At 43.1% G+C, this 111,316-nt stretch overlaps 3 protein-coding genes and 1 pseudogene across 7 annotated transcripts in view; 2 read left to right on the top strand and 2 right to left on the bottom strand.

The window, feature by feature from the left end:
• The first annotated feature begins 3,067 nt into the window (after positions 1–3,067).
• LOC139422789 (guanine nucleotide-binding protein subunit alpha-14-like) lies at positions 3,068–15,650 on the top strand. The gene is made up of 7 exons (XM_071174140.1): positions 3,068–3,272; positions 12,190–12,374; positions 12,528–12,682; positions 12,904–13,032; positions 13,423–13,552; positions 13,821–13,974; positions 14,302–15,650. The coding sequence occupies exons 1-7, from the start codon at positions 3,152–3,154 to the stop codon at positions 14,493–14,495; spliced, it is 1,068 nt and encodes a 355-aa protein (XP_071030241.1). The 5' UTR covers positions 3,068–3,151; the 3' UTR covers positions 14,496–15,650.
• A 2,113-nt stretch (positions 15,651–17,763) lies between these two features.
• Positions 17,764–33,879, top strand: LOC139422790 (protein prune homolog 2-like). 5 transcript variants are annotated; one of them, XM_071174141.1, is made up of 11 exons: positions 17,764–17,850; positions 21,400–21,475; positions 21,818–22,027; positions 22,266–22,442; positions 22,828–22,930; positions 23,630–23,761; positions 26,350–26,436; positions 32,793–32,891; positions 32,986–33,024; positions 33,486–33,533; positions 33,760–33,879. In XM_071174141.1, the coding sequence occupies exons 2-11, from the start codon at positions 21,421–21,423 to the stop codon at positions 33,788–33,790; spliced, it is 981 nt and encodes a 326-aa protein (XP_071030242.1). In that variant the 5' UTR covers positions 17,764–17,850; positions 21,400–21,420; the 3' UTR covers positions 33,791–33,879. The 5 variants fall into 5 exon arrangements, with proteins under 5 accessions (XP_071030242.1, XP_071030245.1, XP_071030244.1 ...); XM_071174144.1 differs by having other exon boundaries at positions 17,780–17,850; positions 33,486–33,537; XM_071174143.1 differs by having other exon boundaries at positions 17,847–18,089.
• A 3,201-nt stretch (positions 33,880–37,080) lies between these two features.
• LOC139421833 (proprotein convertase subtilisin/kexin type 6-like) lies at positions 37,081–68,091 on the bottom strand (annotated as a pseudogene).
• Positions 68,092–95,987: 27,896 nt separating this feature from the next.
• LOC139422793 (protein INSYN2B-like) overlaps positions 95,988–111,316 on the bottom strand; it is a 57,578-nt gene continuing 42,249 nt past the window's right edge. The window contains exon 3 of the mRNA XM_071174148.1: positions 95,988–96,230. Coding sequence (XP_071030249.1) covers positions 96,029–96,230 — 202 coding nt within the window. The 3' untranslated portion in view covers positions 95,988–96,028. The remainder of the gene's footprint in view (positions 96,231–111,316) is intronic.

Raw genomic sequence — 111,316 nt, 5'->3', positions numbered from 1 at the left:
AATTTGACGGAGTACAACCTGGTTTAAAGACTCCAGCCGACCGCAGTTACAGACTCTTTAATGCCATGTGAAGGAGTACAACCTGGTTTAAAGATTCCATCCCACCGCAGTTACAGACTCCAAAAGCTGCAGCCAGAGACCAGGGCCTGGAGCCATAGTACAGATAGACTACTTCAGTATGTCTGGTTGTCTTTCACTACGGTGAAACCCTACAGAGAATTTACATACATGACTGTATTATTTCAACTGTTCACCACTGCATTATTTTATTGTTTATGGGTATCTTTGATTTTGTTTACGAGGTGCATCATGATGATGAATATCACTGTGCCTTTTTGAGGATAGAGGATTCTGGTGTACATTGAGAGTTATTGAGAACTCTTTGTAAACCGTTTAAAACACATTATAACAGTGTAAACACACATTTCATCAGATGAGAGTTAAAAAGTGCTTTGATGTGCCTGGTGTCTCTCTGAGGACTGTTGACCGACGTCTCTCTTGTCAAAGAAAGTCTGTGGACATTTAGATAACTGCTATGAATCACATCACATTACATCCTCCAGCGGGTCATAGTCACACTAGTGTTTCACCTATATGCATTTAGCAGGGGTGCACTGCCACTACATAAAAAAAATGTAGATGTATGCCCTCCCCACCTCCCGCAGAAGGACCCCATGAAGGCCCCAAACACTGCAGTCTATAATGTGTTTTTTGTATTGAGACGTGGTTTAAATACATTGTTTACGTATTTAAAATGAGTAGTCATTCTCTGGGTCAGAGGATAGAAGAAACAGTCATAATCATCACCTAGAACACGTAAACTAGCAAACAGGTATAATTTGCACAATTGACACATTTTGTTGTTTTTCTATTGGTGTATAGCTAAGTGTTGCCAAATTAATATTACCTCTATTGACTGAACACCCTCTACACCCTCTAAAGGGTGAGATCTGACGCTGTACCATCAAATTTCAGCCAAAACGCATTTGACTCAACACTTTTCAGTTGTGATACTGTATATGTCAGCTACCAGTGTTATAAAATAAGCATATTAGCTCCCACTAAACAGTGCATCTTGATGCTGTTCCTCATCCAATGAGGGATTGTTATCATATTTACACAAGGTCTATCGTTGATCCATAACATCTGCCTTTTGACAGTCCTTTGTTTTCTCAGTGGAGATCTACTCTATTGCTTTGGCACAGTTTCAGTTTAGGGATTTTAAACTTTAATGAGTTATCGAATCACTCTCTGGTTTCAAGATTATTTCTGATAAGGGCTGAAAATGATTCCCCATATGTAGTATATGCCTAAATACAAACTGATACAGTGATTTTCTGTTTTAAGGTCCTGTAAAATGAAAAGTGTTGCAATTGTTACCTGCTGAATGAGAATGTTGGGTCCAATGACCTGCTTTGTACACAGGCATTTCATAAATATGTAATTTGAGAGTAAAAATAAGAACTTACATTTTTATATAAATTAAAGAACTAATCAAGGTTTTCGATTTGTGTCAATCTTCACACACCCTGACGTCATGTGCTATTTAAAAGTCTTGATTGAAAATAAAGCATATATATTTCACATTTATGTCAAATTATCTTCGGAGCAATTTTTTCCATGTTTTGAAATTAGGAGTGACGGAATAAATCATTACAATTTATGCAACATCCTTCTCCGCACTTTTTTCAGCTACTGTGTATATTTGTATGGCGATTACCATTAGAATCTAAGGCATAGAGTACACCGTAGATGGTTTTGGAAGTTTATTCTGCCACTCATTGTTTGTCATGGCATTTAATGTCTGTCTGCCTTTTCCTAGCTGTGAGAGTTTAGCCTCTCAAATCATTTCAGTGATATCCATCTGGTCAGACAGCATCGCTGCAGGGATGGAGAACATTAGAGAACATTTTTACAGAAGGGGCTTTTCTGTCATGGATACAATGTGGTACACACTGACAGGGACATAGGCCTATAGGATGTGTGAGTGTCAGCTGCAGCTGGATACTATTGGCACCAAAAGAGACCAAGGTGGGTGCTATAATAGTGACACTTTCCTGTAGGCTTCATAAGGCAAGAATCATACTAGGCTAGGCTACTCCTTTATGAGGACATTTAGATAAAAATAGCTACTTTATTGAGGAAAAATGTACTTTCTATACCTGTAACATGTGATTGTCCCACCTAGCAATCTTAAAATGAATGCACTAACTGAGTCACCCTGGATAAGAGTGTCTGCTAAATTACTAAAATTTAAAATGTAATGAGGTCATTGTTGCATTGTTCAACTGGCAGGCACACTCCTATAAACCCAGTGGGTTTACAATATCAACAGAACAGCCCAGTTTATATGGGGAAAAGCCTCCCCTACTTGGTGACAGTTACCTTACCTGTAAAATGGAAAATAATTACAACCCAACTTGTGTGTGCGGGAGGGGTTTGTTTACACAATACCCCAGGTTTCAGTTGTTTCCAAACCCAAACTATATAATGGAGAAGAGAACTACAGTAGTTTACATCAGGGTTTCCCCCAAACTCGGTCCTGCCCCCCTCCCTGGGTAGAGATTTTGTTTTTTGCCCTAAAAATGCATGGCCGATTCAAATCAAAATCAGACCTTACCATTAAATTCTTACTTACAATCCCTTAACCAACAATGTCGTTTAAGATAATATTGACTAAATAAACAAAAGTAATTAAAAACAACGAATAAAAAGCCACACAAAATAACAATAAAGAGGCTATATACAGGGGGTACCGAGTCAATCTGTGGTGTACAGGTTAGTCAAGGTAATTTGTACATGTAGGTAGGGGTAAAGTGACTACGCATGGATAATACACAGTGAGTAGCAGCAATGTAAATAGTCCAGGTAGCCATTTGATTAATAATTTAAGACAATTCAAATAATCGAAGCTTGATCAACTAGGGCAAAAAAACAACACAGGACTGAGTTTGGGAAACCCTGGCTTATATCACCTGCTTCTGGTTTAAATGCATGTTAGGAATGCGACCCGGTTCCTACACGTAAGCATGACTTCTGCATTTTGACAGGGAGGGAGGACGTTATCTTGACCCGCATCCCCCTGGTTGGAATAAAAATCATTATCCATCTACCTCACCTTACCTACGGACGGATACAACACGGCACCAATATGGGTGAATGCTGTATGTCGGCTGAAGAATTGGAGAGAAATAAGATACATCAGGAGATTGAGAGACAGCTTCGCCGGGACAAGAGAGAATCTCACCGCGAGATAAAGTTGTTGCTTTTAGGTGAGTCATGGCGTATGCTATGTATAATTGCTTATTCGGCAACTTTATGCGCGAGGTATAGTTAACTACGCTACTCCAAGTTGATTTTATATCGTAAAAAAATTGTTAGAGGAATAGGCCTAGTCTAGATAGCGTTTTGACAATTATTTTAATCTTGCAAATGAACATTTGACTTTCCTCAAATGGTTCCCATCATCTGTGGTTTACTTTAAACTCGACTTGTCTTTACTCTGCTATAGATCAGTGCCATTTAAAGACCCAGTGCAGTCAAAAACGAGATTTTCTGGGTTTTAAATATATTTCCACACTATGAGGTTGGAATAATACTGTGGAATGAGGTTGGAATAATACTGTGATATGAGGTTGGAATAATACTGTGGAATGAGGTTGGAATACTACTGTGGAATGAGGTTGGAATAATACTGTGGAATGAGGTTGGAATACTACTGTGGAATGAGGTTGGAATAATACTGTGGAATGGTGAAAACAATGCTAATCCCTTTTTAGTGTAAGAGCTGTTAAAAAGACTGCCTGATATGTCAGCCTGTTTTGGTGGTATGGAGTTTTGGCGGTAAATTAGTTAATAGATCAATAAGAAATAGGTGACCGACTGGCTCAAATCGGTATTAGGTAGCAAAATTTGAAATTGTGTTTTTTGCATTGGGTACAAGTAGAGACTCAGAGCTACAAAATTGTATATCATACACTGCATTTGAGGACCAATTGGAAAGTAATTCTTTTGCTTTGAAAAGTTGCTTTGAAAGTTGACAAACTTGTAAACTCACTTTTGAGAAAATAGCTTTGGTACTGAATGTTTTGGTACTTTCCGGAGAGCTCTCCTTTGTCTACACCCATTCAGCATTGTTCACACCCTCTTAAGCCAGCTCCACCCATCTCTTTAAGGATTCACATGGGAGGTCATGTGCAAAACAGTGAGTAGTGTAGTAAAGATTAAGACTAACAGTGGCAAAAGTAGTCACCTACAATAAGGAAAAATTCCAGGCAAACAGAAAGTGTCCAGATAAAAATATTTTATAAATATTAGATAATGCTTACCCAGACACACTAAATTGCTGGGTCATGTGAAAGAAATCAAATCAAATGTATTTATATAGCCCTTCGTACATCAGCTGATATCTCAAAGTGCTGTACAGAAACCCAGCATAAAACCCCAAACAGCAAGCAATGCAGGTGTAGAAGCACGGTGGCTAGGAAAAACTCCCTAGAAAGGCCAAAACCTAGGAAGAAACCTAGAGAGGAACCAGGCTATGTGGGGTGGCCAGTCCTCTTCTGGCTGTGCCGGGTAGAGATTATAACAGAACATGGCCAAGATGTTCAAATGTTCATAAATGATCAGCATGGTCGAATAATAATAAGGTAGAACAGTTGAAACTGGAGCAGCAGCACGGCCAGGTGGACTGGGGACAGCAAGGAGTCATCATGTCAGGTAGTCCTGGGGCATGGTCCTAGGGCTCAGGTCCTCCGAGAGAGAGAAAGAAAGAGAGAAGGAGAGAATTAGAGAACGCACACTTAGATTCACACAGGACACCGAATAGGACAGGAGAAGTACTCCAGATATAACAAACTGACCCTAGCCCCCCCGACACATAAATTACTGCAGCATAAATACTGGAGGTTGAGACAGGAGGGGTCAGGAGACACTGTGGCCCCATCCGAGGACACCCCCGGACAGGGCCAAACAGGAAGGATATAACCCCACCCACTTTGCCAAAGCACAGCCCCCACACCACTAGAGGGATATCTTCAACCACCAACTTACCATCCTGAGACAAGGCTGAGTATAGCCCACAAAGACCTCCGCCACGGCACAACCCAAGGGGGGGAGGGGGAGGGCGCCAACCCAGACAGGATGAACACATCAGTGAATCAACCCACTCAGGTGACGCACCCCCTCCAGGGACGGCATGAGAGAGCCCCAGTAAGCCAGTGACTCAGCCCCTGTAATAGGGTTAGAGGCAGAGAATCCCGGTGGAAAGAGGGGAACCGGCCAGGCAGAGACAGCAAGGGCGGTTCGTTGCTCCAGAGCCTTTCCGTTCACCTTCCCACTCCTGGGCCAGACTACACTCAATCATATGACCCACTGAAGAGATGAGTCTTCAGTAAAGACTTAAAGGTTGAGACCGAGTTTGCGTCTCTGACATGGGTAGGCAGACCGTTCCATAAAAATGGAGCTGTATAGGAGAGCCCTGCCTCCAGCTGTTTGCTTAGAAATTCTAGGGACAATTAGGAGGCCTGCGTCTTGTGACCGTAGCGTACGTGTAGGTATATACGGCAGGACCAAATCAGAGAGATAGGTAGGAGCAAGCCCATGTAATGCTTTGTAGGTTAGCAGTAAAACGTTGAAATCAGCCCTTGCTTTGACAGGAAGCCAGTGTAGAGAGGCTAGCACTGGAGTAATATGATCAAATTTTTTGGTTCTAGTCAGGATTCTAGCAGCCGTATTTAGCACTAACTGAAGTTTATTTAGTGCTTTATCCGGGTAGCCGGAAAGTAGAGCATTGCAGTAGTCTAACCTAGAAGTGACAAAAGCATGGATTAATTTTTCTGCATCATTTTTGGACAGAAAGTTTCTGATTTTTGCAATGTTACGTAGATGGAATAAAGCTGTCCTTGAAATGGTCTTGATATGTTCTTCAAAAGAGAGATCAGGGTCCAGAGTAACGCCGAGGTCCTTCACAGTTTTATTTGAGACGACTGTACAACCATTAAGATTAATTGTCAGATTCAACAGAAGATCTGTTTGTTTCTTGGGACCTAGAACAAGCATCTCTGTTTTGTCCGAGTTTAAAAGTAGTAAGTTTGCAGCCATCCACTTCCTTATGTCCGAAACACATGCTTCTAGAAAGGGCAATTTTGGGGCTTCACCATGTTTCATTGAAATGTACAGCTGTGTGTCATCCGCATAGCAGTGAAAGTTAACATTATGTTTTCGAATAACATCCCCAAGAGGTAAAATATATAGTGAAAACAACAGTGGTCCTAAAACGGAACCTTGAGGAACACCAACATTTACAGTTGATTTGTCAGAGGACAAACCATTCACAGAGACAAACTGATATCTTTCCGACAGATAAGATCTAAACCAGGCCAGAACTTGTCCGTGTAGACCAATTTGGGTTTCCAATCTCTCCAAAAGAATGTGGTGATCGATGGTATCAAAAGCAGCACTAAGGTCTAAGAGCACGAGGACAGATGCAGAGCCTCGGTCCGATGCCATTAAAATGTCATTTACCACCTTCACAAGTGCCGTCTCAGTGCTATGATGATGGGGTCTAAAACCAGACTGAAGCATTTCGTATACATTGTTTGTCTTCAGGAAGGCAGTGAGTTGCTGCGCAACAGCCTTTTCTAAAATTTTTGAGAGGAATGGAAGATTCGATATAGGCCGATAGTTTTTTATATTTTCTGGGTCAAGGTTTGGCTTTTTCAAGAGAGGTTTTATTACTGCCACTTTTAGTGAGTTTGATACACATCCGGTGGATAGAGAGACGTTTATTATGTTCAACATAGGAGGACCAAGCACAGGAAGCAGCTCTTTCAGTAGTTTAGTTGGAATAGGGTCCAGTATGCAGCTTGAAGGTTTAGAGGCCATGATTATTTTCATCATTGTGTCAAGAGATATAGTACTAAAACACTTGAGTGTCTCTCTTGATCCTAGGTCCTGGCAGAGTTGTGCAGACTCAGGACAACTGAGCTTTGAAGGAATACGCAGATTTAAAGAGGAGTCCGTAATTTGCTTTCTAATAATCATAATCTTTTCCTCAAAGAAGTTCATGAATTTATCACTGCTAAAGTGAAAGTCATCCTCTCTTGGGGAATGCTGCTTTTTAGTTAGCTTTGCGACAGTATCAAAAAGGAATTTCGGATTGTTCTTATTTTCCTCAATTAAGTTAGAAAAATAGGATGATTGAGCAGCAGTAAGGGCTCTTCGGTACTGCAAGTTTGTGCTATAAATCAAATCAACACAAATCAACTTAGTAAATTAGTCACTTGCGCCGAAGACCTTACAGTGAAATGCTTACAAGCCCCTAACCAACAATGCATTAAAAAAAATATGAATAAGAAATAAAAGGAACAAGTAATTAGAGCAGTAAAATAACAAGAGCGAGACTATATACAGGGGTTACTGGTACAGAGTCAATGTGCGGGGGCACCGGTTAGTCGAGGTAATTGAGGTGATATGTACACGTAAGTAGAGTTATTAAAGTGACTATGTATAGATAAGAGAGTAGCAGCGGTGCAAATGAGGGGATGGGGAAACAATGCAAATAGTCTGGTTGCCATTTGATTAGATGTTCAGGAGTCTTACTGCTTGGGGGTAGAAGCTGTTTAGAAGCCTCTTGGACCTAGACTTGGAGCCCCGGTACCGCGGCAGCTGAAACCTGGTTCCTGACTGAGTCCGAACACTCCTTGGCGACAACAACACCAGGCTCCAGAGCATCAAAACTCTAAAACAGGAAATAACAAAAAAAGTTAAGAAATTACAACCTTGCACAACATCAATAATTTAATTATTCACCTTCCAAGTTTAGATAAGAAGAATAACCTCATACAATGCAATGAAAATAATATTCACCTGAAGTCCTGGTACCGCTTGAACTGTGGCAGCGGAGTACAGAGTCACGTGTTGTTGCCAGCCATAGAGTATTTTTCCACCAGCACCGTACCATCCTCCAGTCCAACCAGCTGTGGGACGTTGACCCCTGTCACAGTGCTGTCCTTCACAACACCAGCAATCTCAGACAAAGTATTCACTCTGGTCTTTCTGAAGCGCTGCTTTGGTAAGGCCGAAGCACCAGTCGAGGGCAAACTTGGTGTGGCCTGTGATCAGGAAGTGAAGGTCCAGACTGTGGTGGAGCTTGTGCACGGTCCGCCAGACACAATACCAGAGCACAAACTTGTTCTTGTTTTGGCCACTGCAGTTATCACTAATTAGGCACGTGTGTTTTTCCCCAACTCCGTAGTTGGTGAATAAATAAGGCTTGTAGTTAACTGCGCTGATGCCGTTGCTGGATGCCATGCCTTCATCAATCAAGTAGTTGACTCGTTGTGGTATTTCTTCACAGCAGACACCAAACAAGCCACACTTGCGAGGAGTTAAAAAGTAGATGGGACCTGGCTGCGTAGGGTCCAGAATGATATTAAGTTAATGAAAAGAAAATGTAACGTAAAACGTAAGATAATGTTTTAATGCATCATTATCAGGTAAGTTTCACTTAACTACAAATGTAAAGAGCAGCAGCACTGTATACAGAATCATCATCTTGGAAACTGGAAATTAAAATGATAACACACAGCCCGACTACACACACCTCTAGAAAATACAGAAATAATGTTAGATCAATAAAAGTAGTGCCAATCGTGTTTGAGGTCAATTAAATAGTCAAAACGTTTTGCTTATGCTTCACATACCAAGTGTTGCCATCAATTCCTTATAGAGACGCCACACTGCTGCTTTTGTCACATGGGATGGCAGCAGCTTTCCACCAAAGTGTTTGTGTCCTGGGTGGCCTCCTGGTAATACTATTGCATTATCCTCTGTGTTGTTGTTGATGAAGTTCACCACTCGTCCTCATTCTTCAGGTGTAACCTGTGCTTGCTTGGGCCAGCTCTTATTTTGATGGGAGGCATTAGACCATTCTCCTTGTATGACTGGTGGAGGAGAGTCAGGCGTGTTCTACTGATGCTGAAAGACAAATTCCAGATACAAATATTTTGGCATTATAATACAATAGTTGGCTGTAATCACCGCCAGACATACCTGGCTAACTTGATGGGTCATGTAATCATCTGGCAAAGTGGAGTCTTTTGTTTAGACATGCTAGCTAAACATTGAACCATAATCCTAATCCATAGAGTACTAGCAATACAAACCGATTGTCATAACTAGCTAAAGTTAACCAAATAGGTTCAATGTTAGCTAGTTAGGCTATAACTAGCAATGCGAAATGGCATTTTGAGATAACATTACTACATACAGATAATAAACGTAATGTTAGCAAGCAAGCCAATGTTAGCAAGCAAGCCTAGCTAGCTAACAGTATCCTTTAGCAACCTTCTGACAAAATTAGAAACGTATAATATCTGAAACTGTAGCTAGACTCTTACCCGTATACATGGATGAATGTATAAGACGTCCTGTTTCGTTTCCATTGCTTGGCCCGTTGTGTCAAATCACTCTGGTTCACACTGACCATGTACAATGCCATAAAAATCATCTTAAACTTTAGCCCCCACCCAAAATCTGACCATTTCACTCACCCTAGCAGAGCTTTTTAGGCTGTTTTCATGTTAACCAGAGTGTTGGTAACTGTAACTGTGCTCCTGGCAACAATTTAACTACGCTTTTTTGCCGATTTACTGACACCGGCCATATTCAACCAGTGTTGAGCAGTTAGTAAATTCATCAGTTATTCTGCACTCTGGCACACTCAGACGAGAGTAATCTGAACAGTAGTTGCAGTGAAGTTCTAATAAAATGGATACTTGCATAGTCGACTCTTTTGTTAAGTTTTAATACGCAATTATTTTAAAAAAAGCTACTTTTGACAGGATTACCTACTGACCAGCTCAAATAGACAGAAGCATGCTATATGGCAGACCAATCCAAATTCATCTTTCGGCACTCATTATCTCAGCCAATCATGGCTAGCAAGAAAATATTATAATAAAAGTAACACAATAACAAGGCTATATCACAGGAGGTTGGTGACACCTTAATTGGGGAGGACGGGCTCGTGGTAATGGCTGGAGCGGAATCTGTGGAACGGTATCAAATACATCAAACACATGGTTTGATGCTATTCCATTTGCTCCTTTCAAGCCTTTATTATGAGTCATTCTCCCCTCAGCAGCCACTGGGCTATATACAGGGGGTCTGATATCCAGAAGCTATTTTCGGTCATAAGAGAAATTAGAAGAAGCATTATGTACAAAATTTGTTACAAACCATGCAAAAAAATATTATAATAGCATAATTGGTTAGGACCCGTAAAACAGCAGCCATCCCCTCCTGCACCATGAGATGAACATCTAGTCTATATATCACCTCTATGGAATAGTAGGCTGCATCTTCCCTGGCAGGACAAGTTTTCTTATCATAGTTGTTCTCCAGAGAAGCCCTGGGCAGTTGAATAGGTATGAGTCACTCCAAACCCCATTCTCCACATAGAAACCTGTTAAACCAGTAGATAATTGAGCAGACACTCAGAACAAGGCTACACTTTTTGTCTTGGTGATTTTCAGCCCTGAAAAAGGTGAGTATTACTGGCAGAGTAATTACAGTCAGGACGAATAACAGTAGGCTACATTTTTTAAATGACTGTCTGTACCTCTTCATGACATAGTTTAAATGTGCTGTACAAAGTGTGACTGAATGTGTAATCTAGGGGCGACTGATGGTGAGTGGGCATTATCATTCATAGAACAGTCCTTCAAAACTACTTGGAGAGGGAACAAGAAGCACTTTCTGAAAGCCTCTATCCTACGTCACACTTATCTCACCTGCATCTCTCTTCTATCCAAACTGTCATCTAGCACATTTTAACTCTCTGATCAGCAGTTATGGCTATGTGTGGTATGTGGACAAGTGGCAGTAGTTGATCCTGGCTTGCATTTTAATGCAACACTCATGTGAGGCCAACTTCAATGCAATTTAATGTCAGAATTTCTCATAGTGAAATGATTACTAGCCACACCGTACTATTGTAATAGCTACATGAAGGCCTACTGCACTATTGTAATAGCTACATGAAGGCCTACTGCACTATTGTAATAGCTACATGAAGGCCTACTGCACTATTGTAATAGCTACATGAAGGCCTACTGCACTATTGTAATAGCTACATGAAGGCCTACTGCACTATTGTAATAGCTACATGAAGGCCTACTGCACTATTGTAATAGCTACATGAAGGCCTACTGCACTATTGTAATAGCTACATGAAGGCCTACTGCACTATTGTAATAGCTACATGAAGGCCTACTGCACTATTGCAAAATTTTCACACGGTGCATTTTACTACTTACTATCAAAACATGGATTGTTCTTAGGTTATTTTAGGAATGCGTTAAGTATTACAGGACATTGAAGAAAGGTCAAACCAATCTTATCCTTCAGCTTCAATTAACAAACTTCTCAATGTATTCCTGCTCTATAGGTCATATTATTGGCCAATAAGCCAAAGTATGCAATACATGTGGATGAAGTGGTACCTTTATGTAACACACACCCACATGTAACACACACATTCTCGTACACACATGCGTACATAAACTCACACACACACACATTTGTTTTACTATCCTTGTCTGGACCAAACAATTGATTCCCATTCAAAAATAAGCAAAAATACCCTTTTTCCTTGTGGAGACCGGCAAAATATTTTCCTTGTTTTACTATACTTGTGAGGACTTCTGGTCCCCACAAGGATAGTAAAAAGAAACACACATACACTGAGGGTTGTGCTCAATTCACAATTTTGGAATTGACTCCAATAGACCTCGACAGCTTGTAGTCCCAAAAACAGGAAATTAGTAGAATATTTGCATAAATGTTTGTTTTCGTTGGTCATTCCTTCTAAGATTGACATGAAAATCAATTGTTTCATCAATATTTGATATGCATGTGTATAACAACATGTTTGATGTTTTATGTACAATATGTTTATTTGTATAGACTACACCTAATTTAGAAGAGGCATTTGAATTTCATAGGAAATAGAATTGAATTTTGTGAAATTCTTTAATTCAAATTTGAATTGAAATTCTTTATTCTGTTTACTACATAAATTCAAGAATTGAATTGGGATTTGTGAGGCACTCTCAATTCCATTCTAAATTGAGCCCAATCCTGACACACACCGACATTCACAGACTCATGTCTCTCCTTTCCCAGGGACTGGTGAGAGTGGGAAGAGCACCTTCATCAAGCAGATGAGGATCATCCATGGGACGGGCTACTCCGAGGAGGACAAACGAGGCTTCACCAAGCTGGTGTACGGGAACATCGTCATTGCTGTTCAGAAAATGATCCAAGCCATGAAGACCCTACGGATTGATTTCAAAGATCACCAGAACATTGCAAGCAGCTTGTCAGAAGATTCAGTATCATATGATTGTGTTTTTCTAAAGGGGCTTGCTGGTTCATAAGTTTAAGTATCAATCTCTAGGAACATCTACTCTATGAATAGGTTTTTATTGTCATGTCTAAAACGACATCTCTGTGTGTTCCAGAGCCATGCAGACAAGCTGAGCAGGGTGGAGGCAGACATATTGACCAACCTGGAACCATGGCAGGTGGATGGCATCAGAAGACTGTGGAGTGACCAGGGCATGCAGAAGTGCTACGAGCGCAGGAGGGAGTACCAGCTCTCTGACTCTACCAAATAGTGAGATTTGTCTTTTACCCACTCACTCAGTCCAAGCTCAGGTATACATGCATGTACACTCAACAAGTCCCAGCTCCTTGAATCTGCCAAATGTGTAATCTGTATCCATAGATAGATAGATATGACTATGCACTCCATAATAAGTCAGGTATCTAGTGTTAGGGTATTTAGCAAAGTATGTGCCACTGCCAATGCATTTTCCAATGTTATTTTCATGATAGTTACCTGAGTGACCTGGACAGAATCGCTGCGCCCTCATACCTCCCCACTCTGCAGGATATCCTCAGGGTCAGGGTCCCTACCACTGGCATCATAGAGTACCCCTTTGACCTCAAGACTGTCATCTTCAGGTCAGTAACCTCTCTATTGGAGTAATGGTGTCAGAGCCTTGTTGTCCACTGAGGCTATGGTTCTGTTTATATACTTCTACTATACTTTTTTCTACCCTTCCTTCCTTCCTTCCTTCCTTCCTTCCTTCCTTCCTTCCTTCCTTCCTTCCTTCCTTCCTTCCAGTAATCTCTGATCTAACTTGTTTGGATCTTTGAAAGCTATGTACTGTAGTTGAGCTCTTACCTCCACTTATTTAGTAATGTTAGACCAGTGATTACTTCAAGGAAGAGTGGAGGGAATGAGGGAAGGAAGTATTCCCCATGTCAGCATTTTAAATGACACCCTGAAGGTGGTTCCCTATAGCTGGAATAGAGTGTGATTTGAGATGTGTTCCGTGTTGTTTTTACCAGGATGGTGGATGTTGGAGGTCAAAGGTCAGAGAGGAGGAAGTGGATCCACTGTTTTGAGAGGGTCACCTCCATCATCTTCCTGGTGGCTCTCAGCGAGTACGACCAGGTTCTCTATGAGAGCGCCAATGTGGTGAGTTGTTTCTCCCATGGTCACATAAAGTCAAATAAATGATTTGGGGTACTGTAAAATGTACTACCACTACCAGCCAGGTAGACTCCCTTCATTGTGTACGTGCGCAGTAGTGTATAATCAAAGATTATGGAGGGTTCAATGTGGAGGGTTCAATGTGGCGGGTTCAATTTAATTCCAAGCCTAAGTGTTTTTAGACATATATTATTCTACCAATAACACATTTGAACATGATCTGAATCTTCATATGTGTTTATGTTCCTTGCAGAATCGATTAGAGGAGAGCAAAGCCTTGTTTACAACCATCGTCACCTATCCCTGGTTCCAGGAGTCCTCCATCATCCTCTTCCTCAACAAAACAGACCTCCTAGCAGACAAGATCTTACACTCCAACTTAGCAGACTACTTCCCAACGTTCACTGGTTAGTACACTAGACTAGTACACTGGTAGTCATACATTTAGTTGTATATTCAGGCTATACTCCAACCTTGCTGAGTACTTTCCTAAGTACACTGGATAGTTATGCCTTGATAGGTGTGTGTCAATATCTTTTACATATCCATTGTTGGGGTCAATTCCACCTAAATTCCAGTGAATTAGAGTTCATTCCTATATGTAAAAAAACAGAGTCCATATCCAATTCAAGTGACGGGAACTGGAAGGGACCCCAACTCTGACCGTATTATGCATGAAGCGATTCCCAGTGTATTTTACAAACATTATTTTTCATAAATGTATTCTTTTAAAGGTCCACAGAGAGATGCAGAGTCTGCTAAGATGTTCATCCTGAACATGTACAAAGAGCAGCACATAGGGCGTCACAAATCTCTGTACAACCACTTCACCTGTGCTACCGATACAGAGAACATCAGAGTTGTCTCCAAAGCTGTCAGGGACACAGTCTTCCAAGAAAACCTGGATCGGTTTGGGTTAGGGGTTTAGGACTAGTGTGGTCACGGTTATATGCTACAAACATGTTATTTTAGTTTGGGGTTACAGTTTGGCTACAGAATAACTGTGGTCGTGAATAATACACTTTCTTACTATAGCAGGACTTCAGAAACATTTTGATTTACACTGCTGTTCAAAAGTTTGGGGTCACTTAGAAATGTCCTTGTTTTTTAAAGAAAAGCACATTTTTTTGTCCATTAAAATAACATACAATTATTGTGAATCTAATGTACTTGTCCTCTTGGTCAGAGTTGACATTGAGAACTCTCCATAGAGACTGGTGTTTTGCGGGTCAACAGTGAAGCGGCGACTCTGGGATGCTGGCCTTCTAGGCAGAGATGAAAAGAAAAAGCCATATCTCAGACTGGCCAATAAAAATACAAAATTAAGATGGGCAAAAGAACACAGACATTGGACAGAGGAACTCCTAGAACTGCCTAGAAGACCAGCATCCCGGAGTCACTGTTGATGTTGAGACTGGTGTTTTGCGGTTACTATCTAATGAAGCCATGCCAGTTGAGGACTTGTGAGGCGTCTGTTTCTCAAACTAGACACTGTAATGTACTTGTCCTCTTGCTCAGTTGTGCACCGGGGCCTCCCACTCCTCTTTCTATTCTGGTTAGAGCCAGTTTGCGCTCTTCTGTGAAGGGAGTGGTACACTGAGTTGCACAAGATCTTCAGTTTCTTGGCAATTTCTCGCATGGAATAGCCTTTTTCTCAGAACAAGAATAGACTGACGAGTTTCAGAAGAAAGTTCTTTGTTTCTGGCCATTTTGAGCCTGTAATCGAACCCACAAATGCTGATGCTCCAGATACTCAACTAGTCTAAATAAGGCCCGTTATATTGCTTCTTTAATCAGAAAAACAGTTTTCAGCTGTGCTAACATAATTGCAAAAGGGTTTTCTAATGATCAATTAGCTTTTAAAAATTATAAACTTGGATTAGCTAACACAACGTGCCATTGGAACACAGGAGTGATGGTTGCTGATAATGGACCTCTGTACGCCTATGTAGATATTCTATTAAAAAAATCTGCCGTTTACAACATTAACAAAGTCTACACTGTATTTCTGATACATTTGATGTTATTTTAATGGACAAAAAATTTGCTTTTCTTTCAAAAACAAGGACATTTCTATGTGACCCCAAACTTTTGAACGGTTGTGTATATATATATATATATATATTTTTATATATTTTTATATATCAGCAGTTGTCGCAGTGCTATACAGATACCCAGCCTAAAACCCCAAAGAACAACCATGGAGTTTTTCCTGACCACTGTGCTTCTGCATTGCTTGCTCTTTATGGTTTTAGGCTTGGTATCTGTAAAGCACTTCATGACAACTGCTGATGTAAAAGGGCTTAATAAAAGACATTTGATTGAATTTGATTGTGAAAAGTATGAATTGTAAGAAATAACAGACAGACTCCTGAACATCTACCATATTATGAGATGGGGTATCAGTAGGCTATCCCATCTGTATGACATGGTTGATGAGAAAAATACCCTGGGAAGAATGTTGCCGATCCTTCCTGCACAGTTCCTGCAGGTTAAGAGGAAGTAAAGGGAAAATATGCCTACAGAGTCAAAGTTCCTTAGTTTACATTTGCGTTGTAATAGGTGCGTTTCACATTGTGTATGTTTTATAATTGACACTTTCCTCCTTTTTTGTATCTATAAAACCTCAAATAAATTATCAACACATTCACAGGATTCTGGAATGGTCACTGGTTTGTTAATGTTTGTGCAGGTATCTTAGCAATAAATCATTAAAATCGACCCTATGGAGAGTTCTGTCTCATTTCTCACAGGACATGTAGAGTAGGGAACTAACCTGTGGTTTAATATTGTAATAGTTCGTGATAGTCTATATAATTTATTATAAACTGGGTGGATTGATTGGCGGAAAGCAGGTATGACAAAACATAACTTTTTTACTCTTCTCATTATGTTTAACCAGTTTATAATAGCAATAAGGAACTTTGGGTATTGCCAATATACCACAGCTAAGGGCTGTATCCAGGCGCTCTGCATTTCATCATGCATAAGAACAGCCCTTAGTGTGCCTTATTGCTTTAATATATAATAGGTTATAATAAGGAATAGTACGTCACCTCATTATTGGCTTTTTGAACAGCCAGATTGTGCATTTCAGTGCTTGACTTGGGCTGGAGATGTCCAGAACACCGTACCAGCACTTTACATTTTGGGAAATTGCATACCAAAGCAAGTAGCCTATCGCTGGCCCAGATTCACACACCAAGGCAAAACAAATAATCAAAGCAGAATGAAGGCGGAATCTTCATTTAATAACAATGGAGAGTGGGCATTCATTTTCTGATTCCTCTGTTCAAATGTATTTGCCGCTAGTCTGTGAATCAGTGAATGACAGTACACTGTTCGAGATTGCGCAGATTGAAAATGTGCCAACCTGAATGGCATGATGCGCTGTTCCAAATGGTCAAATCAGGTTTTGTAAGGTCGGAAAGTCATGGAAATTAGTTTCCTAATTGTTCATGCAATTCATGAAAGCACACTTGTAAATATGATCAATCAATACAAAAACTACATATCAGCCATTATCTGAATGACCATTCAGTGCATATCTGTGGTGCTGCTTGTGTCCCAGTGCGAGTGGGCGGTTGCCCGAGGAGAGAGAGAAAACCACATTTTAGCAGCAGGTATAAAATAATGACAGACTAACTAGATAGCTATAGGTATGTTTTGAATTGGCTAACTAAGCATTCATTTCGTTGTTGTCTTTCCACCAGCACTGTAGAGCCTAAATAAATCTTCACTGTTAGAAAACTGGGATTTCCCACTATTAAACAGAAGCAATATAACTGCGAACATCATTACAAATATTCTAAGAATATCCTAATTGACAAATAACTTTCTGTGCATAGATCTCCACAACACATTCATAATTTTATAAAGACAAATGTATTTGGTTGTAATGTTGAAAAAGCCAAGCCTGCACACCCAGGAGCTCTCCAGATGGAGGGTTGACCACATGTTGACAACGTGACTAACAGTGCAGTTCTATGTGGGGGGCTAAGTGCCTTGATCAAGGGCACAATGGCAGATACACACGCGCGCGCACACACACACACACACACACACACACACACACACACACACACACACACACACACGTACATGCACACACACACACACACACACACACACACACACACACACACACACACACACACAGGTATGACGGTGGCAGGACATCGTGGCAACGACCTTTGTACCAAACAGGCAGCAGTCATGTGTGCTGTACTTTCAGACTCCTATCTCTTCCTGTTTAACTGGTGAGACCGAGACCAAGAACAGAGGTGAGTGACTAAACAAACAAACATGCGCCCGTCCAAAGAGGATCTCCTCAGAGGAAAAGTCTTCCAACTATGTAGAATTAAGTTTTGTCGTTTAACAACCAGTGTTTGCAACTATTTACTGTATACTTGAAATCCCTGCTCATATTTTAAAGTTCCACATCTCTATTGTGTAGTAGGAGACACTGGTTATTGTTCGATCTTCCTGTTTTTTTATATTTTTATATTTTTGATTGCATTAGGTGAGGAGATGCTGTATTTATTTTCTATTGTTTGATTGAAATATCAAGTGCTTGTTATCCTTAGATAGTGTATTATATATATATATATATATATATATATATATATATATATATATATATATATATATATATATATATATTATAATGAAGACAATAAGGCAGATACTGTACATGGAGAAAAATGGGAGATGAATGAGACTGTAGGTAGGTGTGTTTATTTAGGAGACACTGAAGCAATTTAAGGTGACCAGACATGATGTAGTTATAACTGAACATTTATAGTGGGTGGAACTAGCAAATGGTCGTAAAATTAGAACATTAGTAAAGGTGGTAATTATACAGTTTAATGCTCATCATAAAGCATTGCTACGTATTTACAATATTTTCTGATCGATTTATTTAGATTAATCAAATAACATGGAGTGGCTTCTAAAATACATCGATTGTCTTAAATAGTGAAAGCAAGGGATTCATTTTAATTATACTGTTTCCTTTCAACTCATTGTTTCTCTTTTAGCCCTGAGGTATAATAAAAACCTCTTTTAGCTGCGCAGTCGAGCTTACAACTCCTCTCAGTTGGCCTCTAATAATAACACACACACGCACGCACAACTGGAGAAGCAGGGTATTGCCTTTATTTGGTGCCAGCCTGGGTCATGTGACCACAAAATGGTGGAAGCTGTGAGCAGTTTGTAAGTTGAGCATCTCTACCAAGAGCCTGGGAGGAAAATAAAGACAAAAAGGGAGATACAGCTGAAATCCATGCTCTGAGACAGAGAAGGACAGAGATTCCTGTGCCCCAGTAGTGGTGAGTGGATGGGTTAAATGTGATGCAGAATAAAGAAAAAGGGAGAAGAGAGATGTATTTATTTTCTAGAGACAGGAAGAGAGGGAGAGAGAGGGAGGGGCTGCTGTCATCAGCACTGTGTTGCTGTGCTGCGGTGTGTGTATTAGGCGGTTCATCGCCGTCCATGGAGCAAAGCAGCTGATGCTGGTCTTGCTATACCGACCATATGTGTGTTTGTCTGTGTGTATGTGTGTGTGTGAATCAGCAGTATGTAATTCATCTTTTCTGTTCGGAATTCAGCTATTCTAATCAGCATGTTTTTTGTTTGTTGCATTTGCCAATGCAATCAGATTTTTCTTCTCCCGTCTGGAAGAGAAACTAGGATCAGTTCAGTATTTTCATGTGCGTGAGTGCACGTGAAGGTTGGTTCATTTGCATCTGTGCCTAATCTGTGCTCGAGTGAGCGTGTGGACATTTTAATCAGCAGAGAGACTGAAAAGAGGAGAGAGGGAAGAGAAGAGAACGGGAGGAGAATGGGCTGCTGATGATGTAACAGCTTTACCCTACCTCCCCATCCCTCTCTCCGCCTCCTCCTGCAAGAAACGGATGGATGATTCACAGAGAAGGAGAGATCTGACGACCTTTACCCCAACCCCCCTCCCACTCCCCCCTCTTCTCCCTCTCCCTCTCCCCTCTTCCTCCTCTCCTCTTCTCCCTCTCTTTCTCTCCTCTTCTCCCTCTCTTTCGCTACTCCCCTCCCTCTTATCCCTCTCTTTTTCCTCTCCCTTCCCTCTTCTCCCTCCCCCCACTCCCCGTCTTCCTCCACTCCCCCCATCTCCTTCTCCCCCTCTTCCTCCACTCCCATTCCTGTTTTCTACTCCCCTCCCACCCCTCCCTCATCTCCCTCTCCCCCTCTTCCTCCACTCCCATTCCTCTTTTCTACTCCCCTCCCACCCCCCCTCTCCCCCGTTTCCTCCACTCCCCTCCCTAATCTCCCTCTCCCCTCTTCCTCCACTCTCCCCCTCTTCTTCCTCTTCCCCTCTACTCCCTCTCCCTCTCCCTCCCACTCCTCTTCCTCCACTCTACTCCCCTTCCTTTTCTGACCCTCATCCACTCTCCCTCTTCTCCCTCTCCCCCTTTTCTCCCTCTCCCCCTCTTCCTCCTCTCGCCTCTAGTGGGGTAAATTCAAATCATCCCAGCAGCAATGATAGAGACACAATCCTTTAAGACAGTGTGCCTGTAGGAGATGTGACTGTGTGTACTACAGTATTGCCAACTGAGCAAACACAAAACACAGTCAAGCTCTCACTGGTACGCAGTATCAATAGTCTTAGTATAGGGACTATTGTGGATGATGTCTTAGTATAGGGACTATTGTGGATGATGTCTTAGGATAGGGACTATTGTGGATGATGTCTTAGGATAGGGACTATTGTGGATGATGTCTTAGGATAGGCACTATTGTGGATGATGTCTTAGGATAGGGACTATTGTGGATGATGTCTTAGTATAGGGACTATTGTGGATGATGTCTTAGGATAGGGACTATTGTGGATGATGTCTTAGGATAGGGACTATTGTGGATGATGTCTTAGGATAGGCACTATTGTGGATGATGTCTTAGGATAGGGACTATTGTGGATGATGTCTTAGTATAGGGACTATTGTGGATGATGTCTTAGGATAGGGACTATTGTGGATGATGTCTTAGGATAGGGACTATTGTGGATGATGTCTTAGGATAGGGACTATTGTGGATGATGTCTTAGGATAGGGACTATTGTGGATGGTGTCTTAGGATAGGCACTATTGTGGATGATGTCTTAGGATAGGGACTATTGTGGATGATGTCTTAGTATAGGAACTATTGTGGATGATGTCTTAGGATAGGGACTATTGTTGATGATTTCTTAGCATAGGGACTATTGTGGATGATGTCTTAGTATTTGTATTTATTATGGATCCCCATTAGCTGCTGCCAAGGCAGTCCCCATATACATTCACAGATTTTACAACACACTGTGTGCCCTCAGGCCCATACTCCACCACTACCACATATCTACAGTAGAAAAATCAATGTGTACGTGTGTGTATAGTGCATATGTTATTGTGTGTGTCTGTGTATGCATGTGTCTGTGTCTATGTTTGATGTCTTAGTATAGGGACTATTTTGGATGATGGATGATGATTCTCCCCAGCAATGTAGAGGTTGAAGGACCACAGTAGAGGGTTTGGGACCTTGTAACCAACCGGTCTGTTGAAGTGAAAAATCTATTCTCTCTTTGTGGTGCAAGAAATGAAAGCCCTGTTGTTTAGATAACGACACACACACACACACACACACACACACACACACACACACACACACACACACACACACAGTTGAACCAGAGGAGTTAGCTCCTCCCACCAGCCTTCTCTGACATGGACAAACTCACACATGCGCACGCACGCACGCACGCACACACACACTCTTTATTGAGTCTGTATTCAGTATGTCATTGGTCTCTGTGTCCTCTTCAGGTCCCACTGGGTGATGAGGGCATGGACCTGGCATCTCACAGTAAGATGAGCTCAGAGGTGGCCGAGGGCAGACCAGGTGAGCCTCAGTTAGACACTGGCAACTCTGTGTGTGATAGGTTATTATTCCATCATTACTCTTTGGCTACCTGCAGGACTGAGCTGTCAGTTTACTTAATTAGGCACACTCTCACAGTTACATACAGCAGCATGATGAGGCTAGTTACTCATACAGACACATTAACTCATTCCTAATGCACATTTACTGCTATATCATTTAAAAGTCCAAATGTTCTTTTGCACAGAAATCAACCAGACAAAATGCCATAACACACGACTCCACAAGAGATAAGGAGTGATGAAGAGAGACAGATGGATAATTCTAATATGTACAGTGACTCTTCCCCCTCTCTCCCTGTAGCCCCTCCCAACTCGCTGCCCCTGCAGGGCACGCCGGGTGGCCCCTCCCAAAGGAAGAAGCTCTCTGCCCCGCGTATCAGCCTTTCACTGGACCAGAGTGAAGACGACGCCCTAGAGACACCCGATGACCTGGACATTAACGTGGACGACCTGGATACGCCTGACGACACAGACTATCTGGACTACACCGACAATGAGCTGGACTGGGAGGGTGAGTCAGTCTAGGATTACGTCCCGAATGGCACTCTTAAGTAAACTTTACAGTATAGGTCCATTTCAGACAGACTAATATACCAAACAAGATATTTCACCACTTGGGAAGCTGTATCAATGAAAATGAAAATGTTATTCCGTATACCTAATTTATCTGTAATAAAATGTTTGTTGTTGGATTTATAGTATGTCTGTGTTTTCTACTAGCTGTGTTTCTGTTTTTTTCCCCAAACCAGAACCCCCGACAGCCAATCGCAACACATCAAAAGAGCCGTGCGAGCCGATTCCTACGTGCAGTGCAGCGGAGGAGCGTCAGGATGCGAAGCTGTGGAGGGCTGTGGTCATCGGAGAGCAGGAACACCGCATCAACATGAAGATCATCGAGCCCTACCAGAGAGTTATATCCCATGGAGGTACAGGAAAGTTCTGATTGTTGTTTGGTGTTTTTTTACCTTCTTTTTTTATATACCTAATTTGACCTCCTTTCTCTTGATGGGGTCTCCCATACAAAACAGATTTTAATTTCATGGAATGTAATGGAACTTAATTACTGGTAAAAAAATTAATATTCAGACATACACTGACATACCGATCGATGGCAGTTGACAGAGAGAAATACAAACAAACTGAGAAACGAAACAGCCAAACACCTCACCCAACAACACCCTACCCTACCCCACCCAACCCAACCCAGACCCAACCCACGATCTAGCCTCTGAGACAGGGTACTCTTGTAAACTGTTGTAGTGTGGGCAATATTTTAATATTTATTTTGAAGTGTTGTTTTCCCTTCATCAGGGTACTATGGAAACGGAGTGAACGCCATAATAGTGTTTGCAGCGTGTTTCCTCCCAGACAGTGACAGTGAGGACTACCATGAAGTCATGGAGAACCTCTTCCTGTAAGTTGCACCTATCCTCAATCTCATTAGTACTGACTTAGGCACCTTATAAAGGTGATGCACGCGGAGATCACATTCACTATAAATGCTGAATATTTCAGCTCAATCTGAAATTACCTTCAAATGTCAAGCAAGCTATTACTCAGATCTTGTTTGGATCGGAATGTTTCCCGACCCTATCCCTGGTTCGAAACGTAGACCTGTGACCTAACAATACACACATTATTTGTAGATGTTTTGATGGATATACTGATAACTAATTGCGTTTTATGGTTAAGTTCTTGTCTGTCTTTATTTCCAAGAAAAATAACTTGAAGAGCAATGTTGTAAATATTCTGCATGTACCTTCCAATCGTTCACTGTCATACTCCTCTCTTGTTCTTCATTTCAGTGCTTGCACAAAGGATAGTAACATCTCATCCTGTGTTCTTGGAATCAGATGTTTCTCTACTCTTTGGACATGTTTTAAATCATACACTAGAATCTAGTGATTAGATTGATTTACATTTTACATTGTCATTTATCAGATGCTCTTATCCACAGCGACTTACAATTAGTGCATTCATTTTAAGATAGCTAGGTGAGGCAAACTCATATCACAGTGGTAGTAAGTACATTTTCCCTCAATAAAGTAGTTATCAGCGAAGTCAGTGATAGTAGTTTGATGTGTACTTGCCCTGCTGTTTGCCCTGCCGGCAGGTATGTGATCAGCACGTTGGAGCTGATGGTGGCAGAGGACTATATGATTGTCTATTTGAACGGAGCCACGCCCCACAGGAGGATGCCTGGAATGGGCTGGCTCAAGAAGTGCTACCAGATGATTGACAGGAGGTAGATTACTTTTTACAATGTTTGATTCATGGATGAGGTGATGGATGGATTAATTATATTTGTAGTATGAAAAAGTGCAAGGGGATAGAGTCAGGACCACAGGATAAAATGTGATAGGATTAACAGTTGAAGTCGGAAGTCATTAAAACTAGTTTTTCAACCACTCCAAAAATGTCTTGTTAACAAACTATAGTTTTGGCAAGTTGGTTACGACATCTACTTTGTGCATGACACAATTCATTTTTCCAACAATTGTTTCAGACAGATTATTTCACTTATAATTCACTGTATCACAATTCCAGTGGGTCAGAAGTTTACATACACTAAATTGACTGTGCCTTTAATCAGCTTGGAAAATTCCAGAAAATGATTTAATGGCTTTAGAAGCTTCTGATAGGCTAATTGACATAATTTGAGTCAATTGGAGGTGAACCTGTGGATGTATTTCAAGGTCTACCTTCAAACTCAGTGCCTCTTTTCTTGACATCAGGGGTGAATCAAAAGAAATCAGCCAATACCTCAGAAAAAACATTGTAGACCTCCACAAGTCTGTTTGATCCTTGGGAGCAATTTCCAAATGCCTGAAGGTACACGTTCATCTGTACAAACAATAGTACGCAAGTATAAACACCATGGGACTGCGCAGCTGTCATACCGCTCAGGAAGGAGACGCGTTCTATCTCGTAGAGATAGACATACTTTGGTGCAAAAAGTGCAAATCAAACCCCAGAACAACAACAAATGACCTTCTGAAGATGCTGGAGGAAACAGGCAAAAGTATATATCCACAGTAAAACGTGTCCTGTTTCGACATAACCTGAAACGCCGCTCAGCAAGGAAGAGCCACTGCTCCAAAACCACCATAAAAAAGCCAGACTACGGTTTGCAACTGCACATGGGGACAAAGATTGTACTTTTTAGAGAAATGTCCTCTGGTCTGATCAAACAAAAATAGAACTGTTTGGCTATAATGACCATCGTTATATTTGGAGGAAAAAGGGGAAGGCTTGCAAGCCGAAGAACACCATCCCAACCGTGAAGCACGGGGGTGGCAGCATCATGTTGTGGGAGTGCTTTGCTGCAGTAGTCCCTACTTCACAAAATAGATGGTGCACTTCACAAAATAGATGGCATCATGAGGGTGGAAAATTATGTGGACATACTGAAGCAACATCTCAAGACATCAGTCAGGAAGTTAAAGCTTGGTCGCAAATGGGTCTTCCAAATGGACAATGACCCCAAGCATACTTCCAAAGTTATGACAAAATGGCTTAAGGACAAGTCAAGGTATTTGAGTGGCCATCACAAAGCCCTGACCTCAATCCTATAGAAAATGTGTGGGCAGAACTGAAAAAGCGTGTGTGAGCAAGGTGGCCTACAAACCTAACTCAGTTACACCAGCTCTTTCAGGAGGAATGGGCCAAAATTCACCCAACATATTGTGGGTGTCACGGCTGATTTCCTCCTCTTCGGCTCCACAGCATAACACGGTGTCTGCCCGGTCCCTCTCGCTCTCTGGTAAGCACAGGAAGTTGGCGCAGGCCTCCTACCTGGCTTCGCCATACTCCCTGTGTGCCCCCCCTAAGAAGTTTTTGGGGCTGACTCTTGGGCTTCCATCCGCACCGCCGTGCTGCCTCCTCATACCAGCGCCTCTCCACCTTCGCTGCCTCCAGCTCCGCTTTGGGGCGGCGATATTCCCCTGGCTGTGCCCAGGGTCCTTTTCCGTCCAGTATCTCCTCCCAAGTCCAATAGTCCTGATTGCGCTGCTCCTCCTGCCGCTGCCTGTCACCACGCTGCTTGGTCCTGTTTTGGTGGGTAATTCTGTCACGGCTGATTTCCTCCTCTTCGTCTGAAGAGGAGGTGTAGCAGGGATCAGACCAATATGCAGCGTGGTAATTGTCCATAGTTGTTTTTAATGAAATAACCTGAACACTACAAAACAATAAACAAACCGTGAACAACCGAAACCCAAACAGTACTGTGTGGTGAACAAACACAGACACGGAAACAATCAACCACAAAGTACCCACAGAATATGGCTGCCTAAATATGGTTCCCAATCAGAGACAACGATAGACAGCTGCCTCTAATTGAGAACCAATCCAGGCAACCATAAACATACAATATACCTAGAAAGGAAACAGCCCCATAAACATACAAAACCCCTAGACAATAAAAAGTGTGGGTGTGACAGTGGGAAACTTGTGGAAGGCTACCTGAAACGTTTGACCCAAGTTAAACAATTTGAAGCCAATGCTATCAAATACTAATTGAGTGTATGTAAACTTCTGACCCACTGGGAATGTGATGAAAGAAATAAAAGCTGAAATAAATAAATATATCTACTATTATTCTGACATTTCACATTCTTAAAATGAAGTGGTGACCTAACTGACCTAAGACAGGGAATTATTACTAGGATTAAATGTCAGGAATTGTGAAAAACTGAGTTTAAATGTATTTGGCTAAGGTGTATGTAAATTTAGACTTCAACTGTATTACCCCATGTGTTCAACAGTAATAACATTGTATCATGCCACCACACACAAACACTCAATATGATAATTTTTATGAATGTTTGGTTACAGGCTCAGGAAGAATTTGAAATCCTTCATCATTGTCCACCCGTCCTGGTTTATACGGACCATCCTAGCCATCACCAGGCCCTTCATAAGGTAAACACATGTAGACAGTGCCTTCAGAAATGATTCACACCCCATGACGTTTTGTTGTGACAAAGTGGTAGTAAAACTGATTTGTCATTTTTTTTGGTCAACAAGCTACACAAAATACTCTAATGTCAAAGTACAAGAAAAGTCTAACATTTGTAAAAAAAAAAAAAAGAGGGAAAAAAAGAAAAAAAGAAAAGGAAAACTAGAATATCTTGATATATTAAATCACTTTTGACAGTGATTATGGTTGTGAGTCTTTCAGGATGTCTCTAAGAGCTTTCCACACATAGATTGTGCAACATTTGCCCATTATTATTTTTTACAATTCTTCAAGCTCTGTCAAATTGGTTGTTGATCATTGCTAGATAACCATTTTCAGGTCTTACCATAGATTTTCAAACAGTTTTAAGTCAAAACTGTAACCAGGACACTCAGGAACATTCACTGTCTTCTAGGTAAAAACCTCCCGTGTAGATTTGGCCTTGTGTTTTAGTTATTGACCTGCTGAAAGGTGAATTCATCTCCCAGTGTCTGGTGGAAGGTTTTCCTCATGGATTCGCTCCATTACGTTTATTTTTATCCTGAACAATCACAAGCATCCATGTCTTTGTCTAATCCCATGTCTTATCCCGTTTAAATAGCCGGTCTTTTTCGTATATATCTTAATCTCACTTTCTATCTACGACCTAAATATACTTTCCTGCAACCCACCTCATCCAATGTAGTACAGATCTGCTATTTTTATTTCTTATACCTGGAACTTCCATCGGGAGCTAGCCAGCTAACTAGCTACTAGTCTTTGTTAGCCACGGCTAGCAGTCTTCACCTTTTTCCCGGTCATCAGCCAGCTTTAGCTCGGACAACACCTGCCAGTCTGCACAGCGCGATATCAACAAAGAGCATATCAGACTGTTACTCTCTACCATATCACCGGATTCCTGCCGCTCTGGATCATTACACCGGATCATCGCAGCTAGCTAGCTGCAAACAAGTGGCTATTGTTAGCTAACGCCTCTGTCCTGAAGCAGCAGCAGCTAGCCTTGAGCTAGCCTCGAGCTAGGCCTGCTCGACCAGCTAATTCTAGGGCTACAATACCTTCTTTGCCAATTGGCCTGGTCCCTTTATTGTTGACACGGAGCCCCTCCAATCCATCACGAATGGACTGCCGACGTGATCGCCCGATGTGGTCTCAACAGGCTATTCTGTTACGATGTCGCCAAAGAACCATCTACTAGCCCCGGCCCACTAGCTTTTCTGAACGCTGTGTCCCCTGCTCGCCTAGCGTAGTAGTGACTAGCGAACCTCACCCTGACTCACCTATTGCTGCTCTTTTGACCCTATGATCATTCGGCTACACAGCTGATGCCCCCTGGACTGCTTCAATAACACGGTACCTCATTTGTTTACCTGTCAGCCCCAGCCTCGAACTCAGGTCCTGTATGTACCTAACTGACCTGCTCTGCCCATTCATCACTATTTACTCGTTGTTGTCTTAGCTCTCCTGATCAACACCTGTGATTGCTTTATGCCGCTTTCTAATGTCAATATGTCTAGTCTACTGCTGTCTTGGCTATTTCTTATTGTTTTATTTCACAGTAGAGCCCGCAGTCCGGCTCAAAATGCCTTATATAGCTCTTTTGTCCCACACACACAAAAAAATCTTACCTGGCTTAACTGGTGCCTCCAGAGACAAAACCTCTCTCATTGTCACTCAACGCCTAGGTTTATCTCCACTGTACTCACATCCTAACATACATACTGTACATTATGCCTTGAATCTATTCTTCCACGCCTAGAAATCTGCTCCTTTTATTCTCTGTCCCCAACGCGCTAGACGACCAGTTCTTATAGCCTTTAGCCGTACCCTTATCCTACTCCTCCTCTGTTCCTCTGGTGATGTAGAGGTTAACCCAGGCCCTGTAGCCCCCAGTTCCACTCCTATTCCCCAGGCGCTATCATTTGTTGACTTCTGTAAACATAAAAGCCTTGGTTTCATGCATGTTAACATCAGAAGCCTTCTCCCTAAGTTTGTTTTATTCACTGCTTTAGCACACTCAGCCAACCCTGATGTCCTAGCCGTGTCTGAATCCTGGCTTAGGAAGGCCACCAAAAATTCTGAAATTTCCATCCCCAACTACAACATTTTCCACCAAGATAGAACAGCCAAATGGGGTGGATATGCAATCTACTGCAGAGATAGCCTGCAGAGTTCTGGCATGCTATCCAGGTCTATGCCCAAACAATTCGAGCTTCTACTTTTAAAAATCCACCTTTCCAGAAATAAGTCTCCACTGTTGGCGCTTGTTATAGGCCCCCCTCAGCCCCCAGCTGTGCCCTGGACACTATATGTGAATTAATTGCTCCCCATTTATCTTAAGAGTTTGTACTATTAGGTGACCTAAACTGGGATATGCTTAACACCCCGGCCGTCCTACAATCTAAGCTAGATGCCCTCAATCTCACACAAACTATCATGGAACCTACCAGGTGCAACCCCAAATCCGTAAACACGGGCACCCTCATACATATCATCCTGACCAACCTGCCCTCTAAATACACCTCTGCTGTCTTCAACCAGGATCCCAGCGACCACTGCCTCATTGCCTGCATCCGTAATGGTTCCATAGTCAAAAGACCACCCTTCATCACTGTCAAACGCTCTCTTTAACAATTCAGCGAGCAGGCCTTTCTAATCGACCTGGCCTGTGTATCCTGGAAGAAAATTGACCTCATTCCGTCAGTAGAGGATGCCTGGTTATTCTTTAAAAGTGTTTTCCTCACCATCTTAAATAAGCATGTCCCATTCAAAAATGTAGAACTAAGAACAGATATAGCCCTTGGTTCGCTCCAGACTTGACTGCCCTTGATCAGCACAAAAACATCCTGTGGCGTACTGTATTAGCATTGAATAGCCCCCGTGATATGCAACTTTTCAGGGAAGTTAGGAACCAATATACACAGGCAGGTAGGAAAGCAAGGGCTAGATTTTTCAAATAGAAATTTGCATCCTGTAGCATAAACTCCAAAACGTTTTTGGACACTGTAAAGTCCATGGAGAATAAGAGCACCTCCTCCTATCTGCCCACTGCACTCATGCTAGGAAACACTGTCACCACCGATAAATCTATGATAATCGAGAATTTCAATAAGCCGTGCTTTCCATCTGGCTACCCTTACCCAGGTCAATTGCTCTGCACCCCCCACAGAAACTTGCACAAGCCTCCCCATTTCTCCTTCACACAAATCCAGATAGCTGATGTTCTGAAAGAGCTGCAAAATCTGGACCCCTACAAATCAGCTGGGCTAGTCAATCTGGACCACCTCTTTCTTAAATTATCTACCGCAATTGTTTCAACCCCTATTACTAACCTGTTCAACCTCTATTTCATATCGTCTGAGATCCTTAAAGATTGGAAAGTGGCCGCGGTGGGGATGATCTATCCTACCCTGCCTTTCTAAAGTCTTCGAAAGCTAAGTAAACAAACAGATTACCGACCATTTCGAATCCCACCGTACCTTCTCCGCTATGGAATCTGGTTTCCGAGCTGGTCACGGGTGCACCTCAGCCACACTCAAGGTCCTAAACGATATCATAACCGCCATTGATAAAAGACAATACTGTGCAGCCATCTTCATCGACCTGGCCAAGGCTTTCGACTCTGTCAATCACCGCATTCTTATCGGCAGACTCAACAGGCTTGGTTTCTCAAATCAGAGGGCCTGTTGTCCGGACCTCTTGCAGTCTCTACAAGGTTCAATTCCCGGGCCGACTCTTTTCTCTGTATACATCAGTGATGTCTCTCTTGCTGCTGGTGATTCTCTGATCCACCTCTACGCAGACGACACCATTCTGTATACTTCTGGCCCTTCTTTGGACACTGTGTTAACAAACCTCCAGACAAGTTTCAATGCCATACAACACTCCTTCCGTGGCCTCCAACTGCTCTTAAATGCAAGTAAAACTAAATGCATGCTCTTCAACCGATCACTGCCCTCACCCTCTCGCCCGTCTAGCATCACTACTCTGGACGGTTCTGACTTAGAATATGTAACATCTACAAATACCTAGGTGTCTGGTTAGACCGTAAACTCTCCTTCCAGACTCACATTAAGCATCTCCAATCCAAAATGAAATCAAGAATCAGCTTCCTATTTCGCAACAAAGCTTCCTTCACTCATGCTGCCAAACATACCCTCGTGAAACTGACTATCCTACCGATCCTTGACTTTGGCGATGTCATTTACAAAATAGCCTCCAACACTCTACTCAGCTAATTGGATGCAGTCTATCACAGTGACATCTGTTTTGTTACCAAAGCCCCATATACGACCTGTATGCTCTTGTTGGCTGGCCCTCGCTTCATATTCGTTGCCAAACCTACTGGCTCCAGGTCATCTATAAGCCTTTGCTAGGTATAGCCCTGCTTTATCTCAGCTCACTGGTCACCATAGCAGCACCCACCCGTAGCACGCGCTCCAGCAGGTATATTTCACTGGTCATCCCCAAAGCCAACTCCTGCTTTGGCCGCCTTTCCTTCCAGTTCTCTGCTGCCAACGACTGGAACGAATTGCAAATATCACTGAAGCTGGATTCTTATATCTCCCTCACTAGCTTTAAGCATCAGCTGTCAGAGCAGCAAACCGATCATTGCACCTGTACACAGCCCATCTGTAAATAGCCCACCCAGCTACCTCATCCTTATATTGTTATTTATTTTTTTCTCTTTTGCACCCCAGTATCTCTACTTGCACATTCATCTTCTGCACATCTATCACTCCAGTGTTTAATTGCTAAATTGTTATTATTTCGCCACCATGGCCTATTTATTGCCTTACCTCCCGAATCTTACTACATTTGCACACACTGTATATAGACTTTTCTATTGTGTTATTGACTGTACGTTTGTTAATCCCATGTGTAACTCTGTGTTTGTGTCGCAATGCTTTGCTTTATTTTGGCCAGGTCACAGTTGAAAATGAGAACTTGTTCTCAACTGGCCTACCTGGTTAAATAAAGGTGAAATAAGAAAATAATTTTTAAAAGCATACCCATAACATGATGCAACAACCACTGTGCTTGAAAATATGGAGAGTAGTACTCAGTCATGTGTTGTATTGGATTTGCTCCAAACATGGCACTTTGTATTCAGGGCAAAAAGTGAATTTCTTTGCCAAATGTTTTGCAGTATTACTTTAGTGGTTTCCTGTATCTTTGTATTGACTGGGTGCATTGATACACCAACCAAATTGTAATTAATAACTTCACCATGCTCAAAGGGATATTCAATGTCTGCTTTTTTTTTACCCATCTACCAATAGGTGACTTCTTTGCGGCGAGACATTGGAAAACCTAACTGGCCTTTGTGGTTGAATCTGTGTTTGAAATTCAATGCTCAACTAAGGGACCTTACAGTTAATTGTATGTGTGGGTTACAGAGATGAGGAAGTAATTCAAAAATCATGTTAAAAACTAATATTGTACACAAAGTGAGTCTATGCAAACTATTATGTGACATGTCAAGCAAATGTTTACTCCTGAACTTATTTAGGCTTGCCATAACAAAGGGGTTGAATACTTGACTCAAGACATTTCAGCTTTTCATATTTAATTAATTTGTTTAAAAAAATTCAAACAACATAATTCCACTTTGACATTATGGGGTATTTTGTGTAGGCCAGTGACAAAATATCTCAATTTAATCCATTTTAAAATTCTGGCTGTAACACAATGAAATGTGGAGAATGTCAAGTGTGTGAATACTTCATGAAAGCATGGTATACACTAAATGTACAAAACACATACTCTTACATGACATAGCCTGAACAGGTGAATGCTATGATCCCTTGTTGATGTCACTTTAAATCAGTGTAGATGAAGGGGCGGTAGACAGGTTAAAGAAGGATTTTTATGCCTTGAGACAATTGAGACATGGATTGTGTATGTGTGCCAGTCAGAGGGTGAACGGGCAAGACAACATATGTTAGTGCCTTTGAATGGGGTATGGTCGTAGGTGCCAGGTGCACTGGCTTGTGTCAAGAACTGCAACGCTGCTGGGTTTTTCCCCCTTAACAGTTTCCTGTGTGTATCAATGGTCCGCCACCCAAAGGACATCCAGCCAACTTGACACAACTGTGGGAAGCATTGCGTTCAACATGGGCCAGCATCCCTATGGAACACTTTTGACATCTTGTAGAGTCCATGACCAGATAAATTGAGGCTGTTTTGATGACAAAAGGGGGTGCAACTCAATTAGTAAGGTGTTCCTAATGTTTTGTACACTCAGTGTACATTTCTCTTTTCAAATAAAATAATCTGGTAGATAAAGATAGCAGGAGTGTGTTTGTGTGTTTTGTCACAGCACCAAGTTCAGCAATAAGATAAAGTACGTGAACAGCCTGGCTGAGCTGCAGGAACTCATCCCCATGGAGTATGTCCACATCCCAGAGTGCATCATTAGGTGAGCCCAGTCTACACATCTCTCTCTCCCTTCTTCTCCTCTCCTCCTCTTCACTGTAACTGACTATCTTCCGTTGTCAACTCTCACCCCTTAGCCTTGACGAGGAGCTGAAGGAAGCGGCGCTGAGCTCGACGTAAGCATTGACTCCCTTCCCTTATTATTACGGCTGTAGAAACAGAAACTATGTACCCCCTCATGTCTGTTCTCTCTTAACTAGACTCCCATCTATCACATGATCCTGTTTAAGATCAGAAAGGCTTCTAGGTTGGTTCAGCCTTCTCCCTTGTGTGTTTGTTCTGACTACTTTCATACACTGTTGTAATATGGAAATGTGATAAATGTATCCCGCAAGGTATTTGTCTTCCATGTATTACCATAATCTATGGCTTATTGATGATTAATTATGGTGATATATCAAAGATGGTGAATGAGATGAGTCTGAGAAAGAGCTGTAGAATTCCAATGAGAAACATACTCGTTTGACTATATTTGGTTCAGCCTCCCCCACAAGGAATATCATTGATTGTAGCCCTTAATATATTTACCACTGCACCCCAGAATCCCTTCTGACTTGTTTTCCTTTTTCTTCGGCAGCGTGAGCAGCTTCCTCCAGGGACCTGAGCCGACGTCTGGGAGACCAGAGTCAGTAAGACCACTAAAGCTACTTGTTTAAGTGCAGTCTGAAGAGAGATGGCCTTGTCTGGCTTGTCTGTCTTTCATATAAACACTAAGGCTGCGTCCCAAAATGGCACCCTATTCCCTTTAGGGCCCTGGTCAAAAGCAGTGCACTATATTAGGGAATAGTTTGCTATTTGGGATGCTACCTCTAACATTACTGCGTGTTTCATTGGCTTCTCTTCCTCTGCAGAGCCGATAAAACCAACACGAACAGCTCCTAGACAAAGTGGTGTTCAACACCACTGGAAATGGATGGTTGTGGCTTCGCTTCAAAATGGAATTTCACATTGTTTTAGAACTCCTGAATGTTTCGTACACTAGAAACAGTAAGACTGATGTACTATTCCTGTGTGTTTGTCAGACACGGAGACGACTATGAAAACAGTCCATAATCCCTGTTAGCACTCAGACACAGTATCCTATAACATCACCATAACATTAATCTACAACACCATTGACAGACTTTAGATTAGCACCAGGGGTTTCTTAATCCTGGTCTTTGGGACCCACGGGGGTGCACTGTTTTGTTTCTTCCCAGCACTAACACCTGATAGCACACCAAGGTCTTGATGATTAGTTGAATAATCAGGTGTGTGTGCTGGGTTGTAACAGAATTTGCACACAAGTGGGTTGCCCAGGATCAGTACTAAGATGCTTGACACTGTAAATCCACATACATGATAGTTTGTTAAGGACAGAATAACAAATGGTCTCTCACAGTACAGTACATACTTCCATTCTTAGCATCGAAGTTAATGTTGTAATTTGGTAATAATGCATGAGCAGCAGTGAAGCAATAATGTCTCATCCTTTAAAGGTAGACTCAGTGGACTGATGTGGCCACGAGCAGCACTGCAGATATTGAAAGGAGCGAGATGTAAGACTTGACTTTCACAGTATCTGTGCAGGTGCACGCTTCACGGTGTCCACAGCATGGTAGCCACAGCCACAGGACCAAAACAGCAGGGAAGTTTGAGTTTCATGCTTCATTGCTCTTAGTTCTTGCGGAAATTGACCCACTATGCTGTTGACTTTCTGCATCTAAATCACATCGCCGAGTCTACCTTTAATGTTAGTCCATCTGGGATTTAGACAAGTCATTATGTCCTTGAGACAACAGCACATCAACGATGGTATGTCAAAATCAATCTGACATATCGATGGCATGATAAAACCTAGTCCCCTTAGAAAATGACCAAGTTACATGTCTCAATCTTTTTTGTTGTTGATCTTATTACTCTGGATCTTGATAAAAGTGTTTTACCACTAAAATCTCTAGATGTTTTCACGTTGAATTAATCTGAAATACAGAGGATGCCGTGTGTAACCATAGAAATATATTTCTGTGTGTAACCATGTGGTAATGTGTGAAAACAAGCTGTCAGTAAATTGTGAGAGCATGTCCTTTCAGATACCTGTCCTATAAGTCGAGCGTGCCGTGTGTGTGTGTGTGTTGTGTCTGTGTGTTTCCGTCAGACTACATATTCACCGTCTAGGGCTCTTGCTGCACCAAACAGGATATGACCTCAGAGTGGGACAGAGAGAGCAGCATGGGTCTCTGTAAAGCACAATTTCGCATCCCACGTGTGGGTGTATGCGTGTGTGTCAATGCATGTTTCCTCAGAATGATGGCCTTCAACAGTGTGTGTAATATGATGGAACACGAAATCAATAAATTGTTTTACGCTGAGCAATTCTGTGTTTTTCCTCACGTGCCATCTATGCCAATGTCAGTTGTATTCATTTGTGAATTAAATGGCCAGTGATGAATTTGCATCCTTATTAGCCATACTTGAAGGTCATTTACCTTCCTATCACACCACCAGGGTGATATTAAGGGCTGGATTTAATGTGTATCGCAGAAGTATTGTGGGAAAATTTGTGATTGAAATTTAAAAGGCAATGTTCCTGCGTTTGCGGAGACTGCATTCACAGTAAACCTGAATATGTCGGCTCAATCTAAAATTACCTTTACATTTTAACACAGATCTTCCACGATACAGATTGAATCCAGCCCTTAGCGTTTCTTATTGTATTAGTCCAGGTAGCTCCTCCCTGATTGTCTATTCTACCTGCCAACTGCATACAGGTTGGCAGGTAGCCTAGTGTTTAGAGCGTTGAGCCAGTAAACGAAAGGTTACTAGATCGAGTCCCTAAGCAGACAAGGTAAAAAAAAATATATGTCGTTCTGCCCCTGAACAAGGCAGTTAACCCACTGTTCCCCAGTAGGCTGTCATTGTAAATAAGAATGTTTTCTTGACTTACCTAGTTAAATAACAATGATAGTGACACATGGCTTGTATCACAACAAAATGTTGTCAATGTTATTTGAAGAACAAAAAAACATTTCCATGAAAGCAAATTAAGTATACAAAGACAAGTTGCAAAACCATAACTGATTTAAAGTATTAAACTTAAACACTCCCACTATTGCAAAAGAGGAATAATATTTTGAAACTGATTTCACTGGCATGATACTGTATTTCAGGGGCCATGGTTAAAGTCAGACAAAATAAACCTAAAGGTCAAAGAATATACTTTTCCCCTAAATGTTAAAAATAACAGGTATTTGACAACCTACACAATTTTGTGTATGAATAGCATTTATTAAAACACCTCAACATGAAATATCTTTGTGTTTTATATCAAACAAGGACAAATAAGATGGCTGCAAGCTCTGAGAGAAAGAGCGATTCAACGAGAGAGCGTGAGCGATGAGGCAGAAAGAGATAAATCCTGCTAAAGCTACATCACCCTTCAGCAAAATGTATAGCTCTCGTCATTATCCCCTGGCAGCCCGTACCTGAACTTCATGTAGATCGTTCCATCCTGATCCATGTATTTAACATCTTTAACCCGGCCCATCCAGCCAAATGTGAATTACACCGACTGGGCCTCTGCATTGTTAGGAAGGGCCCGTAAGGAAGCATTTCCCTGTTAGTCTAAACCTGTTTACAAAGCATTGTGACATAGATTTCAATTTGTTTTTCTACTGCTTCTATTGCACCAGGCACGCTCAATCAAGCCATTTGAAATAGTGTTTAAACCCTGGTCTGCTCTAAGGGGTATGCCTAGTCGGGCCCCTAGCGGCCAGCTCTAGGAAGTGTCTTGGTGGTTCCAAACGTCAAATTTAAGAATGGAGGGCACTGGGTTCTTGGGGACCTTCAGAAATGTTTTGGTACACCTTAATGCCTACTTTAAATTAAAATTATGTGAGCTAAACATACAAATAAAACATGCATTTCTTTAGAATAGTAATGTTACAGTACCCACTACAATGACAAATACATGTTGATGAGTTTAAGAACCAGACATTGAAATGGGTTTAGAATATGTATGAGGAAATGGAATGATGTCAGGAATGAGCATGGACCAGATAAACGAATCCAAGGGCAGCAGATGAAAGATCCAGAGGGTGGAATGTAGAGTTTGGCTTGGAGTCCCAAGTAGAGGAAATGGTGAGCCAGAGGGCGGGGCTGGGGCCAGCAGTGAAAACATCAAAGCAATCAGCTCACTGAACTGAAAGAAAGCCACAGGAGGGGGGGGGGGAGCAGGGGCCAAGCCACAGGAGGGGAGGGGGGGGAGCAGGGGCCAAGCCACAGGAGGGGAGGGGGAGCAGGGGCCAAGCCACAGGAGGGGGGGGGGAGCAGGAGCCAAGCCACAGGAGGGGGGGAGCAGGAGCCAAGCCACAGGAGGGGGGGGGGGAGCAGGGGCCAAGCCACAGGAGGGGGGGGGGGGGGGGGGGGGGAGCAGGGGCCAAGCCACAGGAGGGGAGGGGGGGAGCAGGGGCCAAGCCACAGGAGGGGAGGGGGAGCAGGGGCCAAGCCACAGGAGGGGGGGGGGAGCAGGAGCCAAGCCACAGGAGGGGGGGAGCAGGCACATATCGCTGGCTGAGAAGGTGAGGCACTGCAGGGGTGGCGGTCACAGGACAAGTGGCAAAGTTTGAGGTAGTCATTGGTGGAGAGGGAGATTGTGTCAACATGGGAGCAGCTGTCACAGGCCAGCTCGAGGTGTGAAGAGGACCTCACTGGCAGAAAGAGGGGGTGAGCCGCTGCAGCACTCACCGGGCTAGTGATCCCTGTGGGGGAAGAGAGTGTCGTCACTGGCAGACAGGGGATGAGCCGCTGCTGTAGCCGTGGACACGGCGCCAGCTGGACCTGAGAGGGAGAGCGCTGCAAGAGGCTGTGATGGTGCAGGCTATGTAGCCGGGAGGCCAGAGCGGCCAGCAGTGAAGACTGGAACAGCGAGACGGTCGTTTCACTGAACTGGGACAGGTTCGCGACTAGGAGGGCCAGGGACCGGACCGCTGTGGTGGCAGTGAGCACATAACTGACTGAGTAGGTGGGGAAGTGAGAGGTCATTCCTGGCAGAGAGGGGAGACAGTGCAGAGGGACAGTGAGAGTGGGAGGAGGGGGCAGAGGCTGTGAAGATCGGCAAGGTAGCCAGGAGTCAGCGAGACAAGGAGGGAAAGAGAGGTCAACACTAGCAGATAGTGGGTGAGCCACTGCCGGAGCAACGGTCACAGGGCCAGTGAGACCCAAAAGGAGCCAGAGGCTGTGAAGATGTAGTCAAGAGGCTAGAGCAGGCAATGGCCAGCAGAGACAGAGCATCAGAGGGGAGTAGAGGAAGCAGTATGCTGAGAGATAGGCCATCGCTGGCAGAGGGTAAGTGAGCCACTGCCTGAGCAACAGTCACAGGTCCAGTGGGACCAGAGAAAAATAGTAGCAAGAGGAAAGGGAGCTGGGGGGCCAGAGCAGCTGTTGGATGCAGGTAGTTCACTGCCGGCATGGAGACCGGGGCAGTGAGAGGTCGCAGGTCGGTCATCAGGTCGCAGTTGTAAATGAGAACTTGGTTAAATAAAGGGGAAATTAAAAAATATAAATAAAAAGACAGGGGAGAGGAACGTGTAGCTGTGTCAGGAATTAGAAATGGGGGAGTGAGAAAGCTGGCCTGCTGGGCCACCAGGGGGAGCTGTAGCTGCAAGGACTTAGGCTGTGTCGGATGCCAAGTCGTAATCGGAGGCTGGGAGAGAAGCCACATCCGAAAATGGTTTGGGGGCCTGGGTTGAAGTCTGAGGCCTTATCTGAGGCTGAGGCGGAGTTGGTGGTGTTGGAATGAATATGCAGCAGATGTATCAGGGGATGTCATGGTGGCTCTCGGCTGAGTGGTGTCATCATTCGGTAGGCAACATGGGTGGAGGTGGTTGTAGTCCCGGCAGGAGGGGCAGCCATAGCCATCCAACCGGAGAGAGGGAGAAGTAGTTTAGTGGAAGTAAAGGGGCACAAGAGACCAAAATAACGAGTGAGAACAATCATGGCTGGACGGACACCATTAAAAAAATAAGTATACAATATGATACTGTGTGGCCTGTCACATGAAGTGCATCACACATGACCCTGGACAAACTAATTAATGGCATAATGAAGAGTGCCAAGCAGCTTTTATTAATTACCCTTAATGTGAATGGAAATGGATGTATTGTATTACAAAATGAATTATTGTACTGATGGTTGAATAGCTGGGACTCAGAAGCGATGATTGGCAGCACGGCCTCACAGGTCCACCAAGGAGCGGGCCACGCGGCTTGCATGTGGCCGGGAGATGCGCTAGTGCGTAGGGCAGTGGATAGTCGGGGAATTCCCTAAGGAGAGCACGATTGGAAATAAGTCGCAGAGCTGGCCGGCAGAGGTGGGGCTACCGTGATATGAGAAGAACAATGGATATACAGAGACTGAAGACAGCAATTGAAAACTAAATAAAACTCTAAAGAATGAAACACCACAAGCGAGGTTGAGAGACGAACAGAGTAGAGCTTAGGGAGCTAGCCTGATGGGAGCAGATGTGAGCTGCAACAAAACATTACAATTAACTTGTTATGCGGCGACTCTTGATAAGGCTGGTCATGCACAGAGCTGTGCAACGCGACATTGCAGAACAAAGAGGAGGAATGTTAGTTTGATTAGGCTTAAGTAGGGTGACAGGTGATTAAGGAAAGTGAGGACAGGTGGGGAGGCTGATTAGCAATGATTTGCAGATGATGTTTGTTGAGGAGCTGCTTTAAAGGCAACTAGTTAAAGCATTGCAAACAGGCGTGGAGGTTGGTATCAGCTGGTGCTTGGTGAGTTGCTAGGGAGCTACTGTACATTCAAGGTAACTAGTTAGTGGTTGCATTCAATTCTGGTCCTCTCCTTAATTTAATTAATTCTTAACCTCATTACCTTTGGTCATGAAATATTTAAGTGAAATACTGTAAAATTCCATTAATTCCTATATAGGACTGCTTCGTCTGGAGAGTACCAATATGGCTGACAGAAGGCTTCAAAGCCTCTCAATGGCCAATACATAGCATCAGCATTCCAGGGTTTATATACTATACATCATTGATTCTAACTTCTGGTATTGACGAACACACTGTCCATCCTGCAGGTAGAGCGGGGCCTTGCGTACCACCTGACAGCAGGAGCAGCGCTGCGTGTCCACACACTGCACACACACACAGCTCAGCCTGCTGGCAAACGAGCCCGCTGGACACTTCAACACACACACCTGCTCTGCCGACAGGAACCGCCCTGAGAGGAGCACAGGGAGGATACGGTCAGAACACACACTGCCACAGTCAGAAAGAATGGAATGCCTTAATGCAGTCAGAGGACTGCAACTGAACTAGTGAGATGTGCTTATCTTTTTATTTTCACAGGGTTAAGCTGACCTCACAGGAAACAAACACTACACACACAGTCTGACACTACACACACTGACAAATTGACAGGCAGAACTATGGTATGACAGACCATTTACACAGGTTTTACACTGGTTCTCCTCCTCTCCTGAACATGAGTCAAATGAAGCATGGCAGGCCTCACACTCTCCTTCCCCTGCAGGGGAAAGATCACAAAGTACCAACGAATGATTCTCATTATAATCATAGCCTACAACCACAGTCGGTGGGATTAAAAAGTTGCTGTTACAAAATGCCTTCGCTGCAGCAAGGTACATCATCAATGTGACAAACTCTCTTGCAGGGTAAAGTCAAGACTGCCAAGTCATTAGCAATCATCTAACAATAGCCTGTGTAATGAAATACATTTATGAAATTCCTCCAGGCTCCTCCCCTCCTCACACTCCCCTTCCTCCAGGCTCCTCCCCTCCTCACACTCCCCTTCCTCCAGGCTCCTCTCCTCCTCACACTCCCCTTCCTCCAGACTCTTCCCCTCCTCACACAACACACAATTGTTAATGTTGGGTCGTTACACGTCACACAGTCAGATTGACACTCCTCACACTCCTGGGTGTCCTCATCTCCGTAGAAACTGTCTGGATGCTCTGGCACACACTTCCCCTCTGGGTGGAACAGAGCATACCTTAAAACATTCAAGAACACACACACACAATAGTACACACACACACGCACACTCTGATAAGAAGAGGTCGGTCTGACACCAGTAGCATTCGTGTTCGTCACAGCGAATACACTTCTCATCACACGGCACACAGGTCATCTCCTCCTCTATGCTGTATGTCTTCGCTGGGCAGTTCTTGTAGTAGCCATCTTGGAATGGGAGAGGTTGGTTTGTGTCATCTTCCACACTTACCCATAGCTTTACATATCACACATTAATTAAGAGTTGGGGTCACATTTGATAATATAAGGGGAGTTTCATTAACATTAAATACACATAAAGGGAAACAGCACCACTGTTATTGTTTTTGTTTTGTTGCTGAAACAGAGAAGAGGCCGATAGCTGTACACTATCTTCTCTTTTATTGTGCGTGCAATTATACTTTTTATTCAAGATTTATTTATCAAGGTTAGTTTAAAATTGATATATACTTTTCAAGAGACACCTGGTCCAAGATAACAGCAGCAGGGAGTGAAAAAATAAAACTGTTTGTTGTTCGAAGTAACTTCTTGGTTGCTGTAATATCGCAAATGGAGGTGACAGTTTCACCGTTACAGATTCCAGCTTTAAGATTAAGAACATCTTTTGTAACATTTCCATTCCTATTTACTTGTAAAAGCTGTCAGTGCAGGATAGGCAATGCCTGGGGTTATCTGAGGAACACGCTCAGATATCCTCTCATCCTACTTCTCTCCCCATGGCCCTCAACAACCGTGCTCAAACTGTTAGATAGGAGTTCAGGAAAGGTTTACATGGGATAGACTAACTTACACAGTACTTCTTACAGCCCTCCTCACAGGCCAAACAGTCATCCCAATCTGGATCCTCCACCTCACCTTCAAGAGAGAGAGAGGTGTGTGTGTGTGGGGGGGAAGGGCGGGGGGGGGGGGACAGACAGACATACAGAGACAGACATACAGAGATAGAGAGAGAGAGCAACACAGAAAGATGTGAAAAGGGGAATTACGATTCTCTATGGGGACAGAAATGCTTTTCTTTTTCATGTTCATACGTTATGCAGAAAAAATTATAACATTCTGGCTCTGTCTGTCACCTTCTCCACACTAGTCGTTTGCAGACTCCATCAGTGATGTAGTAGGAGGAGTTACAGCGCAGTCAGCGGTCCATGTTGAATCTGAGGGAAACAAATAGACAGACAGACAGACAGGCAGGCAGGTAGGTAGACAGATTACACAAATTAGTCTGTTACAGTAAAATATAATTTTGTTAGTGGTATAAATGCGATCAATCAATCAAATGCATTTATAAAGCTCTTTTTACATCAGCCGATGTCACAAAGTGCTATACAGAAACCCAGCCTAAAACCCCAAACTGCAAGCAATGCAGATGTAGAAGCAGGGTGTGTTTGTTTGTCCCAGAGCAAGAGCACATGTTCACTGGACCATGCCAGTTTGAATGACAGCTGTCCTTTGCCCACACCAGTGTTACAGCTGGTGCAGTTGGCAGGCCCTCCATCCAGGCACTTGGCACAGGTGTGGTCACACAGGTGGGACTGCCATCAGACTGGTACTTCCCCTGGGCACACAGAGACCCTCATCCAGAGACCTGAGACAATGAGTCAACAGCACCTAACTATTAAACTACATTTGCTTCCAATACTTCACTTTACTTGTGCATGTGACAAACAAAACTTGAAACTTTGGCATTCACTCTTAAAAAGTGCAATCTGGAACTTTCATTGCCTGTAAAAAGTGCTGGACCTTTTTGTTTATCCTCTTGGACAATTGTGTTTTTGTTTTGTATTTTCTAATGTTACCAAAAGGGAATGGAAAGTTACCAGAATGCACTTTTTATTTGTAAAAAGAAGTGTCTCAGACAGGATGACACAGGAAGAGAGCAACAGAGGTCAGAGAGGAACATAATATTACATCACCGTTTTACATCCATGGCTGAACTGTACAGTATGTCACTTCAATGAACATAGAGGGGCTACAGCTGATACAGTCCTCACCATAGACTTACCTAGAGGGGCTACAGTTGTGCTTACTTTTTCAACCTCCTGAGGGGGAAGAGGCACTATCGTGCCTTCTTCACAACTGTGAGTGTGTGTTTGGACCATTTTAAGTCTCTAGTGATTTGGACATTGAGGAACTTGAAGCTGTCTACCTGCTCCACTACCGCTCCATCAATGTGGATGGGGCGTGCTCACCCCCCCCTTACACCGTGCAGGACGTTTGGCATTTTCCAGAAAACACCAAGATTGGCAAATTCGCCACTGGCGCCCTGTGCTCTTCACAGATGAAAGCAGGTTCACACTGAGCACATGTGACAGACGTGACATAGTCTGGAGACGGCGTGGAGAACGTTCTGCTGCCTGCAACATCTTCCATCATGACCGGTTTGGCAGTGGGTCAGTCATGGTGTGGGGTGGCATTTCTTTGGGGGGGCCGCACAGCCCTCCATTTTTTATTTATTTTACCTTTATTTAACTAGGCAAGTCAGTTAAGAACAAATTCTTATTTTCAATGACGGCCTAGGAACAGTGGGTTAACTGCCTGTTTTTGTACCTTGTCAGCTCGGGGGTTTGAACTTGCAACCTTCCAGTTACTAGTCCAACGCTCTAACCACTAGGCTACCCTGCCGCCCCATGTGCTCGCCAGAGGTAGCCTGACTGCCATTAGGTACCGAGATGAGATCCTCAGACCCCTTGTGAGACCATATGCTGGTGCGGTTGGCCCTGGGTTCCTCCTAATGCAAGACAATGCTAGACCTCATGTGGTTGGAGTGTGTCAGCAGTTGCTGCAAGAGGAAGGCATTGATGCTATGGACTGGCCCGCCCGTTCCCCAGACCTGAATCCAATTGAGCACATCTGGGACATCATGTCTCGCTCCATCCACCAACAGACTGTCCAGGAGTTGGCGGATGCTTTAGTCCAGGTCTGGGAGGAGATCCCTCAGGAGACCTTCCGCCACCTCATCAGGAGCATGCCCAGGCGTTGTAGGGAGGTCATACAGGCATGTGGAGGCCACACACACTACTGAGCCTCATTTTGACTTGTTTTAAGGACATTACATCAAAGTTGGATCAGCAGCCTGTAGTGTGGTTTTCCACTTTAATTTTGAGTGTGACTCCAAATCCAGACCTCCATGGGTTGATAAATTTGATTTCCATTGATAATTTTTGTGTGATTTTGTTGTCAGCACATTCAACTATGTAAAGAAAAAAGTATTTAATAAGAATATTTCATTCATTCAGATCTAGGATGTGTTATTTTAGTGTTCCCTTTATTTTTTTGAGCAGTGTATATATATATTTATATATACACGGAATATATATACAGTGCCTTGCGAAAGTATTCGGCCCCCTTGAACTTTGCAACCTTTTGCCACATTTCAGGCTTCAAACATAAAGATATAAAACTGTATTTTTTTGTGAAGAATCAACAACAAGTGGGACACAATCATGAAGTGGAACGACATTTATTGGATATTTCAAACTTTTTTAACAAATCAAAAACTGAAAAATTGGGCGTGCAAAATTATTCAGCCCCTTTACTTTCAGTGCAGCAAACTCTCTCCAGAAGTTCAGTGAGGATCTCTGAATGATCCAATGTTGACCTAAATGACTAATGATGATAAATACAATCCACCTGTGTGTAATCAAGTCTCCGTATAAATGCACCTGCACTGTGATAGTCTCAGAGGTCTGTTAAAAGCGCAGAGAGCATCATGAAGAACAAGGAACACACCAGGCAGGTCCGAGATACTGTTGTGAAGAAGTTTAAAGCCGGATTTGGATACAAAAAGATTTCCCAAACTTTAAACATCCCAAGGAGCACTGTGCAAGCGATAATATTTAAATGGAAGGAGTATCAGACCACTGCAAATCTACCAAGACCTGGCCGTCCCTCTAAACTTTCAGCTCATACAAGGAGAAGACTGATCAGAGATGCAGCCAAGAGGCCCATGATCACTCTGGATGAACTGCAGAGATCTACAGCTGAGGTGGGAGACTCTGTCCATAGGACAACAATCAGTCGTGTATTGCACAAATCTGGCCTTTATGGAAGAGTGGCAAGAAGAAAGCCATTTCTTAAAGATATCCATAAAAAGTGTCGTTGAAAGTTTGCCACAAGCCACCTGGGAGACACATCAAACATGTGGAAGAAGGTGCTCTGGTCAGATGAAACCAAAATTGAACTTTTTGGCAACAATGCAAAACGTTATGTTTGGCGTAAAAGCAACACAGCTGAACCCACCATCCCCACTGTCAAACATGGTGGTGGCAGCATCATGGTTTGGGCCTGCTTTTCTTCAGCAGGGACAGGGAAGATAGTTAAAATTGATGGGAAGATGGATGGAGCCAAATACAGGACCATTCTGGAAGAAAATCTGATGGAGTCTGCAAAAGACCTGAGACTGGGACGGAGATTTGTCTTCCAACAAGACAATGATCCAAAACGTAAAGCAAAATCTACAATGGAATGGTTCAAAAATAAACATATCCAGGTGTTAGAATGGCCAAGTCAAAGTCCAGACCTGAATCCAATCGAGAATCTGTGGAAAGAACTGAAAACTGCTGTTCACAAATGCTCTCCATCCAACCTCGCTGAGCTCGAGCTGTTTTGCAAGGAGGAATGGGAAAAAATTTCAGTCTCTCAATGTGCAAAACTGATAGACATACCCCAAGCGACTTACAGCTGTAATCGCAGCAAAAGGTGGCGCTACAAAGTATTAACTTAAGGGGGCTGAATAATTTTGCACGCCCAATTTTTCAGTTTTTGATTTGTTAAAAAAGTTTGAAATATCCAATAAATGTCGTTCCACTTCATGATTGTGTCCCACTTGTTGTTGATTCTTCACAAAAAAATACAGTTTTATATCTTTATGTTTGAAGCCTGAAATGTGGCAAAAGGTCGCAAAGTTCAAGGGGGCCGAATACTTTCGCAAGGCACTATATATATATATATATATATATATATATATATATATATACTGTATTTTTCCGGACTCCGACATTGCTTGTCATAATATTATATATTTCTTAATTCCATTATTTTACTTTTAGATCTGTGATAATTGTTGTGAATTGTTAGATATTACTACACTGTTGGAGCTAGGAACACAATCATTTTGCTACACCAGCAATAACATCTGCTAAATATGTGTATGCGACCAATAAAATTTGATTTCAGCTGGATGGAGAGAGAAAGAAAGGGAGAGCGAAAGAGAGAGAGAGGGAGCTAGAGAGAGCAACCATTATCTAGGCTCAGTGTTCCGACCCAGAGAACACACTCCAAAATGATATGACAAAGATAGGAGTTTGTTTTGTTTGCAATAGATTTAGAATCTCTGTGAGTGTGTGAATTAGTATTCTCTGTGGCTGAGATGGAGAATCACTGTGTACGCAGTAGAAATGCATGAGTTGGTAATTCAGGAGTCATCAGAGGGATTGGTTGTGCCTGGTTTGCGTTCCGTACAGATGTTCGCAGAGGTGCATCTCAAGCAGTTTCCAATGCGCTTCCTGCACACATTCACAACTGTAGGGAAAACACAACAATATAAGCGTTCATATTTGCTAAATATAAGTCCACTCCAGTTGACGTAAATGCATTGTTCATTAAGCATGTATTCAGTAGAGATATTATCTTGTTTCTACAACAATACAGCATAATATCATTAAAAAAACTGCCTACACATTATTCTCTACCCCTCCCAAGTCACCAGGATCCCAAAATGGGACCACAATAGGGACATACAATGGAGGTATAATGGCCTCCCTACACTACTGGTGGGAGGAGACCTGTCTTCATCTCTCAGCCTCACAACATAGGGGGCAATTCTGAAATCGCCTTCTATTCCTTATACAGTGCCCTATTTTGGACCAGAACTCTATGAGACTCTAGCCAAAAGTAGCGCACTACTTAGGCAATAGGGTGTCATTTGAAATGCATCCCGGGACATACCGTGGTCCAGGTAGTAGTTGTTGCCACAGCTGACCATGCAGCCATTGGTTCCCATGGTCAGATGGTGTCAAAAAGGGTTCTCCTATGGGGACACCCTGGTCACTGTGACTGCCCGTGTAGCTCTCACAGGAAGGGAAGTACCTCTTACGCGTCTGTCACACCAGAACCCTGCCAGACACGCAGACACACACATCCTATAAGAGAAAAAGCACATGCCTCGTTGGTTGGTTGGATGATGTTGCATTACTAGGATTGTCTCCACACGGGACATACTGTATACCGAATATTCCATCCTACAGATTTCAAAGCCGCAGAGCCGCACGGTATATTGTGAGATATGAATAAGAAAATAGGACAACAATATGGATAAGAAAATAGGACAACAATATGGATAAGAAAATAGGACTACAAAAGAGAGGTTGCAGTGTGAGGATTTGAAAAGCTACTCCTTAAACACATATAAATCTGATACAGGCTACAATTAGTAGTTGGATTCCGTTGGCTTGGCTATAAAAGGGTGTGATAATTGTGTGTTGTCTTGTACCAGAGTTGTTCTGTGACAGCGGGTAAGGTGACTCACCTCTGTATTCCTCAGTGAGGTCACCACCATCAGTTGGCAGCTCTGCTGAGCGGGCTTGCTCACGCCGCAGGGAGTATGTGTTCTCTGAGGTGCCATAAAGCACTAAAGAACACTCAATTTCCCTGTGGACAAGAGAGGAAACAAACCATCGTTTTTCCTGATCACATGACCTGACCAGGATCAACTAGGGACCTGAGTTTTTCCTGGCATGGTCACATGATCAGGAAATACCCTAGGGCCCTACTCACGAATTGCATTATTTGATATCTGGTGTACTTTTTGTGGTATTGAATGGTGGTAAAAGTATAGCTTGGCAGACCTGATTCACTGTTGTCCTTCTGTTGAGAGGTAGTATCCAGGATCTCCATACTCCATTCTCCTGCTGCTTTCTCCTCCCAGCAGTGAGTGGTCAGGAACTTCCATCTCTGGAAGCCTTCAGTAGAGTGGTCAAGAGGCCTGGACCAAAACACAACCATTGTGTAATACACTGAGTGTACAAAATATTAAGAACACTGGCTCTTTCCATGACATAGACTGACCAGGTGAATCCAGGTGAAATCTATGATCCCTTACTGATGTCACTTGTTAAATCCACATCAATCAGTGTAGATGAAGGGGAGGAGGCAGGTTTTTAATTTATTTTTTTATTTTTTTTATTTCACCTTTATTTAACCAGGTAGGCTAGTTGAGAACAAGTTCTCATTTACAACTGCGACCTGGCCAAGATAAAGCATAGCAGTGTGAACAGACAACACAGAGTTACACATGGAGTAAACAATTAACAAGTCAATAACACAGTAGAAAAAAAAGAAAAAAAAAGAGAGTCTATATACATTGTGTGCAAAAGGCATGAGGAGGTAGGCGAATAATTACAATTTAGCAGATTAACACTGGAGTGATAAATGATCAGATGGTCATGTGCAGGTGGAGATACTGGTGTGCAAAAGAGCAGAAAAGTAAATAAATATAAACAGTATGGGGATGAGGTAGGTAAATTGGGTGGGCTATTTACCAATAGACTATGTACAGCTGCAGCGATCGGTTAGCTGCTCAGATAGCAGATGTTTGAAATTGGTGAGGGAGATAAAAGTCTCCAACTTCAGCAATTTTTGCAATTCGTTCCAGGAAGGACTGTTAAGCCTTGAGACAATTTAGACATGGATTGTGCATGTGTGCCATTCAGAGGGTGAATGGGCAAGACTGTAACGTAGACTGAAGCCAGTACCAGGAAGTGAAGCTGACTGTGACCCCCCAGCTTTTCCATGAAAGCCTTCCATACACGTGATGTGAATTGGGGGCCACGATTGGAGACGATATCCTCCGGGAAGGCCATAGCACTGAAAGACATGCTGGAACAATGTCTCAGCGACCTGAAGAGTGGTAGGTAGACCAGAGAGAGGGATGAAATGTAATGATTTAGAGAATATTTCCAATATCATCAAAATTGTGGTAAAACCAACAGAAGAGGTGAGATCAGTGACAAAGTCAATGGACAGATGAGACCAGGGATGCTGCGGCATGGGAAGGAGTTTCCCTGCTGGAGCGTTCCGGGGGTATTTGGATTGGGAACATACGGAACAGGAATTGACATAATGAGGGACTTCCTGCGCCAAGTTGGGCTACCAGTACTTTCCAGATGGACTAAACAGCTGGTGAGCAATGTCTAATATTAAGGTAGTCTCTAGATATTGCTCGCCTGAGGTAGAGTACCTCATGATAAGCTGTAGACCACATTATCAACCAAGAGAGGTTTCATCCATATTTTTCATAGTCATCTTTTTACCACCACAAACCAAATCAAATCAAATCAAATTTTATTTGTCACATACACATGGTGCGCACATGGTACGCATCGTGTCATAGTCTACAATTAAGATGTGATTCAACCACAACATGCATGAATTGGAAAAACGATAGTCTTTAACAGAACATACTTAGCTACTATACATCATTGTACGCATCATTGTACGCATGTAACTTTTATATGGAACAGAGTATTCAATCAGGGGTCCGTGGCTCCCAAGGGGTACGTAGACAACTTGACTGGTGCTGTACATTCCGTTGTAGACAATCCTTTTGCCAATGTATGCAGGTATGCAGGGGGTCCTCGAAAATATAAAAAAGGAACAAATATATATATATTTCATGTTTTTATGAATATTGGTAGTGTAAAGGACATCACGCTGCTTGCTTAGTGAGTACCACTTCCTCACGATTCAGCCAATACCTGGAGCGAACTCGGACCTCTGCCTTGCTAGAACATGTGACCACTCTCTTGAAGAGTCTTACCAGTGGTGCCATGCGACGCTTCAGGCTGAGGAGTAAGTTTCACACAACCCCATGTGCTACACTAGCAACAACACAATAGACATGTTGAATTGCATAACTACAGTAGAAGAGAGGAGAATACCTTCTTTCTGTCTTAGCTAATAGGCTGTTTGAGTTTACACTTCCTCTTCTAATTATGTCGGAAGGACAAAATAAAGAAAAGCTGTCTACCGAAATTGTAATTTTTAAATGTTGATTAGTTCTCCTTGCCATCACTGCATTCTTATCGGCAGACTCAATAGCCTTGGTTTCTCAAATGACTGTCTCATCTGGTTCACATACTACTTCTCAGATTGAGTTCAGTGTTTCGAATCGGAGGGCCTGTTGTCCGGACCTCTGACAGTCTCTATGGGGGTGTCACAGGGTTCAATCCTCAGGCCGACTATTTTATCTGTATATATCAATGATGTCGCTCTTGCTGCTGGTGATTCTCTGATCCACCTCTACGCATACGACACCATTCTGTATACTTCTGGCCCTTCTTTGGACACGGTGTTAATAAGCCTCCAAACGAGCTTCAATGCCATACAACACTCCTTCCGTGGCCTCCAACTGCTTTTAAATGCTAGTAAAACTAAGTGCATGCTCTTCAACCGATTGCTGCCCGCACCCGCCTGCCTGACTAGCATCACTACTCTGGGCGGTTCTGACCTAGAATATGTGGACAACTACAAATACCTAGGTGTCTGGTTAGACTGTAAACTCTCCTTCCAGACTCATATTAAGCATCTCCAATCCAAAATTAAATCTAGAATCGGCTTCCTATTTCGCAACAAAGCCTCCTTTACTCATGCCACCAAACATACCCTCGTAAATCTGATTATCCTACCGATCCTTGACTTCGGCGATGTCATTTACAAAATAGCCCCCAACACTACTCAGCAAACTGGATGTAGTCTATCACAGTGCCATCCGTTTTGTCACCAAAGCCCCATATACTACCCACTACTGCGACCTGTATGCTCTCGTTGGCTGGCCCTCACTACATATCAGTCGCCAAACCCACTGGTTCCAGGTCATCTATAAGTCTTTGCTAGGTAAAGCCCCGCCTTATCTCAGCTCACTGGTCATCCCTAAAGCCAACACTTACTTTGGCCGCCTTTCCATCCAGTTCTCTACTGCCAATGACTGGAACGAATTGCAAAAATCTCTGAAGCTGGAGTCATATCTCCCTCTCTAACTTTAAGTATCAGCTGTCTGAGCAGCTTACCAATCACTGTACTAGAGGTCGACCGATTAATCGGAATGGCCGATTAATTAGGGCCTATTTCAAGTTTTCATAACAATCGGAAATCTGTATTTTTGGGTGTTTTTTTTGTTACACCTTTATTTAATCTTTATTTAACTAGGCAAGTCAGTTAAGAACACATTCTTATTTTCAATGACGGCCTAGGAACAGTGGGTTAACTGCCTCGTTCAGGGGCAGAACTACAGATTTTCACCTTGTCAGCTCGGGGGATCCAATCTTGCAGCCAACCGTACAGTTAACTAGTCCAACACTATAACGATCTGCCTCTCTCTTGTTGCATTCCACAAGGAGACTGACTGCCTGTTACGCGAATGCAGTAGAGCCAAGGTAAATTGCTAGCTAGCATTACACTTATCTTATAAAAACAATCATAATCACTAGTTAACTACACATGGTTGATGATATTACTTGATATTATCTAGCGTGTCCTGCGTTGCGTATAATCTGACTGAGCATACACAAGCATACAAGTATCTAAGTATCTAACTGAGCGGTGGTAGGCAGAAGCAGCCGGAAACAATCAAACAGCACTTTCTTTGCGTTTTGCCAGCAGCTCTTCGTTGTGCATCAAGCATTGCGCTGTTTATGACTTCAAGCCTATCAACTCCCGAGATGAGGCTGGTGTAACCGAAGTGAAATGGCTAGCTAGTTAGCGCGCGCTAATAGCATTTCAAATGTCACTCGCTCTGAGCCTTGGAGTGGTTATTTCCCACTTGCTCCACATTCACACCTGAGACCTTGTAACACTAACGAGTCACATGACACCGGGGAGGGAAATGGCTAATTGGGCCTAATTTGGACATTTTCACCTAGGGGTGTACTCACTTTTGTTGCCAGCGGTTTAGACATTAATGGCTGTGTGTTGAGTTATTTTGAGGGGACAGCAAATTTACACTGTTATACAAGCGGTACACTCACTACTTTACATTGTAGAAAAGTGTCATTTCTTCAGTGTTGTCACATGAAAATATATACTCAAATATTTATAAAAATGTGAGGGGTGTACTCACTTTTGTGATATACTGTAGCCTTGCTACTCTTATTTTCAAATGTCTTTTTACTGTTGTTTTATTTCTTTACTTACCTACACACACACTTTTTCTCCGCACTATTGGTTAGAGCCTGTAAGTAAGCATTTCACTGTAAGGTCAACAACACCTGTTGTATTCGGCGCACGTGACAAATAAACTTTGATTTGAACTGTTTTGTTGTATGTTGCACTGCTTTGCTTTATCTTGGCCAGGTCGCAGTTGTAAATGAGAACTTGTTCTCAACTGGCCAACCTTGTTAAATAAAGGTGAAATTAAAAATACATTAAAAAGGGTCACATGTAAAAGTGATTGCTTTTAATAAATGAAAAAGAGTTTGAAAATTCAAACATATTTTATAGAAAATAGATGTATGTTTCTGGACTATGCACCATGCTGACTTGTTGAGAACATGGTCAAGCCGCGCAGAGTTTTGTTCGAATTGAAAAGGTCAGTCCCCCCTCACATATTTTTTCCTTTCATGTACCGGGCATAGACCCGTGCCTCGCGGCTCAGCATAATCGAATGCGCCCTGTGTGTGTGGCGTCATTCAATTCAATGTGCTTTGCAGCTCGATGGCATTTTCATTCACATAACCAATAAACAGTATAATATTAATTATTTAGGCTACGACACGTACTTAGGCCGACCCAGTTCTCACAATAGCTGCCCCTGTGCCCCATAATCGATTGGTTTTGATAAACTTAACGTTAGTGTTGCTAGGTATACATTTCCATTGCGATTGTAGCTAACGTTAGGCTACCACAGCTACCTTTTACCTAGCTAGCCACCCTAGCTAATGTCATGACAGTCTCTTACAGTGGCTGTAAAGCCAAATTACATTACGAGCCAAACATTTCTTTAACTTAAATAAATGGTCTTGTAAACTTTCTTGAATACATTTTGTAATCAGTTAAATTGATGTCTTACTTCACAGACTCGTCCTCGTAGTCCTGATCTTTTTTTCCCAACCTTGGCGGTCCACATTCCAGTCAACCATCCTTGGTGTATTCGAGATGCGTAAAACTAATTGTGGAGTGAAGAATGGTTGTGAGAGGCAATGTAAACCAGCAGGTGGCAATGCCAGAAGAGGGTTTGTTATAAATATATTTGTCAATACATTATCACAGACTCGTGTCATAATTCCACATTTGTTTGACCTTTATTTAACAAGGCAAGTCAGTTAATGCGAGTGTAGCGAAATGCTTGTGCTTCTAGTTCCGACAATGCAGTAATAGCCAACAAGTAATCGAACTAACAATTCCAAAACTACTGTCTTATACACAGTGTAAGGGGATAAAGAATATGTACATAAAGATATATGAATGAGTGATGGTACAGAGCAGCATAGGCAAGATACAGTAGATGGTATCGAGTACAGTATATACATATGAGATGAGTATGTAAACAAAGTGGCATAGTTAAAGTGGCTAGTGATACATGTATTACATAAGGATGCAGTAGATGATATAGAGTACAGTATATACGTATACATATAAGATTAATAATGTAGGGTATGTAAACATTATATTAGGTAGCATTGTTTAAAGTGGCTAGTGATATATTTTACATAATTTCCCATCAATTCCCATTATTAAAGTGGCTGGAGTTGAGTCAGTGTGTTGGCAGCAGCCACTCAATGTTAGTGGTGGCTGTTTAACAGTCTGATGGCCTTGAGATAGAAGCTGTTTTTCAGTCTCTCGGTTCCAGCTTTGATGCACCTGTACTGACCTCGCCTTCTGGATGATAGCGGGGTGAACAGGCAGTGGCTCGGGTGGTTGTTGTCCTTGATGATCTTTATGGCCTTCCTGTAACATCGGGTGGTGTAGGTGTCCTGGAGGGCAGGTAGTTTGCCCCCGGTGATGCGTTGTGCAGACCTCACTACCCTCTGGAGAGCCTTATGGTTGTGGGCGGAGCAGTTGCCGTACCAGGCGGTGATACAGCCCGCCAGGATGCTCTCGATTGTGCATCTGTAGAAGTTTGTGAGTGCTTTTGGTGACAAGCCAAATATCTTCAGCCTCCTGAGGTTGAAGAGGCGCTGCTGCGCCTTCTTCACGATGCTGTCTGTGTTAGTGGACCAATTCAGTTTGTCTGTGATGTGTATGCCGAGGAACTTAAAACTTACTACCCTCTCCACTACTGTTCCATCGATGTGGATAGGGGGGTGTTCCCTCTGCTGTTTCCTGAAGTCCACAATCATCTCCTTAGTTTTGTTGACGTTGAGTGTGAGGTTATTTTCCTGACACCACACTCCGAGGGCCCTCACCTCCTCCCTGTAGGCCGTCTCGTTGTTGTTGGTAATCAAGCCTACCACTGTTGTGTCGTCCGCAAACTTGATGATTGAGTTGGAGGCGTGCGGGGCCACGCAGTCGTGGGTGAACAGGGAGTACAGGAGAGGGCTCAGAACGCACCCTTGTGGGGCCCCAGTGTTGAGGATCAGCGGGGTGGAGATGTTGTTGCCTACCCTCACCACCTGGGGGCGGCCCGTCAAGAAGTCCAGTACCCAGTTGCACAGGGCGGGGTCGAGACCCAGGGTCTCGAGCTTGATGACGAGCTTGGAGGGTGCTATGGTGTTGAATTCCGAGCTGTAGTCGATGAACAGCATTCTCACATAGGTATTCCTCTTGTCCAGATGGGTTAGGGCAGTGTGCGGTGTGGTTGAGATTGCATCGTCTGTGGACCTATTTGGGCGGTAAGCAAATTGGAATGGGTCTAGGGTGTCAGGTAGGGTGGAGGTGATATGGTCCTTGACTAGTCTCTAGCCATTGAATTGAGATTCTACTTTGTCTCTATACTGACGCTTATCTTGTTTGATAGCCTTGCGGAGGGAATAGCTGCACTGTTTGTATTCGGTCATGTTACCAGTCACCTTGCCCTGATTAAAAGCAGTGGTTCGCGCTTTCAGTTTCACGCGAATGCTGCCATCAATCCACAGTTTCTGGTTAGGGAATGTTTTAATCGTTGCTATGTGAACGACATCTTCAACGCACGTTCTAATGAACTCGCACACCGAATCAGCGTATTCGTCAATGTTGTTATCTGACGCAATACGAAACATATCCCAGTCCACGTGATGGAAGCAGTCTTGGAGTGTGGAATCAGCTTGGTCGGACCAGCGTTGGACAGACCTCAGCGTGGGAGCTTCTTGTTTTAGTTTCTGTCTGTAGGCAGGGATCAGTGGTCGTGGTCAGCTTTTCCGAAAGGAGGGCGGGGCAGGGCCTTATATGCGTCGCGGAAGTTAGAATAACAATGATCCAAGGTTTTTCCAGCCCTGGTTGCGCAATCGATATGCTGATACAATTTAGGGAGTCTTGTTTTCAGATTAGCCTTGTTAAAATCCCCAGCTACAATGAATGCAGCCTCAGGATGTATGGATTCCAGTTTGCAAAGAGTCAAATAAAGTTTGTTCAGAGCCATCGATGTGTCTGCTTGGGGGGGAATATATACGGCTGTGATTATAATTGAAGAGAATTCTCTTGGTAGATAATGCGGTCGACATTTGACTGTGAGGAATTCTAAATCAGGTGAACAGAAGGATTTTAGTTCCTGTATGTTTCTGTGATCACACCACGTCTCGTTAGCCATAAGGCATACGCCCCCGCCCCTCTTCTTACCAGAAAGATGTTTGTTTTTGTCGGCGCGATGCGTGGAGAAACCCGCTGGTTGCACCGCATCCGATAGCGTCTCTCCAGTGAGCCATGTTTCCGTGAAGCAAAGAACGTTACAGTCTCTGATGTCCCTCTGGAATGCTACCCTTGCTCGGATTTCATCAACCTTGTTGTCAAGAGACTGGACATTGGCGAGAAGAATGCTAGGGAGTGGTGCACGATGTGCACGTCTCCGGAGTCTGACCAGAAGACCGCCTCGTTTCCCTCTTTTACGGAGTCGTTTTTTTCGGTCGCCGGCTGGGATCCATTCCGTTGTCCTGGTTGAAAGGCAGAACACAGGATCCGCTTCGCGAAAATCATATTTTTGGTTGTACCGATGGTGAGTTGACGCTGATCTTATAGTTCTTCTCGACTGTATGTAATGAAACCTAAGATGACCTGGGGTACTAATGTAAGAAATAACACGTAAAAAAACAAAAAACTGCATAGTTTCCTAGGAACGCGAAGCGAGGCGGCCATCTCTGTCGGCGCCGGAAGTATTGGTATGAAGACGGCACTCAACGAGCTGTATAAGGCCATAAGCAAACAAGAAAATGCTTATCCGGAAGCGGCACTCCTAGTGGCCGGGGACTTTAATGCAGGCAAACTTAAATCTGTTTGACCTCATTTCTATGTCGCATGCAACCAGAGGGAAAAAACTCTAGACCACCTTTACTCCACACACAGAGATGCTTACAAAGCTCTCCATCGCCCTCCATTTGGCAAATCTGACCATAATTACATCCTCCTGATTCCTGCTTAAAAGCAAAAACTAAAGCAGTAAGTACCAGTGACTCACTCAATACTGAAGTGGTCAGATGACGCTGATGCACTCTACAGGACCTTTTTGCTACCACAGACTAGAAAATGTTCTGGGATTCATCCGATGGCATTGAGGAGTTCACCACATCAGTCACTGGCCTCATTAATAAGTGCATTGACAACGTCGTCCCCACAGCGACCTTAAGCACATATCCCAACCTGAAGCAATTGATTACAGCCAACATCCGCACCGAGCTAAAGGCTAGAGCTACTACTTTCAAGGAGCCTGACAATAATCCGCATGCTTATATGAAATCCTCCTCTGCCCTCTGACGAAACATCAAACAGGCAAAGCATCAATACAGGACTATGAACCGGCTTTGACCGGCTTTGACCCTCATCAGATGTCAGGGCTTGCAAACTATTACGGACTACAAAGGGAAACCCAGCCGTGAGCTGCCCAGTAACGCGAGCCTACCAGATGAAATGCCTTTTATGCTCGCATCAAGGCAAGCAACACTGAAGCATGCATGAGAGCAACAGCTGTTCCCGACGACTGTGTGATCACGCTCTCCGTAGCCAATGTGAGCAAGACCTTCAAACAGGTCAACATTCACAAGGCCGCAGGGCCAGACAGATTACCAGGACGTGTACTCAGAGCAGGTGCGGACCAACTGGCAACTGTCTTCACTGACATTTTCAACCTCTCCCTGAAATAATAGTAATACCTACATGTTTCAAGCAGACCACCATAGTCCCTGTGCCCATGGAAGCGAAGGTAACCTGCCTAAATGACTACCGCCCAGTAGCACTCATGTCGGTAGCCATGAAGTGCTTTGAAAGGCTGGTCATGGCTCACATCAATACAATCATCCCAGAAAACCTAGACCCACTCCAATGGATCCACAGATGACACAATCACACTCCACACTGCCCTTTCCCACCTGGACAAATGGAACACCTATGTGAGAATGCTTTTCATTGACTACAGCTCAGCGTTCTACACCGTAGCGTTCAACACCATAGTGTCCACAAAGCTCATCATTAAGCTAAGGATCCTGGGACTAAACACCTCCCTCTGCAACTGGATCCTGGACTTCCTGACGGGCTGCCCCCAAGTGGTAAGGGTAGGAATCCTCAACATGTGGGACCCTCAGGGGTGCGTGCTTAGTCCCCTCCTGTACTCCCTATTTACCTACGACTACAGGTCAAAGCACGACTCCAGCACCATCATTAAGTTTGCTGACGACATAACAGTGGTAGGCCTGATCACCGACAACGATGAGACAGCCTATAAGGAGGAGGTCAGAGACCTGGCAGTGTGGTGCAAGGACAACAACATCTCCCTGAACGTGAACACGACAAAGGTGATCTTTTGGGAAAAGGAGGCCCGAAAGGAGGCCCGAACACTCCCATGTTCACATCGATGGACTGTAGTGGAGCGGGTCGAGAGTTTCAAGTTCCTTGGAATATGGGATCAGTTAATGACCTGGGTGCACACAGCTGTTGTCGCTGGACATCCAGGTATCACCCCCACCATTCAAATCAAATCACATCACCAACAAACTATCATGGTCCAAACACACATAAGGAAGTTGTGAAGAGGGCACGACAAGACCTTTCCCCCCTCAGGAGACTGAAAAGATTTGGCATGTGTCCCCAGATCCTCAAAGTATTCTACAGCTGCATCATCGAGTGCATCCTGACCGGTTTTATCACTGCCTGGTATGGTAACTGCTCGGCATCCGACCGTAAGGCGCTACAGAGGGTAATGTGTACAGCCCAGTGCATCATTGGGGCCAAGCATCCTGCCATCCAGGACCTAAATACTAGGTGGTGTCAAAAAATTGTCAAAGATTCCAGTAACCCAAGTCAGACTGTTCTCTCTGCTACCACATGACAAGCGGTACCGGACTGCCAAGTCTAGGTCCAAAAGGCTCCTTAACAGCTCCTCCCCGTTGTTTTTTCACACTACTGATACTTGCTATTTATTTTCTATGCATAGTCACTTTACCCCTACCTACATGTACAAATTACCTCGACTAACCTGTACCCCTAACTTGTAGTTTATTTAGTAAATATTTTCTTAACTCTATTTTCTTAACTGCATTGTTGGTTAAGGGCTTTAAGTAAGCATTACACGGTAAGATCTACTACACCTGTTGTATTCGGTGCATGTGACAAATAAAATTTGATTTGATTTGAATGGTGCGGGTGATACCTGGATGTCCAGCGACAACAACTGTGTGCACCCAGGTCATTAACCGATCCAGTATCCCTGTGGGAACATAGATGCGCTCAGGAGGACAGGTGGCAGGTGTGGGTTCCCTTTCCAGGGCCTTGCGAATGCCCACATCTATGTCCCAGAGCACGGGGGCTACGATTCAAGAGGGTGGGATTATGGGTGCACTCAAGACAGGAACCTCTCCCGAATTGTAGAGACGGAACAGGGCATCGGCTTAGATTTTTTTTTTACCTGGGCGATATGTCAGCGTGAAATCGAATCTGGTGAATAAAAGGGCCTACCTGGCTTGGTGAGGGTTCAGTCACCTCGCTGTCCATATGTACTCCAAGTTCTGATGGTCGGTGCAGATGAGAAATGGCTCCTGGGCGCCCTCGAGCCAGTATCTCCACTCCTCTAATGCCAACTTCACCGCCAGGAGCTCCCGAATGCCAACATCATAGTTTGTCTCTGCAAGAGACAGCTTTTTTGAGTAATATGCACATGGATACAATTTCTGTGAATTATTTTTACGTTGGGACAGGACAGCCCCCACACCTACTTTTGAAGCGTCCACCAACACTATGAAGGGCAGCGAAGGATCTGGATGTTGGGTGAAGGTCAAACGACCCTTTAGTAGGCGGAAGGCTTCGTTGGATGAACAAGCGGCTGTCCCACTGCTCCTGTGGACCCCGGGTAGAACGTATTGGACACCGTTGAAACTGGTGTCCCTCCTGTCCGCTATAAGGACAGAGCCCCAGCTGTCTACGAGGGCGTCGCTCAGCCGCGGAGAGACATGTGGCCCCCACCTCCATGTTCAGGCTCTGACTCAGAATGATCAACAGAGGAGGGAGAGAGGCGATGGGGGTACCAATGCCCCCGAAGAAGGTTATCTAGACGGATGGCCATCGCGATTACTGGCTCGCTGGGTCGATTTGTGATAGAGAATCCTCCACTGTTTGGAGATGATGCCTCTTGAGTAATGTTGAAAGAACGTGGATTACCTCATCTGTCGCCGTCCCCAAATGAGCCAGCTGGTCATGGTGTTGATGAAGGAGGTGTCCCTGTTCGCCGACCATCTGGGAGATGTCATGGTGTTGATGAAGGAGGTGTCCCTGTTCGCCGACCATCTGGGAGATGTCTTGGTTAACTGCTGCTTCTAGTTGTTGAGGTAGTATTCTGTAACGTGGACGCAAGGATTCAGGAACCAGGTGCAGAGTTTAATAATAATGAACATGGAGCGATACAAACCAAGAGAAGCGTCTGATATAGAAACATAAAGAATTCTACCTGATGACTGATAACCAAAGAGTGCTATATAAAGGGTAGGTAATCAAGGGAGTAATAAAGTCCAGGTATGACTGATGATGAGTCTCAAAGGATTTACGTGCGTTTGAACGGGGTATATTAGTCAGTGCCAAGGCGCACCGGTTTGTGTCAAGAACTGCAATGCTGTTGGGTTTTTCATGCTCAATAGTTTCCTGTGTGTATCAAGAATTCTTTACCACCCAGCCTACTTGACACAACTGTGGGAAACATTGGAGTCAACATGGGCCAGCATCACTGTGAACGCTTTTGACACCTTGTAGAGTCCATGCCCTGACGAATTGAGGCTGTTCTGAGGGCAAAAGAGTGTTTGTAATGTTTTGTACACTCAGATCCTACATGTAGTGCCATTGTGACCAGGACCAAAACGCAACCATTGCATGATATACTGCCACTGTGACCCGAACCAAGATTCAACATAGGCCTTGGTACACTGTCACTTCTTGATTCTCTCCAAATACAAAGTTTGTCAGTACGTTTTCATACCCAATGTCATCCAATGTCCACATGAGTCCACGTTCCATGCCATCTGTTGTGTGATTCTACATTTCCTATTAATTTGGCATTGAGGGATGTATCTGGCTTCTACAGCAGATGGTGTGGGACATGGACCACGTTTTAGATAAGAAAAAATCGGAGAGACTAATTTCGAAGTAACTATCACTTTAACTCACTCAGCACATCAGCCAGTTAGTATCATCAAAATATATTTAGGGTTTGTTATGAGTGGGTGGAGTGACCATACTACAGTATAATACCCTTTTAACACTAATATGCCAACTTGAACCGTATTGTGTTGGCTGAGAGTCCCTTTTCACATGGTTGTTTTCACGGTTCCAGCAACTATGGGTGGATGTGTAACCAGGACAGCTCAGTACAGTTCAGCTCGGTTTGGCCCATACAGTACATGTGAAATGAGTGACCTGGAGAGGAGAGGTCACCTCTGTGACTCTGGGTGATAGTGACTTGGATGACGACGTGCTCCAGATAGACAACGTGCTGCAGGGGATGGCTGGAGCAGCCAGTGGAGACATACACAGACCTCATCACAAGGCCTGAAGAAATAGTTGTGTTATATGAGAGAGAGAGAGCGTGAGGGAGGGGGGAGAGAGATAAGAGAGAAGGGGGAAAAAAGAGACAGGGGGATGGGGAGAGAGAGAGGGGGGAGAGAACGAGGGTGGGGGGAGGGATGGAGAGAGAGGGGGATGGAGTGAGAGAGAAGGGGGAAAGAAAGAGACAAGGGGATGGGGAGAGAGAGAGGGGGGAGAGAACGAGGGTGGGGGGAAGGGATGGAGAGAGAGGGGGATGGAGTGAGAGAGAAGGGGGAAAGAAAGAGACAGGGGGATGGGGAGAGAGAGAGGGGGGAGAGAACGAGAGGTGGGGGGAAGGGATGGAGAGAGAGGGGGATGGAGAGAGAGAGATGGAGAGAGCGAGAGAGAGAGAGAGGGGAATGGTGGAGAGAGAGAGAGGGGGGAGAATGAAGAGAGCGAGAGGGGGGAGGGGAGAGAGCGAGAGGGGGGAGGGGAGAGAAAGGGGGATGAGAGAGAGAGAGAGAGAGAGAGAGAGAGAGAGAGAGAGAGAGATGGTGCTTAATAATTATCTGTGGAGATGGATATGCTTCAGAGAAAATAGAGGATTGTATCCATGATGGTAGCAGCCAGTCCCGTTCTTGCTGTGTTGGATGGAAGCCTCTTCACACACACATGCTGGGAGAGGACCAGTCTGGACTGCCAATGAATGAATGAACGGATTAATAAATTAATGACTAGATGGAAGAATGGAAGTGTGGAGGAAAAATGGAGACAGCCTTGAATTGTACATCTTGTCACATACAATCATTGGTTCCTGTAGGTGCTGGGGAGAGATATGAGGGGGAGACGGTCATGACCCTCTCCTCAGACCTTTTGGCAGAACGCCCAGAATATGTTCTATAAGTTAAGATAGGATACGGTGCCAGACACATGCAGGAACCAACCCTATGAACAATGCCTATGTAGTTTGTCTGTGTAAGCAGTTTATAAAATAACTAACGGGACTGCCCCGGCAGAGCTCACTTCAGACCGGTACTTTATGCATCTAAGTTTGACGGTGACCTCTCCAGCTTGCGGTTAATAAAGAATGATCAATTTAAGACTGACTTCAGGTGTCTCTGGTGGTAATTTCCACGACAGAAGGATGCATGGATGGAAGGATGCATGGATGGAAGGAAGGATGGAAGGATGCATGGAGGAAGGAAGTATGGCTGGAAGGAAGGAAGGATGCATGGAAGGAAGGAAGGAAGAATGAATACACAAACAAACCAATAGACTCAATCAATGAAGCAATTAGTGAGCCAATCAGATAGGAAAGTCTAAATGTGGTTGTTTGTCATTTGTTGTGTAGTGTTACAGTCATGGTTCTTCCTTTTTTACATCAAATCCTTCTATGTTCCCTTGAATGTTAATAGAAAATGACAATAAAAATATAAATGAAAGAAATCCCCTTAAGTGCTCTGTGGCTAAGTGTTAAAGGAACAACAACTACATTTTTGGTTTGCACAGAGTATGGGGAACAAATTCAATCAAACCAGATTCCCTTGTATCCAGCTCTGTTGTAGTGCCAGTCATGGGCGGTCTGGTGACTGGCCTGTGACGTTCTGACAATAATGTGCTGCACATCCCTCCAGGTCAGCAGTGGGCTGGATCAGGGTCACACATACACAAGTTAAAAAGACTGTATAGCATATTATAATGTCATAATACTAAAATAATATTCTCAGTACATTATAAATAGAGCCAGGAGTTTCTCTGACAATGAAATATTTGCAGCCCAAGTGTTAGCCAATAACTAGGGCCTGTAACTATAGGGCCTGTAACTAGGGCCTGTAACTAGGGTCTGTAACTATAGGGCCTGTAACTATAGGACCTGTAACTAGGGTCTGTAATTAGGGTCTGTAACTATGGTCTGTAACTATAGGGCCTGTGACTAGGGTCTGTAACTATAGGGCCTGTAACTAGGGCCCAGAGTTGTTACTGGTCAGATCATGTAGTCAGGAAAACCTCCTTGTCCTACCTATATTATTCTCAATACAGTTAGATATCAGTGATGATATCTTTAGGAAAGTATGTTACTTGGGTGGAGACTGAGGTCCCAGAATGCTCCTTCTTGCTGCCTTGTTTAAGGTCTAGCGTTACCTGGCAGATAGAAAGAGTAATGCTGTGTGACTGTAGAATCAAATAGTTTACTATGAAGATGCCTAAAAACTGCTTCTCCAATAAAAATCCCTGATTACGCTTGCCACTCGTAGGCGATGACATGGCGACGTTAGCTAGCTAAGATCACATGCAGAAACATGTCATCGGGTCTAATGGTCGTGTGACACAGTTCATTTTAGTACACTGTAAACAAACTGTATCATTTCAGTTGAGCATACTAGCACTTCGCCTGTCTACCGGAAGTTAATGCTGTTGCTATGCAACCTCTTACTAGCTTGTTAGCATAATAAATTACTAGCTAGACATTTTATGATTTCGGGTGTTTTCGTAAATTCAATCTGGAGTGCCAGAGTTCGCTCTGGACGTTCGTAAATCCAGAGCTTTGTCAGATTGTCCATTTGTAAATTCAGAGCCTTTCACTCTTGCAGCACTCAGAGTGCTCTGAAATTGGAGTGGACAGCGAGAATTAACCATGTCCATTGAAATGCTCAACACCTATACCACTTAGCTAAGAATGATGTGAATAATCAAGTCAATAAATGTTGGGTAGTTAGTTTGATAGCAGATAGTTAATATACCGCCTGGCAAGTTTGATGTGTTAGTAGCTAACTAACGTTAGGTAACTAGCTAGCACTCCCGGGGGTATTGTGATGTTGAGCCTTTGGGTTTAGAAACTCTATCATAAAATGTCACAGTAGATGTGTTATTATGATGGCCTTATAATATCCTATTGGGCTTTAAAGATCCACTTTAACATTCAGCTCATCTACTTTCCCGTGACAACTACAAACACATTGTGTCAAGAAGCGAAACAAAAAACAAACTGATATATTCGTCCAATCCTTTCATTTTACAAACAAGCTCTGCAGCTGAAAGGAACTGAGGTGAAAGTTACAGACAGCACCTAACATGTTTTGAATGTTTAATATCATTGTCATTTGCAGCTATTGTATAGCATGATTGGGGCCAATTCGATTTCAAATCAATTCAGAAAGTAAACTGAATTGACTGAATTGAAATGTAACTGATCCCCAAATGCGGTATGTATCCAGACTCAACATCCTGGCTCTCTGTCTGTTGGTGGAGCTGGAGCTGTAGGTGGAGGCCAGTATGAAGGGGCATGGCTCTAGGTAGTCAGGCCTGACCCCGGTCTGGGTGGTGCTGCTGATGGAGATGGTGTAGATGCTGTTGGTGTAGCCATAACAGGAGCAGTGGTCCCCGTTCCGCCCACCATTATCCGACGCCCACACAAAGATGGAGACACGCCCCTTTCCACTCTGTGGTTCATGGGAGTTGAAGTAAAACATTTTTACATTTGGATTGTTATTCCGCTCACTATTGGTTTAGGTTACGTTTATTATTCCTCTCACTATTGGTTTAGGTTACGTTTATTATTCCTCTCACTATTGGTTTAGGTTACGTTTATTATTCCGCTCACTATTGGTTTAGGTTACGTTTATTATTCCTCTCACTATTGGTTTAGGTTACGTTTATTATTCCTCTCTCTATTGGTTTAGGTTACGTTTATTATTCCGCTCACTATTGGTTTAGGTTACGTTTATTATTCCTCTCACTATTGGTTTAGGTTACGTTTATTATTCCTCTCACTATTGGTTTAGGTTACGTTTATTATTCCTCTCACTATTGGTTTAGGTTACGTTTATTATTCCTCTCACTATTGGTTTAGGTTACGTTTATTATTCCTCTCACTATTGGTTTAGGTTACGTTTATTATTCCGCTCACTATTGGTTTAGGTTACGTTTATTATTCCTCTCACTATTGGTTTAGGTTACGTTTATTATTCCGCTCACTATTGGTTTAGGTTACGTTTATTATTCCTCTCACTATTGGTTTAGGTTACGTTTATTATTCCTCTCACTATTGGTTTAGGTTACGTTTATTATTCCTCTCACTATTGGTTTAGGTTACGTTTATTATTCCGCTCACTATTGGTTTAGGTTACGTTTATTATTCCTCTCACTATTGGTTTAGGTTACGTTTATTATTCCTCTCACTATTGGTTTAGGTTACGTTTATTATTCCGCTCACTATTGGTTTAGGTTACGTTTATTATTCCTCTCACTATTGGTTTAGGCTACGTTTATTATTCCTCTCACTATTGGTTTAGGTTACGTTTATTATTCCTCTCACTATTGGTTTAGGTTACGTTTATTATTCCGCTCACTATTGGTTTAGGTTACGTTTATTATTCCGCTCACTATTGGTTTAGGTTAGGGTTATAATTCCCCTCATTATTGGTTTAGGTTAGGATTTGGGGAGCGTAAGCTTATCCTGGATCTGTGCCTAAGGGCATCTTCTGTTATTTACATATTGATAAGATAAATCCTAGAAGTAAACATACAACCCAAGGCAAAAGAATGACACACAGACAAACACATTTTCAGGCTAAGACACACACACACACACACACACACACACACACACACACACACACACACACACACACACACACACACAAACACACACACACACACACACACACACACACACACACACACACACACACACAAACATACACACACACACACACACACACACACACACACACGAAGGCGCACACAGACAAACATACATTCAGGCGCGCATACACACACACACACACACACACACACACACACACACACACACACACACACACACACACACACACACACACACACACACACACACACACACACACACACACACACACACACACACGCACACAAACAGACACACACACTTACAGTGTGTATGACGTTCTCTAAGGCGAGGCGAGGAGATGGCCAGGTCCTTCCACCGTCCTCCCGTCATCCTCCGGCTCCAAGCTGGCAGAGTAGATATCAACATGCTGCTGCCTGAAGCTCAGCGATGGGGCCTCCACCATGTCCGTCACATCTCCTTCCAGCATACGAATACCTACAGACATGGGAGTGGGAGGGACCTTCATAACCTTAGCATTCAATAATAGGGTGAATCACCCATAGGAATAGACTGGAACTTATTTGGATAGTACAGATTTTTCATCCGTAGATGCTCTGCAGATGGTCATACTATCAACAAACTATCTGTTGATAAGCAACTGCTTGCTAAACTTACAGTTAGGGTTAGGCTTAGAATAATAGTTAGGGCTAGGGTTAGGGTTAGTAGAAAGTTTGTAGAGCATCTGCAAAGAAAGTGTTACTTGAGATTTTATTTTTATGGGACCATCTGACCTGCAGTACATACAGTGGGGCAAAAAAGTATTTAGTCAGCCACCAATTGTGCAAGTTCTCCCACTTAAAAAGATGAGAGAGGCCTGTCATTTTCATCGTAGGTACACTTCAACTATGACAGACAAAATTGGAAAAAAAATCCAGAAAATCACATTGTAGGATTTTTTATGAATTTATTTGCAAATTATGGTGGAAAATATATATTTGGTCAATAACAAAAGTTTATCTCAATACTTTGTTATATACCCTTTGTTGGCAATGAGGTCAAACGTTTTCTGTAAGTCTTCACACACTGTTGCTGGTATTTTGGCCCATTCCTCCATGCAGATCTCCTCTAGAGCAGTGATGTTTTGGGGCTGTTGCTGGGCAACACGGACTTTCAACTCCCTCCAAAGATTTTCTATGGGGTTGAGATCTGGAGACTGGCTAGGCCACTCCAGGACCTTGAAATGCTTCTTACGAAGCCACTCCTTCGTTGCCCGGGCGGTGTGTTTGGGATCATTGTCATGCTGAAAGACCCAGCCACGTTTCATCTTCAATGCCCTTGCTGATGGAAGGAGGTTTTCACTCAAAATCTCACGATACATGGCCCCATTCATTCTTTCCTTTACACGGATCAGTCATCCTGGTCCCTTTGCAGAAAAACAGCCCCAAAGCATGATGTTTCCACCCCCATGCTTCACAGTAGGTATGGTGTTCTTTGAATGCAACTCAGCATTCTTTGTCCTCCAAACACGACGAGTTGAATTTTTACCAAAAAGTTATATTTTGGTTTCATCTGACCATATGACATTCTCCCAATCTTCTTCTGGATCATCCAAATGCTCTCTAGCAAACTTCAGACGGGCCTGGACATGTACTGGCTTAAGCAAGGGGACACGTCTGGCACTGCAGGATTTGAGTCCCTGGCGGTGTAGTGTGTTACTGATGGTAGGCTTTGTTACTTTGGTGCCAGCTCTCTGCAGGTCATTCACTAGGTCCCTCCGTGTGGTTCTGGGATTTTTGCTTACAGTTCTTGTGATCATTTTGACCCCACGGGGTGAGATCTTGCGTGGAGCCCCAGATCGAGGGAGATTATCAGTGGTCTTGTATGTCTTCCATTTCCTAATAATTGCTCCTACAGTTGATTTCTTCAAACCAAGCTGCTTACCTATTGCAGATTCAGTCTTCCCAGCCTGGTGCAGGTCTACAATTTTGTTTCTAGTGTCCTTTGACAGCTTTTTGGTCTTGGCCATAGAGGAGTTTGGAGTGTGACTGTTTGAGGTTGTGGACAGAGGTATTTTATACTGATAACAAGTTCAAACAGGTGCCATTAATACAGGTAACGAGTGGAGGACAGAGGAGCCTCTTAAAGAAGAAGTTACAGGTCTGTGAGAGCCAGAAATCTTGCTTGTTTGTAGGTGACCAAATACTTATTTGCCGCCATAATTTGCAAATAAATTAATTAAAAATCCTACAATGTGATTTTATGGATTTTTCCCCCTCATTTTGTCTGTCATAGTTGAAGTGTACCTATGATGGAAATTACAGGCCTCTCTCATCTTTTTGGGAGAACTTGCACAATTGGTGGCTGACTAAATACTTTTTTGCCCCACTGTATGTATGCCTCTTCAATACACAATATACTGTGCCTCCCTTACCCATACGTGCTGTATTTAAAATTGAACTTGAACTACTTAATATACAGTATGTGTAATTGTTTTTTTATTTCAATGTTCTGTTTTGTGTGTTGGCGCTAAAGGACACATTTCATGCTTTTATAAACACGACTAATAAAGAACTCTGAACTTTTGATGAACTTATGAACTGTCACATAGACTCACCACAGAACTGTCACATGGACTCACCACCTATTAACTGTCACATAGACACACCACCTATGAACTGTCACATGGACTTACCACCTATGAACTGTCACATGGACTCAACACCTATGAACTGTCACATGGACTCCCCACCTATGAACTGTCACATGGACACACCACCTATGAACTGTCACATGGACTCACCACCTATGAACTGTCGCATGGACTCACCACCTATGAACTGTCACATGGACACACCACCTATGAACTGTCGCATGGACACACCACCTATGAACTGTCACATGGACACACCACCTATGAACTGTCACATGGACACACCACCTATGAACTGTCACATGGACTCACTCATGGCTTACCGGAACAAAAAATGGGAATGTATATCACATTAGCTTAGTTACAGTGCATTCGGAATATATTCAGACTCCTTGACTTTTTCAACATATTGTTTTTTTACAACCTTTTTCTAAAATGTAGTAACATAACTTTTATCATCAATCTAAACACAATACCCCATAGTGACAAAGAGAAAACAGGTTTTTAGATATTTTTGCAAATGTATTAAAAATAAAAATAGAAATACCTTATTTACATAAGTATTCAGATCCTTTGCTATCAGACTCCAAATCATCCTTGAGATGTTTCTACAACTTGATTGTAGTCCACCTGTGGTAAATTCAATTGATTGGGCATGATTTGGAAAGGCACACACCAAAGGTCCCATAGTTGACAGTACACATCAGAGCAAAAACCAAGCCATGAGGTCAAAGGAATTGTCCGTAGAGCTCGGAGACAGGATTCTGTTGAGGCAAGCTCTGGGGAAGTGTACAAAAACATTTATGCAGCATTGAAGGTCTCCAAGAACCCAGTGGCCTCCATCATTCTTAAATGGAAGAAGTTCGGAACCACCTAAACTCTTCCTAGAGCTGGCCACCGGGCCAAACTGAGCAATCGGGGAGAAGGGCCTTGGTCAGGGAGGTGACCAAGAACCTGGTGGTTACTCTGACAGAGGTCCAGAGTTCCTCTGTGGAGATGGGCGAACCTTCCAGAAGGACAATCATCTCTGCAGCACTCCACCAATCTATGGTAGAATGGCCAGACAGAAGCCACTCATCAGTCAAAGGCACATGATAGCCCACTTGGAGTTTGCCAAAAGGCACCTAAAGGACTCTCAGACCATGTGAAACAACATTCTCTGGTCTGATGAAACCAAGATTGAACTCTTTGGCCTGAATGCCAAGCATCATCCTTTACGGTTAAGCATGGTAGAGGCAGCATCATGTTGTGGGGATGTTTTTCAACGGCAGGAACTGGGAGACTAGTCAGGATTGAGGGTAAGATGAACGGAGCAAAGTACAGAGAGATCCTTGATGAAACCCTGCTCCAGAGTGATCAGGACTTCAGACTGCGGTGAAGGTTCACCATCCAACAGGACAATGACCCTAAGCACACAGCCAAGACAACGCAGGAATGGCTTCAAGACAAGTCTCTGAATGTCCTTGAGTGGCCCAGCCAGAGGCCGGACTTGAACACGATTTAACATCTCTTGAGAGACCTGAAAATAGCTGTGCTGTAATGCTTCCCATCCAACCTGACAGAGCTTGAGAGGATCTGCATAGAAGAATGTGAGAAACTCCCCAAATACAGGTGTGCCAAGCTTGTAGCATCATACCCAATAAGACTCGAGATTGTAATTGCTGCCAAAGGTGCTTCAACAAAGTACTGAGTAAAGGGTCAGAATCTTTATGTAAATGTGATATTTCTGTTTTTTATTTTTAATACACTTCCAAAAATGACAAAAAAATATGTTTTTTTTTTAATAAGGCTGTAACATAACAAAATGTGGAAAAAGTCTAAAGGCCTGAATATTTTCCGATTGCAATGTATGTATGAGGAATCAGGCTATACGTACGACATCAAACATATTGAATATGCACATGAACCAGGGTTGGGGTCTATTCAGAAAGTAAACGCAATTAATTTCTAAAATGTCCTAATTGAAAAGCATTGAAGAGAATTGGAATTTCAGTATACTTCCTGAATTGACTATATTTTAAATGGAATTAACCCCAACCCTGATATGAACATAATATATGAACATAATTGTGGGCAAAACATGTTTACTTTACAAAATAAACTATGTTTTTGAAAAACCGCAATGAGACAGAGATTTTTCCTGACAGTGTCAAATCAAATCAAACTTTATTTGTCACATGCTCCGAATACAACCTCACCGTGAAATGCTTACTTACAAGCCCTTAACCAACAATGCAGTTCAAAAAGAGTTAAGAAAACATTTACTAAATAAACTAAAGTTAAAAAGAATAAAAAGTAAAACAATAAAACAACAATAAAGAGGATATATACAGTGGTGTAAAAATACTTTATAGTACTACTTACAGTTTTTTTCGATTGCTAAACGACAGTGGACACAACTCGAGTCACATGTGCAAAACTCTAACTACAGTCTGCACAGCAGCAGTTCATGTGGGCCAAACTCTAGTTCGTTTTTCATTGCTTGAACACAGTTTTCAAAACTCTACACACTTATCCCATGACTTTAACCACAACCTGCACAACACTGTAGATTTACAGCACTTTGTTCAAATGCTAACACACTGCTGTCAAAACTGTGAACCACACATTCAAAACGGAATAGATTTCAGCATTGTGCCTTTCAAACACTGCTGATTGCAATTTCAGCTGAAAGGCTAAGCAGGTGTCTTGTTTTAGACTTGTTAGTGAACACACACACATATTACAGTATATATAGGTAGAGCTCAGAAAGACTCATTTTGGAAATGGAACAAGGAAGATGGGTTCGTGGAGGGAGAAGGGTGGCAGGGAGAGGGCGGATGCGTGGAGGAAGACAAAGAAGACAAAGAGCTGTTATTTCAGATGAAATAAGGGCTACACTTATAGACCATGTTGTGAACCATGGTCTCTCATTGAGGGAGGCAGGGTTGAGGGTGCAACCCAATCTGCAAAGATCCACAGTGGCATCTGTAATGCGAATTTTCCATCATGCAAACAGGTGAGAGTTACATTCTTACAGTAAATGAAAACATTACAGGAATCTATTTTGTATTGCAATTATAGAATATTTACACAGATATATATTACAGTAAGTTTGACTGTAAAATATATTTTTACAACAGGACCCAAAGGCTGCCCCCAACATGGGGAAGAGGAAAAATATTTTCAGATGCGCAGGAAAATGCTATTGTTGACATGGTTGTTGTCAACAATGCAATAAAACTGCGGGAGATTCAAGATAGAGTGCTGGCTGATAATGATATATTTGAAAATGTTAATTCTGTCAGCACAACAACTATTGCTCAGGTCCTAAAGAAACACCAAGTTACAATGAAACAGTTATACACTGTACCGTTCGAGAGAAACAGTGAACGGGTAAAAGAGCAAAGATACCAATATGTCCAGGTAAGACGTCTGAGGTTACGTACACAGCTATACAAAATATTTACAGTAAAAAAAAACACTATCTTTTCTACAGTAAAACTGAGTAATGGAGGTGGAAGCACTGGGAAGACCACATTCATTTGTATTTATCGATGAAGCTGGATTTAACCTTGCCAAAACACGGCGCAGAGGAAGGAATGTTATAGGTCAAAGGGCCACTGTGGAGGTTCCAGGCCAAAGGGGGGGAAATATCACCATGTGTGCTGCAATGGCCAATGATGGTTTGCTTCTCAACACACCACTCATTGGCCCATACAACACAGAAAGGCTTATAGCTTTCCTAGAACAGCTCTATGCTAAGCTAGTGCCAGCAGAACAGGGGGAGCCAGTAAGAAACCCCCAAGTTGTTGTCATAGTTTGCGATAACGTTGCTTTTCACCACTCTGCAGCTGTCACAGATTGGTTTGCAGCACATCACAGATTTATGGTTTTGTACCTGCCTGCATATTCACCCTTCCTCAACCCAATAGAGGAGTTTTTCTCTGCCTGGAGGTGGAAAGTGTTAGGTCACCACCCACATGACCAAATGTCTCTTTTGGAAGCCATGCGTGCCGGATGTGAGGACACGAGTCCAGAGGACTGCCAGGGATGGATAAGGCACTCCAGAAGGTTCTTCCCCAGGTGCATGGCAAGAGAAAACATTAGATGTGATGTTGAAGAAAACCTGTGGCCTGATGCTAGAGAGAGGCAGGATTAGCCCCTCAATTATTTGTTCGAATTACAGTATGTACTTTTAGTTTCTATCTTTTTTTTCTCATTACTGTAATTCCGTAAATTACTACAGACTATTGAAGCAAACTGCTAATTTTCATTTACCTTAAAGAATTGTTATGTTCTAAAAAAAAATATAAATCATGTGAAAGAATGACACTCTTTTCTTTGAAGAAAATATGACTTTGTATGAAGTCACTGAAATTGTTCAAACTGTAAAGATGAAAAGTTTGTATATTCTGTATTGGTGTTTGATGCTAGTGTTTTTACTCTCAGTGTGTTCTGAGTGACAGTGTGTGTTATCTCAGTGAGGGTTGTGCATAGTGTTTGGCTGCTCTGAGCGTGTTTTGAGCCATGTGTTAAGAGTTGTGTTGCTTGGAATGAGTTTTGCAGGTGATGTGAACTGTTTAGCTCAGGTGACTGTTGGTAGTGCAGACTGTAGTTAGAGTTTTGCACATGTGACTCCAGTTGTGCCCACTGTCGTTTAGCAATCGAAAAAAACTGTAAGTCGTTTTTGGGGGTATCTGTAATTTGCTTGACTATTTATATTTTTGACAAATTATGATTTTACTTCACTTCATACCATAAGAAAATATTGTACTTTTTACTTCTTACATTTTCCCTAACACCCAAAAGTACTTGTTACATTTTGAATGCTTAGCAGCACAGGAAAATGGTCCAATTTACGTACTTATCAAGAGAACATCCCTGGTCATCCCTACTGCCTCTGATCTCGCAGACTCATTAAAACTTATTTGATGTAGGGGGTAGTATTTTCACATCCGGATAAAAAGCGTGCCCAGAGTAAACTGCCTGCTACTCAGGCACAGAAGCTATGATATGCATAATTGTAGTAGATTTGGATAGAAAACACTCTGAAGTTTCTACAACTGTTTGAATGATGTCTGTGAGTATAACAGAACTCAAATAGCAGGCAAAAAATGGTTACAAAATCCAACCAGGAAGTGGGAAATCTGAGGTTTGTAGGTTTTCAAGTCTTATCCTATCCAATATACAGTGTCTGTGGGGTCATGTTGCACTTCCTAAGGCTTCCAATAGATGTCAAAAGTCTTTAGAACCTTGTTTCAGGCTTCTACTGTGAAGTGGGAGAGAATGAGAGCTGATTGAGTCATGGGTCTGACAGAAGGTCATGTGCTCAGTCAGGCGCATGCCCGTGAGAGTTAGCTCCGTTCCCTTTCATTTCTAAAGACAAAGGAATTCTCAGATTGAAACATTATTGAAGATTTATGATAAAAACATCCTAAAGATTGATTATATACATCGTTTGAAATGTTTCTACGAACTGCAATATAACTTTTTGGACTTTGTCTGGACCTAGTGCCTGCGCATTTGGATTACTGTACGAAATGCGCAAACAAAAAGGAGGTATTTGGACATAAATTATGGACTTTATCAAACAAAACTAACATTTATTGTGGAACTGGGATTCCTGGGAGTGCATTCTGATGAAGATCATCAAAGGTAAGTGAATATTTATAATGCTATTTCTGTCTTTTGTTGACTCTATAACATGACGGGTACTGCTTGTTTAGGTGTCTGAGTGCTGTACTTGATTGTAAATAGTACGGGTAGCCATTTGATTAATTGTTCAGCAGTCTTATGGCTTGTTCAGCAGTCTTATGGCTTGGCATTAGATGCTGTTAAGGAGCCTTTTGGTCCTAGACTTGGCACTCCGGTACCGCTTGCCGTGCGGTAGCAGAGAGAAAAGTCTATTACTTGGGTGACTGGAGTCCTTGACAATTTTATGGGCTTTCCTCTGTCACCGCCTTTTATATATGTCCTGGATGGCAGGAAACTTGGCCCCAGTGATGTACTGGGCCGTACGCACTACCCTCTGTAATGCCTTGTGGTCAGATGCAGAGCAATTGCCATACCAGCCAGGTGGTGATGCAACCGGTCAGGATGCTCTCGATGGTGCAGCGGTATAACTTTTTGAGGATCTAGGGACCCATGCCAAATCTTTTCAGCCTCTTGAGGGGGAAAAGGTGTTGTAGTGCCCTCTTCAGAACTGTCTTGGTGTGTTTGGACCATGATAGTTAATTGATGATGTGGACACCAAGGAACTTGAAACTCTTGACCGCCTCCAACACAGCCCCGTCGATGTTAATGGGGGCTTGTTCGGCCCCTCTTTTCCTGTAGTCCACGATCATCTCCTTTGTCTTGCTCACATTGAGGGAGAGGTTGTTGTCCTGGCACCATACTGCCAGGTCTCTGACCTCCTCCCTATAGGCTGTCTGATCATTGTCGGTAATAAGGCCTACCACTGTTGTGTCAACAGCAAACTATATGATGATGCTGAAGTCATGTTTGGCCACCCAGTCGTGGGTGAACAGGGATTACAGAAGGGGACTAAGCATGCACCCCTGATGGGCTCCAGTGTTGAGGATCAGCGTGGCAGACTTGTTGTTGACTACCCTTACCACCTGGGGGTGGCCCGTCAGGAAGTCCAGGATCCAGTTGCAGAGGGAGGTATTTAGTTCCAGAATCCTTAGCTTAGTAATGAGCTTTGTGGACGCTATGGTGTTGAACGCTGAGCTAAAGTCATTGAACAGCATTCTCACATAGGTGTTCCTTTTGTCCAGGTGGGAAAGGGCAGTGTGGAGTGCGATTGAGATTGTGTCATCTGTGGATCTGATGTGGCGGTATGCAAATTGGAGTGGGTATCGTGTATCCGGGATGATGCTGTTGATGTGAGCCATGACCATCCTTTCAAAGCACTTCATGGCTACTGATGTGAGTGCTACGGGGTGGTAATCATTTAGGCAGGTTACCTTCGCTTCTATTTTTCCTTCTCCACCAAACTTTACAGTTGGCACAATGCATTCAGGCTGGGAAGAGGTCAGAGACCTGGCAGTTCTCCTGGCATCCGCCTCCACCATGTGGCCTAACCAAGGAAAACTCCTGGCTCTAGCAATGAGCGATCTGTACATTGTCATATAAATTTTACTTATTTAGCAGACACTCTTATCCAGAGCGATTTACTGAAGCAGTTTGACTTAAGTTCCTTGCTCAAGGGCACATTGAGAGATTTTTCACCTCGTCGGCTCGGGGATTCAAAGCAGCGACCTTTCAGTTACTGGCCCAACACTTAAACCGCTAGGCTACCTGTCGCGCAGACGTCATGGCTGGAGTCATATCTGGCCGTGGGATCATCATCATTCCCATTGACATCATGACGGGCAAAGGGGTCCTAAGATACACTGACATAAAAAAAAGTTTGTGGTCAATTGGCCTTTTTTCCTCCATTCTAGTCTGGTGCTTTTTCTTCCATCACACCTGTCCGAACCTATTTACTCACAAATCAACCAGGCGGTGTCTGCAGACGAAAGTAGACCAGACATTTAGCTTCCATTTTAATACTCTGCCTTAATACTCTGACCTTTAAAATCTCCCGGCCAAGAGCTTTGACTGCATATTGACCTCATATTGTCTCAGCTCTGGACTTTTACATTTGGGCCATTTGCCAAACCCCTTCGAATTAGTGGATTCAGCTATTTCAGCCACACCCGCTGACAGGTGTATACAATTGAGCACACTGCCATGCAATCTCCATAGACAAACATTGACAGTAGAACGGCCTTACTGAAGAGCTCAGTGACTTTCAACGTGGAACCATCATAGGATGCCACCTTTCCAACATGTCAGTTTGTCAAATGTCTGCCCTGCTAGAGGTGCCCCGGTCAACTTTAAGTGCTGTTATTGAAGTGTACATTTCTGGGAGCAACAATGGCTCACACAATCTCACAGAATGGGCCAGCCGAGTGCTGATGCCCGTAGTGCTCAAAAACCATCTCTCCTCGGTTGCAACACTCACTACCAAGTTCCAAACTGCCTTTGGAAGCAACGTCAGCACAATAACTGTTTTGGGAGCTTCATGAAATGGGTTTCCATGGCCAAGCAGCCACACACAAGCCTAAGATCACCATTTGCAATGCCAAGCGTCAGCTGGAGTGGTGTAAAGCTTGCCACCATTGGACTCAGCAGTAGAAATGTGTTCTCTGGGGTAATGAATCACGCTTCACCATCTGGGTTTGAATCTGGGTTTGGCGGATGCCAGGAGAACACTACCTGCCCGAATGCATTGTGCCAAATGTAAAGTTTGGTGGAAGAGAATAATGGTCTGGGTCTGTTTTTCATGGTTCGGGCTAAGTCCCTTAGTTCCAGTGAAGGGAAATCTTAACGCTACAGCATACATTGACATTCTAGACGATTCTGAGCTTCCATCTTTGTGGCAACAGTTTTGGGAAGGCCCTTTCCTGTTTCAACATGATAATGCCCCTGTGCACAAAGCGAGGTCCATACAGAAATGGTTTGTCAAGATTGGTGTGGAAGAACTTGACTAGCCTGCACAGAGCCCTGACCTCAACACCATCGAACACCTTTTTGGATGAATTGAAACACTGACTGCGAGCCAGGCCTAATTTCCATCCTCACCAATGCTCTTGTGGCTGAATGGAATCAAGTCCCACAGCAATATCAAGTTTAGTTGTTAAGTTGGGTCATTATCTATTACTTTAGTAATAGTTATAACTGCAAGGGGTCCTCGCAAAACACAAAACAATGGGGCATATGTGGGTAATGCACACAAACCTGCAGCATGTTTGTAAACCAAAGGCCAAGTTTCAAGTATTAATTTCACATGCACAAGTACAGCCTTTCTTGCAAGCTCTAACCCCGACAATGTAGTAATCAATAATACTTTTCAAATGACTTTAACATGTATCCTTCCTTTCTTCCTTGAGGTAATCACTGATCTGTTTCACTTTACATTGCTCTCATCAATCATGTCATGTCAGATTAGTGATTACCTCAAGGTAAGAACAAAGGATCAATTTTTAAAGTGTTGCAACGGGGCCATTATTTCTGCAGTGCATTCTGTGCCCTCGTCTGAGCTCAGTGGAGGGATAGTATAATACAATGCACCACAGAGTTCTCTACTGGGGGTAATTAAAGACCAGTGTCTGGGTCCAGCTCTGGTTCTGATTCTGGTTCTGGTTCTGATTCTGGGTCTAGTTCTGGGTCTGGTTAGGTTGGGTGGGGCCTAGGTGAGTGTGTTTAGTCCTGACATCGACTGAGTAGATGAGACTGGCTCTGGAGTTCCTCTTGGTCATCTGATGGACCACCTGCTGCTGCATCCACTCCACCTTCAGAGACATGGAGGTTACAGGACCACTACTGTGACCACTACTACTTAGTATGGAATGCACACTTTTGTTTTGCATGTTTGCTGATTCTGCTGAATTCCTTACAGGTGAAAGGTCCAGTTATATTCATATATATGTATTTATGTAAATGTAGTATGTCTTATGTGTGTGTGCCTGCGTGTGTGCAGGATGTCATACAGCTGCTAAATTATGTAGGAGTGTGTCAATAACACCTCCAGTGGACTCTAGTTACATTGGACTCTAGTTACAGTTAATATACTTTCTCTGTTGAATCTACCATTGAAGGACCAACTTCATTTAGAAAGCAGACTAGCCTAGATATCAGATTACCATCTTCAATGGCCCCACATAATCTAATTTCAGTCACTCACAGGTGATAAAATCAACTAGGCCAATTGGTCAAACTGCAGATTTCACTATACTGTGAGTGTACAAACATTAGGAACACCTGTTCTTTCCATGACATAGACTGACCATGTGAATCCAGGTGAAAGCTGTGATCCATTACTGATGTCACTTGTTAAATTCACTTCAATCAGTGTAGACGAAGGGTAGGAGACAGGTAAAAGAAGGATTTTTAAGCCCTGAGACAATTGAGACATGGATTGTGTATGTGCTCTTCTATTCAGAGGGTGAATGGGTTTTTAACACTCAACAGTTTCATCAAGAATGGTCCACCACCCAAAGAACATCCAGCCAACTTGACACGAGTGTTGGAAGCTTAGGAGTCAACATGGGCCCAAATCCCTGTGGAACGCTTTCAACACCTTGTAGAATCAATGCACCGACGAATTGAGGCTGTTCTGAGGACAAAAAGGGGGTGCAACTCTATATTAGGAAGGTGTTCCTAATGTTTTGTAAACTCAGTGTATGGAGCCTATGTGTGATTTGATTGACAACAATTTTGTCATTTACAAATACTTTATACAGCATTAAGAGTTAATAAATGGCCTAGTGTATGAAGGATTTAGTGGCTGACACATGTTGACCGTATACTTTCAATCCCTCCCTTCGAAATGTTTAATTGCACTGTATGATTAGGCCTAGACTAGGCTTCTTTGTATGGCAGACGAGTAGCCTGATTAGTGAGGAGTTGACACCGCTGTCCTTGAGATGATGCTAACAATGTAATTATGGCAGACTCAGAGATGGTTGATCCCTCCTATTCATTCAGGATCAGTTCAGGACAGTGGTAGTGGATAAACTGGGATCTACACGTCAGTGGAATATTATCGATCCCTATCTGTTATCCATTAAAACCAGCATTTATTGTGTTAAAGAGATTTTGGCAATGAGGCCCTTTATCTCCTTTTCATGAGTCAGACGAACTTGTGGACACCATTTTTATGTCTCTGCTTACAGTTTGAAGGAAGTTTCTAATTAGTGCTAGCACAATTACTAACTAGCATTAGCACAATGACTGGAAGTCTATGGGTATTAGCAGATACCCACAGACTTCCAATCATTGCGCTAACACTAACGGTAGTTAGCATTGACAAGCGAAACTAGGTCTGACTTCCTTCATGCTGGACACAGAGAAAAACAAATGGTATTCACAAGTTCATCTGACTCTGGGGTTGTAGATAAACGCTTTAAGAAGACCTTGAACTGACACCCTCTGAATGAACATTTGACTCTCAATCCATTCCCAGAACGTGATAATGTTTTAAATGTTTTGCTGATATACATACACTACCGTTCAAAAGTGTGGGGTCACTTAGAAATGTCCTTGTTTTTGAAAGAAAATAAAAAAAAATATCAGAAATACAGTGTTATTAATGTTGTAAATGACTATTGTCGCTGGAAACGGCAGATTTTTCATGGAATAGCTAAAGCAACTATCACTCCTGTGTTCCAATGGCATGTGTGTTAGCTAATCCAAGTTATCATTTTAAAAGGCTAATTGATCATTACAAAACCCTTTTTCAGTTATGTTAGCACAGCTGAAAACTGTTGTCCTGATTAAAGAAGCAATAAAACTGGCCCTCTTTAGACTAGTTGAGTATCTGGAGCATCAGCATTTGTGGGTTCGAACTGGCAGCTTCATTAAATAGTACCCGCAAACACCAGTCTCAACGTCAACAGTGAAGAGGCGACTCTGGGATGCTGGCCTTCTAGGCAGAGTTGCAAAAAAAAAACATATCTCAGACTGGCCAATAAAAACACAAGATGAAGATGGGCAAAAGAACACAGACACTGGACAGAGGAACACTGCCTAGAAGGCCAGCATCCCGGAGTCGCCCCTTCACTGTTGACGTTGAGACTGATGTTTTGCGGGTACTATTTAATGAAACTGCCAGTTGAGGACTTGTGAGGCGTCTGTTTCTCGAACTAGACACTCTAATGTACATGTCATCTTGCTCAGTTGTGCACCGGGGCCTCGCACTCATCTTTCTATTCTGGTTAGAGCCAGTTTGCGCTGTTCTGTGAAGGGAGTAGTACACAGCGTTGTACGAGATCTCTGTTTCTTGGCAATTTCTCGCATGGAAGAGCCTTCATTTCTCAGAACGAGAATAGACTGACGAGTTTCAGAAGAAAGTTCTTTGTTTCTGGCCATTTTGAGCCTGTAATCGAACCCACAAATGCTGATGTACCAGATACTTAACTAGTCCAAAGAAGGCCAGTTCTATTGCTTCTTTAATCAGGACTACAGTTTACAGCTGTGCTAACATACTTGCAAAAGGGTTTTCTAATGATCAATTAGCCTTTTAAAATGATAAACTTGGATTAGCTAACACAACGTGCCATTGGAACACAGGAGTGATGGCTGCTGATAATGGTCCTCTGTACGCCTATGTAGATATTCCATAAAACATCTGCCATTTCCAGCTGCAATAGTCATTTACAACATTAATAATGTCTATACTGTATTTCTGATCAATTTGATGTTATTTTAATCAACAAAAAATGTGCTTTTCTTTTAAAAACAAGAACATTTCTAAGTGACCCCAAACTTTTGAACGGTATGTAATTGATACAGTGACATCAGAAATTATTCAGACCCCCCACATTTTGTTACGTTACAGCCTTATTCTAAGATGGATTAAATAAAACATTTTCTTCAGCAATCTACACACAATTCCCCAAAATGACAAAGCGAAAACAGAATTTTTTAAAATGTAGAAAAAAATATATATATCCACCTGTGGTAAATTAAATTGATTGGACATGATTTGGAAAGCCACACACCTGTCTATATAAGGTCCCACAGTTGACAGTGCATGTCAGAGCAAAAACCAAGCCATGATGTCGAAGGAATTGTCCGTAGAGCTCCGAGACAGGATTGTGTCAAGGCACAGATCTGGGGAAGGGTACCCAAAACATTCTGCAGCATTGAAGGTCCACAAGAACCCAGTGGCCTCCATCATTCTTCAATGGAAGAGGTTAGGAACCACCAAGACTCTTCCTAGAGCTGGCCACCCGGCCTAACAATCGGGGGAGAAGGGCCTTGGTCTGGGAGGTGACCAAGAACCCGATGGTCACTCTGACAGAGCTCCAGAGTTCCTCTGTGGAGATGGGCGAACCTTCCAGAAGGACAACCATCTCTGCAGCACTGCACCAATCAGGCGTTTGTGGTAGAATAGGCAGACGGAAGCCACTCATCAGTTAAAGGCACATGACAGCCTGCCTGGTGTTTGCCAAAAGACACCTAAAGGACTCAGACCATGAGAAACAAGATTCTCTGGTCTGATTGCGAAGCGTCACGTTGGGATGAAACCTGGCACCATCCCTAAGAGTGAAGATTAGTGGTGGCAGCATTATGCTGTGGTGATGTTTTTCAGCGGCAGGGACTGGGAGAGTAGTCAGGATCGAGGCTAAGATGAATGGAGCAAAGCACAGAGAGATTCTTGAGGAAAACCTGCTCCAGAGCGCTCAAGACCTCAGAACGGGGGTGAGGGTTCACATTCCAACAGGACAACGACCCTAAGCACACAGCCAAGACAACGCAGGAGTGGCTTAGCGACAAGTCTCTGAATGTCCTTGCGTGGCCCAGCCAGAGCCCGGACTTGAACCCGATCGAACATCTCTGGATAGACCTGAAAATAAGAATGGGATATTTTCCCAAATACAGGTGTGCCAAGCTTGTAGCGTCATACCCAAGAAAACTCGATGCTGTAATCACTGCCAAAGGTGCTTCAACAAAGTACTGAGTAAAGGGTCTGAATAAGTACGTAAATGTGATATTTCGGGGTTTGTTGTATTAATTTGCAAAAAAAAATCTAAAAACCTGCTTTTGCTTTGTCATTATGGGGTATTGTGTGTAGATTGATGAGGGGAAAAAAACAATTTAATCAGTTTTAGAATAAGGCTGTAACCTAACAAAATGTTGAGAAAGTCAAAGGGTCTGGATACTTTCCGAAGGCACTGTATATTATAATTTCATCATGGTGCCAATGTTGATCTATTATTGATATGAATCATTCATTGTAATTCTGCATTGTGTATTCAATGTTTTGCAATAGTTGTGCTCGAAGATTAATTCCCTTTTTGAGTTAAATGTATTCCTTTTGAATTGGAGTATTAATCTAGTATTCCACTTTGGGAAAAAAAACTAACTGGATAAAAGCTGAACAAAACAAAGAAAATGCACCTCTCGGCAAGCAGTCACACCACTTTGAAGTTATATAACATATACTGGGAGAGACTGACTTTGATGTTTAAAAACATTCATTTCAAATAAATGGCAAATTCCTCTGGAAATAATTGTTAAACTGTGTTCTTGAGCACCTTGACTGCCCCACAGGTAACTAAGGCACCAGTCCTCCTACCTATTTATTTGGTTTTAAAAAGTCTTGCTGTAATGCAAACTTTTATTGCACCTCTAGTGTACAGGTCCCTAGGGGTCAGTTGTTGAATGGAAATACACACAAAACATATTGAAGTTTTGAAAGTTTGAAAGTCTTTAGTTTTTGTTTTCAGCAGTTGTTGCTTGCTATTAAAACCTTTGGATTGTTCAATTATTTGAATGTGTTTCCAGGGACCGTCTCGGTCTGAGACTGTGTTTCAGCAGCTATTGCTACACTTTTAACCAGTAATAACTGCTAAAAGAAAATGGTTTAGCCCTCCTTTTAAATATGTCCTTTATGCAGTCTAATACACAGGTAATAGGCCAGGTTACTTTACCTACACAACCCATCTAATTAAACGCACTAGCTACTGTGGCAAGTGGCTGCAGGGCTAGCCATATGAGTAATAGGGTAAGTTAGTCATTATACACTGCTCAAAAAAATAAAGGGAACACTTAAACAACACAATGTAACTCCAAGTCAATCACATTTCTGTGAAATCAAACTGTCCACCTTTGAAGCAACACTGATTGACAATACATTTCACATGTTGTTGTGCAAATGGAATAGACAACTGGTGGAAATTATAGGCAATTAGCAAGACACCCCCAATAAAGGAGTGGTTCTGCAGGTGGTGACCACAGACCACTTCTCAGTTCCTATGCTTCCTGGCTGATGTTTTGGTCACTTTTGAATGCTGGCGGTGCTTTCACTCTAGTGGTAGCATGAGACAGAGTCTACAACCCACACAAGTGGCTCAGGTAGTGCAGCTCATCCAGGATGACACATCAATGCGAGCTGTGGCAAGAAGGTTTGCTGTGTCTGTCAGCGTAGTGTCCAGAGCATGGAGGCGCTACCAGGAAACAGGCCAATACATCAGGAGACGTAGAGGAGGCCGTAGGAGGGCAACAACCCAGCAGCAGGACCGCTACCTCCGCCTTTGTGCAAGGAGGAGCAGGAGGAGCACTGCCAGAGCCAAAATGACCTCCAGCAGGCCACAAATGTGCATGTGTCTGCTAAAACGGTCAGAAACAGACTCCATGAGGGTGGTATGAGGGCCCGACGTCCACAGGTGGGGGTTGTGCTTACAGCCCAACACCGTGCAGGACGTTTGGCATTTGCCAGAGAACACCAAGATTGGCAAATTTGCCACTGGCGCCCTGTGCTCTTCACAGATGAGAGCAGGTTCACACTGAGCACACGTGACAGAGTCTGGAGACGCCGTGGAGAACATTCTGCTGCCTGCAACATCCTCCAGCATGACCGGTTTGGCGGTGGGTCAGTCATGGTGTGGGTGGTATTTCTTTGGAGGGCCGCACAGAGGTATCCTGACTGCCATTAGGTACCGAGATGAGATCCTCAGACCCCTTGTGAGACCATATGCTGGTCCGGTTGGCCCTCGGTTCCTCCTAATGCAAGACAATGCTCGACCTCATGTGGCTGGAGTGTGTCAGCAGTTCCTGCAAGAGGAAGGCATTGATGCTATGGACTGGCCCGCCCGTTCCCCAGACCTGAATCCAATTGAGAACATCTGGGACATCATGTCTCGCTCCATCCACCAATGCCACTTTGCACCACAGACTGTCCAGGAGTTGGCGGATGCTTTAGTCCAGGTCTGGGAGGAGATCCCTCAGGAGACCATCCGCCACCTCATCAGGAGCATGCCCAGGCGTTGTAGGGAGGTCATACAGGCACGCGGAGGCCACACACACTACTGAGCCTAATTTTTACTTGTTTTAAGGACATTCCATCAAAGTTGGATCAGCCTGTAGTGTGGTTTTCCACTTTAATTTCGAGTGTGAATCCAGACCTCCATGGGTTGATAAATTTGATTTCCATTGATCATTTTTGTGTGATTTTGTTGTCAGCACATTCAACTATGTAAAGAAGGATGTGTTATTTTAGTGTTCCCTTTATTTTTTTGAGCAGTGTATTTCACAGCACAATGAATACCTCAACCTTTTATTCCACCTGATGATGGAAGCCAGACCTCTTTCATACCCAAGGAATCCTCTGGTTGAAAAACCTGAAATTCACTGCTTTCATTCATCTGCTTACTTTGCCCTCATATTTAGCCTAACAACCAGGGCTACAAGTAGAACACAAAACGATTTGACGTGAACTATCATGACACAAGGCGAGACCCAGATGCAGACACAGGAGGCAGATTGTTGGAGTCTTACAATGTTTATTAATCCAAAAGGCTTACCTCCTTAAATGCTCTACAACAAAGCTTTCTTATTGTCCAACAAGCTTTCTCTGCCCCTAACCTTCTTCTGAACAGCTCCACAACAAAGGTCATGTGGTAAGAGGAATGTCATGTTGTATTGCTACTATGTTGTGTTGCTGTCTTTGGTCTCTCTTTAATTTAGTAGTGTTGTGGTGTCTTGTCGTGATGTGTGTTTTGTCCTACATAAAAAATGTTTCATCTCAGCCCCCGTCCCCGCAGGAGATATTTTGACTCTTGGAAGGCCATCACTACAAATAAGAATTTGTTTTTAATTGACTTGCCTAGTTAATAATGGTTAAATACAAATAATAAATACAATTCTAATGACTTAAGCAAAATGTCATGTACGTGTTAATGTTGGTGAGAGTATCAGCTTTTCATATTGTGGTCACAATAGTTTGCAACTCATCCTGTTCAGACCTTATAGACATTTTTGTGAGAAGACCTGTTTTCGTGAATTCACTCTTTTCTCACAAACACGGCTCTAGTTCATCCCCCATTGGAATCAGCGGATGCAGAAGAAATAGACAAATCCAATGCATGAAACAGTCGAATGCAGTCTGTCGCTCAAACACACAATGCTTAAAAGGGCTTGGAAGCACTAAATCACGCCAGCATTACCATGGGATTCAAAACGATTTATTTAACTGGGCTTTATTTACATATACTGACTAATGTCCTGGTATTTCTTCACTTTGTTGATGTGGGGGTTGGCAGGCGAGAATTTAGCTAATATTTTATTTAACCAATCTGAGCCTGAGTTGACTTAGAAACTCGGCAGGTCGTCTTTTTAATTAATCATTCACTGCACACCTGTGACAGCCACTGCAGCGGCAGTACACATGTACAGTGCCTTGCGAAAGTATTCGGCCCCCTTGAACTTTGCGACCTTTTGCCACATTTCAGGCTTCAAACACAAAGATATAAAACTGTATTTAGAATTAGAATTAGAATATTAGAATATGTGGACAACTACAAATACCTAGGTGTCTGGTAAGGCTGTAAACTCTCCTTCCAGACTCAAATCATGCATCTCCAATCCAAAATTAAATCTAGAATCTGCTTCCTATTTTGCAACAAAGCATCCTTCACTCACGCTGCCAAACATACCCTCGTAAAACTGACTATCCTGCCAATCCTTGACTTCGGCGATGTCATTTACAAAATAGCCTCCAACACTCTACTCAGCAAATTGGATGCAGTCTATCACAGTGCCATCCGTTTCGTCACCAAAGCCCCATATACTACCCACCACTATGACCTGTAGGCTCTCGTTGGCTGGCCCTCGCTTCATATTCGTCGCCAAACCCACTGGCTCCAGGTCATCTATAAGTCTTTGCTAGGTAAAGCCCCGCCTTATCTCAGCTCACTGTTCACCATAGCAGCACTCACTAGTAGCACGCTCTCCAGCAGGTATATTTCACTGGTCACCCCCAAAGCCAATTCCCCCTTTGGCCGCCTTTCCTTCCAGTTCTCTGCTGCCAATGACTGGAACAAATGGCAAAAATCACTGAAGCTGGAGACTCATATCTCCCTCACTAACTTTAAGCACCAGCTGTCAGAGCAGCTCATAGATCACTGCACCTGTACATAACCCATCTGTAAATAGCCCATCCAACTACCTCATCCCCATACTGTTATTTATTTAAACTTTTTTTTTCTTCTCCCAGAATCTCTACTTGCACATTCATCTTTTGCACATCTAGACATTTGGCAAGCCAGGGGTGTATTTAATGAAACCACTATTTAGGAAATAATAATCGACATCTAGCTAGCTCTACATAATTTCTTAGACATTTGGCAAGCCAGGGGTGCATTTAATGAAACCACTATTTAGGAAATAATAATCGACATCTAGCTAGCTCTACATAATTTCTTAGACATTTGGCAAGCCAGGGGTGTATTAAATGAAACCACTATTTAGGAAATAATAATCGACATCTAGCTTGCTCCGCGTCATTTCTTAGACATTTTGGCAAACTGTCTCAGGGGTTGGTACGATTTCTATGTGTCTGCCTCTGACACCCAGGCAGTTTTTATCACATTGATTGACACTAGGCAGGGTAGCCTAGTGGTTAGAGAGTTGGACTAGTAACCAAAAGGTTGCAAGTTCAAATCCTCGAGCTGACAAGGTACTAATCTGTTGTTCTGCCCCTGAACAGACAGTTAACCTACTGTTCCTAGGCTGTCATTGAAAATAAGAATTTGTTCTTTAACTGTCTTGCCTAGTTTAATAAAGGTAAAATAAAAAATTGTTATGTCCTTTGTTATGATCTGAGACTTAATTTCTCTATTATTTAACAACTTAGGCTAATGATTCATATTAGCTTTGCTCTCCAGCACGTACTGCACAAGGGAAGTCTCAGTTGTCACATGGACTTCATGCACTTTTGCTGATGCCTCGAGTCAGAGTCAGTGAAGCCTATTAGCCACATTGCATTGGATTGCGTTGCTTGGGTCAACTTTGACCCTGGCATTGCTTTGAAGTGTCTCGAAAACAGACATTATGGTCATCCATTTGAACCCATCACTCCTGCTTCCCTCCTGCTTCTCCGTAATGACCCTCACAGAGCCGAGCCCATCTGATAAACTCTGACATCTGCCTTGGAACTCACACCGACAGAGCAGAGCTGCATTGGCGTGAGAAGGGAGACTCTTTTGTGTATCACCCTTATCTGTCTTACCTTACCGTTTTCCAGCCCAACCTGGCTGGCTTTTTATGCATTCCGAGCCAGTCTTCCTCTCTTCCCCTTTGTTCCTTCCTCCAGGCGGACCTCAGATCTTCTTCTCTGTTTTGTAAACCCTGCTCTGTCATCAGGATTACAGCTCACTGCTGTACAGGATTAATGACTGACAACTCTATACTCCTTATACAGAGCCAAGGAAGAGAGATGGGGATAGGCCTCTGGATGTGTGGGTGAGAAACAACCGTGTTGCTCTGTCTGAGAGATAATGTATTTTTCTCTGAGAGAAGCGCAATACATGTGTGTCGGGGTGTGTGTGTGTTGGGGGGTTTGTGTGTGTGTTATAGGGGGCTAGTGTGTGTGTGTGTGTGTTGGTGGGAAGGTGTGTGTATGTGTGTTTATAATTTTAGGACTGTGGTATTTGCACCGCAAAAGCACATCTACTTATACTTTTATTTTCATAACTCTTCTTGAACTGCACTGTTGGTTAAGGGCTCGTAAGTAAGCATTTCACTGTAAGATCTACACCTGTTGTATTCGGTGCATGTGACAATGTCAAGATGTGTATGAAGGCGAAGTCAGGTGCAGGAGAGCAGAGTATGATTAAATAAAGCGCACTTTATTATAGTTCCAAACCGGGAGCACAACAAAACAAACACGCTCAAAAAACGGAACAATAAAGTAAAGTGCTTAACGAACATCACTTGACATGAAAACAATTGCACACAAAACATGATGGGAAACAGAGGGTTAAATACAAGTAGATTGATTGGGGAAATGACAACCAGGTGTGTATGAAAACAAGACAAGACAAATGGATATATGAAAAATGGAGCGGTGATGGCTAGAAAGCCGGTGTCGTCGATCGCCAAACACCTCCCGAACAAGGAGAGGAGCCGACTCCGGTGGAAGTCGTGACAGACAAATATATTTTGACTTGACTTGATTTGTATACCTCGCTGAAGCACAGCAGGATGGAGAGTTCAGTTGGTATGCCTCGGGCCTCTATTAAACTGAGTTAGGTTGTGTGATGCAACATCCCAGAATGTACACTGCCGTTCAAAAGTTTGGGGTCACTTAGAAATGTCCTTGTTTTTGAAAGAAAAGCAATTTTTTTGTCCATTAAAATAACATAATATTTATCAGAAATACAGTGTAGACATTGTTAATGTTGTGTAGATATTATTAATGTTGTAAATGACTATTGTAGCTGGAAACAGCAGAATTTTTTATGGATTATCTACATAGGCGTACAGAGGCCCATTATCAGCAACCATCACTCCTGTGTTTCAATGGCACGTTGTGTTAGCTAATCCAAGTTTAGCATTTTTAAAGGCTAATTGATCATTAGAAAACCCTTTTGCAATTCTGTTAGCACAGCTGAAAACTGTTGTCCTGATTAAAGAAGCAATAAAACTGGCCTTTGGACTAGTTGAGTATCTGGAGCATCATCATTTGTGGGTTTGATTACAGGCTCAAAATGGCCAGAAACAAAGCACTTTCTTCTGAAACTCGTCAGTCTATTCTTGTTTGAGAAATGAAGGCTATTCCATGCGAGAAATTGCCATGAAACAGAAGATCTCGTACAATGCTGTGTACTACTCCCTTCACAGAACAGCGCAAACTGGCTTTAACCAGAATAGAAAGATGAGTGGGAGGTCCCGGTGCACAACTGAGCAAGAGGACATGTACATTAGAGGGTCTAGTTTGAGAAACAGATGCCTCACAAGTCCTCAACTGGCAGCTTCATTAAATAGTACCCACAAAATACCAGTCTCAACATCAACAGTGAGGAGGCGACTCTGGGATGCTGGCCTTCTAGGCAGAGTTGCAAAAGAAAAGCCATATCTCAGACTGGCCAATATAAATTAATTATTAAGATTGGCAAAAGAACACAGACACTGGACAGAGGAACTCTGCCTAGAAGGCCAGCATCCAGGAGTCGCCTCTTCACTGTTGAGATTGAGACTAATGTTTGCGGGTACTATTTCATGAAGCTGCCAGTTGAAGACTTGTGAGGCGTCTGTTTCTCAAACTAGACACTGTAATGTATTTGTCCTTTCAAAAACAAGGACATTTCTAAGTGACCCCAACATTTTGAGCGGTAGTGTATGTGTGAGTGACTGACTGAGTGTGTGAGAGTGAGAGAGAGCAAGAGAGAGAGAGACTCTGCGACTGTGTGAGGATCCATGTCTGAGTGCTCAGTGGCAGCAAAACATGCCAGTTCTCTCTCTCCAAATGTTCAGCCAAGTGTCCTATCTATCGACAAACAGGGGCATGTTGCTTGAAACCTGTTCAGAGCGTTGCACCCTGAAACAGTTAGGCTGTTGGGTTGTGTCTGTGAAGCCTTGAAATATCAATTCCCTCTCTGCTACATCTGCCACACTACATCTGTTCACATACAAAATACTCCATTCTCCTTCCTTCAGAGAACACTGTCGGGTCTCTACTGGGAAACTGGCATCTACATTTCTGTTACAAATAGGGATGGTTAGAATCATTTGAATCAATTGAATAGAATTTAGAAGAAAACAAAGTGACACTGTTGTTATCAAATATTTGTGTACGTTGTTGACACAAGTATGTGTCACGATGAGAGAGACCATCACTAACAAGGAGTCTGGCGTGGTTTTCGTTGTTTGCAGTCTTAAAGCAGATGAGGCTTCTTTTTGTGTGATGGGCCCTGCAGCGTCCAGGAGAAGTGAGCTGTCTGCACAGCCATCTGGGGAAATATGATGCACTGCTTCTGCATCTCCTTGTGTTGGGTTGCGTAATCACATTAGATGCATAAATGTTTAGGGTCCTTCATTTAGGTCAACAGGCGTTTCACGGTTGACCTCATTCTAAGAATGTAACATTGTGACCATAAATACTGTTCCCTGAAGGAGAATGATCTCTGTGAACCAAGGCTGCCTTGGCCAACAGGGAGCCACAATAATCAATGGAAAGGCACCCAGTTCAATGTTGGCTGAATATAAACCACTGGCAGAAACGAGTAAAAGAGGATCAGCGACCACTGGTGCGCCAGTTGGTCCGTTCCTGTTTTCTCGTGATGTGTAAAGATTTACATCTTTAAAAGAGCGCCAAGCCCCCTAAATAATGTTACACAATTGTCAAGAGAACCTGCGCCGCAGACTAGTAGAGGAGCAGTGCCAGCCGTTACCTAGTCTAGCACACAAACTGATTAGAGCTGGGGCAGCCTAAGCATGCACTGACCCGTGACATACAAGACAACAAACGTGAGTATCTTTTGATTCATTGGGGCATGGTCGCAAACCCAATCCCAGCATGTTAGCCTTCGTCGTTTCGGTCGCGTTAGCCATTTTACTTATTGCTATTGCCAGGTCAAGCATTTAGAATAATAAATAACTGTTCATGATTAGGCAACTTATGAGAACCATACAAACTTCAGTACACAACATCCAGTGGGTGACCACGCTCTACCACTAAGGGACAGTTTTGTTGGCACAACGTACAGTCTCGTGTTCCAATTGTTTGTTTTAGTAGAGTGAATCATTCCTGTTCACACGAGGTGAAAAGCGGAATAATTCAAGGAATGAGGGGCGGGGCTTCCAGCGAGAAGCGGATTTCAGTGGCCTTGTCAGGCGTGATTGTAGATCCTTCAACCAAAGTCGCTAGAGTGCGACTCCCCATAGTATGTTGTACTGAAGTTGACTGACTGAAAGGGAACTACCTCTTACATGAGTCTTGCAAGAAGGGAAATCTGGTGAGACGTCTCCTTCAGAGAACCGGGGTTACATATTGTAACTCAAATTTCTTTTTCTGTCGTCTTGGTTTTACATCTCACTATGGGACACTTGTAAAACGCCCGATTGCCAATAGCCCGTTTCCTTAGAAGCCTGCTGTTGTACATGGTAATGTACCTGATCCATCCTAATCAGCTCCAGCATCGAGGACTCTGTGTGCCAAGGAGGGCACAGTGTGAGGGGAACCCCAACGAGCTGCTGCACAAATCTCAGAGATGAGATGCCACTGAACAGTGCCCATGACGTGGCAATACCTCTAGTGGAATGTGCCTGGCCACCAGGAAAGACTGCAATCCCAGACAACTGTATGCCTTGGTGATAGCCTCCACTACCCAGTGGAAGAGGCGTTGATCACAACTCCAGAATGGCCTAGTCCTGTCCATGTAGATGTGCAGGGTGTTAAAGGAGCCACTGCACAACTTGTTAAGGTGCCGCTGCACAACGTGTTAAGGCGCCACTGCTCTGGAGAAGAGGACAGCAGAAGGTGGAAGGGAAAGAGGTCAATGGCTTGACTATTACTATAAGTCATGGGAATGACCTTAGGACGTATCTTTACCTTGGAGTATTCAGAGGCAAATTGACTGAATGAAGGATGGACCGAGAGCGCATGAAAGTTGCAATTCCCTTGGCCGTGTCCAAGGCGAGCAACAGGGCCATCTTAAGATCCAGTCTGTGGCAACCACGTTCGGAGGCAAGCCCACCGAGTCTAAGTTGGACCTCTCACGGAAAAGGCCCAGAGATCCATCAGCTCGGGATGAGGGTGGAATACAGTGTTTCCCATGGCAGTTTTCCCCAAGTTCCCCTAACAGATAGGACTACATTAAATTCATTGTGTTTTTGCAAGTTTTTTGGGACCCCCTTGAGGCATCCCAGCAACTGCATGGGTGTAGCCCATGGGGGTAGCCAGTCACAGGAGACTTGAGTGGCTCTGCCCAGAAAGACTCCAACAACGTCAGACAGTCTTAGAAGGCTGGTGCACGCAGTAGGACAGATGTAGAATTACTCTGAGAGGAGATTCCATTCATCCTAGTCTTGATTGCCTCGAAGGAGGGGAGGTCAGTTATTAACTCCTGCCCTACCTCTTCAGTCTGGCTGGGTAGCACAAACTGAGCAGAGGGGAGACATTTTTCTTTAGCTGCGTAATCCATCTCTTGGTCAGAGACTGCACTGCCTGATGCGGCAAGAGGCATGCCGTCGTCCTCACTTCCGAATTTGTAGTAATTAAGGTCCGCCCTCCGGGAAAGATCGGGGTCCTCCGAATCAGCCTGAAGCGCCTAGCGGAGGGGAAGCCGGAGTAGGGGCCCCCTCCTATTGGACTTTGTTGTCAACAGAGTTATCCTTGAGCAGGGATGAGGCCTGGGCAAGACTTTCCATGTGATTTACACTATGTCTAAGGACACCGGAGCCCAGCTGAGCACAATGCACACAACTAGTAGGGTCGATAGTCAACTCTGAGGAAAGTAGTACAGAGCGGAAGGGAATCCATCAGGGACATGTAATGCCTACAATTGCCAGGGCGAGCTTTGCTAGGCTTGCATTGCTTTTTCTACCCCTTCCCTGGCGACTTCGCCCGGTAAGCCTGTCAACATCTCGTTTTGACCAGACGAACACGAATGGAATGATCTAGCTACTCCACGCATTGCTACTGTACTATGACACGTAGTTGGAAAAGACACAGGATAATTTGAGCTTGAGCCAGGTAAGCAGAATCAAAAATCTTTATTTACCAGGCTGCTGGGAAATAAATGCAGTCTTTATACCTTCGGTGTAGTGAAAGTATAGCTAAAAGGGATATTTACACTGAACAAAAATATAAACGCAACATGTAAAGTGTTTCATGAGCTGAAATAAAAGATCCCTGAAATTTTCCATACGAACAAAAAGCTTATTTCTCAAAAATGTTGCGCACAAATTTGTTTACATCCCTGTTGAGAATTTCTCCTTTGCCATGATAATCCATCCAGGTGGCAGGTGTGGCATATCAAGAACCTGATTAACAGCTTGATCATTACACAGGTGCAACTTGTGCTGGGGACAATAAAAGGCCACTCTAAAATGTGCAGTTGTGTCACACAACACAATGTCACAGATGTCTTAAGTTTTTAGGGAGCGTGCAATTGGCATGCTGACTTGAGGAATGTCTACCAAAGCTGTTGCCAGAGAATATAATGTTAATTTGTCTACCATAAGCTGCCTCCAACGTTGTTTTAGAGAATTTGGCAGACCATACTCAGACCACGTTTAACCACGCCAGCCCAGGACCTCCACATCCGGCTTCTTCACCTACTGGATGGTCTGAGACGAGCCACCCAGACAGCTGATGAAACTGAGGGTTTGCACAGCCGAGGAATTTCTACACAAACTGTCAGAAACTATCTCAAGGAAGCTCATCTGCATGCTTGTGGTCCTCACCAGGGTCTTGACCTGATTGCAGTTTGGCGTCGTAACCAACTTCAGTGGGCAAATGCTCACCTTTGATGTCCGCTGGCACGCTGGACAAATGTGCTCTTCATGGATGAATCCTGGTTTCAACTGTACTGGCAGATGACAGTATGGTGTCGTGTGGGTGAGTGGTGTACTGATGTCAACGCTGTGAACAGAGTGCCCCATGGTGGCGGTGGGGTTATGGTATGGGAATACATAAGCTACAGACAACGAACCATATTGCATTTTATTGATGGCAATTCGAATGCACAGAGATACCGTGACGAGATCCTGAGGCCCATTGTCGTGCCATTCATCCACCTCCATTACCTCACGTTTCAGCATGATAATGCACATGCCCATGTCGCAAGGATCTGTACACAATTCCTGGAGGCGAAAATGTCCCAGTTCTTCCATGAGCTGCATACTCACCAGACATGTCACCCATTGAGCATGATTGGGATGCTCTGGATCGATGTGTTTGACGGCGTGTTCCAGTTCCCGCCAATATCCAACAACTTCACACATCCATTGAAGAGGAGTGGGACAGCATTTCACAGACTACAATCAACAGCCTGATGAACTCTATGTGTCGCGCTGCATGAGGCAAATGGTGGTCACACCATATACTGACTGGTTTTCTGATCCACGCCCCTACCTTTTTTGAAGGTATCTGTGACTAACAAATGCATATCTGTATTCCCAGTCATGTGAAAACCATAGATTAGGGCCTAATGAATTTCAATTGACTGATTTGTCAGTAAAATCGTAGAAATTGTTGCGTTTATATTGCGTTTATATTTTTGTTCAGTGTAATTAGCTGGCTAACTGACGATAGCCAGTTAGCTGAGCCATTGCGTGAAATACCAATTTCTGACTCGAGTATCTTGAGGTAGAAATGCATGGCTAGGTTATCTTTTACAGGGGAATGGAAAAGGGATGGTGCTTCAATGGTGTGGTAACACACTGTGAAGAAACAGCACCGCTCGTGTTAGCCAAACAAACCGAATGGGGGTTTAGCCCAAAGGTTGCTAGCTAAAACACCTGTGGTGCAGTTAGCCCACTAGCCAGCTAAGACAGTCAAAAGTTCAGCTAGCTAACTCCGAATGGTGGGAACTGACAGAGAGCTAGAGTGGGATGCTATAACAGTGGAGCTCAAATAAAATTGTTTTTGTCAAATGCTTCGTAAACAACAGGTTTACTTAAGGGGCCTTCCCAACAATGCAGAAAGAAACAATTAGAAATAATAGAAAAATAATATAATGAGGAATAAATACTGAATGAGCAGCGATAACTTGGCTATATACACTGGGTACCACTACCAAGTCGATGTGCAGGGGTACGAGGTAACAACGCTAATTGTGTTTAGGCCAGGCAACAGGTGTTCGTTCTGTAGTTACCCGACGACAAAAAGCACTGCTAAAAAGCTATACCAACTTGTGACTCATCACAAGACTTAATCTTGTAAAAAATCAATGACAGCATTAATGACAATATTCCCAAACAAGTTGTTGTAAAATACTTTATAGAGCAGTAATCCGTATCTGAAATATAGCAATTCAACCAGTAGAACTCTGTGTTTTACGTACACTTTAATATGTTTTTTTCCCCCTCACTTTTCCTCCTGGTGCATTTCTCAGTCTGTCTTGTTGTATGTATGTGTGTGGTTTTTGTATAATCAATTCTATTAAAAGTTTTGAATAAGGGTCATCATAATAATTGATTTGTTGAAACATCTCAGGGTATAAAAGCTGGTGTTCTAACCATCATTTGTCCATTAGTGATGCGGATGGATCCTTCCACTCTTCTCTCTGTACACTCATTCTTTTCCGCTCTTTTTTAATCCCACCATGCCCTAGCCTTTTATACCTCCTCACTTTCTTAACCTTCATTTTGTCCTTACCCTTTATTTTCATCTTCTACACTTTCACTTCAACAATTGCCTTTACAGTACCTCCCTCCCTGCACTTAAAACTGACCACAGGTGCTGAAGAGGCATTTATTGAGGTGCAACTACAACACAAGCATGTTCGTTTCACTCTTCACTCTATACAGTTCCAACACCAGGAACAGCACAGTTTCCATTCATCTACACACTACGGTTCTTCCAGGTCCTTTAACTACTTTTAGGTTTATTTTATACCTCTGTTATTTATGTTTGATTTCTCTTTATACCTATTTTATATATATTTTATACCTCTTTATACCTCTTTTATTTATATTTTATATATATTTTATACCTCTTTTATACCTCTTTTAAACTCTCTTGTTTACTGCTTCTTCTCACACTTGTTTTGAGCTTCAATTTTCTTTCTCTCTCTCCATCCACATCAGGGCCGCACACTTCACACACTACCATTCAGACCCTCACAGTCTCTAGAGGAAGCATGTAAAGTACTGTATCCATCTCCGTCCTTCACAATCTTAAGAAGGAGTGGCCTTATTCATTGTGTCCTTCCCTATCCCACCCTCCCTCCAAAGTTTAAAGTTCACAAGAACCAGAAGCACTTCTTCCTGCTTTTCTTGCCGCTGTGAGGGGGGCGTGCCAGTGTCACCGGCAGGGGTGTTTCCTGGCAGTGTGGCGTGGTGGGCTGAGGGGTCACAGTGGGCAGGAGGGAAACCTCTGGAGGGTCCTCTACCCTCCACGTGCGGGTCACTGCCCCCTCCTGCAGTCGGAAGTCATGCTCCACACTGCAAAGGAGGGAGAGAAGGAAGGTTTATGTCACAAATACTCATCTCACATTATCATGTCAACCTGAAAACTGTACCATGCTGGCTTGGATATTTTCTTTTCACATTGGGTGCATTCATAAATTCACTCTGGCAATCTACTGTGATATAAGTGCACTCTGGTTTGATAGTCTCAGAGCGCAGAATAATTGATGCATTTACGAACAACCTACAACCAGTTGTTAAGACAGGTTTCATTTAACATAAAAAAACACAATTCAATTGTTGCCAGTAACACAGTTACAATCACTAACCCTTATACAGTATACTCTTAGAAAAAAAGGGTTCTTAGGCTGTCCTCATAGGATAATCCTTTTTCGTTCCAGGTAGAAAATTTTTGGTTTCATGCAAAACCCTCTGTGGAATGGGTTCTGTATGGAACAAAAGGTTTCTACCTGGTACCAAAAAGTGTTCTTCAAATGGTTCTCCTATGAGGACAGCCGAATAACCCTTTAAGGTTCTAGATAGCACCTTTTTTTCCAAGAGTATAGCCCTATAACCAGGTCTGCTAGGGCAAGTAAAATTGCCAGAGTGAAGTGTTCTCTCATTTATGTCTCAAAGTAGCTAGCAAGCTAGCCAACTTTAGCTAGTTAACTTTGGTGCTTGTGAGATCCGAACGCTCGGATCAACCCTACTCTTCAGCCCAAGCAGCCAGAGCGTCCAGTGTGCACTCCGACCACTCTAATAGTGAATGGCTCGGAATTTACAAACTGAAAATCTGACAACACTCTGAATTTATGAATGTCCCAGAGTGCACTCTGACACTGGAGGCAATTTACGAACGCACCCATTGTCCTTTCCTGCACTCTTAGATATAAGGTGCTATCTAGAACCTAAAATGGTTCTTCGGCTGTCCACAGAGGAGAAAAACCCTTTTGGAAAACCCTTTTGGTTCCAGGTAGACCCCGTTTGGGTTATATGTATAACCCTTACCACAGAGGGTTTTACCTGCAACCAAACATTTTTTTTATCTGGAACCAAAACGTGTTATCCTATAGGGACAGCTGAAGAACCCTTTTGGAACCCTTTTTCTAAGTGTGCTTGGTTCCAGCAACTATGTTGGATAAGTAAGCAGTTCAGCAGAGTACAGCTTGGCTCGGCTTGGTTCAGCTTGACTCTGTAGTGTGAATGAACCAAAAGAGGGGTAGAAAAAAGAAGGGAAGAAATAAGTCAAATAAAAGGCAGCTAAGATACTGTCAGAAGAGATGGACCCAGTATGTAGGAGTAGCGTCAGTTTTAAACTCTGATGCACCCCCCCCCACACAGTCTTTAAGATATTTGGGTGAGGCATTAATAAATAAACACATCATAGATAAAGAAAAGCCTATATGTCAGCAGTTGCACGTTCAGTATACAAAATTGTGCTTCCCACTGGAAACAGATTTCTTCTCTCTTTTTTGACTTTGCTGCCTGCTGATTCTTGCTGATTACGCAGTGAGTGTCCTAGTTTGCTAGGTAGAGTTTCAGCATCATAGCACAGATGCTTAGATGAAGTGAGGAGTCCCTCTTTCAGTGGGAGGAGAGAGAGAGAGAGAGATGCTGAGGGAGAGACTTGATACAACAGCAGGACCAGAAGTTTCAGAAGAGCAACAACTGCAGAACAATGATATGTAACGGGAGCTTCATATTCCTCTCGAGTCATACTAGCTGTCAGAATTTGCCACACACACATTTAGGAATTCAGGCACTCAGACAGACGCAAGCAGGTAGAGTGGACAAACAGCAGGCAGAAACACTAAATGGGAACATTACAGACAGGGTATGTCAAAGAGGATCCATCCCCACTATACACTACAGACAGTAGCCTAGAAGGTGGTGAAAAGCCAATTCCAAACTAAACCTCTTTTCATTCTAGAATGTAAAGAGCCCATTCATGGCAGCTTGGAACATAGAGCGCGTTGATGTCTGCTGTGTGGCAACTGCTAAAGCTTCAAACAAAAACACAGACCAACTGCAGCAAAGCATAAATAGTGGAGAGGCAGCATCAAACACTAGCTGAGTAGCCTACTCCCTCTGCCCCATCCTAACACACACACACACACACACACGCGCGCGCGCACGCCACCACTATCCCAACATCACTCCCCCGGGGAGATGTCCTGTGTTCGAGCTGTGTTCCTCTGTGCAAATGAATAGCCCCAGTCAGTGGGCCCAGCGTGATCAAGGCTCTAGGGCACTGGAGGGAGCTGTCCTCCCTCAACCTTAATTATCTCGGCTAACTTCAAGCAACGAGGAGCCTACGTAGTGACTACAGTACAGTGCTGTGTCAAGAAGCTAAGCACCAAACACAACACATGCATGCGCACGTGCGCGCACACACACACACACACACACACACACACACACACACACACACACACACACACACACACACACACACACACAGAAACAGATTCCGATAGTGAGATCTGAGAGAAAGTGATAGGTATGGGATTCTTTACATGGGATCTTATCGATGATATGCATCTATACAGTGTGCGGTGTGTATGCATTTCATCTGATCTTTAATTAGATCTTTTTGAAAATATTTGAAGACATGGTTATTTGAAGAAGTTTGAGAAAATACTGTAAGATATTATCATATACTGTAAGGAAATATTTGACAGTTTTCTGAGTTTTTCTTGATTCTATTGTAGAGGGGTTGAGTTGAACACAGCTATAGCCTATAGGGATTAGGGAGAGGAGGATCAAAGAGATTCCAAAGTCAACAATAAAATAAATGGGAATGTTCCTCTCAATGCTGAAAAGGTTTTAGCAGGAAGCCATCCCATTCTACTGAGTGGCCTGACCTTGCTCTGCAAACTTTTATATCTTCTGAGACTTGTACTTTTTAAACTGTTTTTTTGGTTTGTTTCCACAACTGGGTACCGGTAGTATGCTGAAACAGTAGCGACCTTGCTCAAGGGCACCACAACAGCGTACCGCACCAGGGACTTGAATCAGCATCGTTCTGGTCACAACCCCACTAGTCGTCCTAACCCTTAGGTCTTACGGCATGTTGTTGCCCTGACAATATTATTAGAGAAAATAAACACAAGAACACTGCCAACTATTGGCTGAAACAATTCTATTAAGGGTAGAGTGACACTCCCTCAGATGATCTGATCATCCAGGATGAAACACCATTTTGTCCAAAAGGAATGGGCTCCGGTGGATTGGATAGTAAAATGTGACCGACCAGCTCAATTCGGATTTATGTAGCAACATTTGAAATTGACTCAGAGCTATAAAATTTAATATCATACACTACAGGTAAGGAACAATGGGAAAGTAATTCTGCTTTGAAAATGTATAAACTTGTAACCCCACTTTTGAGAAAAAGGCTCATGAATGTTTTGGTACACCTACTGGAGAGCTCTTCTTTGTATACACCCATTCATCCATCCATCTCTTTAAGGATTCACATGTGTAAACAACCAAAGATTTCAAGACTATAGGCTGGTTTATATTACGTCTATCAACATGTCTGTATACAGTTGTCATTCATCACAACAAGATCATTATTTGCAAGTTAATGGCGAGATAATTAGAAAAAATAGCTTAGGTTAGCTTAGGTTGTAAGTGTGATGAATTAAAAGCAGGACATTCTACTGGATAATTGTTGGAACTTTTCTCGTTGGCCTAACGTCAAATCCTAATTTGACTTTGGTGCAGGTCATGTTGTCCTTCACATTACCGTCTCTGGTAAACACATATAAAATCTAAGTTTATTTGTCATATGCACAGGATATAGAAAGTGTGAAAGGTACAGTGAAAGAGCTACTTGCATGTGGAGTCTTGTTTAGACGTAGAATAATATTACTATACATTTCATACATGTACAGTGGGGCAAAAAAGTATTTAGTCAGCCACCAATTGTGCAGGTTCTCCCACTTAAAAAGATGAGAGAGGCCTGTAATTTTCATCATAGGTACACTTCAACTATGATAGACAAAATGAGAAAAAGAAATCCAGAAAACCACATTGTAGGATTTTTTATGAATTTATTTGCAAATTATGGTGGAAAATAAGTATTTGGTCAATAACAAAAGTTTATCTCAATACTTTGTTATATACCCTTTGTTGGCAATGACAGAGGTCAAACGTTTTCTGTTATTCTTCACAAGGTTTTCACACACTGTTGCTGGTATTTTGGCCCATTCCTAACAGCAGATCTCCTCTAGAGCAGTGATGTTTTGGGGCTGTTGCTGGGCAACACGGACTTTCAACTCCCTCCAAAGATTTTCTATGGGGTTGAGATCTGGAGACTGGCTAGGCCACTCCAGGACCTTGAAATGCTTCTTATGAAGCCACTCCTTCGTTGCCCGGGCGGTGTGTTTGGGATCATTGTCATGCTGAAAGACCCAGCCACGTTTAATTTTCAATGCCCTTGCTGATAGAAGGAGGTTTTCACTCAAAATCTCACGATATATGGACCCATTTATTCTTTCCTTTACACGGATCAGTCGTCCTGGTCTCTTTGCAGAAAAACAGCCCCAAAGCATGATGTTTCCACCCCCATGCTTCACAGTAGGTATGGTGTTCTTTGGATGCAACTCAGTATTCTTTGTCCTCCAAACACGACGAGTTGAGTTTTTACCAAAAAGTTATATTTTGGTTTCATCTGACCATATGACATTCTCCCAATCTTCTTCTGGATCATCCAAATGCTCTCTAGCAAACTTCAGATGGGCCTGGACATGTACTGGCTTAAGCAGGGGGACACGTCTAGCACTGCAGGATTTGAGTCCCTGGCGGCATAGTGTGTTACTGATGGTAGGCTTTGTTACTTTGGTCCCAGCTCTCTGCAGGTCATTCACTAGGTCCCTCCGTGTGGTTCTGGGATTTTTGCTCACCGTTCTTGTGATCATTTTGACCCCACGGGGTGAGATCTTGCTACGGAGCCCAGATCAAGGGAGATTATCAGTGGTCTTGTATGTCTTTCATTTCCTAATAATTGCTCCCACAGTTGATTTCTTCAAACCAAGCTGCTTACCTATTGCAGATTCAGTCTTCCCAGCCTGGTGCAGGTCTACAATTTTGTTTCTGGTGTCCTTTGACAGCTCTTTGGTCTTGGCCATAGTGGAGTTTGGAGTGTGACTGTTTGCTGTTGTGGACAGGTGTATTTTATACTGATAACAAGTTCAAACAGGTGCCATTAATACAGGTAACGAGTGGAGGACAGAGGAGCCTCTTAAAGAAGAAGTTACAGGTCTGTGAGAGCCAGAAATCTTGCTTGTTTGATGGGTGACCAAATACTTATTTTCCACCATAATTTGCAAATAAATTCATAAAAAATCCTACAATGTGATTTTCTGGATTTTTTTTCTCATTTTGTCTGTCATAGTTGAAGTGTACCTATGACGAAAATTACAGGCCTCTCTCATCTTTTTAAGTGGGAGAACTTGCACAATTGGTGGCTGACTAAATACTTTTTTGTCCCACTGTAATGTTAGCTAGCTGCTTTAATTTGCAATGAGAACGACTTCTGACAAAATTAGAAACGTATAATACAATGTAGCTAGGTACACTCTCTTACCCGTATACACAATAAACGCTTCTCCCTTTCTGTCACGGATGCCATGGTTGCCCTTAGTTTGAAGATGTAATCTGGAGACAGGTGTTTTATACAACAGCCTTCGACTCTCTCTGCATTTGCAATCAAACGCCTGAATTTTCTCCATCCTCTTGGCTATCATACTTTGCTTCCACCGGGCATTCCACTGATTTCAAAACTCAGTCCTCCAGAAAGAGAGCTATCTTTAAAAGAAATAGAGTTAGAAAGGATTACCTACACGTACTGAGCAGCTCATTATAGACAGAAGAGTGCTACATGGCAGACCAATCCAAACAGCATGTCCAGCCCATCCATTATTTCAGCCAATCATGGCTAGTGGGAGCGTTCCTGTCTTTTCTGTGGCTAAACCAACTAGGTTCATAATTTAGTTCACATGTTCAAGAAGGCATTTCTGCTCAAAAACGCATTTTGAAAAAAACACGTTTACTTTCAAATGCCTCTCCTGTGTGGTAGTGACACAGATCACTACATTTATGATTTCAGTGTTTACCTGTTTTTTATGTATTGGAGATTAAATTAGATTGTACAATTACAGAGGCAGTAAAGTTTTATGCTCACCATCTGTGCTTGATGATATTCCAGGGGGCATCATGTAGGAGTTGTTTGATTCAGGTGGGAGATTCAGTATGTCTCAACCCATGACTTTTATATAATATTCATATTTAGGAGTAGCTAGCAGTTAAGGAACAGCAGGTGATGGACATTTCAATCAATCAATCAAATGTATTTTATGTATTTTATAAAGCCTTATACACTTGGATAATTTATTCCACATTTACCAGCAGAAAACAGCAAGATATATTTGTAGTTCTCTCCAAGGAACCCGGACTGAACATTCTAAAAGAAAATATCATTTTGTTTTAGTGGGAAACTAAACTGAACATTGTGCTAAAGGCTCAGGGGCTTTAACTCTCTCTTTCTCTTGGTCTCTCTCTCTCCGTCTCTCTCTCTCTTATACCTGGACCTGGAGACTTGGACACATTTGCATTCTGTTCCACCAAGTACCTCATTGGCATTCAGTTCCTAAACTGTGACCATTCTTTGAAAATAGTCTCTCTTTTTACTTGAGTACACCATCAGGACGGGCAGATTGTGTAGTGAGCTATAAAGAATGTGTGTCATAGAGACCAAAGTGCCGTTGTTTAGGTGTTTTATTACGTATCCAGAGGAGCCATTTTGTAGGCCGTTATCCAATTAGTTTAGACTCTCCAAAAGTATGTTATCAAGCGCTGCTGGACAACAGTGGCTGACACAATTTGAACTACTTTCAGGTATGAAACAAACAGACACTCATAATATAAAATATACAATTCCCAGTTTATGCTTCAAAACCAATTTTATAAGAGGTTTTAAAAATAGGTTCTATTGGACTCAAACTTACATGACACACAGTAAGACATTGTTGGCAAAATAGATGGATGCAGTTCAATGCATGATTCATATAATTCACCAATACATTTCTTGGTAGTCCCAAAAAATACTGCTATCAGGTTATAAATCACAGATGGCCTGGTACATTGTTTGCTGCATCCACACATTTGGGATTCACTGTTTCAGTTTCAACGACTCAATATTTTGAACAAAAACGCACGACTGTAAATAAGGCTGGGAATGCGAATACAAACTAGCAAGGACAATAATCACAAGTCAGTCATAACATGCCCAATAGGCTAGCGCACATGTCAAACAAAAGGTCATAATACACAGCATATTATGCACATCTGCAAGCATAGCAGCAAAGGCTGGACAAATATTATTGATCTTTTCTTTTGTTTTAATGTTAAAATTATATATACATATATATCCTATGTACATAAGTGGGAATTATAACAGGCCATATTCTTTCAAAACAATAAAGCAAAAGCCTGCAGAGTTCTGTCATACTATCCAGGTCTATGCACAAACAGTTCGAGATCCAGAAATAAGTCCCTCACTGTTGCCGCTTGTTATAGACCCCCTACCAGCTCCTAGCTGTGCCCTGGACACCAAATGTGAATTGATTGCCCCCCATCTTTCATCAGAGTTTGTACTGCTTGGTGACCTAAATTGGGATATGCTTAACACCCCGGCCATCCTACAATCTCAGCTAGATGCCCTCAATCCCACACAAAATATCAAGGAACCTACCAGGTACAACCCCAAATCCGTAAACATGGGCACTTTCATGGGCCCTCTAAATGGGCTTTCTAAATACACCTCTGCTGTTTTCAACCAGGATCTCAGCGATCACTGCCTCATTGCCTGCGTCCGTTATGGGTCCACGGTTAAACAACCACCCCTCATCACTGTCAAACGCTCCCGAAAACACTTCTGCGAGCAGTCCTTTCTAATCGACCTGGCCAGGGTATCCTGGAAGGATATTGACCTCATCCCGTAAGTAGAGGGATGCCTGGTTGTTCCTTAAAAGTGCTTTCCTCAATATCTTAAATAAGCATAACCCGTTAAAAAAATGTAGAACTAAGGACAGATATAGCCCTTGGTTCACTCCAGACTTGACTGCCCTTGACCAGCACAAAAACATCCTGTGGCGTACTGCACTAGAATTGAATAGTCCCCATGATATGCAACTTTTCAGGGAAGTCAGGAACCAATATACATAGTCTTTTTCAAACAGAAATTTGCATCCTGCAGCACAAATTCCAAAACGTTTTTGGACACTGTAAAGTCCATGGAGAATAAGAGCACCTAATCCCAGCTGCCCACTACACTGAGACTAGGATAAATCCACGATTATCGAGAATTTCAAAAAGCATTTCTCTACGGCTGGCCATGCTTTCCACCTGGCTACCCCAATCCCGGCCAACAGCTCTGCAGCAACTGGCCCAAGCCCCCCCCCCCCCCCCCCCGCTTCTCCTTCACCCAAATCCAGACAACTGATGTTCTGAAAGAGCGGCAAAATCTGGATCCCTAAAAATCAACTGGGCTAGACAATCTGGACCCTCTCTGCCTAAAAGTATCCGCCGCCATTGTTGCATCCCCTATTACTAGTCTGTTCAACCTCTCTTTTGTATCGTCTGCGATTCCTAAAGATTGCAAAGCGGCTGCAGTCAACCCCCTCTTCAAAGGGGGAGACACTCTAGACCCAAACTGTTACAGATCTACATCCATCCTGCACTGCCTTTCTAAAGTCTTCGAAAGCCAAGTGAACAAACAGATCACCGATCATTTCGAATCCCACCGTACCTTCCCCGCTATGCAATCCGGTTTCTGAGCTGGTCACGGGTGCACTTCAGCCACACTCAAGGTCCTAAACAATATCATAACCGCCATCAATAAAAGACAGTACTGTGCAGCCGTCTACATCGACCTGGCCAAGGCTTTCGACTCTGTCAATCAACGCATTCTTATCGGCAGACTCAGACTTGGTTTCTCTAATGACTGCTTCACCTGGTTCACAAACTACTTTTCAGATAGATTTCAGTGTGTCAAATCGGAGGGCCTGTTGTCCAGACCTCTGGCAGTCTCTATGGGGGTGCCACAGGGTTCAATTCTTGGGCAGACTCTTTTCTCTGTATATATCAACGATGTCGCTCTTGCTGCAGATGATTCTTTGATCCACCTCTACGCAGACGACACCATTTTGTATACATCTGGCCTTTCTTTGAACACTGTGCTAACAAACCTCCAGATGAGCTTCAGTGCCATACAATACTCCTTCGGTGGCCTCCAACTGCTCTTAAATGCTAGTAAAATGAAATGCATGCTCTTCAACCGATCGCTACCCAACCGCCCGTCGAGCATCCCTATTCTGGACGGTTCTGACTTAGATTATGTGGACAACTACAAATACCTAGGTATCTGGCTAGACTGCCGTGGGTGGAAGAAGAGGAGGACCAATGCGTAGCGTGGTAAGTGTTCATATTCTTTAATGAAACAACTGAACACTGGGGGGGGGGGGGGGGGGGGGGAGACAAACGAACAGCCCTGTACGTTGAAGAAAAATACAGAACAGAAAATAATCACCCACAACTCAAGGGTGAAAACAGGCTGCCTAACATGGTTCTCAATCAGGGACAACGATTGACAGCTGCCTCTGATTGAGAACCATACCAGACCAAACAGAAATACCAAATCATAGAAAAAATAACATAGACTGCCCACCCAACTCACGCCCTGACCACACTAAAACAAAGACATCACAAAGGAACTAAGGTCAGAACTTGACAGATAGTGTGGTCGACAGCTTATCGTAAGGTACTCTACCTCAGGCGAGCAATACCTAGAGACTTCTTTATTATTAGACACCACGCACCAGTTGTTATTGACAAAAAGACACACACTGTTCTGCCGGTGCATGAAAAATCCCACCAGCTCTATATTGTCAGTTTCTTCGTTCAGCCATGCTTCGGTGAAACATAAGATGTTACAGTTTTAATGTCCCGTTTGGTAGGATAATCTTCATAGTAGGTCCTCACTTTTTATTTTCTAACGATTGCACGTTAGCAAGGAGAATGGAAGGCATTGGGTGTTTATTTGCTCGCCTCCCCGATCTGAGTCCCCTTTTCCAGCGTATTTTCTCCACGCAAAAGGCGTGGATCTGGGCCTGTTCCAGTGAAAGCAGTATATCCTTCTCGTTGGACTCGTTAAAGGAAAAAGTTTATTTCAGTCGGCGCTGAATAATCTCTTTTCTGATGTCCAGAAGTTTTCGGTCATAAGAGCCGGTAGCAGCAACATTATGTACACAATAAGTTTAAAAATAAGTTAAACAAAACGCAAAAAATAACAAAATTGCACAATTGGTTCGGAGAATGTAAAACGTCAGCCATGTTCTTCGGCACCATCTTCCCTCATTAGATTTAAGCTCATCTCGCTCTGGCTAGCATTAGTTGATCTTGTTATTGTTGATGTGCATAGACAAATGAGGGACAGAGAGCCTAACTTTTCATGGTTGTTTGATCAATAGGACTGTGAAGTTTCCAAATGTAAGAGGACTCCCGTGGTATTTACATATTTACAGAAATCCATTCAGGTGTATTTTGTGGCTTTTGGCAAATGCGTTTTAATGATCTAAAGTCGCGCTGTTGCTACTGCCTATAAACACACAGTCCAGTTCAAAGTGAATGGCAGGCACATGTGGCAAATGGCTTATATGCATATAGGCCTACTTTAGCTCTGATTGGCTATGGCGCACCGGTCTGAGTAGACTCCGGTCCTGGACAAGACAGATGTTTTTATTAGATTTTATTTACTGCAGTGTCTATCAATTGTCCAAACGCACGTTACTTTCCCACTCTATATTGCTATAGGATTTTCACAAATGCCTTACTATATGTCATTCCCAAACATTCTATGGATTTATGAAAACGTGAAAATGACCATATCTAAGTGCTTGCGTGTAAGAAAATGTTTTTTTTATATTGTCAGATTTTTCCTGGGGGTGTACATGAACAGATTTGAATACGATTTCATGTTGCTAAAACACTGTCAGTTCCACTTTAAATATAACCTTTCAAACTGACATTTAGTAGTAGAACTAGGCGAGAGGGGGTGCACTTTCAGTATATAGCTTTAATCCAGCTGCATCATAGGATCCTAATATACTAAAGTGCACACACACAGAGAGATAAATGCAAAAATGCCTGTGTGTATGCTTGTATGTGTGCGTGCTCTTTAAAACAGGTAGTTTGGCTACTCAGTGATGGTGGATTAAAAAGCGAGTTGAGGTGATGGATGGCTGGCTGGATACTGCCTTTGTTTGTCCTGAGACTAACTGCTGCGCTGTTGAGCTATTGACTGATAGCTGCTGGAACGAAAGGGACTGATGGATGGATGGATGGAAGAAAGAAAGAAAGAAAGAAAGAAAGCAGGAATGGGTGGATGGATACAGATGATATTTCAGGAGGAGAGGTGTAACAGTCACCTTACTGGAGGAATGGAGGGATGGGGAAGAGAGAGAGAGAGAGAGAGAGAGAGAGAGAGAGAGAGAGAGAGAGAGAGAGAGAGAGAGAGAGAGAGAGAGAGAGAGAGAGAGAGAGAGAGAGAGAGAGAGAGAGAGGTAAATATCACTTAGCATCTCTCCAACTGTCTCTCCCATTCACTCACACATGAACACACTCATAGCGACCACGTTGAGCTTACTCTTTTCGTTTGTTTTTTAGTCTTTTTACATTTTCGGACTGTGAAGGTTAAGATGATCCCAAGGGGAGTGGCAAAAATATGGTTGAGGAGTGGAGCGAGAGAGTGGTGGAAGGGGAGAGTAGGGGAGGGGTGTGCAGAGAGGCAGGAAATAGGGAACAGGCTGAGAGGAATGGGCAGGAACACACTTAATGCTCCACAAAACTTGACATCCTCGGGCGACTGATGGAGGATGGCGGTCACCGACAGCAGAGGCCAGGCATATCAACCTGACCACAACGTTTTTTTAATGGTGCTCTGTAGAAGGGATGGAAGAAGGAATGAATGCTGAGAACTAATGGTGCAGTCCATTAGGTGAGAACTACTGGTGCAGTCTATTAGGTGAGAACTACTGGTGCAGTCCATTAGGTGAGAACTAATGGTGCAGTCCATTAGGTGAGAACTACTGGTGCAGTCCATTAGGTGAGAACTAATGGTGCAGTCCATTAGGTGAGAACTAATGGTGCAGTCCATTAGGTGAGAACTACTGGTGCAGTTCATTAGGTGAGAACTACTGGTGCAGTCCATTAGGTGAGAACTAATGGTGCAGTCCATTAGGTGAGAACTACTGGTGCAGTCCATTAGGTGAAAACTACTGGTGCAGTCCATTAGGTGAGAACTACTGCTGCAGTCCCATTAGGTGCAATATGGATTTGTAAAAGGAACAGTGCAGTGATGTGAAATTACACTTTTATAATTAACCTAAAGCAATCAGACATATTCTTACTTCAGAGGGGTTAAATGTGGAAGACACATTTCAGTTGAATGCATTCAGTTGGTCAACTGACTAGGTTTCCCTTTCCTTTTTATATTTAGTCGCTCCCAGACTTCCACCACCATAAAAATACTTTTAGTCAGCTGAAGCAAACAAACAGTTTTTGTCTGTAACTTTTTTGGTTATTGAATTATTCACCAAAATACTTTAACATTTACAGACGTTTCTGTAAATTAGAATATATGATATTGAGTCTATCTACTAGTTTAACATTATTGGACAAATAGAACCATCTCACTGGTTGATTCAACGTTGTTTCCACGTCATTTCAACCCAAAACATCTATTTGATGAAGTTCACTCAACATGGAAAACTGATTGGATTTCCAAAAAAGTCATCACCCAATGGCCATTTGGTGTTTTTTTACCTAAAAAAATAAATGTACTTATCATATATCATATATTCTTATCAAAACAAGACATTGAACTGACGTCTGTGGGATCCTTCTCATATTGCATCCAAATAGCAGATTCATCCTCTTACATTAAGAGACAACCTATTTCAGCAGATTGGGGATTGTGCTAATGTAAGCGGTTTAGCTTGGCTAATTTAGCTGTGGGTGTGATATGAGTGTGATTAGTATTTATATTACACAGCCACATTAGGCAGTTTATTCTTGTTATGTACGGCACTCTCTTCCCTGTTTCAAATACATGATGGCATGACACGGATGGATACCATCTGGCATCAATATTGGCATGAGCAGTATCTGTGATTATTGCCAAAGACAGCATAAACAAGGGTTCTCTATCATTATCTCTCTCTCTCTCTCTCTCTCTCTCTCTCTCTCTCTCTCTCTCTCTCTCACACACACACACACACACACACACACACACACACACACACACACACACAGACACACACACACACACACACACACACACGTTTCAGTTTCAGAAATAAACACCTGCAGTCACATACACACATACTATACAACAAATATTTTTTACATCTCAATGGAGTACACCGTTAAATGAATGTCATTTATGGATCCCTGGTTTACAGCAATAACAACATGTGCCATTACATTTGATCTCAGTGTTTGTTATTGTATGCCATTATGTTCACTTGAAGGTGTGTGTAGCTCAATTATAATGTGGATCTTGCTGAGAGAAGAGCCAGATCATGCTGGCTGAGCATCACATCCCTGTGCTATTTCATCCAAATGGGAATGGAACCCACAGGGTTTCTTCCACCTCTCCCCTGTGAGCCGCCTGTTGCTCCATGGCCTGGCTGCCCCTGAAGGAAAGATGGATTGCATCAGGAGGACAGGGCACTACCGACCCTGCCCTTTACAAACACACATGCACACGCATGTACACACACACCATCTACTCCATTGTCCGCCTCATCCGCAGGCCGCTAACTCAGATACACTGACAGGGTATTTAGCGAAAGGTCGGCGTAAAGAATCGGACAAATCCCTCTTTAGAAAAACATGATTCCTACTCATCTAGTTCTGCAGAATGCACACGTCCAGTCTATCGTTTAGAGATTTACTCTTTCTGTTCTTCTGTTTCTTACACAACCACCATACACACACACACCATTGGAGGTCGGTGCTATTTAAGATGAGGGAGACAGTTTATATTTTTTATGAGCCTTATTTCTATTACAGCATACTGGATGACTGTCATTCATATTCCATTCATCCAGCTCAATGTAACATCAATAGGTTTAGGCTGCTACATGATACTCTTATTTTCCCTCTACCCAACATGAGGTTGCTACAACCTAGCCAATTAATGAAAGTTTACAACGTAGGTGCACACAGGTCAAGAGGAAGATTTGAGGTGGCAGACAGTGACATATGGAGAGACAGTGACACATTCAATACCGCCTTGCACAGTCTTCCCTGCATCTAGCGGATCTACGGTGTAATCATTAGTCCAACAGTTGCAAACAAGAGTTTCTATTGGACAAATTCAGGTATGTTTATCCCCATTTTGTTCCATTTGCAAAACATTTTTCAACAGAATGAATACACATAAACAGAGTTCACTTTCATAGCAGACACTTCGTAGTCCTTCTCACATTTCCACTCTCTCCTACATTTTACTCATTTAGCAGACACTCCTATCCAGAGAGTACTTAGTGCATAGTATATTTTCTTTGTACTGGTCCCCTGTGGGAATCAAACCCACAACCCTAGCACTGCAAGCACCATGCTCTACCAACGGAGCCACAGTACATGGGACTCTCCTTTGCTCACCTTTTCCCTCCACTTCTGGACTTCAATGTACAACACATCAGCTGTCTGTGACCAGGCAAAAACAAAACCTTTCCAAGCCAAACCACATAACCGCTAACACCTATATCATTGTCACAATTTTAGGTAAAGTAACATCATAGTCAACATAACTAATAGAACTAACACATTAGTAGATCCGCTACTATCATGCAGCACAGTAAGCAGTCAGTAAGCAGTTTAGCAGTTACACCGGTGGGCCCCGTGTCAATAATTGAGTAAAACCAAAAGCTTACCTTGACTAGGAAGAGTTCCGTTCCAATGTTGGATAGTCATAGTCAGAAAGCTAACATAGCATCCCTCTGTTTGAGCCGGCTGTTTGAGTTGGCAAAACTAGCCAGCAGCATTTGCTA

The sequence above is a fragment of the Oncorhynchus clarkii genome, chromosome 12, assembly GCF_045791955.1.
Source record: "Oncorhynchus clarkii lewisi isolate Uvic-CL-2024 chromosome 12, UVic_Ocla_1.0, whole genome shotgun sequence".
Taxonomy (NCBI): Eukaryota; Metazoa; Chordata; class Actinopteri; order Salmoniformes; family Salmonidae; genus Oncorhynchus; species Oncorhynchus clarkii.
This window is presented reverse-complemented; position numbering and strand designations above follow the sequence as displayed.

Excerpts from the sequence above, each read along its gene's own strand:
- LOC139422789 (XM_071174140.1), top strand. The coding sequence starts at position 3,152 with ATGGGTGAATGCTGTATGTCGGCTGAAGAATTGGAGAGAAATAAGATA. Across the intron at positions 13,033-13,422 it reads CTCAAGACTGTCATCTTCAG|GATGGTGGATGTTGGAGGTC; the intron begins GTCAGTAACCTC and ends TGTTTTTACCAG. Across the intron at positions 13,553-13,820 it reads TCTATGAGAGCGCCAATGTG|AATCGATTAGAGGAGAGCAA; the intron begins GTGAGTTGTTTC and ends TGTTCCTTGCAG.
- LOC139422790 (XM_071174141.1), top strand. The coding sequence starts at position 21,421 with ATGGACCTGGCATCTCACAGTAAGATGAGCTCAGAGGTGGCCGAGGGC. Across the intron at positions 22,028-22,265 it reads CAATGAGCTGGACTGGGAGG|AACCCCCGACAGCCAATCGC; the intron begins GTGAGTCAGTCT and ends TCCCCAAACCAG. Across the intron at positions 26,437-32,792 it reads ATCACCAGGCCCTTCATAAG|CACCAAGTTCAGCAATAAGA; the intron begins GTAAACACATGT and ends GTTTTGTCACAG.